At 39.8% G+C, this 133,292-nt stretch overlaps 4 protein-coding genes and 1 long non-coding RNA gene across 10 annotated transcripts; 2 read left to right on the forward strand and 3 right to left on the reverse strand.

The window, feature by feature from the left end:
- Window positions 1–949: 949 nt before the first annotated feature.
- MED13 (mediator complex subunit 13) lies at window positions 950–55,752 on the reverse strand. Its single transcript, XM_062617134.1, has 30 exons — window positions 53,626–55,752; window positions 51,450–51,684; window positions 41,600–41,768; window positions 28,410–28,555; window positions 27,468–27,665; window positions 26,420–26,614; window positions 25,423–25,585; window positions 25,005–25,115; window positions 22,339–23,022; window positions 18,735–18,951; window positions 17,707–17,791; window positions 17,286–17,407; window positions 16,018–16,108; window positions 15,613–15,827; window positions 14,969–15,165; window positions 12,833–13,749; window positions 11,265–11,432; window positions 9,963–10,186; window positions 9,204–9,393; window positions 8,216–8,681; window positions 7,402–7,621; window positions 6,582–6,773; window positions 6,210–6,433; window positions 5,594–5,736; window positions 5,212–5,370; window positions 4,931–5,116; window positions 4,588–4,736; window positions 4,168–4,341; window positions 2,918–3,018; window positions 950–2,241 (listed from the first exon to the last, which is right to left on the reverse strand). Exons 1-30 carry the CDS (start codon window positions 53,689–53,691, stop codon window positions 2,109–2,111), a joined length of 6,540 nt encoding a protein of 2,179 aa, XP_062473118.1. The 5' UTR covers window positions 53,692–55,752; the 3' UTR covers window positions 950–2,108.
- Window positions 55,753–56,647: 895 nt separating this feature from the next.
- LOC134162847 (uncharacterized) lies at window positions 56,648–84,177 on the reverse strand. 2 transcript variants are annotated; one of them, XR_009964464.1, is made up of 8 exons: window positions 83,516–84,177; window positions 82,781–82,856; window positions 79,403–79,476; window positions 69,649–73,433; window positions 66,251–66,352; window positions 64,509–64,698; window positions 62,560–63,072; window positions 56,648–57,553 (listed from the first exon to the last, which is right to left on the reverse strand). It is a non-coding gene; the product is annotated as an uncharacterized LOC134162847 (long non-coding RNA). The 2 variants fall into 2 exon arrangements; XR_009964463.1 differs by lacking the exon at window positions 62,560–63,072 and having other exon boundaries at window positions 64,509–66,352.
- A 105-nt stretch (window positions 84,178–84,282) lies between these two features.
- RNFT1 (ring finger protein, transmembrane 1) lies at window positions 84,283–93,739 on the forward strand. Of its 2 annotated transcripts, none has more exons than XM_062617135.1 (9): window positions 84,283–84,452; window positions 86,357–86,775; window positions 87,109–87,185; window positions 87,809–87,909; window positions 88,504–88,657; window positions 90,334–90,492; window positions 91,620–91,685; window positions 92,499–92,600; window positions 92,794–93,739. In XM_062617135.1, exons 1-9 carry the CDS (start codon window positions 84,298–84,300, stop codon window positions 92,926–92,928), a joined length of 1,368 nt encoding a protein of 455 aa, XP_062473119.1. In that variant the 5' UTR covers window positions 84,283–84,297; the 3' UTR covers window positions 92,929–93,739. The 2 variants fall into 2 exon arrangements, with proteins under 2 accessions (XP_062473119.1, XP_062473120.1); XM_062617136.1 differs by having other exon boundaries at window positions 84,351–84,452; window positions 86,331–86,775.
- Window positions 93,740–97,128: 3,389 nt separating this feature from the next.
- On the reverse strand, window positions 97,129–113,483 carry RPS6KB1 (ribosomal protein S6 kinase B1). 4 transcript variants are annotated; one of them, XM_062617137.1, is made up of 15 exons: window positions 113,253–113,470; window positions 110,000–110,049; window positions 108,870–108,990; window positions 108,535–108,603; window positions 108,046–108,193; window positions 107,304–107,361; window positions 106,135–106,235; window positions 105,405–105,495; window positions 105,112–105,202; window positions 104,701–104,808; window positions 104,355–104,417; window positions 103,487–103,564; window positions 101,674–101,781; window positions 100,972–101,084; window positions 97,129–100,425 (listed from the first exon to the last, which is right to left on the reverse strand). In XM_062617137.1, the coding sequence occupies exons 1-15, from the start codon at window positions 113,322–113,324 to the stop codon at window positions 100,188–100,190; spliced, it is 1,509 nt and encodes a 502-aa protein (XP_062473121.1). In that variant the 5' UTR covers window positions 113,325–113,470; the 3' UTR covers window positions 97,129–100,187. The 4 variants fall into 4 exon arrangements, 3 of the variants coding, with proteins under 3 accessions (XP_062473121.1, XP_062473122.1, XP_062473123.1); XM_062617138.1 differs by lacking the exons at window positions 97,129–100,425; window positions 100,972–101,084; window positions 101,674–101,781 and adding an exon at window positions 101,788–101,967 and having other exon boundaries at window positions 113,253–113,472; XR_009964465.1 differs by lacking the exons at window positions 97,129–100,425; window positions 100,972–101,084; window positions 101,674–101,781; window positions 103,487–103,564 and having other exon boundaries at window positions 105,108–105,202; window positions 113,253–113,473.
- A 1,447-nt stretch (window positions 113,484–114,930) lies between these two features.
- Window positions 114,931–121,125, forward strand: TUBD1 (tubulin delta 1). Its single transcript, XM_062617140.1, has 8 exons — window positions 114,931–115,154; window positions 115,735–115,882; window positions 116,321–116,537; window positions 116,938–117,169; window positions 118,137–118,301; window positions 118,965–119,105; window positions 119,629–119,812; window positions 120,805–121,125. The coding sequence occupies exons 1-8, from the start codon at window positions 114,983–114,985 to the stop codon at window positions 120,905–120,907; spliced, it is 1,362 nt and encodes a 453-aa protein (XP_062473124.1). The 5' UTR covers window positions 114,931–114,982; the 3' UTR covers window positions 120,908–121,125.
- Window positions 121,126–133,292: the final 12,167 nt, after the last annotated feature.

Here is a 133,292-nt window from a genome sequence, read left to right on the forward strand (position 1 = left end):
AAGGATACATGCTTTGAAAATTCCAGTTTTAGGAGCACTTTTCCACTTCAAAAATCTCAGCCAAATGCAAAAAAAAAACCCAGCTCCTTCTGAAGGACAATAGTGTGCTGCTTGCTCTGCGGTGTTACCATTACCAAGATAAAGTACGACAGCCCCAGTTCCTAACTATCAAAATATGTGAACTTCCGATTGCAGTCATGTTATTCTGAAGGAATGACTGAGAATTTTCATCACCAATTGTACCTCTGTATACAAAACCCAGAATAGTTGCTAATACTGTATATACACGATTCAGTGAGACGGTTTATATGACAAATGATCTCAGGCAGGTATTCTGCATTTACAAACATGATTTCCATTAAAACACTACGTTTTGTAAACACGATTCCTTCCTTGTAGAGGATTAACAGCAGGTGCACAAAGGGATCTTAAAACTTGCTCCTTTAACAGTTTAAACCAGTGAGACAGGCAGTATTAAGACCCAGGACGTGGGTTATCGCAGCAGGCCCACGTGAGCACTGCAGTCAGATGAGGAACCCAGAAAAAACAAATGTAGTTGCTCTTCAGCACCCGTAGGGGCTATTTTAGAGCAGCATCAGACAGAGGGTGTGTGCAAGGAGAAAGGAGGAAAACTGCTGAGGAAAAACGGTGACTGTTGAGGGAGACTTTTAGGAAAGCCTTGGGATCTGTCAGTCCTTTCCTTAGGGAGGGCGAAGCCTCCTTGGCACATGCCCCAGCCAGAGCCTGAAAAGGGGTTATGGGGAAGGCCATTCACTGATACTTGGGACCTTCACCACAGTGCCAAAAACACATGAAAAAAGGAAAATGTTCAGGGTTTCGTGCTGGTTTGTTGGGTTTTTTTTTTACTAGTGGAATAAAATCTGAATACCAGAATTTACTGAGAATCTATATACACCACATTTTAGTTAAACACACACCAATCTTAAAGTCAAGATTGACTGTTCTCACATTTGTGAAATGGCTAGAGCTGGGCTAAATTTCAGCCTTACAGGAGACTTTGGATAAGATCAGAGTTTTCCGTGTGTTTCACCTCAGATTCAGGTTTTACCACAAACGTGGAAGAAAACAACGCAGTCACCACAGTGCCAAGAGTATCAATAGATACGCTCAACAGATATTCTTGTGATATTCAAACTTGTATACTGGAAACGGATCTGAGAATCTAGCCACAGCCCTGAACCATAACACAAACTTCAATTGAAGAGTTTATTCATTTTATTCTCACTACAAGTTAAACCACCTACAATATCACTTATATATTGCCATTGTTACTCTGTAAAGGTGTGATATAAAATGCTGTAAGACCCGGTACCTTTTCAATTTATATAAACACAGTGAACTTCATTACTGTACATGTACTCTGCAACTACAGCTTAGCTGTAAATCCCCCACACACAATGGTATGGACATTAACCCCTCTATCCCCATTAAACTGTACATCAAGACAATACAAATTTACTGTCCCCACCCACCCCTTACAAAAAAATAATACTCTAAAAGCAACCTACTGCAACTTTTAATTAAGACGATTACATATATTTTAGACCAATTGCTTTAAAGCAAGAAGGCAGTATAAACCTTCTAGGAAAATTTTTATAAAAGAGGTTAAGAAATATAAGACAATTTATACATTTAAAAACTTACAATAAATAAGAGATGCAGGCATTTTTGAATACTAGGTACTATAATCCAATACAAGAACATCTTGATGTTCTGAAGCCATAGGTTGAAACTTAATTGTTCCTCATGTTTCTTCTCATTTCCATGCTTTTAATATTCATTAACCATGACTGGGTACTATGGCTCATTACTCTTCACAAATACTGTGGCTGGGGAAAAATGGTTAATTTTGCTACTAAAAATGTTATAATACACTTTCGGATCATCATTCTAAAGCGTCCCCCATAGTCAGTGACTCAAAGACAGCAGGGTGATAGCTGCCCCTCTCACAAGTCAAACCAATATTTGCTCCAAGTAACAAGATTCATACCCCATCACAAACAACTTCCACTGAGAAGATTTATAACTTAGTCCTGCAGTGAAATATCCCTTTTCCTCATTTTTGTCTTGCAAACGTCAGATGAAGATCACAGCATATTCATGATAAAGTTATACAACTGATTCAGCACCACAAAATGAATTGGGAGACATGACCGTCTGTCCTGGGTTGCAGGATCACAGGTTAGCCAGGAGAGTGCATTGTACTGTTCCAGAACAAACCTGAAAAGCAAACAAAGCTTCCATTAAGCCAACAGATTCTCTTACCAGTACTTTATAGTCCTAATATACTATAATCCAGTTTCTTTGGCATTAAAAACAAAACGGGTTTGCCAATGTTCGGAAATAACATGCCTTCAGAATGACTACAAGCAGCTCAAAGCTAAACTTTCTCAGTGGAAACTTTAATTCTGTGCTTAGTTAACATCAAGAGGTTCACATATTAAAGTAAAACCAAACTCACGAAGACAAAAAATGGCATTTTCTCAGCAAGTTGCCTGTGTATACACGAGTCTAGACTCTTATACTTGAGCATTTCAGTGTTTCCACAAGAGTGCCCTGCTTAACGATAACTGTCTTCCGCTAATTTACGCACTGTCTTGTGTGTTACACCTCAAACTCTCTTCTGGTTTGAGGAATTCATTGTCTTTCAAATATTTTCAGTTGTAATCAACACCTATTAGTTCAAGAAGGGCTTGGAGATGTTTGTGTTCAATTGCGCTGTTCTGTGATAAAGCCAGCTTTTAATCACTCCAAGCACAGCAATTTATGTTGTCTCTGTGATATGTTAAGGATATCAGCAGCACAAAGAAAAAAAGCTAACAGCAAGGAAAACAAACAGGCAGGTTCACTGCAGCAGCAATGCACAATGTTTTTACAAGTGATCAATCATAAATACCTGAGCACATCAGAAGTTTGATTAGAATCAAGTGGATGGGAGTGTTTACTGTGGAGTAGCTCGTCTGATTGCACTGAAGGCACGTGGAGGTGCAAAGAGGCCTGGGAAAGAAAGGAAGATGCCAGCAGTTACTGCCTTGTTCAGCTACAGCCTGTATTCTTCCCTCTGTGTTGTTGGCCCATCCCTTGCAGTCACCTTCTATTCTCTGACACACAAGCCAAAACAAACCCTATCCTTAGGCCATTAACAAGTTCAGGAATGACCAGATACAAAGGAAATGCATGCAGATCTCTTCTAAAAGCACAGTGCTAGTAGTATAATAAATTTTAGGAAAAAAAGATTTAATCCCTTTGTTACATTAAGTGATTCTTAAAAAAAAACAAATAGCTCAAGACATCCAGTAACATACAGACTTGGAAGTTCAGTTGCTTTCCATAAGACAGGTCTATTTATAATCCATATAAAGAGCTGCTTAGGGTAAATAATAAATCCTCTATGCAAAAATATGTCTTATAGCAAAGCCACAGCTGACCTTAGGCCAAGGCTAATCCAGACACAAATAAGGCTGCAGAAGATATATCTGTACCATCAGAAAATAAAGCATGGTATTAGAGATCCTAATTTAAGTCAAAAGCGAATAATGTTAATAATACAGACTTTATGTACTATTGTGTAGCCTTAAGTGTGCCAAGTATGTCTTGACTGTGCCATAAGAAGATAAGGGAATCAGACAATATCCAGACAGATGATACATTGGCTATCGCTTGGCAGCAGCCAACATGAAAACCTGGCTTCTGTGCTTTTTGCAACACATAAATAGAGTTGTTTCTTTTTTACCCAGTGTAATTGAGATATTACATGGCACTTGTGTACCTTACCGGTCCCGACAGGAGCAGGACATTAACCAGAGATTTGTCTAGAAGCTCAGCCTGGTCTTAAAAATACTGTAACACAAAGCCAGAGAAAGAAAGGAGCCCAGACTACTGTGAAGAAACCACTGGAAGAGCGCAGAACCCTCCAGAACATCTGCTACTTCCATTAATCCTTTCTCTTGCCTTAAAAACAAGGAAACATAAAAAGCCAAAGCTCAGAAATTGAACACCCAACCTCTCCTGAAGCTAAAGCAGACATATTCCAAGAGACAGGCTGCAACTTCATTTTGAACATAATAGCTTTTGTAATTCAGATCCCTGCACACTGCACAACTTTCTATGTCAGGCTGCCCAGGAAGATGGCTTAAATTACAGTACCTTAAGAAACAGGGGACACTGATTTTGTGCTTGAGGGCACGCTGACCAAAACCAGTCAGGCAACGGACCTGCTTTGGCAGTTGACACAAAATAGCCAAGGGCCAATGGCTGTTGCAGGATATTTGTTACTTCATCGTGAGATTCTGTTGAAAGCAATCGATCTGTACCTTGACCCTGTAAAACAACAGGCAATGGTTTAATATTAGGACAGCACAAACTTTATAGGAATTATCTGTAGCTTTCAAAACACAAAGCAGTCTGAAATACCCAAGCATTACATGAATCTTGCAAAGACAATCCAATATGAAATTGATTCAAAACATTTTGTACTAACCTTTCATGCCACAAAGGGAAATTAGCAGATGGAAAAAAAACAAACAAAACATCCCTCCCACCCCCTGGTTTTACTCTAATAGTTACCTTGCCCATATCACCTCCATGGGGGTAGTGGGACCCTGGAGAATGTACAGGGGATCCAGTAGGGGATGCAGGAAGAATATTTATAATATCAGGATCAAGATCATCTCCAGTGTCTAACAAGTCAAAGATTCCCATTCCGTCTGCTCCATCTTGAAAAAAGAACAAGACCAGTGGATTTCTATGTGCTGTGTACAGGAAATGACAATGCATTCTGAAACCAAGTGATTTTCCATATCAGTCTTGTGGGTTCATTACAATAAAAGTCTTATTATAGGGGCAGTGACAAGGGTTTTTTTTTCAGTTGGGTTTGGTTTTAAAGCAAGAATAAATCCAACCTACTAACCATTGTTTGTGTTAAAGGCCAGATCCAAGTTTTCAGTGGTGTAAGTTGACGATGCTACTTGCACAGATGCAGATGTGGGAAACACAAGTATATGAGTGCATGATGTGTCCTGTGGGGTGTTCAGCTGAGATGTCTGCATGTTTAAAGTGGTGCTACGTCCAAATACAGAGCCGGTCGATACAGAATCTTTGGAAGAGAAATCAAGTATTTCCTTAGTTTTGTTAAGCCCGAATTACTAGTTCTCTTGGCAAAAAAAGAGGAAGAGCGAGCTTATCAAATACCTGGCATAATAATGAAGGACCCCTGTGGTTCCATTGCCACCAAACAAGCACTGAGAATACTGGGGGAGTCCGCAGCAGAGATACCACACATTCTGCACATGTCTTTTAGTCTCTTGCTAAGGGACTGAAGGTTTCGGCGACTCAGCAAACAACTCCAGTCTGAGGGAATAAATGATACAGTTTGTCTAGGAGAACAATGCTTGCTGCAGAATACATATTTTGCATATAATAGGGCATGGTGTAAACGTCAAGTCTTAATACAGAATACACAAAGAAACTCAAATTATTTAGGTTTTCTTCCAGAAGTGGGGACAGACACTTTATATTATTGAAAATTTAAAGCTTCAGAACGATTTTAGGCTCTAAAAAATGCCAATGTTACCTTTTAATTCCCCATGCCCTATTCTTCCCAGGCGGCCTATTACAACTCTCCATGGCAAAGAGCTCATCTGCACAAGTCCCAAGCACCATTCCCAGAGTTTCTGAAGACCAAGTCTGCGGGCAGAACCCTTTTTCCTGCGAGCTCTAGAATTAAGAAAGGGGAGAAAACAAAGCTAGGACCCATCTGCAGTAAGTTTCTATTGCCACTTTTGGAACTTATTTGCATTAACCTGACCAATCCCAGAACCCAGCAATGTTTGTGTTGTAGTACATCGACTGCAACTTCTGCTTGTGGTTCTTTAATTAATCACATTCCAACACTGACATCAAAAGCCAGTAAGTGTATGGGGGTTACATGTGTGTGTGTGTGAATATGAACACCCATACAAAACCACTCAAGAATCACATGAAATCAGGTAACATTCTTCTAGAAATTTAAATTTAACTCAAACCAATATGCGTGTAATACAGAAATTACCCGTTTGCTTTAGCTAGTTTTGCAACACAGGGAGTCTGCAAAAGTCAGAGTTATTCTTACAGCGTCGTAAACAAACAGATTCTTCATGGGAATGAAAAGATACACATGCTAAGAATTTATGTAATAGTTTTGTTCTTACCTGTTTGGTACATCAATGTTAATTATGCAAGTTTCTAACTGTTCTCCATAGAGATCTGTACAAGATGCAAGAAGCCATCGTTGATCGTGAGACAAACAGTAGCCTACAAAAAGCACGTTATACTTCTGGCCAGCTTCTCCAAAAGTTTCTCCTAGCTCTGTTTGCTTGTCCTTTACTGGAGCCAGTATAAAAGGAGGGGTGTATAGTCGAATGCACTCAGGTCTCTATAAAAATGACAGAGCACACAATGAAGTTTCAAGAAGCAATTATTCCTAAGGACTCTAGTTAGTTAACATGAAAGACCTAGTGATTTAATAAACAGGGACATTTCTCTGATCTGCATATTTACACAATCATGTTAACAATACTCACATCAGGGCTCTTAAGAGCCGTTTCCATGGCTAAACCTGGGCCAAAGCCAGTTAACGTTTTCACATTGGTGGAAGTTGGAAGAGGTCTCCGACACTGAGTAAAAGCTGAAAATGCCAGAGATTTTAAATGCTGAGTGTAAATCTGCCGGTCCTCATGTTTCACAGGTTGGAGAAGGTACTGACACGGGACAATCTAGAACAGATTACAGAGGAGAAAAAAAAATAACTGCTGTTTCATCATTAGATTAAAATGGCTTTTGAGCTAGTATTTGGGGATGCAGCTTTCAGAATTTTACTTGGCGATGTGGATCTTGGCCATCTCCTGCCACTTCTTCCAAAGCTATGTGGGACTTCAAGGAATTATTCTCCTTGAAATGCTCTTCAGAGAAAAAAAATATTTGTTTAGAAGAGAATCTTAACGATTTCTCCAAAAAGATGCCCTCTGTTAACTTGCTCTGCAGCTGCTGACAACATCACAGTTGGATGTCTACCAGGAAGGAGCACTAACACCCAGCAGGGTCAGGCCAGCAGCGCAGATTCCAGTGATTCCAGCAGCTTTCCTACACGTCACTCATTATTGGAGTGAGCCACTACATTTCTTCTGAGATAAGACCGATGAGTTTGGAATCTACTACAGGATTTGGCTTTGGCTAATAACACTTAAACTGCTCTAAAAAACTGTAATCCTCATGATTTAACAGCAGTAAAATTGTAAGTAAGGTTTACAAAGCAAAATTTCACCCCAAGGGTGTTACCATCTCCAAAACATAACCAAAGCCAAAGATACCTTCTTCAGCATGTTTCTATAAACGTTAGCTCACCTGCACAGAAATTATATTCTTGATGTTAGGAGGAAGAACCTGAACCATCTCTAAGAAGCAGCGCAGAAGTCCAAGTGTCCACAAACTAGATGAGCTGCTGTTCTCATCCTTTTTTTCATACGTAAAAGGATCGATAATGTAAACTACAATTGCAGGGGGGTAGGTGATAGCATGCGAATCTCCATCTGTAGGGACTCCAACTTTATCACGCTCCATAGTGCTGGAAATGAAATTTTGAAACCAGTTAGAAAAAGCCAAGTTTTATACTGATTTACTTTAAAGCTAAGATCAAATTGTCAGATTTGGTCTGAAAGACCTTTAAGTCAACTGTGGTGTAAGAAACAGTCTTTTTATTTCATTCTTATATCCAAGCTTATCAGCAACTCAGAATTGCTTGTCTTTGCTTTAGCCTTCTTTATTACAGAAACACAACAGCACATAGCTCTATTGCTTTAACTGGGGAACAAAAGCATTTACAAGGTTGGTCTCTCAGTAAGAGCTGTCTACTACTATAACTTTGATAACAGAAAGTAGAACTTTAAGATGCTGACAGTGCATAGTTTGGTGAATTTTAAAGTTTATTTTTGTACCACAGCAGACACTGAGATACTATTAGAACTGTGGCTAAGACTAGAACCAAGAAGTTCAGCTCCACTACGAAGGAGCTCTCATCCTCTCTGAAGAGCAGCCTTGTGGCGAGAAAAGAAATACAGGATTTTTACTGAAGGGACAAGAGCAGCATTAACAGGTTCACATTAGTTGAGCTGAGGGGTTCTTTTTTAGCCAAAGAAGGTTTGACTCTGCAGTTCATTACCTTTCAGAAACTTCTGGATGGGGCTGTGCAGGCGCTGAAGCAGCATCTCCAGACATCCCAGCTGTTTGCAGTGTTGGCTGTTGCTGCTGTCCTCCTGTTTGCCCATTTTGGACTGTTGCAGCCTGAGTGGGCAGGGAGGCAGAAGTGGTATTGTTCATACTGCTAAAAGGTGGAAATGAAGAAGGCTTGCTTGTAGGGATCCCACTGCCTAGGCTGGCAGAAGAGGATGATGGGGCAGTGGTGGTCAACGTCGAATTAGCTGTAGTAGCTGCAGAAGACATGGCACTGTTTGATGTCACTGTAATAGTACTACTGGTGGGAGCTGCAGGAGCAGATGATGGAGTGTTAGGATTTCCAGTGTTAGCTGTCACTGGAGGCAGAGCGGAGGCCGGCTGGCTGGAGGGAGGGACCAGATTTATTTGGGAAAGTAAAGAATTGTCCAAAGGCTGAGAAGCGAGATAAGGACCTAAAACCAGAAAAGAGCATAAATTTTATATTGCAGCTGGTTTTAAGCATACATCATCTATAATTTCAACAAAACTGAGAGCAAACCTTCAGCGTATATTTTACCTCTCTAATTAAAATACCTGTATTAAATGTTCAAATTCCAGTATTCTTGTAAGACTCTTTCAGAAATATCCAGAAATACTTTCTTTTTCTTAAACATTTTCTTTTCCAGCCATGTTGAATTGCAAGAAAGCACTGCTTCACAATCTTAAGTCACCAGTGCAAAAAGACAATCCAGGTCCCTGCCAGGCAGCAAAGCTGCCATTCCCTAAAGATACTGATAGATGGTAAGAAGCCATTTTAGCATGTATTTAGTATGTCGGGGGGTTGAATGTGTTTTTTTTCCCCCTCAAGCTTAAAAGCAGAAAACCACAACAAACAATAAGACTCAATGAATGAAGGCAATGATTTCTTTCCTCTCTACTGGAATGGATTAAGTGGTAATCGTAGGAAATAAGAAACACTAAGAAAAATTTCATACCCAGCTCATATCTGCAAACTTGAGCATATAGTTTGAGTTTGGAAAACGCTTCGTTGTTGGCATTAGCTGTCTGTGAGAACCACTCTGTGAGCAGCTTCTCAGAAAGTTTCTTTGAAGCAGTAGGACCAACTCTCATGATCCCATCAGGCAATAACTTACAGATAGGTCTGTGCTGACCAAGCCTGCATGACTGAAAAGAAGGAAAAGGAAGAGGCAAGATGAGGAATTTGTAAGCCTTACAAACATTTAATATCACACAAAGAATCACGTATGTGTAAAGACAGAGAACTAATAGATCAATTATGATATTCCAAAGTAACGTTTTAATCCTAGACTACTATGCCACTCTGAAAGGCTATATAGTGATTTTATAACTTATTTTCAGGTTTTCCTAAATGCAAGAAAACCAGGTCCATACATCATCTACTCTAATTTTAATCACAATCTAAGTGATACATGTATTTAATTAATTAATTACAGCTAAAACAATTGAAGTGGTAATACAGAGTTTTACCACTGAGTGGCGTTTATCCGATAAAGACTCAAAACAGCTACTACCAAAAGGAACAGCGAGCAGCATGAGCAACCCTTTATCTTCCAAGTGCCCATTCCTAAAATCCTTTCTAGCAGCTTTCTGAGATAGCACTCCATGCAAGTGTTTATATCATCTGAGACAAGCCTGATGAGTAGTTATGAGTTTGTATTAGACACAGTCTTTCAAAAACTCCATCTCACTGCTAACTGCCATAAATAATGTACCTCATATATTGCAGTCAGATCCCTAAAGAAGCTTTTTGCTCCATTCAGCAGAGCTTCGTTCTCTGGGCACACCACAACATAAGCAACATCTCTTTGAGATCCATAAGGTTCCAACATCAGCCTCTCCCAATACGGCAATGCAAATGGAGACAGCACCAGAAAATCATAATCGTATCCCAACAAAAATGTTGGGATTGGCAGTGGTTCTGGGGACTCATCAGTTCCTGGAAAAGCAAGATACATTTTCCAATATATTAAGCAGAAAGCTTAAAATTAACACCCTGCTTCTAGGAAACACGAACAGAAAAAACACGAGCATTCCCAGCATCTAACAGGAAGTAGCACTGGTTATAAATGGAACAGTTCTCATTGTAACAGATACAAACTGAAAACCTGCATGTATGATCCAACCCTCTGCAAAAAAAGCATCAGCTAATTGTTTTCATTTGAAATCTCCTGGGACCTCAAGAAGAAGTTCCACAGTTGTTTACTATTTCTATCAGTACACACACGAGCAGGAACAGATCTTTCTGTCCAAGAGGAGAGCCTAAGTAATTGGTGATCAAAAAGCGAGAGGGAAGAAATGTAAATAGTCAAAGCAGATATGTAAAGGACCACAGAAGGAAGACAAACCAAAACTGAACGTGCATTTATAGTACATGTAAATGCATAATTGCCGTGTTCTAAATATAGCTACAAAAGATCTGCTGGTGAAAGGTCACTCTTCTACACAGTGGTAAATCAATCTCATATGCCAATGAAGTCAGTTTAAATCTCAAATGCACAAAATTTACCTTGTATCTGTAAACGTGCATAATGTGTTGGCCATTATCCACAACGGTGGATAACCTCAGATCTTCAACACAGTTCTGAAACTACTCAGCAATAAAGCACACTTTTTCAAGCATTTCAAAGCTAGTATTTTTAACTATGCTATTTTTGGAGTCTTTTGAGTAAAAAAACCAAAAACAACCAAACCAAAAACCAGAGCAATTACTCTGTTTTTAACATTAAATCCATCTTGGCAATTTCAGTCCCTCACTTGGAGAGGTATCAGGTGTACATAAACAGTGCTATTGAAGCTGTTCATTTTAAAACTCACATCTTTAATTCATCTACTGTTTTAAAGAATATTTTTCTAAAGAGAAGAATTCCCCCTTGTCTAATGGCTCTTGTTAGCGTAGAGAAAGGTCACAAATGCTATCTAGAATTCCAGCAGGCTGCACAGCACCCGGACCCTGAGGTTTGGTGGCCAGAACAAGCAGAGCTGAACAGACAGGGGTCTACTGGGCAGCACTTTACCGTAAGAGCCTCTGCCAGCCATCTTGTGGAACTGCTGCCACGTGAGGGGCCCCTGCACACCCCAGGACCGCACCGTCCGCTTTTTCTGTATTGCATCCTGAAGGACGGGCTGGAGCGAGAGGAGCATGCGGAGGATGTCCTGGGAACACTGCATGCTCACGTCCACAACTGCAAGGACAAGAAAGCTGTCAAGGCCTGCTGCAACAACAGGATGCAATAAACAACCCAGAATCCTCAATCACCTTGATTCTAAACTAAGTCACTCTCTTCCAAAACGTACACGCAGGCCGCCCAAAGGCCATGGTGTAAAAAGCTAAGCCCACAAACTCAGATTTCTTCTTCCCCTCTCAGCCACTTAGAAAACACACAGATTGGTTTTTAGCATTATTTGTTTCCATGTAGAGTTTTTCCCCTGAAAGCTTTACCAGGTTGATTTAAATTATGGGGAAAACCCCCTAAAAACAATAATAAAACCCCAAACATAAGACCAAGCTGTACAACCCTTAAACTGCAGGATTTCCCCTCCAAATGAAGGAGGGTTAGGCAGACTGCCACCCAGTGCTCACTTTACAGAAGTCGAGGGAAGCATCAAACAGTCACAGCCCATTTCATCAGCTTGCCACCATTATGACATTTAACATACACAGTGTTTAACAATAAAAAGCTGACACAAAATGTGGTATGGCTATAATTTCACAGCCTTCTGTTTAAAAGTATCTTTACATATTTTTATCCTAAATACCAAGGTCACAGTAACACTGAGTCTTCTGGGTGCCTGAGAACATCCATAGCCTGAGTTTTTTAAACTTAACCCCCACTGATACACAGAAACCAAGCTGTGTTTTACTGTTAGTCCTCCTCATCCTCGTTAACAACTGTGAATTGCAGCTAACTGCTACCAAAGTTTCATATTTCACTGTTGACCCTGCGGGAGTTGCTACTTGAAAAGACTATTATTGAGAGAAGTACACAAATACACACAGTAAAGAGTATTCCATGACACAGTGTCTCATTAGTTAGACCCTAGAAGGAAAAATCCAAGGATCTCTGGCAGACCAACATACAGTCAAGGCTACGAAAATGCTGTATTTGCCACACATGCCATTAAACTATTGTTCTACCCACCCTCAAGGAGGGGGAAGCCAGTTGTATCATAGATCTTGTTTAATTCTGCCACAGTAGCCTTGACAGTACAGTCACCATTTGAACGCCTACACTTCCTATGTACACTCATTCCACAGAGCCTCTGTGGATGCAATCACCAAAAGCTGCTTTAAAAGAATAAGCCCCATGAAGTGTTGTGGACAGTTACCGTGGTCTTACATTACACTTAGGAATTTAGAGCTGATGGCAGCCAAGGCCCACACTCTGCCTGGTGTAGTGTACAGCACAGAACGTAAAAGGAATGGTTATTCTCAACACCATTAAAAGACGTTTATGCAAGCACACAGGTGGAAAAAACAATCTTAAGCATCTAATATTCACAAAGGAAAAATACAAAAACCAAACCCTTAAAAAAACCCATTCACAGGTGGATAAGTAGAAAACAAGCTGGTTTCAATATTTACCGTTTCTTTTTGACCAGTGGTGCAAGCAAGTAGTTTTCACAAGTGCTTCATCAACTTTCCCTCCTGACATATTGTCCATGAACTGCCGTCCATGTTCCAAGGCTAAGTAGCAGTCATTGCAACAATCCCTTTCTTCTACACGTACCAGGTTGCTAACTGCACCAACTTTGGGAATGGAATCTTGATCTGCTGCTCCAAACGGTGAGAACAAGTTGGTGCACTGATCCTGCAGCAGCAGTATTAACTCATCAGGCAGCTTCTCAGGTTCTTTCAGCCCTCCACTGCCATGTTCAATAGAAGTAGCTCTGAGAGCTTCAAAGCGTTTTTCTGCTTCTTTGCCGCACTCTGTATTACGCCCTAGAATATCCAATTCATCTTCAAGAAACAGTCCAGAACTGTTGCCGAATTTTCTATTCATAACAGCACTGAAACCACAGGTACACCTGTACTGGGCCTCTTGTGTTGGATCAGGAATGTAAACTCCAACATCAGCACCTTTGATGTTCATATTGCAAACACATATGCAGCAGCTGTCAAAGTTACAGTCTTTGAAGAGATTCATTACAGACTCTGAGAGGATGAGATTCACATAAAGACTATGTGCCTCTGGAATGGAAGGCACAGTTGCAGGTTCAACAGAGTTAAGCGGTCTACACGTTGATGGCGTGGAAGCTGGTGAGTATAAATCAGAGTTCTCATATTTGACTGAACCCTGTGCACTTGCAGGTCCACCAGCCCCACGAGGGGTTCGAGGAGTCCTTGGTGTTCTAGGAGTTGGGAAACGAGGGGTAGAAGGAGAAGGGAGAATTCCAGCTCCACCGTTACTGGGAGGTGCACTACTTGGTGGCATCCCAAACGGAGTATGAGTTTGTGGTGTGTATGCAGGGCCATACTCTTGATCCATAGTGCTTCCATCACTAAGGGCAGCCAGAAGAAGAAGGAAATACTTTACGTATACAACATACTGGGTTTGAAGTGTAAGTCTCACATTTCAAAGGAAGGACCTTCCTCATTAATATTTGCTTTTTTAAACTAGCCTTTCATAATCCCCAGCAAGATTTTCACTCCCTAAGGAACTCCAAGAACATTTGTTCTAAATGACTTTGCAGGACTCCCACTGACAGCACTGTTTAAGAATCTTTCCCCACCTCCTTTCGTCTTTTCCTTTGCACAAAGCTTCCAGAGAACAAATGTGGTCAGAATAAATTATAAATTCTATGGTCGTACGGAGTCTAAAGGACACCTTTCTTGTTCATGTTTTATTTACACATCATGTTGACACACACTAAGAAAACATACTGGGTCTATCACAGCAGCAGATTCAGCTGGATTCATGAGGAAAGTATCACCTGGAAATGTTTAACATTTGCTCTCCTAAGCAGCTGAGTACCTCTGAAGACCTACAAGGCTAATGAGACCTGGAAACATTGCTTACAAATGACCCTAACCAAACGAATGTCAGTATCAACGCCAAGATTTAATATTCATATAATTTTATCAACACATGCATAGCCTCCTTGGTGCCTAATCCATTTATACCAGCTAGCAATGCAGAAGAGGAATAAATATATTCTTCATGAACTGCCAGCAAGACCATCACTACCAAATGCAGATTACAGAAATGCCTGCTGCAATACTACTGTTATCAGCCAATGTCACACTGGGCAGAGCTTCCAATCAAAGGAAATGTTTCCCAGTGCAGCCTACTACTGCTATTTAAGAAAACAATTTAAGAAACAGAAGCACCACCTACTAAGTCCTTAGAGTACCTACAACACCACCGCAAAAAAACAAAGTCCCAAGTTTACATTTATCTTGATTGTTACCATCTTCATTACTTATTAAAACTGGACTTGCACCATTAAGCTTCCCCAAGAAACCTTTAAATGAGACAACGAATAAAACGTATGCACAGTTAAGAAGCTATTTGAGAAGATGGTTTCCTACAGTAAGGTTTAACCATAAGAGTAACCATAAGGATTATTCTAAAGGCTCTTGTCAGTTGTAGAAACACAGCTTGTCTTTAGAAATATGCCTCATTACAGAGTTACCAAAGAAAAATAGTTTAGGGGCACTTCTATAGTGTGGATAACCGACCACTTCCCAAAGCTTAAACATCTGTGGCACAGGTCATACCCATCTTTGATGAATGGCATGGCAGGTCCTGGAGGAAGTAAATCCAACTTTCCCACAGCCCAACTCTGGCGATAAATGCATTCCTCTGGCAGTTTGATGGGAGGAAGACACTGGCTGGGAAGCGTCTTCAGTGGTGCAAACATGGAACATCCTACTAAAGCTTGACAATTCTCGGGTTTATAAACATACGAATAATCCTAAAAGTGAGACATGGTAAAACATCAGCATGGAAATCAGACCACTTTCACAATTAAAACACTTCTCAAAAAAATACGACTAAGTTCAAGCAGTGGTGCTTTAACAGTAAATCCTGATACAGCTGCAGAAGAGGAAGTTAGATGTATACACACATTATTCGCGCCCATGGCTCTCCGAAAAGCAATATGCTAACACAAACAAGGAACTGCAATCACTCTAATGCATTCCTTCAGCTTACTAATGACTAATTGTGTATTACTCTTTCTTGACATTTAAGTGGTAAAATACTATATACTACTTACTAGAATGTGCACCAGCTACCCCAGCATAATGCAGAACACAAGTTACAAATTGTACTTAATTTTCCACAGTTCCCATTCAGGATTAAGTAATAAACAGAACAATAATTATTAGAAACATTTATCAGGACTATCAGCACTGCCTACCTTTATTTCAGCAGGTTTGGGGCTGCAAAAACCCTCATCTACTTCAATTCTGAACTGAGCTCCCACACTGGAGCTATTCCCTTCAAGTACTGTTCCTCCAAGTGTAGTGTCCATACTGCCATATTCCTTATTATTCATGTTCATTGGAGAAAATCCCATAATATGTTGTTCCAGTGAAGGTGGAGTTGGATACATTTTATGGAGATCTGCAGTGCCTAGTTTCAGATTAGAAGGAGGCTTTAGAGCACAAAAAAACTCTGGAAGTGTTTCACATGTCTCAAAATTTCAGTAGGGCAAATGAAGCACATGTTCCCAAATTCCCACAACGTACTAGCAGTCAAATGTTTAGAGCTAGTACTCTGTTCAGGGTTGGGGGAAAACACCACCAAAACCAAATAAGCTTACTTATGCATGACAGTGGGTCTAGATTTCCTGCTTTTGCCTCTTTGCAGTTGGATTTGTCGTCAGTGCCATTCACTGTTCTTTTAGATCCAGGCTAAGAGAGAAAGGTAGTATTGTAATAAAATCACTTCAGACATGAACACATGCTTGTATTTCCTGCTAACAGGAAATTTCCTGTGTAGTAGACATACAAAGATGAGGCTTTGGATAATATTTAGAAAAATTAAAATAAATCAGAAGCCCAGTGCTAGGTTAGATTTGTCCTCCCTTAATACCTGTAACTCAGAGAATGCTCTCCCATCAAGTCACGATGCTATTAAAATGGAAGACTACTTAGAAAATAATGCTCAGCCTGTTAGCAGACAAATTAAAAAAAAGCTAAGTAGGGCTGCCCACAATCTATCAGGAAAAACATACATGCTCCCAAAGCCATGCTAACGTTCCTGGTGTTACCAATGAACAGGAATAGAAACACAAAAAACACAAATCCTGGAACAAGAAGTACAGGGAAGAAAAGCTGTTGAAATTAAAAGAACAAGAGATACATTTTACAATGTTTAGACACTACTAGCAGCTATAGAAAATAAAGAGTCTTCATGTTTTAAGAGAAAATCTGCTTGCTTTATATAATGATGACCTTTGATGGCTATTAAGATCCTTCAGCCCTTACTCAGCTACAGCTCCCATTAAAGTTGATGAGCATTTTGTCTGGGTAAGGGGATTTAGGATTAAGCATGGAGCAAAGTACAGTTCGGGAAAGACAACTGATTACAAACAGTATTGAAATAGAAACTAGAAAGATAATGGATTCAGAGCCATCAGAGACTGCAAGAGAAACTGTTCCAAGATAATAGCTGCTGCAATGAGGCAACTTACTTGGCAGAATGTCCACGTGTTTAAATGCCTCTTTCAGAAGTTTTTGTTTTATTTTGGTATTACCTTTATAGACTAGTGAAACAGAACCTAGACCATATTAGAAAAGCACTAGTACCACTGCTGAACCTGTAAAACTATACCTAGAGGTATATTCAAGAGGCATATGCTGTCTGGATAGTAAGGATATAAGATCAAAAGCTTGTTTGTATCAAAAAATATGATGTATAAGTCAACTAGAACAGTACACCTGCTAAAGAGGAGCTACAGCACTTGCTTATGCACATGTTTTGCAATCTCCTACAAATGCCAAAAAAAAAAACCAAGCCCCTAAGAGACATACTTGTTCCTCACAGCTTTTTGTCTAGCAGCTGCCCTTGCTTTTGCACATCACTTACTGTTAGTTCATCTTCATCAGAATTGAAGAGATTGTCAAGGTCAGTATAGGAGACCACCAAGTCTGTTTCATGGAACAGGCTAGTTGATGCAGTGCGAGCATGAGCAGCAATACGTTGGGCATCTATAAAGCAAAACAGACATTAGAAAAACATGGGCAATATATATTCATTTAAAAAAATAAAGACATCTTAAGAACTATTTCCACAGCGGGGGTGGAACATTTGGATTTTATAGACAACATTTATTTGCAAGGTGCAACCAAAAAAATGTGTTCCAGGCAGATTCATAATTCCAAAGGGACAAGGAAATGCAAACCATAAAGTAATATGTTAGTTACCTATTAAAATCTACTGAATATTCAAGAGATCATTAATATAGCATAATTAAAAGAGGGGGAAAAAAAGGATTAAGTTACTTTACCTTGCTTGACAGAAGGACTAAATAGAGACATAGCATCCTCTCCTTCATGGGATAGAACTGTAACACCAGATGTCCCATCCTCAGCCTATTACAAAGCAGGCAAACAAAAAAAAAGTCCAAAAGTTTACTTAAATGAATTGGAAAGATGGGAGGCATTTTATCTCCCTGCGGAATTCTTGTATATATCAACTGTATCAAGTTCTCATTAGCCTTCTAGCTCAGCAAGGGCCTGGGGGGTCTGGTTAGGCATTTGCTCAGAGAGGAGGAAACTCGGAATACAGACAATATGCCAGCCACACACAGGTGATGAGCATGGATAAGAACGTAAGTCATAGATTTTGTGTTGGGGATAAACTTAAAAAGTAAGCAGTGGCTTCTTGCTCATCACCTTGCTGAAAAACACTTGCTATCAGATGCTGCACATTAATTATACTGGTTACTAAATGAAACTCTCGATACCAGAAGTGCATGCACCCGCAACTACTCCTAATAAGTAAATTTAATATACAGGCTCCCAATGCAGATACATTTTCTCCTTTTTTGGAGGGGGTACTTTTGCTTTAAGTTGGTACCAGCTAAAGTGAAGCGGGTAGGGGGAAAAGGGAAGGAAAAGTAATTAAATAAAATCTAAATTCACCGTGCAGGCAACTCGCCACAGTTCAGCTCACCTACCCCAAACCTTTCCACACATGGACAAAGCACTTGCTTCATTCCTCCTCTCTTCCCCAAGCACCTGCCATCACCCATTTCTACAGAAAGGCTAGAGAGATAGATTGATTTTTGTTCTGTTCCAGCAGTGTTCTCCCAGCATAAGCCATAAACCCTAATGCAATAACACCATCAGTGTGCCAAAAACGTTTTAGGTGTAGCTAGAGGCATGCTGCATCATTTCATTGATCATTTCTGCTAGAATACAATTTTCTTTAATGTACTTCTAAATACACAGAGAAGGATTTAAATTATATTTGGTGACTAAAGCAATTTGTTTTAATCTCATCACCAATTTGTTTCCTCACTCCTTTACTCACCTTGTGTTTCTTCCCAGCTTCCCTCTCAATGTTCTGCCTATCTTTTTTACTGTCAGGGAATAAGAATTCCACATCACCATCAACAAAGGCATAAGGATCAATTTCAGGTTCCTGGTCAGCTTCCGTCGCTACTGCTGCTAGGTATTGGTTTTTACTCTGATACTTTTGCACCAGTTCATCTGAAACCTTTAGAGGTTTCCTACATTGCACCATTAATCTGCACAGAAAAAAAATAAAAATCACAGAATATTATTTGTCATTTATGATGTGGAAATACTTGAGCTAACATACAGCCTTTATAAGAACAACTTCATCTTCCCACTTTCTTCTATTCCACCCCAGTTTCAGAAAATTTGGGGAAAAAAAGATTAAATCATTAGTCATTTAATATAACCTCCTCACACACGTCAGATACAGCAGTGATTCATTCTGCCCATCTCTCCTCAAGCACTGTCAATTCAGATAAAGATTAGTAATTTAGCCCAGGTCATAGCTGTCATTTATCATAAAGTACAAATGTATTAAACTATCTATATCCACTAAAAGGAACTCACCAGGTTAAAAACATTACTCATTGTCATGCCCCATCCATGTCCAAACAAATGATCAGAAAGAAGTGATTAAACCTGAATTCTTCTTTTTTTAAGAGCTTGATTTTACATGTCCCAGTATACAAAAGGCACCATGTGAGAAAGATATTCCTCCAAACAAGACAAGTATTTCAGGACTATCAGACTAATACAGGGATTTCTTCTTGCTCCAAGACCCCCTTCCTCCCAAGCAGCAACAGAATGACCAGTGAGAAGCATTTACAGAAATCTCATGCATGAAATGAAAAAGGGGTGTTGCAAGAATACAGATGATAGAGGGATACCTCAAGTCCAAACAGAGGTTCTAACATGTCTATTCTTTCCCTTCTCGAGCCTCTGTCCAAAAGGAAACGGACATAAGAAACTATCACATCTAGCAGGCCCTGGTTCTGACAGCCTATATACAGATGCTAATCCGGAGTTTAGAATAAGATAGGCTTACATTTCTCCTCTGAGAGATCAGAAATAATGAAAAGCGTGATACAGAACAAGTCAAAGAGTTCAACCTTGAAATTCTGCACACATAAAGGCGCAGTGATCCCTCAGAGCCCTCCTCGCTGCCTTGTACATCCCTGTCAGCTACAGGTATGAGAAAGGACACAGAAACAGGTTTACTTTGTCAGGAGACTTCTTAGAAATAACCTCAGAGCTAACACTGCTGTCAAATCCACCCATGCTGCTCATCCACTCTCAATAAAATCTTGCTTTAGGCATGACCACCACAGCACGACTGCCCCAGACAACAGTGCAATATGGGTGGCTTTGTGTCAAACACCACTGGCACTTACATGTGGAGTAGCACTCAATGGAGTTGAGAAGAAAAAAAGATGGGAATGACTTTCTATGAACAAGGAATTAAACACCAGAAAAATATGTAACAAAAGTAAGTAGTGCTTTCCAGTATTTTTGACCACAGAGGGAGAGAAATTGTCAGATACTCAGGAGGGGAGGGAAGAGAGAAATACATTCAATAAGTTGTTAAATCAAACTAGAAGCCATACAAGGACAGACCGTGTCTTGGACAGAAAAAAGCAAGTTTTGAAGTAGAGCATATCTTTCTCTTTCTGGTTGGCTGAAATGAATTCAAGGCAAAAAAAGAACAGCACTAAAAATCCTATAAATGCACATCCTGAAAGAGTCAAGACGTGCACAGTGAACACAAAAGATATGGCTACAAAACTGTGTATGAGAACAGACCAACAGCTACAGCATATTTACTTCTTGTAGCTTTCCTACCTAGCAAAGTCAAGGTGACTGCCATGAGTGGCTTTCCACTGCCAGCAATGAAACAAAAATCAACATCAAATTTTAGTCTTGGGAGCAGCTACTTCAACTCTTGTACAAATTGAGTACACTGACTCTGAAAAAACAGCTTCAGTAATTTGATGCTGATCACATTAAGAGTCTCCTTCCACCTGAACAGGAAAAAGATAATTGGACCAAAGCAATCAACAGCAAGTGAGTTGAGAGAGGCAATTCTGGGGGCATTTGAGATGCATTTTTTAACCCTTGATCACATCCCCAAGCCCAAGTTTGTCACCTCTGGATTCAGGTCCCAGTCCCATTCAGTTTAGAATGCTATGGACAGCCCTGTCAGCACCTGGAGCTTCCCATTACCATCCCCTTCCTACAGCACATCCTCACAAGGAAGTGCCATAAAAGGTGGATGACAGGAAGAATTTCTTAGGCAGCGCAACAGCAAAGAAGTCACAGCCAAGTGGTTTTCTTTTAGGTGTGTTGTTCTTATGTTTGGGGGGGGGGTAATTTTGTGGGGGGTCTGGGGTATTTTTGGTAGTGGTGGTGGCCTTTTAAGGAGAGTTTGGTTTTGCTTTCACTGGTAGAAAAAAATCCATGTTGATTTATTCTGCAGGAGAACAGAGCTCAAACCTAAGTTTTAACACGAAACCACCAGTGTTGCTTTTTTTCCTCCATTGCCTCGAAGCTCCATAATTTATTAACACTTAGGCAGCATGAGAAAAGTGACTAATTCAGCAGAGTAGAACATTTCCAAACCTGGTGCTAAATAACACAAGCTTTCAAGCATAAATTGTACTTATTCAACAACCCTCTTTTTTTAAAACAGTTACAGACTGCACATACGTTACTTCAATACATATCAGCTTACGTTAAGATAATATTAAACAAGTAAATCAACATTCTCAGATACATTTCCTGTAGCTCAAAGGCTGAGGTTCTAACAAGGATCTAGTCTGAATGTCTCAATCTTCCTTCAAGTTAGATAAGCTTTGTTTAATGAATGAGGGTTTCTCATACAAGTCGAGGTCCACAAGCAGTAACAGGAGACACACTGGTCACTTGTTTTCTTTGAATGATAACATCAAATCTTTACGCTTTTTGAACACCATGGAGAGAATGCACCATGTGTGAGAACACCAGTTGACGTTACTGATTCCAAAGAGAAATTTCTCATATTAGAAAGTAGCCACAGCCTACATTAAAGTTAACACCTACCAGGAAACCAGGTTAGCTTCCTTATTCCTATCAGCTGTTTAAATACCAGCTCTTCTGAATAAAGAGCAGAACTGAGGTACAAGAAACTTCATTTTTAACAGAGTAAGTCTGCAGCTGAGACCATCCATGCTTTCTTCAAGTCATGAAGAAAGCAGATATTATAATGAGAAAATTACTGAGGGGGGAGTGGAAATGGACACTATAACTGTAAGTCCCAAATAGGCATAATTTGGCTACAGAATAATTTTACAGTAGAAAAATAAACTTCATTGCCATCTGCTAAATCAGAGTTCTAATGAGAAAAAGCTGCAAAGTCTTACTACACACTTGACTGTGCTTCGTGCTCACATTTCACAAGTATTATCTCCTTGCATGCAGACAGCACAGACAGTTACGCTCACACACTCGGTGCTACTGCTCGAGCTGACGAGAACAACGTTCTGTTTTAGTGACAAGCTTGCTTATACTGAGAAACTGCTGCCTTTGGCCACTCGGTTTCCTCACTTTCTCATGTTGTTACTATGATATTAAGCACTACTTACTCTGTAACTGATGTTAGGTTTTCCTGTCCAGCAGGTATTACTGGATCATCTCTCAACTTATCATTTGGAAGCTGAGGTGGTAAGAATTCCCCATCCTTTTTCTTTGGAACTTTATAATACTTCCAAGTAGTATCAGCTTCATCTTCCTCCAAATTCACTGCAGTACCAACATACATTGTAGGCTCTATAACTTCAGGAAATTGAGCTGGAAAAGGCTGAGACAAGCCATCGAGTCTGTCTTCCATTGTTTTTGTGGGAACCAAGGGGTCTGGTGTTGGCATCTGGTAGAAATGTTGACTCTGAGGAGTAGAAGGAGCTTTAGCTACCCCTTCATCAACTACGTCACACGGGTGAGGACTAAGTGGTGGTGGCTGAGGTGAATTTGCCATTTCAGCATTATGCATCTGAGGAGTCTTTGCTACATCATTAGTTCGGATATTTGAAAATCTCACTTGACTGTCTGGTGCAGTCATGACAAGCCTCTGACTTGCTGAATCTGCCTCCATGGCAACATCATCACTGATAGATACACGATGATGAAAAGGAGTCAAAGGGCGTTTCTGTGGCTTATCCCCTTTGTCTTGCTTCTCATTTGTCTTGTGCTTTGGAGCTGCTTGCTGTTGTTGGCCCACAGGTGGTGCCTGCCCCTGTTGACCTGAATTTCTTGGTTTGAGATTTTTGTGCCTGCAGAATTAATACAGGAAAAAATACTTCACATTAATCTTTCAAATATGCCTATCATGTTCCTTTTCACCAGATAAGAACCTGCTTCTAAGCCATTAAACAGCTGATTATAGAAGCCTGAAACTGATACCATTCTGAAGTGAAGCTGCTTCTTTCTGACCATAACTTAACTTGAATGACCCAAGTAGCACTGCAAGATTTTAGGACACCATTTAAAAAACTGGAAAAGCTGTCCTATGAGCAAAACACACACAATCCTCATAACTAAAGACAGTATTTTAACAGAAATAGTCAGTCACATGAACACGTTGTCACTTTTCTGCCAACACTGATGAATCAGTAGAACAACGTATGAATTGGTGAATGACTTCCTGAATTCAGGCATCAATACTAACCAATTGTGCTGTCCAAGTCTGTAAGTTAAAGAGTGGAGAATTAACATCAAGAATCCAGAAGAGAAGCTCAGTCCTACAAAAGCCATTTCAAAGCTTTTGCAGCTATTTATTGACAAATTTAGCAAGTGTGGAAAAAAGAAAAACTCAGTGTCTCAACTGATTAATGCAGGTGTTTTGCAGTATAAATGCACTTGAACATTTTGGCTGGAAGTTCAAGATGAAAACTTTCCAGATCATCTGACAGAATGAGAGACATGAAATACCAAAGTCTAGAATGAAATGTTTATGATTAAGCTACTGCACTTAATGAACTGCACGTGCATCCTTAATGCCTGGTATTCTTTGCCACTCTTCCATTAGCAAAGTTAAGAAACATGCAACTTTTCAACTAAAAAAAAACAACAGGATTAAGCAGGGGAAAAAAAAAAAAAGTAAGAGGTATCAAAATCTATTTTTACTTTTAATTCTCATACATGTACATGGTTTTCACTGCTTAGAATTCAATAAGGGGGTTTAACTCTTTGCAATTTCTCTTTAGGCAACTGCAGATTTCTAATACAAACCTCACACAGTTATTGATTGTTTTCTCTTAACAAGTGCTATCACATCTAAATTTTCCTTTAACGGAATATTTAATCCTCCTCCATCTCCCAGCTCGTCTGAGGACAAGTGTATTTCCAGTATTTCCATGGAATTTTAACCAACCATTTCAATAAAGGGGGAAAAAAATGTACTTCTTTCAAAATGTTACATCCTCCAGACATTAATTTTTAAGATGCCAATATTCATTGCAAAGTAATCAGTGTGACACTTAAATCAGAGAAAGTGTTTAAACCTTTGCAACACTTCAGTCACCTAAAGATTAGTATTCTGCCGTAAGTACAGTAATTGAGAGTTCACTGAAATTAATGTTTCCATTTATTTTAAACCCCTGCATTAACAGTCTGTGTCATTGCACAGTTTCAAAACAAAAGTCATAACAAAACCTGGAAGTTGAATTCAGACTTTCTCCCTGTGCTTTGACCCTTTCCCCCCACCTCCATCTAATACAAAAAACATACTGCCAACCACATCACAGAAAAGCAGTTTTATATACAAACATTCATGAAAATGTCACAAAAAAGTAAAGCAAGTTTGGGTTTCTTTCTCATATTCTTCTAGACACAATGCTACAGTCATCCTGCTCTTGATTAATGGCTTTCTCCCTTCAAGGCTGATGTCACAGCCCTGTAAAAAAGGTTCTTAATTCCTAAATAAATAGGCATTCCCTTTCCACTGCTGCCCAAGAAAGTTGCCCAGAGATAGTTTCTACAGGCCTAAGGAATTCCAGCCCAAGACTCAAGAAAAGTCACTGAACTGCCAGCAGGTCAACTCCAGTGATTCACTTGAATAAAACCTCTGCATAATCTTATTGGGCAGAGTTTCAAGACCTACAATGACATTTAGGAGATGAGATACAAATTTTGTTACTGCCTCCTTACAAGCAGATATTGCTTAATTACTCCTAAAGGACTCATCAGGAGCCCTCTCCTAAGCACTTCAATCTCAATGTACATTGCTGGACTGCAGGTTTGCCAAGTACTGTACCTTGAACAATTGCAATTTGTCCTCTGCGTGGCTTCAACAAAATCCCAGCATGCTATCTTTTCAGCTGTCTCTTCATCACACAAGCCATTTGAAGTAGCAGAATACTTCCTCCTACGATCCAATATGGGGAGAATTATTTGGGATCAACATATGTTCTTTCCTTATCTTCTGTCATACCTCAAGAGTGGTTTTGTGACACCAGATTCAGCAAAGAAATTCTGAAAATCCTTTTACTAACATATTAAAATGAGAACTAAACAAACTACTACTTAGGAACAAATTAACTTCTTCAAAATGTTTTAGTACTAAGAGTAAAGAATCTTCTACTAGCAGTCACCACGTCTTTAACAGAAGTACTTTCTGCAATGAATACACAAGATACCATGGGTATTTTTAGCTTCACAAAATGAGAACGTACTTGTTCTGTGCTCTGTTCATATTGCATTCTTGCCAAACTCTGTCCACCACTTGGTTGGCCAGCTTTCTAGGTATTTTGCCACCATGATGGCTGGTACTATCAGAGATGAATCCATCAGAAACTGAAGAGAACTTCACCCACTTCTGGGCAGATTGAGCATCAACTGAAAAGGAGCATGAGGGGAAACAGTTTTAGGCAATGTGGCAATATGCTCACAACCACTATTACTCCTATTCAATCACCACAGGAACACGTTAGGAAGAAAAGTATCTTCTTAACTCAAATTAGGAAATTATGAATAAATAAAAAAATGTAGGTGTAGGAGCAGATTATTATAATATGCTTCCCTCCCAATGAAAATTAAAAAAAAAAAACATCATACATGTTTAGAACTGGTCTTTATCTTCCAAGGAACTACAGACCTGAAGAAAATAACTTGAGCAAAGCTGCCTGTTAGCAAATTTAACAGCATTATTATTTAAAAACCCCAAACAAACAAAAAAAAAGAAAGGTCAAACTAAGGTAACAGGAGACTTTGGGGAAAAAAAAACCAAAACCTCTTCTGCACAAGAACTGTATGCAAAGCCACATGAAACTATCAGTGAGCCTTACCCACTTTGACTGACTTTGACTTAGAGTGGCTTACCATGACCACTACTCTCACACAGTTCAGAGGGCTCACAGCCTTACTGGAAACCTAACTACAAACAGTCTTCCTTGCACTGGGAATAAGACCGAAAACATCACTTTGCTCTCTAATGGCTGATGACAACATTCAGTACAAAAGCGGTCCTGATTTCAGCAACTTACAAAAATGTTTAAGTTAATTTTGCACAAAACTGAACAATAAAAATTGGTTTTACTACAACAGACTTATGACTAAAGAAATATGATGTCAGCTGCACAAGGAACATCTGAATCCTTTCCAACTATTGCTAGGTTTAAAGGAGAAGCCATCAAAATGAATCCCCACATGCTGAAGCTGATTTGACAATACCTGTTTGAACTTCCTCTGGAGATGTCGGTGGAGTGAGAGTTACTGAAGACATGGCAGGATCTCTTGTGGAAGCAGGCACTTGGTGGACACCCAAGCAAGCAGTTGAACAGTGCGATGCCCCTACGGTACTAGGGGCAGGGATGTCTGTCTGGGGAACTAGAACGAAGCATGCTGGGTATACCATTCGCACACCAGCTGCAATAAAGAGCAAGTCCATTTTACAGCTGTTTACCAAAACTTTATGTTCAAAAATCATCAACAACTGGATCAGTTTACCCATCACTCATAAGTTTACCTACCCTTTCTACCTACTAATTCATCATTCTTGGACAAAAACTATCTGTTGTCACCCTCATCATTACTTAATGGATTGTTTTATACAGAAGATTTGGGTGAATGAATGAAAATGGCTTTGTATTTACAGGCAAAGACAGCCCTGGTACCTAACATGCTACTGCTCACTTCTATCATTTTGTTTTATAAACAAGACTGAGAATATCCTTTTTAGTACCACGTAAAACTGACAAGATTCCCCTCCCCATCATCAGGGTCTCCAGCCATCATGGCAATACAAGCTTGTAACAGTCATTACAGAGAAATGATTACATTAGCTGACAAATCAAAGGTCAACAGCCCACAGGAGAGGAACAAACTACTGCATCCCAGGGGCTTAGAACAGCAGCAGATAAATGCTGTGCCCCAGTACATCAAGTTCTCCAGGACTGTGGGTTTGAAGACATCCCTGTTCCATTTGAATTTGCACAGAACCTGAAACAGGTGCTTGTGATGCACCTCTGATGTCAATGGAGATAGCCTAGGGGGTTTTGATTATACTTTATGTATTTATTTTAAAAGCTATCTTGTTTTAAAAGCTATCTTGTCCTCCTAACAGGTCTGCAAACCCCACTTTACATAGTCCTGAGCATTAAACAGAAAAGCCAGAAGACCAACAGCAGTTGGAAATAGTTACAAAAAGGAATACAATGCATTCGGAATTGCAGACCGAACCACCCAGAATACTTCAGTAGAAGGTAGTCAGAGTACTAACCAACAAGGACTTCAACAGCAGCTAAAGAATCATCCTCCCAATCCATGTCTTCTTGTTTTTCCTCAGATCCCTCCTTCAAGTTGGATGTGACAGGATAGAATTGTTTCCATTCACCAATAAGCTTTTTTGTCGATGAATCAGAAAGCTTGAATGACTGCCCTGTGAGCGTGCCATTTAATCCAAAGGGACTTAGAATAACTAAAAAGATAAATAAAAATACATTGGAGAGTATGTCCAAACAAAATGCACTCTTCCTCACTGAAACAGTGTTACTGTTATTTCAGCCACGCCAAATAACTTACCATTGTTAAGTCAAAACTGCACCCTACTCACGTTTTACTACACTGCAGAAGTTTTTGGTAATAGATACACATTGTTAAATGTATGTACCAGCATACAGGTGGGATAAAGAAATGCTATTGCAAATTCTGTCAGAGTTAAGCTGTTTCCTCATCCTTTCGTCCTGCTTGGTACAGTTACAACAACGTATACACAGGGAAGTAATCCATTTCATGTTTAGTCTTGTCCATATTAGGAAAGCACAGCTACTGGCAAATTGCATTCAAAAAGAACAAGTTTGGACACTGAGCATTAATAAACAAGGGCAGTGTGGTCATGCAGTAGGACTGACTTCAATGCAAGTGTGTCTAAGGGAATGATCAAACAGCCCACGTTAGACTCAGGCCCCATCACTCCTTTGTCTTTGAGAACATAGCCTGCATCTGCTGGTGGAACCAAAGGAATTTACAGGAAAGGAAGAGCCAAACAAGAACAGGTAGGGAGAATGAATAGGTTAAGAATATTGAGTCAAAAATAGATTTCTAAAAGAGGGGACATTTGGACACCTCTTCTCCCCCTTCCATTGTTTGCCAGAAGTCTTCATTCTATGCAATTGGAAGCATTGATTCATTTTAATACCTGCTACTGACTGGCAAAACCTACCTTGAAAAGGGCTGTTTGACTGCTGGGCGAGAGTGAGGTGTTCTTCACTGAGCAGGTACACAGGTTGATGCTGACTGATCTCCACACTGGTGCAAACATTGCTATCTCCATGTAAGAAGAAGGTGAATGAGCAGGACAAGTGCTCGCTGGGTAAAGAGAAATGGGGAGGGTGCAGAGGGTGGAAGGGAGGGAAAAAATTCCTAAGTATAGAACCTCAAAGAAGTTGATGGCTTTCTCAACTAGTCTGAAGGCATTTCCTCCCAAGATATTTATTAATGAAGTAACCAAAAATCCCTTCTATCTAAATAGCAAGAGGTGCCAAATACATGTGCTAATACATATTGGAGCATTTACAAAATATTCCAGCATTAGAGACAAAACCAAAGATCAATCAGTTTGAAAACAACAGACACCACGTTTCCAATCTCTTTAGACTCACACTTTATATTTTGAAGTCTGGATGAAATTTAAAATATAATATTTTGCAAGACAAAAAAATAAAAATTAACTCATTACTTTTATACCTATTTAAATTCTATGCAAATATTTCTGAGCATTATTAATTTTAGTGAGGTCATAGCTAGGTTTTCCTGCCACAAACCAACTAAGCAAAATTTATACTTTAAGATTTATAGTCAGTATTAGCCATATTTAAAAGCAAGAAGAATGGCAACAGCTTTGAGAAGTGCTGGTTTTGGTTTTAAAAACCGAATCTTATATCCATGCTCCTGAAGCCAATCAAGTCACTAAAAATTAAATCCAGTATCTACACGAAAGGGAAGATAAAAATCAATTTAAGAAAAGCCAAAATTCAAGTCATTGTTAAAGTCATTAAAGCAAGTATCGCTGTTTAATGTCTGATGCTTCACTGATGCTTCTCTCAGTCCAAAGTGCTTGAGAAAAAACAAAACCAAACCAGTCCTGTACAGCAAGACACCTCAACAATAAACACACCTCCTTCATAAGGGGCAGGAATACAGCCGGAAGGCAAACCAGCAGCTCCCTGCCAGGCCACCACAGCACTGGTACATCTTCATACTCAGCTCCATCTGAAAACACTTTTTTCCCCTTCTTTTTAAAGGGGTTGGACAGGCACAGCCATTTTCAGTTGCACTGGCTACAGGTTCTCTCAAGTGTCTGCCAGACTAATACAATCCCATAGGAAAAGAACCGATGTTTAAAAGCAAGAAGATGCTGTTCACACTGGATTTGAAATCAGGTCCACCATGTCAGTAATGGAAGAGGGAAAGTCAAGGAGAACTTTAAAAGTACTTCATAAACTACAGAAGAGAAAATAAATCCTTCTCTGTAAGAAGGGAAGCATCAGGCACTTGCTCAGTCTCACGGAAAGGAAAAACACCACAACAAACCAGTCAAAGGAAACAGACAAAATTCAGTTAGTCAAAATAGCAAAAAACAGTGCATTCTTTACAAGGCCAAATGGAAGAGACGCTCTGTGAATGACTGTAGCCTAGAAAGACTGTATGAATGCAACACGACTATTTCCCCCCAAAATAAAATTAGACCCCCACAACTAAGGCCCAGGACTGTGTGCATGCTGTCTGACCTCCAGAAATGCTTGCATTGCTTGGTCTACAGGAGAATGCAAAGTTTTGCATTCCTGAAAGAGACAAAGAGCTCCAGAGCACAAAGAACAGAAACTCCAGCACCTGAGCAGCCTTATTAAAGTGCAACCTCTGCACATGCAGTTACTAGAGACATCTTTAGTGGCATTTCCAAGATGCTTCTTTCCTCCACCTGGAGACAGATGGTAAAGGAAAAAAGGAAATTCCGGAATCGGCAAAGGCAGGTTTATATAAACCAATGTATAAATTGGTTCACTGAGTCTCACCCAAAGAGCAGCCACCAGGGCAGTCGCCACAATGAGAAGCAAGAAGGCGACAGCATCAGGCACACGGCTTTGCCTACCAGCAGGTTTAAAATTAGGGACCTGAAACATTTCAAGGATGAGAGAACCCACAAACCGTTCAAGGAGGCACAGGAAGTGCCGCACGTTTTTTATGACAGTAACAAAGCAGGCACGAGGATGAGGAACTGCTCTGAGCAGCTGGCCCTGACCGAAGCACAGCAGTTTTCAGGGTGCATCAAGCCGGTGGTGGTGGCTGCTCTGCTGCTCCATTTAATTGTGCTTTAGGAATATAAAAAAGGCAGGATCCAGATGAGCAAGTTATCACTCTCCATTAACAGCTACTTAGCACAACTGCTTTAGTTGGTCAGCTCCGGACAGGATACCTCCTTGCAGATGAAATAACACACTGCTTAGGAATCCCAGTAAAGTCAGTTTCCAAAATGGAGTGATGAAGGAGATAAGCACCTTGTTGATGCGTTCAAGTTCAAGTCAAGTCAGGTGGCTAGCAAACACCACTAAATTCCTCTATGGGAATGTGATCAAAATTCAATCCTTATGCAAGTAGTTTAATGCTTCTTTTCAAGCCAAATTTCTTTTTAAAATACCATATTGGATGGTTTAAGGTGAAAGAGTGGAAGGTGCTCTTGGTTCTGAGTGACACGTAACAATTTAGGAGTTAAGTACAAGTGAGGCAAAGTTTAAACAAAAAAAGCAGCACATATTTTTCAAGTACACTTTAAATGCAGGTAAGCTGTGTCTTTGGTAAATACTGCATTATTGCACAGATAAAGGGTAGACAATTGTAGCATTATCTGATGGAACCGAGATAAACCAAGACAAAAAGAAGCATCAGCATGATAACAGAAGTGTTTCAACCCATTCCTCTGCAAAACTAGTCCTAAGAAGGAGCAAGGAAAATTCAAGGTCACCATGCAAAAGCCAAATCAAAACCAGAAACAAAAACAACCCCCAAAACTAGAACTCCTTTCTTGCCCTACTCAGCAGGAGAGGTTTCCAACGAAGTAATAAAGTAAGAGAGTAACCGCTGTTGTCACTGACACCAGCCAGCCAGGCTTGGCATGCGAGCTGTGAGCATGCTACGGGCACGGCAGGGAGAGCAGATGCACCGTGGCACCATTCATTCTAGAAAATCCAAATGTTACACAATTTTCACTAATTCTGATTCTAAATTTAAGCGTTCAACAGCAAAATGATGCACACCACCTTAGGGTTTTGCCTTGGTACCTTCCGAGGTGCGGCAAAGTCATGTTACACACAATAGGATGATATTGTTTCATCGTAGAAATACGTAGTAAAAACCTTTGCTGTCCTTAAGCACAAGCTAGGGGAAACAGATTCCCACACAGTGTAAACAGTATCTCCTGAAAACAGGAGTCATCTTTAAACTAAAGGTTAACACGAAAGGCAAAACTAACACTTGACTCAAACATAGCATTCGATTTCTTCCTAGCTTGTCACGCTAGTCAGGTTTCTCCACATTTAACACCCTAATTTCTGCTAGGTTACAAAACTTCAGGAAATATCAGTGCAAGGGAAATAATCACAAGAAAAACAATGAAGAATCCTTATGGAAAATAGAAAATCAAACCCATATGAAGTTTCTTTGCAGGGAAGTGGAGAAAAGGAGGAAGGAAAACAAAGAACCAGAGCTGTAAGTCACTGGATGCGCCTACACACACCATTTTATGGACCTTGTAAGAAACTCTATTTTTTATTATTACTAATTTTGTACATTCTCAAATTCCTTACGTTTCTACAGACTGACTGCTAGTACACTGAGCCACCTCAACCTCAGCACAGGAGGGATCTTCTCAAACCTTATCATAACCTGTTAAAAACAATACACACACACATATATATACACACATATCTTTCTCCACTCTTTAAGTCTGTCTCTCCTATTCTCAATAACTCATCTCACAACCAAAAATCCTAATCAGGCAAAAAAAAATTACCTACTTATCCCTTTGGGGTAAACAGGCAAATTACCTTCACCATTCAGTCAAGGACACAACAGAGAGCAAGCTGGTGGTTTCCTGCTTGCTAATGCAGGGTTCACCCTATGCTTTTATTTGCAGACATTTTAAGTAGCTCAGAAGATCACCAGATAATTTGTGCAGAACGTGTCGGGACTGAAGTATTTAAAACCACCTCAATGCTCAGAACTTGCACCCTGCATGGAGAGAGAATCAGGGATATCCTCCCCAGCCTGTTTGTTTTGTGGTACTTTGACAGTTACGGTGAAGTATTGTTGCACGTGCACATGGGAGAGAGAAGGGCAGAGAAGGACAGAGTTGTAACAAAATTCTGAAAACAAAAGCCCCATTTTCCCCAAAATTTCATTTTCTCACCCGAATATGAAGTTACTCCATTAATATTTCTGATTGACTTCATCTCATTGAAGTTCTAATCACAGAACTTAAATATCAATAATCCAGTTACCAACTGATCTCTGAATATAAATGTTATGAAGTGTCATCAGAATGAGCGTTCTTTATGAATTTTGATCTGAACGCACCAGAACTCAGTCAGAATTAATTACAGTACTATAAGCAACTTTAAAACCAAAATTAAATAAACATTTCAAAAGGCTACACTATTTGGAAGTGATGCAATTTTAAGCAAAATAGTCCTCACCTGACCTCATTAAAATGCATCCGTGTAAATAACATTTATTTCCCCACATTCCCTCTTCACTCTAATCATACCAAAAAAGATGGTTTCGTTTCAGAGACAAAGAAATTGTGATTCTATGCAGGGGAAAACAAACAAACAAAGAAACAAAGAGAAACCAATCTGAACCATTTCAATACAATTTCTACTTCTACCTTTGTAAGAGAAACTTAAGGGTAGGAGGGGACAGCACACTAACATTCACATATACATGAGATTTGTACATTTCCATTAGCAACTCTGAAAATACCTTCTTGATAAAAAGATAATTAGGTCTGTTTTTTTTTCCTCCACATTAGTACTTATGTAGAGCTTTATATCCTCAAAGTGCTTCACAAACATGAGCTGCATTAGAACCTCACTAATCCACACTTCACTAGATTGCATACTTCAAATCAGCCCCACGCTACAGCTTAAAGGCAAGGAGATTGCAACACCAGAAGCAACAAAAGAGTCTCCAGTAACTAAAACACCTATAGCACATTTAATAGTAAATGCAAAAAAAAGCATCCAAATGTTTCAACTGAAAAAGAAAATGTTTTTTTTTTGTTTTGTTCTTTGTTTACAATTTTTATCTCATATTTTCCTAGATTGCCTTCCTAAATTACTTCTGGTTTGAACCAGGAATACCTAACCAAGTCAAGGCTCTGCTAACCCTGACCATATCCTTATAAGCCATAAACTTCCTACTGCCATTTCCTACATGAGGAAAACGGACATTGGAAAGTAGAATTACTGTCCCAGAAGTAATTGCCATTACAATCAGGATTCTATGACTTCACCTTCAGTGGGACAAAACACACCTTGTTTAGGACTTTTAAATTGCTAATTAATATGCATCATTATTTCAGACTGTTATAACATGTTTGCCAAAAATTGGTACCTTTTGGCCAGCACCCGGAACCCTTTGGGGCATTTTGACCACGAATCAGTATATCATGACTGGCTGACAATAGTTAGCAGCAGCAGCAATAGACCTGAGAGTTCCCAACCAATGCATCATAGCTGCCCAAATAGAAGCATCTCCAAATAGTTATTCCTCACTACAAACTATTTCTGTATGTCACTTAAATAAATTTCAAGTATCAAAGAAGCTGCTTTTTAAAAGGTGACAGTTGCCTTCTACAGTAAATGCTTGGGCTGGAGAACAGTCCTGCAATTAAATAGGTTCTTGTGGAAGTAAAAATTTTAATGGAAATAAAGTTTGAAGGGGACACACACACCCCATGAAGCCCTCAAACCGTTCCTATTCAGTTGTTAGTTGCTCCTTTTTCCTTTAACCAGGTTGAGACACAACACTATAGCAACCAGCGCAGGATAGAAAACAAAACACAGCTGCCAAGGAGTAAGTCTCGAGGAATTACATACCTGACCACATGCTCAACATGCACTACACTGTCCTCTGTTCTATGATACGTTATGCCACACGCTTTGTTCTTTGTCAGGCAGCCCTCTAGGGCTTTTCATCACCGAGAAGAAAGAGTGAAGCTGCCAAGCCACTTGAGGCTTTCCAAGCTAAGAGAAGAAAAGCGGAAGCAACTCCCTCAAGACAGCCCATCTACCACCTTTCCTTTGTAAGCGTGCGTTCAGAGTGGTGCTTTGTGACTTTATAAATCTTCCAGGTACAGCCATAACGCTGCAATGGGCTCATGACACTTATGACAAGAAGCTTTCTATACAGCCACCATCACACTTAGGCTGCTTCAACAGCCCATCTTATTTTAAACATGGCACTCTCAATTTCCACAGACCAGTCATAATCCTGAATTATGAAATTCCACATCTTAATTCAGACTAGAAAGGAGTAAGAAATTAAATATGAATTTGCTGTAATAAGCAAAATATGAAAGAAGTAAAATACTAAAATCAGATTTATATTAACACAGCACTAACAATCATTCCCAAGAAAAAAAAAAAAGGTTTTTTAAATTTCTTAAATCACAAAAAAAAAAAAACACAAAACAAAAAAAAAAAAAACAACAAACAAAACACACACACACAAAAAAAAAAAAACCCTCAAACACCAAAGGAGAAAACCCACAAGGCAAATATACAAGTTGTTTCAATTATTACACACTTCATGAGCTCTCTCAGGTTGTCTTTTAGCTACGTGGAGAGAGGTGTTTTGATTTTGAAGTGCTAGGGGCTGAGGCAAATGGAGGATAGGAGAAATTAGTTCCTAGTTCTCTAGGAAGAATGGGTTATCACACACTCTCATTACACTGCAGTACTACTTTTTATGATAAGAGCTTGAATCACCATTAATCAATTCACAAATGTGCCTTTCTTGCCCTTGGCTACAAATTCCCCTACAACATCAGAGTTTGTATCAGCCCCATCACGAGATCTGCACGTCAAGCAGACACAGTGGCACTAACATCCTTAATGTGAAAGCACAAAGAAATCTAAACAAATGCACATCTACATTTTCTAGCAAGTTACACATTCTGTATCTTAACATGAAGTAATAAGACCTCAAAACACAGATGCTTCTCTAACTACTGACAAAAAGATGGAACAGCAGACATTTTTCTAAGCATCCCTGAGTAACTCCCTGTGGACATGAAGGTAAATATAGCAGAAAGCTGATTTTGATGATAACACAAAGCAAAAAACATTGCTAATAGCAAAGGAGAAAAAACTTCCAGTTCAAAGCACATCATTAATGACTACTGTCAAAAGGCTCTCCAAAATATTCTTTACATAGCTGAAAATGTTTTTAGTTAGACCTGCAAGTTAAAAACACTTATTTATTCCATAACCAAGTTCAACACACTAAAACAAATACAAATGTAGCCAGTGACCTGTATTTCCTAACAGGTCATATTTACCTTAAAGACATCCACATTTGTAAATTAACCTCATTCTTAATGAGCTTCATCCCAACAGAAACAAGGTTGAAACTCCAGCACGGCATCTTACAAAGAAGCAAAACTGATTTTTTCAGAACGCAACTAGAAGTTTGTGTATACCCATAAAGTCTATTTCTCCAGATACAACAATTATAAGCAATACTACAAAAAGTTTGCTCATGCTCCTGTATTTCAGAATTTAAGTGAGACTAATAAACTAGCACCTTATACTTTAGCATCCTTTAATTACTGAGGATGCAAATCTCAATTATCTGAACTTGAGCTTTCGCAATGAAATATACATGTGCTATAAAGAGTGAGAATCCAAATCATATTTGGAAAACGGATAATAGCTAGACATTACTCTCAAGACAGTGTAACAGCTTTCAATGTACTGCTGTTTTCCATTCCGAGACATTTACAAACATCTTGTTAAGCCAGGGTTGTGGGTTTTTTTTCCCCTCAAAGTTCAAAATTGAAATGTGTTATGGGATTTTCATTTAACAAAGTCTGAAGTACCTCTATGGTTTTTCTGTTATCTTATTGTTCAGTGTACAAAAAGAGCACAGATTTATTGTTGAAACCTAAAAACCAAGGGCCGTATCATTTTTTCAGCTTTCCTAATGAATCAACTACCACTGTAACTTAAGCTAAATATGAGAAAACTGCTTTGTGATGTAAAGTGCTAAATTTGTCTGCTTGTAGTCTCTGTAGCAACCCAATATTCCAAAGAGACAATCATGTGATCAATGCTCTCAGCTCCTGCTGTTTATCCTGCACTGTCCTACTTACAGCAGCTCTCAATTCCAGCTGTCTACAGTAAAAGGAAAAACATCACCTGCTCTCCTGCCAGGACATGATGCCAGAACAGCCTCATTAGAGCTGTTGGAAAAAAATGTTGACATTGTTTGATTTAAAGATTAACATAGAGAGGAAATTTACACTGCAAAAAGAGTTGAACAGACTTAATAGAAAATATTCCAACAGTATCAAGGAAGAGCACTTATTTTCAGCGATTAAGACATTGAATTAAATACATGAACTAAATGTGAAACCTGTGGCTACACGTTGTTCTTGTGTGCTTAACTCCCTCAAGTATGAGGCCATTTTAGAGCTTTAATTCTAAAGCTCAATCTGTTCCCTAATAATAATTCACAGCATCATTCTAGAGGGATCAAGAAGCAAACTACTCTGTTCCTGTGAAAAGAAGACCCAAGGGAAATGGGAAAAACATAGCCAAACAGGGGGAAAAGTCAGAAAGGTGGGCTCAGGACTGGAAGGAGGGCATTCCTTTGTCTTGAGGGCAGTGAAGACCAAACAGACAATAGGTGATCTCATTCATGCTGCTACATTATCAAGACAAACATTTCTGCATGTTTTTGAATGGCCACAGCCATTCAAGACTGCAGATTTGCCAACACACTTGCACCAAACCCAGGGATCAGAGCCAGTTTGGCTAGTTTCACCTCAGAATGAGGGAGGCAGAATAAAAATACATATACTGAGACCTATGACAATCACACCTTTAGAACAAGATAACGACATTTACAAATGCTTATAACAATACCAAATCTATATCTATGAATTTTTTTCAGCAGTCATATTTACTGTTTACATCAGGTAGCTAAAATAGTATTTCCATGAAAATACTAAGACTACAGTGGCTTGGCATTATAAAATCCTGTACCCAGACTAACGTGAAAGAGCATTACCTGTGAAACCCGTGCAGCAAGTTTCATTTTGTAAGCTATGATAAGCTTATCACTTCTAATTTTCCACATGGGTTTTGGTATTTTTTTTTTGTTTTTTTATTATTTGTTTTGTGTGTGTGGCGCTTTATTTTCGGGGGGGGGAGGGGGGGGTGTTTTGTTTTTGTCAGACACAAGTTCTGGTTTGCCACCCACTGCAATTGGTTATATTCTTCCCTATTTACAATGAGAGGGGGGAAAAAAAAAGTCAACCATACCAGTAATACAGTGGCTTTTGGTGTTGTAGATTTTCAGTTGTCTATCAGATCCTCCCACAAACTCAGGATTACTCAATTATTTGCTTACTGGTATTTTGATTGTGTTAAAGTTTAACCAGTTGCACTTCTTACCAAAACTTCAGAGGAAATCCTCCACATAAGCAGTTCATACTTTTGTTTCATTAGGACTGTCAGATTAAATCTTCATCAAGGAGTTGTATCTCAAATAGTGTTTAATCTGACAAGTTTCCTAATCATATTTATTCCAAGCACAGTACTATTTTATTATCCAGTTGGCCAGAGGAAAAGTCACATCCAAAGGCTGTTACTTGAGCAGCCTAACAAGAAAACTAGACAGACAACTGGATGCAGCAGATCCCAATCTCTGTCTCATATATTTATAGGTGGATTTTGGAATAAAGCATACACCACCATATTTCTGAACACAGCAATAACACCACAATAGTTTGGAAAGGAGAAAGAAGAGGATGACATTCCTATTTGGAAAACTCTGTAATTTAATACACAGTCATTTAAACCACATCACTGAGCTTCTGTAATCTACCTTGCTCTAAGTGATTGAAAAGGGTTGTGACAAATATGGAGGCAATGATTTTTTCCTCCCCCCGTTTGGTTACAACTCGGACCATTAGCAAAACTTTCTCGTTTGTCTTTTATTCTGCTGTTGTTCTCCTCCTGACCCCCATCACCCATTCCTGAAAACTGAAAACTGCCTACTTATAAACGGGCAATGACAAAAGCCCACCACAACACACTTTAGGGAGTCAGAGACTCCATTCCTGCCCTATCTATAAACAGAAGTGGGACTGGCATACTTGAAAACCTCAGACAGTTTCCTCAGGCACAGTAATCGTGACTTGTTCTAACAGATCAAATTTCACCAAATACATGACTGTCTCACTTTTCTCAATGCTGGTTTTAGACTGGTGAGAAGCAGGGGGAGGGAGGGAAGAGCAGGTCATGGTTATTACCTTGCAGCCTTGTCAACATCCAGCATGTGACTGCAGAATGCAAACAGATGAGGTTTTTACTCTTTCCATGGCAAAATTGTTAAGATACATTAGAATAATACAGTACTAATAATATGAGGTTAGTTTAGTAAGTTTGGTTTAGGAGTCACATCATTAAACATAATTAAACAGCAGACATTTAAAATAATCTAATTCTTAGTTTCTTGGTCATCTATTCACGTCACAGTGGCAACAGTTTATGAAAATTGAGGACTGTGGTCCCTTTAAAATTAAAATGTATGCAATGCAATGATGAAATGGATTTTTTTGGATTTTGATTGGTTGGTTCGGGGTTTTATTTATTAATTTAATATAACCTTATGAAAGGAGGAAGAACAACACAGCAGCAGACAGGAAGCCACGGCTGCCTGAAGATCTTTCCTCATGGCCAAACACCTATTAGAAACCATAGCCTTACATCCACAGCCTGTTGCACTACTATGTGGAGACAAAAAATGCAACTCTACTAATTCCTATTGTTGCGGGAACAGATAACACAAAATCTCACATTCTGGAACCACATGCTTTCAAACAGAACTCGGAAAAATCCAGATGGGATCAGCTTCAAATGAAAGAAATAGCTCTGTTCACACATCCTTCAAAGAGAAGCACTGGGGAAAAGGAGGACTAAAGTCCTGCACATAGCTCAACCACAGCTCCAGAAAGCACCTACGGAGACGTTACCTCCACCACCAAGAGCACCAACTACTCAGTTACTAATCAAAGTCCTTGAAATTAAAGATTACCAGCAAGAACAACCAACCTTATAAAAACCTGTAGTTACAATACACAGAGAACCAGTCTATACAGCAGCTGGCCAAACCCCAGAGCATGTAGTAGTATAAACTATGCTCTGAAGCAGTCCGGTAACAGACTTTGTATCCCCAGAATACTAACTGCCTTTTAGTTATACAGGCACATGAATTCTATCTCAGGGTTTCCAAATGTTAATGCAAAGAACATTCCCAAAGAAAGCAAAGCATATGTAATACTATCGGATGGAAGCAGGCACTAAAGAGAACAGTAACAAGGCCTGAGATGAAGCAAAACACACTTTCTAGCCACAGAGGTGGTATCCCAAAACACCTATTTGAATCATTTGGGTTTCTCCCACAAGAAGTTGCTGGGAACAGCAGAGGCCTGAACCAATACCTCTGAAGAGTCCAACTTTACAGAGAGTGTAGATTATCCAAATTCTAGATATTCCTAGAAGGGATGAGCCAAATCTGCCACAAGTATGCACATCTGTCAGCCATTCCCTTCACTTTGTTTCATAAAAGCCAATACTCAAGAATATCATGTGGAACTGAGCTATCAAGATTTCTCTGCCATGAAATTGTCTTACACAGATCTGTCTCATCTTCCTATGTATTTTTCCAAGAGTTCTGGACTACTTATGATGAAGTTGTGGTGGAGGTAAAGCACACAATTTCTTCAGTTATTTTCATCAAGCATGCTGACCTTCTGAAAGAATCAAGAGGCTCCAGATTAAACAAACACTGCTATTTTATTTTAAAAGCTTTCATCAGCTTTGCCGGTTGCTGTAGAGCACTTTATAGAATTACTGTAAGAGATGCCATGACATAACTAATGCTAGTTTCAAAAGGCAATTTGGAAAACCAGTTCCTCAAATGAGGAAAACCCAGACTGTGCCAAGACAATATTGGCCTAAATAGTTAGAAGTAAACTCTTTACTATTGATTTACAGCAACAACACACAGAAGAAATGGATGGACAAGGACACCCCAGAGAGGAAACATTTGCCCTGATCAGTGGGGAGAAAGAGATGCCTAGAACTAAAGGACAAGTTTATACGTAAATTAAAAGCAGGAGTTCACAAGTACTAATAGAAACACACACAAACATGTGCTTCTGCTTCTTTTGCTCCAAAACCACTCTAATTTTCTTTCAAGTTTAAATTTATTGCAGAAGATACCAACAATGGCCAACTCCACACCCAGAAAGCAAAGCCACTGATCTCAAAATTTCCTGCATGCAAGATTTAACACATACATAGACACACACACAAAAAAATACATACACACAAAAACCCCCCATCATCTAAGCTTTAAATTACTTTGTATTTTAAAAGCTGATTTGGGAACAGCGATTAAACTTGTTCCAGCTAACCTAGTTTTTATTCATTTCATTATTTATTGCTAGGCAACATAGACCGTGTCAAACCACGTTAGAACCATGAGAAGAAGTCCTTCCAATTTAAATCAAAAATTCTCTTCTCATCCTCCTCCCCCTCAATGTGGAGGCCACATGTGTTCTTTTAACGCCAGCTTTTCCAGACACAACCTTCTTTCTGACCAGGAGCCGATATTTCAAACTCCTCTCAACATCTCCCATAAGATGCAACTTACCCAAGGCATCGTGTGGTGCCTGTAAATAGCTTTTTATACCCCACTTGCTCAAAGAGTGAGTCTTTCTTAGTATTTACAGTGAGAATTAGTCCCAGTCACTACAGTGGCAAGTCCAGAACGGGTATCCTTTTCTTCCTTTCTAGAAGACTCTAGGTTTTTTTCCAATATCCCTATTACCCATGGTCTGTATATGAGTACCACAAAAGACTGCCTGCTACCTTTAGTATTATTTCCTTCATTCATAAGGAAGTTTTGAAGACCTCCAGAAAGGCAGAAAACCAAGGAAAAGCAGAGATCCAGATCCCCAAATAAACTATAAACAGAGCACTCTTCATTAAATATTTCTTCTAGCGTGAAGCTTAAATAAACCCTACAACTTCTTTAGTACAGCAACATAAAACATCCTACCTTTTGTTTATAGGTTTTTCATCTTTCTCATAAGGCTTCACAAACCACTTCCCAATGCGTACGAAATTCCTGTTCATCAGACACCTCTCCAACAGGTTGTGAACGGCTTTGAAAAGCAGAGTGCGACATTCATAAGAAAGTCCATTCTCCCAAACACCATCTTCCTCTTCTACAAGGCAAAGGGGAAAAATAAGTTAGCGTTGAATTCCATCCTGTTATTTCATGCACACATCACAATATCCTTTTCTCTCCCACAAGGCTTTAAGACATTCACAGCATAACATGCAACCAAAAAAAGACTGTAACATTCAGATAATAACTACTCACTTCATAACAGTATAACTGCTAAAAGTAATAAGCTATAAAAATAACTCATCTCCTACAAGAAAAAAGATACAAACAGCAATTTGTCCAGAAAAGGAACAACCAGCAGCAGTACACTATATATTTCAGCCTGCAAGATCACTGTATACTGACCTGCCTGCACAGTGGCGCACATTTTGGGTAGTCTGAATTGCTTATCCTGAAGAGTTAGCTGACAATTATGCTTAAAAATTAACTGCCCAAACTTTTAATATATATTCACTGTCTTCAGCTACCACTGACTGAAGAAAGCTGGGCACAAATATTGATCAACTGACCTTCAATGTTCAACAATTTGCTAGAGGGGAAACAAAAAAAATACCCAGATTCAGAAAACTGGTAAGAACATCCTGAAGAGGACTCTCACAACTGCAATTCTTCTTTTGTATTCAAAATAAAAGAGATATTGAAGCAGGCTAGTCCTGCTTTCTGATCTATACATGGAGAAAAACAACAAGCAGAAAGACAAACCCCAGCTCATACTGACAGGATTCTGAAGTTGAACACAGAGATCTTATGTGGCCCACAAATCAGACCCAACTTACACAAGGCAACGTGATTTGCCAAATTGGAAAGCAAGATTCATTACAAGAAGCTGTAATCTCTTTAACCACTCTGGCTCATAATCAGTGTTTGAACACAGTTTATGGGCCCTAATAGTATACACAGTGGTCCAAAGAACTACAATGGCATCACAATTACATTACACAAGTAAAATGAGGGACATTTGGAAGTTCCTGTAGTATCTCTCAGTTTATATGTGACATCATTCATCATTCCCAGCAACACACTAATATGGAGGATAACATAGGCAAATTCAAGTTCTTATCCTTAGATTACTGGCAATCAGGTCTTAACTGTCTGCCTACAATTCTCTGTATATCATCTTTCACATAAATCCATAAGGATCTGCTATGGGTCTCCTTGGACTAACCTAGCATAGTTATTCTTATAATGCCACTTCTTTTATGCTCCAGGTAACAGCAGAGACTAGAAGACTGTCTGACATAGATAAGGAGACATATTTTTACTCCAGTCTCTGGACAGTCGTGGAATAATTTAGGTTGAAAGGGACCCGTGGAAGTCACCTGCTCCAGCCCCCACTCAGAGTTCAAAGTTGCTCCCATCCCACATTCACTGCCCCTCATGCCTTCTCCGTGCACCTTCAAGATTCAAGGCTTCGGTTCACGTTTAGTTCCATAAAACAGGTCTTACAATGGCGACCTGTCCATTTACCTCTCTCCTTCACTGAGGATTTTGGTTGAAGTAGCTTTCCACTGGCTTGCTCAATGACCAGAAAACCTCAGTAATACAGACAAGCCCTTGCATTTTAAATCCCCGTTTGAAATAAGCCCCTTCACCTTTATCTGGGAGCCACCTACAAGCTTAAAAGGTTGCAAGAGTATTAACTAAAGTCTCAATATCCTTAAATTAGAGAGCATGTAGAAAACCTAACAAACACCTAAGAGTTTTGTTTAGGAAAAAAACTTATGGATTATTACAATGAACAATATTAAGACAAAGATGACAGAGAAAGGTATTTCTAGATGCTACTGCAACAAGAACATGGTGGCCATATCCATGTACTGCTAGATTCCGCACAAATACATTTCCACTCAAGATCAGCACTGCGAGTTAAAGACACAATGAGAGTAAACAGACCTGCCACATAATTTACAAATGAGGTGTGCATCATTACAGATGAATCATTACATGAAATAATCTTCTGGTAAAGACAAGGAAAAGCAAGAAATAGCATTTCCTGAACAGCAGACTTCACCAGGAGTTTCCCACTCAACTACCCTATCGCAGTTTCGGAAGTTCAGCTGAAACCTGGGTTTAAAAGGCATGAAGCTACAAGATTAATACAGTAACTCACTAAAGAAACATCATACAAGAAGCTTGTAACAAAAAAGCAACAAAGGTCCAAAGTCAAAGGGTATAAAATGTTTGAGCCAAGAGGACACAGTTCTCCCCAGCTCAGGGATTCCTAGCAGTACACAGCTGAGCAGCCCTGTCCCAGCGCCACTTCTGTCGGCACACGCTGCTCAACTGGTGGCAAACAAGCAGCTCAACAGAGCAAACATTAACTACAAAGCTTAATGATATTGGACTTTAACTGCACAATAAACTCCACACCATCTCAAAGGTTAAATAGTTGGTTTCTATATGGCACTTGTCATTTAAAAAAAACCTCAGCCTGAGAACATCCCCAGCATCCATTACCCACTGTAATAAGAAACAGAGCTATTTCCAGCCTTTATGCCCAATTTTGTTTTGACATACTAGTGTATCAAATAGAAGAAAGATGCTGAAATAGCAAAGATACTAAAGCATGATTCAAACCTTCTATTTTGATGGTCATACTGTGGACACAAAGGTAAGGTTTCAATTTTCTGAAGACACCACAAAGTGCCAGGTATTTCATTTAGCATTTACAGCTGTGCTGACAACCAAATTATGAGCAAAAGTTTACATGCAAGAACTTGCCACAAGTTGGTAATTCTTAAGAGCTGTCCTAGCTTAGTTACTGATGAAACACATAGCTCTTAGATGAGCATATTATGTGGGGAAAACACGAGGCATTAGATGGAAATTACAATGAAACCCCTAGTATTTAAGAAGACAGCACGATGTAAGCCTGCCTAGTGATCAGGAAGAACGTCTGGTCCCCAAAATAAGACCACCTGTTCAAGCTGCAGTACATCTTGCTATAGAAAGGGAAGGTTAAATGAAATGACAGTTAAAGATATCCTCATTTCAAAACATTATTCAAATTCATGCAAAAAAAAATAGCAGTGAGAGTTCTGTGTCTTTTTGAAGTCTATTTAGTCATTCTCCCCTCCCCCTTTTTTTAGTGTGGTGGATGGAAAGAGAAATATGACATCTGCTCACATCTCCCAACTATTGTTTTCCACAATTCACACTGTTGTTTATCAACACAAGAAAAATCCTCCTACTTAATAGAATTGTACAAAGTAAACCATTTCTAAAGAAGAGGAAGATGCGCTTTTGCCTTCTAATCTTTCTTAAACACAGTAACTTGAAACATTCAATCTGGTAGTGATAACAAACCAAAATAAGCTGCCGACTCATTTTAAGAAGGTGTTAAGCCACAATTTCTCTTTACACCAGCGGTATCCACAAAAGTGCTTTGGCGACCTGAAGGTTACAAATACTGTATTTTCAATCATTTGCCTTAACTGTCCAAACCCCTCAGCTCCTCTGCAATATACTTTTATGACAACCATTTAAAAAGTTATTCACATGTCATCTCACACTAAGGAATTTAGTTCTCCCTCTCTTTACACCACTTATCAGGCACAGAGTTTTCCTTAAACAAAGCTTAAAAATTCTCAGGAAGTGAAGAATTAATGGAAACAATGGCCAGGAAAAAGCAATTTTCATACACAACAAACTTTCTCAGACAACACCTCCTTGATGTTACCACCATTCAGTTTTAATGACAGGGTTGTGGGAGGCTATTTGCTTTCAGTACTTTTATGTTCTACTTTACATTCTTCACACAGTTTACCTGAAACATTGAAGTTCGTTTTTACTGATTATGTCCTCCTGTCTGTCTGGTGCTCTTGGGCAAGTGTTTGGTGAGGCAGTTCAGAAGCATGCTCAGAGTACAAAAGCCTTGCAATTTTTAATGAAAAAACAGTATCTTTAAAACTTTTCCATTTAATTAAAGTCAGATGTTCTAAATCATATTTGTTGCCAGATATGGTAACAGATCCTTAGCCAAATGTATTAATCAAGGATTGCCAACAAACAAACAGACCTCTGCTGAATGCATGGGCTTTTTTTCAAGAAAGCCAATTTTAAATTTCTTAATCTATAATGCAACAGATAAATACAGCGTTATCAAAAATGCTATTTTCAAGAAGACTTTTAAAGAAGTGGATTTTCCCCCTTTCTCCTTTTAACATAGCTGGCCACATCAGCAAAACACCAGTAAGCATCAATTCTTGAAAAGGCTGAATATGTTTACCATACCATTAAAAGTATCTTCCTAATGCTCAATGAACCTCTAAAATAAACTATGCACAGGAACAGATCACAGTCAAACCTCCTATTTGGACGACAATTCCTCTCCTCCTCCCCCAGTTGCTTCCATTACACAGAGGAAAAATCCATTCCTTAGTATCATGACTGAGACGGGTCTTTTGTAAGTATTACTTACCATCATAGGTTTCCTTTCTGTCATCATTTGACACCATGCCAGTTATAGAAATAGACTGATGCAAAACTGATTTATACAATCAAACTTCCTATATAAGCTTCAGATTACAGGGGAAGTATAATGAACAAAGTAGCATGAAAGTGCTGCTGTATACAATATTGTAACAGCCTGACAGAAACACTCCAAGTAGTTACCTATTTTTAACAGATTTCAAAATTCAAATAATTAAGATTAAATAAAATTGCTCAATGCCGGAATTACCCAGTTAAGCTCCTGAAAAATAATTGAGGGCCTATATCCCTTATGAAATAAGTGAGAAGCATCAGATTTTGCAAGGAAAAAAAAAGAAGAAAAAAACGGGGGGACTGAATACAATTCAAAAATACCAAGTTAAGAACCCAAGTAAGACAAGTTCAGTTTGTTTCTAGTACAGCTGTAGCCGTTACCTACATTCATTGAAAAGAGCCTTGATCTAAGACTCCAGATATCCAAATTAGTTGGAAAATTTCATCAACTGAGAAGGAAGCCAAAAGAGGAGCTACTGTTCAAAACACCATACCCAAAATACTCAGCACTCAATACTATAAATTAGCTTTTGCAGTGCCAGCCCTTTACCAGCATCACATATATAGGTTTTCTCTACCCAGCAGAATATTTTTCTAAATATTGAAAATTTCAATGTGTAGGCTTTTTTGCAAGTGTGTGGCCAGGCCTGTTTACATGGGTAAGAGGGTAACAGCCTTCCTTCGCTATTTCTTGCATGTAAGTTTGGCTGGGCTGGGCTGCATAGCCACAAGAAAAGAAAAGCTGAAAAATTTTCTAGCTAGATGTGCATAGGAAATTACTCAAAAGACAGTGGGGAGGAGGATATTGGAACATGTATGTCACTTACATTGCCCTTTCACTTACGTTTCACATATATTTCACTTGCCCTTAGCATCAGCTGTCAAGTGACAACAGCCATTGCTCTTATTTATACAAATATATTATGCATGTGACATTGTAGATACAACCAACGTAATATGATGCAAAATCCTCATTTACTGTGACAAAGTATTGTGTATTATGACAAAGTAATGTGACAAACTGATACCTTACTCCACAGATACTTCACATACATGTTGGTTAGGAAAAAGGAAAGAAACCTCACCTTTGAGCTGGTACTCACACCAGGTGACACAAATTTTACAAACACTGCTTCAGTCATTTTTGCATAATGTTTATCAGCAGCTGCGCTTAAATAGCCACATCTCTAACATGGAAGACTAAAGAAATGCTAAAGAATCACTGCACCGTGAAGCAAGGAACATTCATAACCCTTCTTAGTACATATGCTGGAACATACGCACCCATGGCAAGACAGGTTGACATAAACACACCTCATGATATTAGGTGCAAAATTTTTAAGCAAGCATCCTGTGGTGATGGTGGGTTTTGGTGGTTTTGGTGGGTGTTTTGTTTGTTTGTTTTGGTAGGAGTTAAATGGTCTCACAAAGCCAATGTTATTTAAAAACAAAGGCAAGCAGCTGGCTGAACTATTTTCAAAGCTCCTTTTGCCAACTACTTGCAACTGGCAGGTTTTTTCTGCAGAACCCTGGGTATGATACTGGCTCATACTCTGGTTTCCATTATATTAAAAGTAATGAGACACTCAGTGCTGCCATCAGCACAAACCACCCAATTCACAGGTTTGCTTGGAGACGGGGGTTTGATCTATACTGCACACATACCAATAATTACCCAACAGAGAAGTCTCTGCTGGTTTTACCATACAGTACCCACAGACAAGCATCAGTATACAGATCTTTCTCCTTCTTTCAAGCTCTCCTACCTGCCCAGCAAAGACCTAAGGTTAGCCTTATTTTTATACATTTATTCCTGGTAGAAGCACGAGGAAGACTGGCAAACAAAAACTTCCTTGTATGACAGGTACAAGGAAAACTCTAACTTTTTAAAGTAAATTAACAAGATTTAATATGCACCAGAATGAAGAAGGCACATCTTGTAGCTCATCATTTAAAAGATGCAATTTGAAGGTCAAAAGCATACAGAAGCATTTCCCTATCCAAGCATTAATCAAATTGTAACCATTTCCTTGGGACTACGTCTTGTACATAATTCATCATGTTCTCAGGTCTGAAATCATCATCTGCCAATGTAAAAAACAAAATCCAAGTGTACAGGTAAGCACTTTCAAGCAAGAAGCTATCTAATAAAATAACTGCTGATCAGGACAGTGAGAGATCACTGCCTTCTGAAATCTGAAGAGATGTCCTACTTTAAGGTTTGAGTTGCAGGACTTACTATAATCAAGCCTCACTGTTACAATAAAAACATAATCTTTGAGGTTGTCAGGGGATAGAATAACATTTCACTAACTTCTGTCTGCCTCTAGCTATGTTGGGGTACAAATAGACTTATGTGGTTTTTGGTATTACACACAGCAAGGAGCTTCCCAGGGAAGGAAAAAAAAAAAATGATTGAGTGAAGTCAATATTACTGATCAATCAGCATCTCTGAACAAGTCTCCTTTTGACATGCCCCCAGGCAACAACAATCCCCGACCATCAACAAGACAGCTACCCAAGGCTTGATACAAGAACTCAGATATAGCCAGTAGCAGGCAAATAAACATATCTCCAGGGCAAAGAACTAACTTCTAGAATGTACAGGCTGAAGAGACAGACACATGATTTTTTTCTCTTTTAATCTGGTATGCAGAGATGTACACCCACAAAACTGTATGCTCCCTTCTGAAGTGATGTTGGGACAAAAAAATTCTTGAAGGCTGCCATACTTCAAATCCCAGAGGGCTGATAACCAAGATGTGTTCCAGACACTGAACGTCCATTGTTCACTGAAACTACGTATCACCAAAAGAGTCAAAAACTGTCAAAATACTGACCTCTCCTTAACAGGCACAGATTCATACCAAACAAAGCCAGAACCAAAAGTTATTAACATGGCTCTGGCATATTTCTAACTACAGCTTCACCTACCTAGTAGAAAAGTTCTAAATGAGGCAGCACCTTAACCTTCAGCAGCAAACAATGTCCAATCAATTCCGCAGGTAACAAGCTTCTCGTAAGAAGTGATTTATCTTTCCCATTTAAAACGTAACAGGCAATCATTGGGAGAACAGGGCAATGTGAATTAGGAGGAGAAATTGTCCACCAATGAAAAAAATCCATTAGGTCTGTGACAAAGGTCAGATAACATTGTTTGGGTTCAGCCATAATTCTTCCTTATATGAGGTTCACATTAAGATTTTGTGTAAAGGAAAAAAGCGCAGGAGCAGGCATTCTTCAGCCATCTCCTCCACAATCTAGCTGATTAATATCAACTTTATAATACAGCCAAGAAAACTAACACACTCAAAAAGATTATAATGTCTCCTTTTAATTAAAAGGAGACAAAAACATGCCTGCAAAAACCAAGATGTCAGATACACCGAACATAGACAATAGGTAACAGTCTCCTGAGTGATAAGCATTGACGTAGAAAAACATCTAACAGCAAGACATGTGGAACAGCTCTACTGAAGCGCACACGCTCACAGGTGACCTGAACAAAGAAAACACACAAAACAATTGCAAAGACACAGCTGGGAGACTCTAATCCTCCACTATCTCTCCCTTATACCCTAAGAGAGGTTAAGAGTTGATAAGTAGTTAGGATGATACGTGCTTAAAGTGTAATGCCATAAAAGCACAAACGTTCAGCTACTAAACACTACTGTTCTCAAAAGGTACCTCTATACTAAATCACTAGCAGATAGATTCAAGAGAGCATGCAAAGCTGGTCAAACAAATTATTTTGGTGGGCACGTAGTGCAGAAATGAACCCTCCAAATGGCTTAACTTTTATTTGATCTTCCAGTCAGAAAATAACGTAACATACTTGTCACAGTTCAATCCTACCATACAACAGCATACAAAATCTACAACAGATACTTGTGCGCAACTGTCGGTCTTTGCTCATGGCAGGCCCAGACCAAAACCAGCATTTAGCCTAAGTTACACCTCAGTCACAAAGAGGATGCTCCCTGCAGGTCAAGACTGAGCTTATCCATAAGGCAAAATGAGGAAGCCTTACATGCACCAAAATATCAAGTAACCTACAGTAGAAATGCCATTTAAGGCACAAAGTTGTAATGCCAGGACAGACAGGAATATAAGCAACATCCCAATCTTTGAAGTCAATTATCCAAAGAAATAAACATCATTTTAGTGAGTCAATTGTTTTTCATTATTTTTTACTGAAAATTCCAAACAACATAAAACTGCTTCAAGTCAACTTCCTTGGCGGCACTTCAAACTCATATTTGTTCTTTGGCTTATCCACAAACACAGACGGCATTAACAATTTCTGGTTACCAGGTCACCAAACCTTGGTCTCATTTTACACTTCAGTAATCTGAACACTGCACATTATTTGAAAGGAAAGTGGAGTGAAACAACTTTTTTCTTTTCCCCTAGAATTAGTACAGTCTCACCACTAGACTTACACAGTTTGAAAACCTAACTTCATCATCTTACTGATAAGCAACTGGGAAGCCACCTACTAACTGGAAAGCCGTCTACCTTGGCAACTGAGATTACCAAGTAAACATTTTCAATTTTGAAGTACAACGTTATTGAGAAATGTAAACATTGTCAGTCTTTCAAAAGCCTAAGTTTGAAAGCAGGTACAAGTTCAGAGCAGTGGGAAAGACGGGGAGAGAAATAAAAATACAAGGTGTAGAGAGATTCCTACACTTGGAAACAGCCAGTTAGTTCCAGATGCTGTCTTTTGAGGGCTTCTCACTGATGATTTGACTTCCAATTGAAACAACTCCATAGGTTCAAAAGTTGTACAGATCTCTACCATTCTTATTACATAATAAAATGGGGTTTCACTATTTGAATTTGAAAGTTCTAATTGCCCAACAAAAGGAATCTTATCAAAACATGTTTAAGACATCACTTGTGAATCACAGGCACGGCTTTCGGCACAGCTTTCTTGTGAAGAAGCTGCCAAAAATCATAGGCTTGTTTTCAGAGTGGAGAACAAAAACTTGTTTCTTTAAAATCTAGCAGTCCAAGATGACCTAAACACAGACAGGAGCTGTTGGACCACTGTGCTGCCATAATAAACTGGTGTTGATTGCAGCAATAAATTTATCTTAACTATAGACAACAGTCCAGTGAGTGCAGATTTTCTAAGGGCTAGCAACAGATTATCTAGGGGGTGTCAGAAGACAGCACTGAGTAAAAGCATCGTTTCACTGACCAAAAGAAGGTATTAATTTCCTCCTACCTGAGAGATCATGATGAATAAGGTCAGCAAAGTTGGGGTCATCACCCCACCAAAATATCCATAGCTCCCTGCGTCCCGGTCTCTGGTCTCGGCGCCAAACACTGAGTACATCCGCCTTCAGACAGCGGCTGAAGCTGCTCAAAATAGGGTCTTCTTCCGTGACCGGGAAGAGAATCGGGGCAGATGTTGGACCCTGCCATACATATCGCTTCCATTTAATCCCAGTTAGATCAGCCTAAGAGAAGGAAAAGAACAACTGGTCAGACAGTGGGGTAGGTACACCCCCAACAGAAACATCCTGCTATGACAAGATGATGATGATGGTGGTGGCACAGGAAGAGTCAGGTGGAAGGGAAAAGGAAGGATTAATACAGTAAAATTTTTAACAGAAACCATACTTGTTGTGTACCTTAGAAGATAAAACTCTAAATAATCAGGCTCCCTGTTTTAAAAGATCCTTCAATAACTGCAATAAAGCAAGAGCTGTTTAAAGCAAAGCAGCATTAAGATTATAGAGAGAAAAGTCTGACTTGATTTAAAATAAAAAAGTGAAAGATGAGTGAATAATGTATTTATTTGCAGACTGCAACTGTCCAATCTACTAAACACGTCTCTTAGCAAAGAGCGCCTTTCTTTTTGCTCACTTATGCATACACCAGCTTTTCAACCTAAGATTACTCTAGGGAAATAGATAATAAAGTAAATCTAACTCAAGCATACATTCTTCCAGTCATGTACTACTTTGGAAGATCGCACAAGTTTCTTCATTGTAAAAACTCGCTGTATCTCACACAGGTACACTTATTTTACCAAAAGCTATCACACTTTCATTCCTCACACCGCATTTTATGAATTTAAATCTTGGTTTTACCATTAAATTACATATCAGGCTTGTGTCCGCATTGATTATGATCCACTATATCCTCTTCTAGGCAAAAATTCTTTTGGCTTTATAAAGTAAGAGAGTTACTACTATATGTAACAGGAAATAGACAATTCCTGGTGTATCCACAATGCAATACCTCACGAAGTTTTACACTAAGCTTTTTCACATGAGGACAGTCACCTTGAGGCATGTAGGGGAGGGCACTGCCCCCCGGGCTCTTTATGTGAAGGGAGCAAATGCCAGCCTACCTTGTTCCAAGAAGTCACTATTTTTTTCTTCCCAATATGACAACACACAAAACCATTGCTGCAACATTTAAACCTAACATGGCAGCCTTCCTGTCTTCAGGAGAAGAAGCAATTTATACCAAAGGTAGTCTGTAACAGTTGATACTTTAAAAAGACTCCAAGACTTAAAAATGTACTAATATGGAGCCGCAGGCCTGGTGCAGGCTGCAGACATGTTCAGGCTGTCCAGGTTCCCCTCCACCCAAAAATATTAGTACCACAGCTTGGCTCAGGTTTTTACTTATAACAACCCCCAGAATAACAAATACCAGCCAGTCAGCTAAGATCAGCTAATTTGCATTAAAAAGCAGATGAAACAGCTCTGCACAGCCACCAGAAATTGCATCACAGCCCAGTTACATCAAATTTACTTTGGGGGCTACCAAAATCAACAATGTGAACGATTTCATACTTGGGTTAAAGAGAAAAAAAAGACTACAAAATGGTGCACAACAAAACATAAGACACCACTGCTTCACTGGGAGCATCACCAAAAGCAAAGCTCCAGAACAACAAGAAGCAGCAAAAGAGATCACTTTGAAAGCAAGGAAGAACGGAGGTTTCGGATCAATTTCTCCGGGATGTCACGAGTGGGGACATGAAAGAGAAAGTTCCCCGAGACGTGGGGCTGAAAGGAGAAGGCTCAGATCTCCTTACCTCCTGCGAGAAACAGCTGGTTCAGAAGCAGAGGTAGGAAGATGGGGAGAAAGGAGGAAAAGTTGCAGGCGAGGAAAGGGAAAAGGCGAGTTGCAGGGAGGATACTCTCCAGGAAGAAACCGGAGGGAGGGGCAAGGCGAGACAGACAGCGATGGAGGGGGAACCAGAGGGGCATGGGAGAGTTGGCTGGCTCCAGGCAGGGCCTACTCTGAGGACTCATCCAACAGAAGCTATGCTAAAAATGGCTGCTTTGCTTCCACTACCCCTTCTTCCCCTCCCCCAAACCTCCTCTCTCTCCCACCCCGTGTCTATCCGTACGTGTGTGTGTGCCGGTGGCCGCACTTACCAGGCAGAAGAGGTTGGAATGGCAATCCTCCAGGCTGGCCCCGTTCGGCACGAAGCAGGAACTCATCCTCACAGCCACAACCCACACGCCATTATCCCACAGCCTCCGACAAGAAAGAAAGAGACAGACAGAGAGAGGGAGACAGACACCGAGAGGGAAAGGGGGGAGGGGGGACTCTGCACACGCACAAATAATAATACAATTAAATAAGGGATTTACATAGGGACACACAGGCACGCGAAATAGTGGCAGGATAAATAACCCGGGAGGAGAGCGGTACCGGAGAGGGGGTAAAAAACAGATTTAAAAATAAGAATAATTAAAAAAAATTAGAGAGAAACTCGGAACGTTTTCTCTCCTTATGGATAGCAAACGCGGGGTGGGGGGTAAAACCACCGTGGAAGGGGAGAACAGAAAGAGGGAGGTGGTAAGTAATCCAACGACGGGAGATTAAGATCAAAATCCTCCCTGTTCCTCTTGTCTTCTCATTCGCATAAGGAGGAGAGGGAGAGGAGGTAAGGTGAAGGGGTAATTGATCCAACAGGAGAATAAAACCAGGGTAATTAATCCAGGGGGGCTAGGGGTAAAAATCAGTTGACATCCCTCCTTCCTCTCTTCTCAGATGCCAAGCAAGAGTAGCAGGGAACAAAATAAATAATCCAGTGGGGGTAATTAATCCAGAAACCTCCCTCCTCTTCCTCCTGTTTCTTTAGTCATCAGACGAGAAAAGGGGCAAATTGTGGAATGACTGGGAAGGATTGGCTGTGGGAGAGAGAGAAAAATCCAGGCTCGTCTCTTCGGAGTCCGAGGGCAACAGGGTGTGTGTGGGGGGGTCAGATTCTTCTCCCCTGCTCCAAAAATATTCCGAATAAATTAAAATTTAATCTCATAAACCCAAACTTCAGATGCCAGAGGGCGAGTCTGGAGAATTCATAAAAGCAGGACACGAAAAATGTCCTGGGGTATACCCCAAAAACACATCTGCGGGGGTAGGCGAAGGGGGGAAGGTGTTCCTTGAGAGAGAAAGGCCGCAAAAGTCTCCTTAGCAGCCCAGCGGGGGATTAAATTCCCCCGTGGAAACCCCCCCCTCCCCAAAACGAAATAGTCCTGGCAGAGAGGGCGAAACCAAAATATCCTCTGCTGGGTAAAAAAATCTTTCCGTGGGGAATGGAAGAAGGGGGAGAGGGGTGGAAGGAGGAAATTGCGGGTGACCCTCGAAGTCTCTTCGGGGAAGGATGGAGGAGTCTCCCGGAGGCCGATCCCCAGTCTCTTCGGAAGAGAAGGCAGGGGTAAAGCGCAGAGTGTCTTCAGGGAAGCTCGCCCCCCCCACCCCCCAGCTGTCCTTCGGGGCCGAGGGAGCCCCACGGAGTCCACCGGGCTGGGTGGGTCTCTTCAGGGGAGCCCGGACCCAGCCAAGTTCTCGCCGAGCGCCGGAGGAAGGGGGGTTCCGGGGCAGGGAGGGCCCCCTCCACCGCGCCTAAACCCCGCAAGACCCCTGCGAGCGGGTGGGGGGAGGCGAGGCGGGGAGGGACCGGCCTCGCAGCTGGGCTGGTCCCTTACAAAAAATGAATGTTTTCCCTTTAAAAAACAAAACCGGCAAAGAAAGGGGGGAGGGGGGGATAAAAATACAAAACGATAGTCTTCAAGCGGAGCGATGTCTTCCGCGGGGAGGGGGAGGAGAGGAGCGAGCCCCGAGACCCTCCCGTCGGGGCGGCGGCCCCGTCTCTCCTCAGGTGAGGGGGCTCCGGGAGCCCGTCGAGCCGGCGGCTGCTGCGGGAAGGCTCCGCGCCGCCCCGCTGCGGCGGCCCCGCGGGGGCAGTGGGCGGAGGGCCCCCTCCCCGAGGTCTTCTCGTGAGGGCGGGGAGGCGGCGGCGGCCGAGCCCGGGGCTCTCCTCAGCCGGAAGGGCCGCGGGGGAAGGGGTCAGAACGCCACAATTCCCGGCCCCGCCGTGTGCCGAGACACAGGGACGCGGCGGCCGTTGCTGCTGCTGCTGCTGCTGGCGGCGGAGTCGGTGCCCCGAAGCCCCCGCCGGCGGGTCTCCTCCTCCTCCTCCTCGCTTCCCCTCAGCGGTGCCTCTGTCGGCGGCTGCCCGGCCGCGGCATCCCGGCTCCCCCTCAGCGCGTCTCCCCCATGTCGCGTCGCGGGGAGGCGGGGGGGGGATTCTTCCGCCGTTTAATTCCGAGACCCTTTTTCTTTACGTTGCTCGTTGGGAGGCCGCCATCTAGCGGCCGTGTCGAGGTTTGTGCGCAGAGGCGCTGGGGACGCGGGTTCGAGTCCTGCCTCCCCGCCAGGCCCCGGGGCGGTGGGCCCTGTCGACCCCCGGATTGAGCATCGTCCCGGGGCATGTTTCCCATGCCTCCACGTCGGCCGGTCAGAATCGGGGCACAGCCTGCCCCATCTCCCCACCAGTAAAGCACTGACCCCGGCACCCCCAGTGCAAACTTCACCCTTTGGCAGAGTTTTCCCCAGATCCGTGGAGCAAAATTCCATCCTATAGCTCTCAGAGCCTTTTTAAATAAAAGATATACAAGCGTTTGGAAGGCTTGCACTAATATTTAATGTAAGCATTAATGCTTTCACTAGTCCCACTGACACTGTATGTGTTGGAGCAGAACTGTACGCCGAAATTCCATCTTTTTTTCATGCACAGATACATAGCGTACAGTTTATGAGGATGAAGTAGGTGGTTTCTCTGTTACTATGCAGAGATTTGCAGAAGGACTTTGAAATTATTCAGAATTAAGATGCTACAGTGACAGCGAAAGCTATTTTTAAGAGATATTTGGAAGTATTTGCATCTTGCTAATCTTCTCATTACATACTATTTTTCTATGTAGAATGTGAAATTTTAAGTTACTACATACAGAATTTTTTGACTGCAAAGTTAAAGTGAAAATACAAACCAGTGTAAAATGCCTAAAGTAAAGGTAGACATGAATGTCCCAGCTAACATGACATTCACATTAAAATATGATACATTCATGCAACAGCAGCACATTGCATCACAACTATGCAACATGATGATGTTTCAAAGGCCCTGCAACTTATTTCAGGACTCATGAACGAGACGAGTGGCAACCTTCTGCAGTAGAGTAGGAGGAAAGAAGGGCATTCTATAAATAAATTTATATGAGAAGTTAAAGAAAAAAAAGCAAGGCTAGATATTTTCACCAAGAGGAACTTTGAAGATTTACTCACACTAAGACTATTTTTGTGTGGCAGTGTAGGCAAGGAAGATTCTTCTTTTTATCCAAATAGAACCAGAGTATTTTTAACACAGGAGACTCATCCCCTCAGTGCTCATCGAAACACGGCAGCTGGGGCTGGAGCCGGGATGCGGGGGGGAGGGCGTGTGGAACCCAACCCCTTTCCAAGTGGAACAGATGGTTTTCTCTGTGGCGACTGCAGACGAGGACTGCGGTGCGAGGAGAATTCGCCCCATGCTGCCAGGGGTGTCGAGGGGCACACCAAGGCCCTCCCAAGTTTCAGCACACTGCTTTGGTCACTAGAGCGGTTACCTCGCTGCGCAGGGAGACGACATTAAGTCACACCACCTCCTGAAGGAGAAATCCAGTGCTTCAAAGGAAATAAAAGAAAGCAGCGCTTGGCATTAGTGCACAAGAGCTGGTATGGTTTTCCCTCTAGAGGAAAAATTATCCTTTGGTAAAACTGAGATTTGGGAGAGGGAGCAGAAATCCCATGCAACAAAACAGGGTGGGCTTGATGCACAGCAAATGTACCCTTGCATTTCCCCATTGATTTCAGGATGACACCAAATCTTCACTCACTGAGAATCCATTTCTTTGGCCTGAAACCGCACAGCTCGACTTCTGGAAGAAAGGATTAATCTAGTGTCTAACGCTGGGCTTGGCATCGATTCACTTCACAGCTTGGAGGAACCCGGCTTCTGTGTCTCAGTTTACTTATCTGTAAAATACAGTTTGAGATCCGCTTCATTAGTACTTACATATTAGTCATCATAAACACTTATATAGGATCCCAGCACAGACAAGTGCAGAACATGATTTTTCCTGTAAACATAAATAAGGGATAAAGAATAAAATATTGACAAAAGAGGAAAGAAAACCAACACATCAACTAGAGATTTTTAAGAGTCATTCCCTTTCATTTCATATACAATAGTATCTTGTATTGGACCCGATACATAACTTGTTGCCCTTTGCAAACTGTACATGCTACTTGGGAAATAAAGCCTCCTTAAAAAGTGGGGAGGAGGCAGATAAAAAAAGGTGGAAAAAAATGCTCTTGAAAATATGCTTTCTATTTTTTAGATAGGTTCTTATGTAGTTCTCATCTCTGCAAGTTCCAGAAGTGCATTAAGCTGCATAATTAGCATCTGTCACATGTAGCCTTTTCCTTCTCTCTTCCTTTCCCTAGAGGGAACCTCATGAAGAAATTTTAATATGAATTTCAGTATATACACTGCACAATGCATTCATATTAGGAAAGACACAGTCAGTGAGTTTGTGCTCAATCTCACGGTCATCCTTCTCTAATATAAACTTTACCAGTTTAAAAAAAGTGCTACTGATCCCATTTAAAAATTAACTGCTCTCTTGGAAGTACAGCAGTAGTGGGGGCAGGGGTGAGATGATCCCCGTTGCATCAAATTAAACAGACTCCTTAGGAACTGGGCCGTTAATGTTCTATCGTACTCTCTCCCATAGTTGCATTGAAACATCTAGCCAAAAGTAGTAAGGGATGTATGGATGATTTTCCCCTTTAGTCAAAAGTATTTATCTGGAAAGGAACAATTCTGTTTTGAAAAATATCAAAACAAGAGGTAGGACTTGATAACGCTTGTTCTTTCATGCTAAAAGATACTCCACTATTGCATCTCCCAGTAAACCTCTGTGGACAAACTTAAAAGAAGATGCTACCTTTTAGAAGTAAAGACTACAATGAAAGAAACGCAGCTGAAGAGCAATAGCAACATGAAAAACAGTGACATTATTTAGCCTTTGATTTCCATTCAGACTCTCCTCATTTTCCAAAGTCTTTATTTTCTACTTAATTAGTTCAAAGAAAATTGAGATTACAGGACTGAACATATTGCCAACAACCTGAGGTAGGAAGTGCGGACTGAATGCTTAAACTCCAGCTACAGAGGTGGTAATTATTGTAATTGGTCCATGTGAAGCAAATATATCAAGTAGTAGAGAGTTCAAACCTATGCCAGTCAGTCTCCAGTTGGCACCGACAGTTCTGTCAGGAGGATACAGAGGTCTCAGCAGGACTTACTATTGGCAACTGTTCAACAGTTCTCTTCTCCAAATGGTTTCAAGGGGATTTGGGTGGGAAGAAAGATAATTTTTAACAAATTACACTACCTAAAAATGGCTAGATGCCCAGAGCCACCTAGTCAGCATTGCTCACTGTTACCAGTTTCAAAAAGAAGATTTAGAATGTCATAGCTATAAAGAAATGTCTGACTTTAACAATACAATCAGATCACTGCAAAGTTAACCACACGTGTACTGTGCTCCATACTGCAAGTATGTATGGAAATATGTCCAGAATAGAAGGTACAGCAGTATATTTACGCAGTGTGTGTTTCTCAGAAAACAATGAGTTCAAGTCACTGGAATCCAAGCATTCCTATGAGGACATTCCATATAGTTTCAAGAAATTAGGAGACCACTTACTTTGTAATTAAAAATGACAACAGCAAAGCCCCCATGGGAGATGAGATTGGGGGACCACTTATTTCCCATTAGTATTTATCTTACAGCATTTGTAAGGTGTCTATAATTGCGGTGTAGTTTGGATTTGCACTGGGAGCTTCCGCAGGAGACTCTGCTCTGTGCCATACCGATCTTCAGCTGCTTTGTTTAGATTTTGCAAGAATGCTTTTTTCAGATGGTGAATATGTCATTTTTAGCAGAGGTCTCCAAGAGAAGATGTGAGTTTAATGCACGGCAATAAAAAGAGGAATATAAGAATTCTTGCTCTCTTTAGTGTCAGCTTTGATTAAGACGTATGAATGCACATGAATAGTCTTGTCAGAATCTTGGGGGCTACTGACATTCAAGATCTAACATATTAATACTTCTGACCAGAACATTAGCTGCTATGCAGTATGGAGAAGAGAGAGAGAAAAGATAGGACCACTCCCTGATCAGACAGAAATTGTTATGTATTTCCCTAGTTGGAAATCTCTGCACAGAACTTTGCTGCTGGGAAAACAGAATGCTTGTTTTCTCCAATCTGAGATTAATGACCATACATACTCTTTAAATCTGCAGCAGGAAAAAACAAAACAAATCATTGTTTAATACCTTTTACTCATGGACGGGATTCTCGTTAACCCATGTAAATAGAGACTGTAAAACCAAGTATTACATCCTCATAAAGGACGTATGCTTAGCATGACACAGGTTCTAGCATTTCTAGCTGCTGTCTCTATGTTTACCACTGAAAGTTTCTTTGAGTTACTAGTTTCAGATAAAAATAAGCTAGTTAAGGAATTCAGTTAAAATAAGGTAATTTAATTCAGATGTCAGTATCTATTAAATCTGGATACCCCTACAGTGGAAAGGTTCGTTCACCAAAAGCAAAAATCTTACAATGTGCTTCTGGCTGAGTTAAGAGAAAATATATTTCAGATTTTGTGTTGTTAACAATTTGTTGCCAAATAAATTGAAATTATTGAAAGGCATTGTAATTAGTTTAATCAGTATGTTTGTCTTCCAAAATCTGAGATTAATGCCTTTCTATTGTAGTGTAACAAAACAGAATATTCTGCACTTTGCAATTGAAACTACCTTTAGTCCACATTGAAGAGCTACAGCATGTCAGACAAAGAAACTGATTTGTTTGGTGCAAAAAATGATAGCAGACCTTTACATGTTTGAAGTGCAACAGATGGTCTTCCAAGGAGAGCATAATGACTGGCAGACAGTACGCTCCCTTAGAGTGGCTTGGAATGCCTTCAGCAATTACATAGAGAATGTTTGGGGGGGAAGCCCTGTCATGTCTCTGATTCTTCTCATGTAAATAGCTGTGGCTTCCTGTTTAGATGCTAAAAAATTGTATCTTTTAAAACCCAACAAGCTAGCAAGTGAACTGGAAAAGGAAGCACATTTAGCCCTCCCAAGACTATTCAAAATGAGGTTCCACACATTTTGTCGCCTCAGAAGAGAGATGTAAGTGGAAAAAAAACAAAACAAAACCAAAACCCAAACAAACAAATCCACAAAAAACCCACAAAAAACACAAAACCCCAAACAAACAAACAAAAGAAAAGCATGAAGAGGAAATTATCTTGGGCCTGTTGCCCAAGGAAGTTGTGAATGCTCCACCCCTGGCAGTGCTCATGGCCAGGGTGGACAGTGTTGGATGATGTGATTTGGTGTGATGTGTCCCTGCCCATGGCAGGCAGGGTTGGACTGGCTGATCTTAAGGTCTTTTCCAACCCTAACTATTCTATGATTCTATATAACTGTAAAACTATTAATCCACAGTCAAGTATTCCATGGAGATGTAATTTAGGAAAAAAAAAAGGAAGGTTTAAAACAAGGTTCTTCAAACTTCTAGAAGATGGGCGATCTGCAGCTACCACATGCAGAATATCTAGGAAAAAAACCCCAAAGACTAAATTACTAACAACCTCCTTTGGGAAACTGGTGACTCTGGAAGAGTCCTCTTCAACATGAAACACTGTGGCTACAGTTATTCAGGGAGGGGAAAAGTGAGCTTTTCTGAGGCTGTGACAGTCCTTCCATTTTCATTGCTAAGTTATTCCACAAGCCAGCAATTAACAGTTACAATAAACAGAAAGAGTAATAAAATGCTGATCTTTAATACTGTATATGTGGGCTAGAAAAATTAAACTTCTCTCTCTCCCTCCCTTCCCCCTAATCCTGGAATTAGTCTTTCCTGTTATAAAATCTTCCCCACCAAATTCACCCTGAGTAAAATTTTATGTGCAACATAAACACAAGTAAAACCATGTCCTTTAACACTGTAACTTAAATGTTGCTGGAATCATAACTGCATTACACCCTCTCCAATTAGCAGCAGCATTCTTTATGTTTGCTTATGAAGCGTAAACTGTTCGCTTGTCACTACAAAGACCTTCTGTAGAGGACTTAAAAAAACAGCCACAGCAATTAAAATGACAACAACAGAGGTGGATTGGTCACATTATGACAGAAAATATCCAGCTGTTTCTTTCCAGCAAAAGGATACACCAACTACACACAACAACCAAAAGGATATGAAATCCTATGACCAATTGTCAGTCTACCTAATGCTGGTGGATATTCTGGCAAAAGTATGGATTTCCAAGGCAGGAATAGACTAATACAGAACTAAATCTAACCTCACAGGCTGATTTTCTACACGCCCCCACCTCATCAGGATTATCACTCATCCTTTTTGCCCATACAAATTTCCCTTTTTGCTAGAACTATATATACTCTATTCTGTGAGAAATTCTCTAAAAATAAGACCAATCTGGGGCTTTGTCATCCAAAATAAGCAAGGCAAAAAGTAAACTGATAGGGTTAGTGCAAGTACATTAGATTTTAAACTTATTTACTACAGTTGTGTTAAAAACATTTGAAGAGTTAATTAAGACCATTAGCCTCATTACACCCAGGGTATTACTTATAAAATGCTAACCTCTGTTACAGTCACATCTGTCTCTGCTACTGGTTCCTGCCTGTTCTGCTTCACAACAGCAATAACATGGGGATTAAAAAAATATTTTAAACATACATTTAAATTATTAAAAAGGTCTAAAAGGGAAATGTGTCAGTGTTTCCTAGTTCAGATTATAGAGACTAAACATCTGAAGTGATAAGGTAGGTTTGATTTCTAATAGGGGAAGACAGACCACGAGAAAATAACTGACACATACAGAACAGCCATTCAGGGTTGGTAAAAAAACCAAACACTGGAGAACCCACCTACAGGTATGTCCTTGGAGAAAAAAACAATGAGAAAACTATCAGGAAGATTTTCATTGCTGTTTCTTTTCTGGAAGTTTTTGCCTCTCGTAACAGCGCAGACATGGCGAGGGATATGTATCAGAATTCATCCATGCATTGTATTTTGCACATCAAATTAAGTTGATTATCCATGACTTTTTAGGCAAACACAGGAATGCATAAAACATGTCAGCTGTTCTATATAGAATATATGAGCATTTCATTCCTTACTTCACGTTTAGAAAGAGCAGCAGACAACGAGCTCAACCGTTACATTGAGGATAAATTTCATGTGCAAGTTCAGAAGTATCCCTGGCTCCTTACCTGTTCTGTGGACCAGAACTTACAGGTAGCTCATAACATTTGTCTCCTGAGTTGCGTTTGTTTTCAGAGTAATCACCATAAGTGAGCAAAATCCTTAATGTTATCTTCTTTATAACTTCAGCCATAATGTTTCCCATAAAATGAGAACTTAGAGACTCAAAACAATTACTGCAAAATACAGGGGGTGGGGGGATGAGAAAAAGAAAAAGAAACCCAATACGTTTCACCTGATACAATTGCTTGACAACATATATCTCTGCAAGTACTCTGTATTGAACTTATTCACATCAGGAAAAAGAAACCCAACATTAGAATGGTGTCTCATTTTAAAATCTGCAAATTAAATACCAATGACAAACAATTTAGTGGGGCAGCATAGGGGGCCTTTCTGTTTGCAGAAGTCTTGTGGGACTCTGCAGTGAAATAGAAGAGTACAAACACAGAAGGCTTGAAAACCTTCACCAGAATGAATGCAAAACACAAGTAAAGCATTAAGTTGCACGTGCAGCGTAGGAGTGGAGTTCTAGCTGCAAGTTGAATCAAAACCCTTTGTATGAAGTGAATGATCCCTACTTAATATAAAATTACAAAATACCTACAGAATTCTATGATCTGACCAGTATAAAATGGTTCTATTTGTCCACATATCAAGAGTTTTAACACAGTCAAAAAAGGTCTTCTTTAAATAAAGAACTTTCTGGAAGGTTAATTGATTTTTGTTGAGTACTGGATATAGTCTGAGGATTAGCACATTTCACAAAGGTATAACTTTTCAATAAGGCTGCAGTGCTTGTAGAACTTGTAGATAGAAAACTAGGGACAAGGCAAAACACCTCTTGTGCCAGAAAGACCTAAAAGATTCAATGAAGAAACTGATGGAAAGTGCCCTTCCTCTAAATGCAAACACCTGCATAGCCACAGTAATTGCAGCAAAACAACCAAAAGGCCATACAAATGACAAGATGACATGGCAGACATATCATCTGCCATGCTGATATGGACAGTTTCCAGTATTGTTCAGTGCCATCCACAGTGATCTTGGCTTTCTGATCTAGCTCCCAAAAGAAGGAAAATATTAATTTTCAAATATATAAACAGCATGCATCTCAGTACAACCTGAGGTTGTCTCTTATCAACTATGTAATCTTCTATCTATATATATATAAAATCAACTATATAATATGTTCCACCAACACATGGATGCTGAAAACACAAGCCTCTGGATTACAGCATCTGGAAGTATAACAGAGAATGAAACTCCACTTCTGTCAGGTAGAGCAGGAGCCCATGGCAACAAGAATCACATGCTCAGATTATTGCTCAACACATGTACTTGAACTACAGAGATAAACTACTTAAAAATACATGGAAGTTATGTGCAAACCGTTTTGTCACTTGTGCCTCTTTCATTGTTGGGCAAGTGCATGCTAGCCAGGATTCTGAATACCTTGTTCTGTAAAGTCAGGAAAAAAAACGAGCCAAAGAAATCTTATCAATACACAATCACCCAGTGTATTAGGAGAAGATGGAAGACAACCTTGATAAAGCACAAGCACCCATAGGGCCAATACATATACAAATTAGAACATAGTAAGTACACTCACCACTGAAAAAATTGCAAGTAAATCTCTCTCCCGAGGAAGGCTTTAAGACTATTTTCCTTTTATTCAATTCTACGTCACCAGTGAAGGCCTATAAATGAATATTCTCTTGCAAATAAAGTGGTCATCTTCACTTTTGGCAACTACAGTAAGAACTGCCTTACAGAAAAGATCCTGCAAGTAGTTTTTATTCCTGTGAGTAAAGTCAAAGAGTGAGGAGAAAACATGATATAAAATTACTTGCACAATCATGCTTCATAACTGTTCCTAGCCTAGCAATATTGGTCCTTCCCCTTCCCAAGTGCAAAAACGCACAAACTTTTCTCTCTTTTTCTAAGAGGAAAAAAATAAGCCTGCTTATCCTTGGATAAGTATGGAGTTTGGAGGAGCTCAGAACAATGGAGTACTGTGTGCCCCACTCATCACATAGACACTGAAAAAAAAAGTATGGAAAAGAATGCACAAAGCATGTAATTACTGTTTCACAAGATAATTTCATTATTAATACATCCCCAAAGATAGCATGCACAGTGTTGCAATTTAATTAGATGATAACTGGAGGGGGTTTGAATTTATGAGGTAATAAATATATTTTGGACTAATAAACTCCAAGGCTGAAGTGTTTATTAATCTAGAATATAAAGATTATATAGTTGATAGGAGACAACCTCAGGTTGTGCTGAGATGCCTACTGTTCATATATTTGAAAATTAATATTTTCCTTCTTTTGGGAGCTAGATCAGAAAAGATCACTGTGGATGGCACTGAACAATACTAGAAACTGTCCAGCTATTATGTGTTCTCAAAGGCAAAGACTATTTAAGTCTCAGAAGATGTTGTGGTTTTGAACTTTCACCTCCTAAAGTATTAAGTACTGGAAGTATATCCTCTATACCATGCCTTCCGACAGCTGTCAGTGCCTTATTTCAGTGTAAGAAAGGAGATTCCTTTGAACAATAACCAGACCCTTTACAAGACTAACAGACTCCTCCCCTTCTCCTCCCAAATATTCAAATCTGTTTCTATTTTCCTGCTTTTGGACTCACCTGCAAGACTGCACCATGTAGTGAGCAAGCACATCAATTTTAGTGTCTCGATTTTCTTTTTTCCTTAACATTGTCCTATAAGCTTTTTGCCTAGCACAGCACATTAAATATTTGGAAACTAAATGTTCACTACTGTGAGGATTTATACCCCAAACAGCTGTGCCAAGAAGTCAGAGGAATCAAACAGCATAATCTATTAACTTGTCCTTGGGCAGTTACAAGAGCTTTATAAATTGCCATAGAGTTCAGTCCATTTAAACTACATACCCCTTCTATTTTGAAAGTGTCACAGGTGACAGAGAAAACCAAATTGAGTCCAGGATAAAGACTGCACAGCAGAAGTCAAAGACCAGGTTGTTTAAGCCAAAACTAAATTAAGGTTTGAGTGAACTACAGAGAAAGAAAAAGGAAGAAACACCAGGAGGAATAACATCTGACACCCTCTCCATGCAGATGAAACAAGACTAATAAATGCAAAGGCAACCCTACCCACACACAACTAAGTAACAGCTGCTGTGGCATCAATGGGCAAAATCAGAGAAATGCTGGATGTGCCAAAAGAACCATGGTACGTGGGGCAGAAGCACAGAGAGAAGGAAAGAGGCAAGACCAGCCAATCTATGTTGGGTGACAGCAGTAAGAAAGTTGTGTTACTGAGGGATGGAAAGATTTAAAGATATTTAAGAAAATGTTTATTACTTAACTTAGGTGATCCAAATATAAATGACCATGTGTTCAGACAGCTTCCAGTCCGGCTCCACAAGTTCAGAAAAAGCCTCAACACTAAGTCTTGAGAAGACTCTACAGATAATTAATGGAAAATGATGATGACAGCCATTTCCAAAGCTCCTGTTTTTTAATTCCCAGGCGTATATACTCTCTCCAAATGAAACAAGCAACAGAGCTAACTTTCCAATATTAAATCTCTAGGCAGTATATTATTCATACAGCTTATGTAGATGTCTTTACCCTCTGGAAAAACAAAGTTTAAGAAAAATGGTTCTATCTTTGGGGAACAGTTTAAGTCTCAGGATAACTACGTTAGGAAATTTAACTCTATTACTTTGTATCTTACATTTTATTACTAGATTGGTAATAGGAAATCACCAAATAAAATTGGTATTTTACTTGGTAATTTTTTTTCCGTGGGTCTCATCTAATATGAAAGATGGTGATCATCAAATTTATTCAAGTTTTCCTGTCAACAACATCATTAACCAAATCCCTCAATTTCAAAGTAAATAAAAGCATCTGGGCTTCTCGCACAGCAAGACTGACTTGCATATTTAAGCCTCATATATAGATGAATTTGCACTGGACCAAATTTGCATATTAATGAAGGACTAATTGCTCTTTGCAGTCAATTTTATGCAGATGAATTTACTCCTCTCAGTACAATTTTCATAATGTTCAGAAAGAACCAAAAAATGTAAAACTTTTTAGAAGTACACAAATGTTAGACAATCAAGGAAGAAATATCATAATGACATCAAACAGCTTTACATTAAATTGTATATAACTCATCTTTTATATTGTTGCTTTATTTTAACAGCCTCTCACAAAGAATGGAACAATTCATGGAATAACTTCAGCCTATTCCCCCTCCTTGGTCTCAAATTTTAACAGCTTGTAACAACCCATTATATTATCTTGTTCCCAGCTGGAAGGATGGAGCCTGAATTTTTAGGAGAAGTTAGATTTGCTAAACAGGACTTTATTTTCTCTGTCATCCTCACGCCACAGGTCAGTTAGGAAATACTCCAACCCCCACAATTTTAAGGTACTTTCTACACAGTTTTGCAGTATCAAGAAAAAGTTCAAGGCCCAAGTCCCTCTTTAGTCCTTCCTCCCGAGCTAAAGTACCAAATACCTAGAGAAAGACAGGAAAGTACATGGGAAAGAGAGACATCAACAAATGCTGAGGAAAAATGGGAACATTAGGGAGGAAAGGGGAAAATATAAATACTGGAGTAGAAGAGGAAAGGAAGTAGAAATGGAAGGAGAGCAAAATGATGATTCAATGTGTATATGCAGGTCTAGATAAAAAGAACAAAACTGAGGCATTTGGGAGAAAGTTCAAGGCAAAGGAAACAAATACAAGAGAAAAATGCAGCCAAAAATATACCCACAGAAAAAGAAAAATAAAGAGAATGGAAGCAAGAAATGAAATGAGAAGATAAAGAAACAGATAAAAAAGAAGATATTAAAAATACAGGTTTCCTTAATTCTGTTGGAGTGTAAGTGCAGAGTTAGTAGAAATGCATTAGGAATCCAAATTTGCATGTATAGCCTTCCCCTTGCCTACGAGAAAAGCCTTACTTCACCCATGAAGACTGCTAAACATAATATTTATATGTATCATAAAATCACTTACAGAAGATTATTTTAATCAGAAAATGAATAGCATAAAAGTTATAACTTTAAATGGCTTCAAGGCCTTTTGTAGAAGGAACACAGATATGGTTCACAATCACTACATCTGCTGTATCTTTGATTGCATTTGTTGCCCTTCTCTACAGCTTTTGTTGTTTTAACATATCCTTTTTAAGGCACACAGGACTCAAGATGCAGATATATGATGGTTTTATAGCAGTATCAGAAAGTTCCTCATGTTTTTTTCTCTATTTCTTTTCTAGTAATTCCTTGTATGCTACTTGCTCTCTGGACGATGGAACACTGAGCTCACAGATCACCCATAATCACACCATTTTGTTCCTGAGAAGCAGCAATTTATAACCATAATGACATTTCATGATCAAAATAAACCAGACTTCAGTATGAACACTTCTGAGTGAGCTATAGAGTCCTTCCCAAAGAAGGATCAGAAGAACTCCTAAGTCTCAAATGCAGGGTGGAGGGAAGACAGAAAAACTGCCAGAAGGTCACTCTGCAGTCTCTCCTTTTGGTCTTTCCAACCTTGATGACAGAAGCCACAACATACGGAGCATTTGAATAGATGCACTCCTCCAAGAGCAATAAAAGCAATGGTTGTACCAAGGCAAGATCAATGAGAAAATGAACATGAGCCAGTAGTGTGCACTTGCAGCCCAGAAAGCCAACCATATCCTGGGCTGCATCAAAAGGAGCGTGACCAGCAGGTCGAAGGAGGTGATCCTGCCCCTCTACTCTGCTTTTGTGAGACCTCACTTGGAGCATTGTGTGCAGTTCTGGTGTCCTTAACATAAAAAGGACATGGAACTGTTGGAACAAGTCCAGAGAAGGCCACGAGGATGATCAGGGACTGGAGCACCTCCCGTATGAAGACAGGCTGAGAAAGTTGGGGCTGTTCAGCCTGGAGAAAAGAAGGCTGCGTGGAAACCTCATAGCAGCCTTCCAGTATCTGAAGGGGGCCTATAGGGATGCTGGGGATGGGACTATTTCATTAGGGACTGTAGTGTCAGGACAAGGGGTAACGGGTTAAAACTTAAACAGGGGAAGTTTAGGTTGGATATAAGGAAGAAGTCCTTTACTGTAAGGGTGGTGAGGCACTGGAATAGATTGCCCAGGGAGGTTGTGAATGCTCCATCCCTGGTAGTGTTCAAGGCCAGGTTGGACGAAGCCTTGGGTGAGATGGTTTAGTGTGAGTGTGTCCCTGCCCATGGCAGAGGGGTTGGAACTAGATGATGTTAAGGTCTTTTCCAACCCTAACTATTCTACGATTCTATGATTCTAAGATCTAGCCATTGCAGGAAAGCAAACAAACAAACAAATAAAAGGCATTAGGGCAAGAAAAGCTGGCAGAAAATATCAGACTGAGGGAAGGACAGGGAAAATGACCAAGAAGCTTTCACTAGCATGCAAAAAAATGAACAGCCCACAGAAGAAAGACAAACAGTTATAAAATAATAACAATTGGAAAAGAATGAAAATTACCAGGAAAATACTGCAGTGCTACTGCTGAAGAATGCTCACAGAGGAACAAGACGGTTCAGCTGATGAGCCTGGAGGACTTGCTTTTAAAAGTTATTTGAAAACAAAATACAGTTCTTTGTGTACTTTGCAAATACAGCTTTTATTCTGCATTATGAATTCAAAATGTCTTCCTATTTTGCTCATAGAGAGGAATGAAGGGAAATGCATCCTCCTCTATAACTTACCTATACAGCATTTGAAAAACTGCTCTGGGCACACCCCCTTTTTTTCCAAAAGGTGCAAGTGATGAATGCTGTGTGAATGTAAACAGAGATCATGATTCAAACAAGAACAAGATGCTCCACCCAAAACAATTAGCTTTTCCAGTGGATGAGATGCCTATTCCTAATCATCAAGAAAGATTAAGCTGACCCCATTTAATTAGCTATTTAATACAATCCTAAAGATTGTACTGCATATATTATTGGTGAGGAAATGCCTACAGAAGCAACACTGCATCTGAACAAAATACCTCTATCAAGCACAAAGTCTGGGCTGTTATTACATGATTATACTGATATAAGTACTTTCCAAGTTTTTATATCCACTGTACATACTTTTGCAATTGTCTATGTGGAACTTCACCTGACTAACAATAATAAACATACATTAAACAATCAAAAAAGCAAAAATTCAAAGACAAAATAAACGCAATGATATTTCTGAACACTTCAGATCTGTAGACAAAGTCAGCTGGTTTGTACAGACTATTTGAGGATTACAGCCTTAAAGTGAAATAAGCTCCTGTTTCCTCACAATTAAAAGAACTAAACATTTTTTATCACTTTTTGGGAATCATGGCTGCTCACTTAACCCCTGCAAAGCAAAGTTCTGACTCTGAATTCAGAGAGAGCTCTTGCTGCTGGAGTGTATTTTAAAGAGCTACTTCTCTGCAGAACAGGTGTTTTCAAGTTTTGTGGCTACCATAAATATTAAGAATTGAGCAATACATTTTAGAAGGCAGTTTTCATTGACCTGCTAGCATTTGATTTATGATTGAGGACTGTGTCTTTTGAAAGAATTTATTATTTTCTTATATATGTATATATATGAGATATCAGACAGACATTTTCAGCACAGAGTTAATATTTTTCAGTGAAAAAAAAAAATACTAGTCTTACTCTGGAATATTTCCCTAATAATGAAATGAAAGCTTTCTATTGCAATAACAAAACAACTTGCAAGTATTTAAATACTAGATATTGGGAATAGTGCAAAATATATTACATTTCAAAGAATGTTAGGGAATTTTATTTGCCTTGTATCACTGGATGATATGTGTGGCACTTGCTGGTTGAGACAGGCTGTATCTCAAAGTGTTACCAAATAAAGAATTTTAAAGTGGAGGACTGGGCATCAGACCTATTTTCTTTCAGTAAAGTTTAAACATCCCTTAAAATAAACAGTTCAGTGCAAACCAACATATCTGATATTGATTTATTCTATTCATAAAAAGTAACAACATAATGGTAAATTTAATCTGTTCAATGAGAAGTTTATGAGCTTAAATATATCAAAAGGGCAATGAAAGCTAATATATAGTGCTTAAATAACAATCTGTGAGAAGACGACACACAGCCTTTACTTCCACTATACTGAAATCATATGCTGATGAAAAGCAGGCTTTTGAATTATTTTAAAGGAAGCTGCAGCCATTTGCTCTTTTTAACAGCTTGGAAGTTCACAAGGAAAGATTAATTTGCAATTTAACTGAAGTGTATCTCAAAGTTTTTGATTAAAGTCTGCATTTCTGAGCCTCCTGGCAGTGCCAATATCGCTGAAACAGGACATCAGCTGCAACGCCAGCAATTCTGGAATGCAATACCATAAACTGCAAATCGGTTTTGTCCTACTTTAATATCATTTTAACAACAAAAGAAGAACTTTGATGTTTAATATTTAAATAGTATAATTATTCCTTTAAAAACTAAGCCCAGGACCCTTCATGGGTACAGAGTGCAAAACAACAACAAAGAGAATGTGCTTTGGCTACACTAGGAGGCTTTAATTTGTAGGACCCAGTGAAAGGTACAGCACAATTTCTGTGTGCTGCAGGAGATTCCACAGAAACTCTTTAGAAAGGGAAATGCTCTCCCACAATGAAGATGATGCCAGTGGATTCATGCACAAAATTGAACAACAAAGCATAAAAACTGTCAAAGCAGAGAACTGTGAACAACATCCACTACAGCTGCTTAGAAATTACCACCAGCTGGCTGTCCTGGTGCCTTGGTTTGGAAACCCAGACACTAGGGTTATTTTCTTCATTGTTTTTGAAGTCAAGATTTGAGCAAGCAAAGCCTCCTTTTCCCTTCCCTCCTGCCTTTTGCCACTTCAGGATGGGTGAACACAATAAAAATAGATTTTGGGGAGGAATGTCTATAACTATGAGGTAAGTACTGTCACTGAATATTTAGTGAATTAATAATGTTCATATGCAATTTTTTTTCTGTTTTGGAAGAACATTAGAGAGAAGGTAAGTTCTGCACCTGTGCTACAATTATAACTGCAACTGTCAGTTTTTGCCAACCACACAGGACTCTAGAAATACAAAAACATTTCCAGTGCTTAAATACATACAAGGAACTACTGCAAATACAATAACAATTATCTGCTGTAACAGAGAAAACTATCGTACGTTCAAGGAAATGTGAGATAAAGATGTCATTCATTTTGACTTCAAATGCTGTTGGTCAGATCAAGCAATTACAGAATTACAGCCACTGAGGAAGGATGAGAGAGTGGCAGAGGAACATAGGCTGAACTACAACTTTGTGATGCAAGGAACATTCAAAGTAGCAAGAGCTTCTATGATGTAGAAGACAGGCATTATAACATGACTTCAAGTGGTAGGATCACAAAATCCACCTATGCCTAAAAATACTCTTAATCCAGTGTTGTACTGCATTATACAGTATTTGGCCACTATGTTTCATATACAACAAAATACAAGCTATGCACTGGAACTAAATCAGGGTTATTAATTAAGAAGTCATTTGTTTATAGCACTCTGCTTTAATTTGTTCCAGAAATTAAAAACAAAACAAAACCCAAACAACAACCAAAAAAAAAAAAAAAAAAAAACAAAACCACCAAACAACCAAAACTCTAATTAATAGAAAAGGAAAATGAAAGAAGAGACAGTTTCATGATTAAGGTGGATGGATGCTGTCTAGGGAACTGAATGCTACTGCTACATCTACCATGGAATTCCAGTGCAATGCAAGGAAGTTACAGAAAGTCATTCTCTCCAACATTCATTAAGAAATGCTCCTAAAAATGTAAAAAGTTATATATTGATAATTAGCATAGCAATTTTTCTTAAGATCAAAATTAATATTAACATCTGAGAACTGGAAGCCAGCACTCACCTTCAATAAAAATTACAACCCCAATTATTACACTGAGTTTATTTTGAGAATAAGGAATCTTTATATCCAAATGCAAATCAAGACATCTCTTTCAGCAGTGTAGTAAGAAACTAGTCCCTTAATGAAAACAAGATGGATTGTCTTTTATTTATCATTGCATTCTTACTCCACAGTTTTCAAGGGCCATGTAATAGCATTGTGAACTGAAACAAAAATTGAACTGCAAGTTTTATTTGCTCAACTATTATTTACTGTTTGTATTATTTCAAAAGAAAAATAACTAGATTTCTTTGTGTCTTGTATGCCTGTGTGAACACTTAGATACTTTATACATAATTAGTGTTCAGTGGCTTAAGTCCAGAAAGTGTATGCACACATGTCTAGACAGATAGGATCTACAGATTACTTGTATACAGAGAGGGAGTGCACATACAGAGGCATTTGCATGTAACAAAAGTAGAGTGCTATTTACTACCTAACACAGATGGACAAGTCCACTTTGGAGACCTCTGCAGACTTGTGAAATCAGGATGACGTGTTTGGAATTCTTCCTCTCCTCCACTGCTGAAGTAAATCAGGCAAATGCAAGTTGGCAGCTCCTTTAAAGATTCAAACAAACTCATTTTACATAATAACCTCCAGCTGCATTAAACACAAACACACAAAAAAACAAGCAGCACAAGTACCAAAGTCTAAATTTGTATCACTCACAAAATACAAAAATAATTTTGCAAATAAATCACAAGTAAACTAAAAGATTTTTTACACTAAGCTGGATTGTCCGTGAGACACATTAGTCTTTCAAGAGCGAAGTCTACACCCAGAGTGAAGTTCCAGCACCAAGGTGGTGTTCTTCCCAAGGCAAATGAGGAACGGCAAATAGTTCAAGACATCTATAACGTATTGGCTCCTATCAAAGTCAAGAAAAATACAGTCTCCTGAGGTGTTAGAACCTCTGCTCAGAAAAACTCTCTCTAATGCAAAATGCAACTCTCCTGCATTGAAAAAAACCTCTTCTTCCCTTGCTCCTAATGAACAGTTACCTCAACACTGAAGCACATGGCTTTTGCACTCCCTGTTTCTTAATTTATTTGTTGCTGGGCATAAGAACAGCTGAAATCATAACTCTGAAATACCAAATGAAACTAATCTATTTCCAATCTAAATTGTAATTAACTATTTTACTTTGGCATTGCATCTTAATCACTAGAGATTACTTGGAGGCATATGCAATAAAGGAGTTCTGCAGAACAACTGAATGCATGAGAATGAATATAAAAACTTTACCTTGAAACTTTCAGCTATTTTTCTCCAAACTGTTAAAAAAAAAATATGTATATGGTTGATCAAAATAACATTCAGACATAGGAACAGAAATATTAGGTGACAGAAGAGAACAGACCAGATCCCTATGAATCAACTCCATTTTACCAGGCCCATAAAATTAAACTAGCTTCAGCTTGATGCAACTGTTATACCTCCAAAATGAATGTTAGACATGAAATAGCAAAAAGGCTGGTGAGACAGATTTATCTTCTAGGGGTTTTTGTTATTATTCCCCTTCTACATTTACAAAATATCCCTTAATGTCTTTCCTTTCAGAAGGAAATCTAAGTCTCTCAAATAATATTTACAATCTCAGCTGCAATCTCCTCCATGGTGATTCACTCTGGGTGTTTGCTGCTTTTTGTGAGGAATAGTTCTGCTCGAGTTCTTCACTTAGAACAAAACAACTTTGTTTTCCTGATATATTTCATATTCAAATTATTCCAAAGTGTAGCACAGAGAAATGGATTAGATAATGGTATAGGCAAATGTGTAATTCATACATGGCTGCCATGATGAGCTCACCAGTAACTGATACAGCTTTGAACATTAAAATGACTTTAATGAGAGACAATACTGACCTAAATGTCACAGTCACTACCACTATTTCCTTTAAACAAAACAAAAATTGATTTAACTTCCACTTCAGCAGTCTCCACTGACAAATAGTTTAGTTTAATATCTACTTCCAATTTCCATTAAAATACCTTAGATTGATTTAGATATACGACAATTTCAAAAGCAATCTCCATCTTGGTTTCCTATAGCCCTATAATTTTTACACTCTCTTTGAATTAGATAGAAAGATAAGCTGGCATTCTTTTTAATTATAAGACAGATGCAATATACCATGGTTTTTCCTACTGCCTCTCTAATTAATAACACTGTTGCTGTGCAGCCTTTCATAAAGTTTCCAGATGAAAACAAATGTCTAGTTCAGTGGGTCTGCTGTTTCAGGTTATTGCTAACACAGAACCGGATATAACCCTTTTCTCTCTACACCAATGGCTCCATTGCAGTAAGAAGTGCAACCCAATGCACACAGGTGCTCAGGCTGCAGCAGCACAGCCTACAACCCCTGCCCTGTTCCCAAGACACTGCTGTCCACGCCAGGTGGATTAAAGCCAGGTCATCTTCCCTGAGCACATTGTAACCACGTCTGGCTGCTGCAGCAAACCTGCTTTTAGCTAACAAACTACAAGGTAACTTTCATGATTAAGATGAGCTATCAATAATCATCTGTTTTTAAGAACAGCATCCCATAAATCCTCCTAATTAGTAAACTAGGTGTCTTCTTTTTAGCAAACAATCCCCAGCCTACTTCCTTATTTATTTTCTTGAATTCAATTAGATTTGCCACCTGCCTGCCCAATCACCTAAATGACAGATTCTGGATGTAAGGTAGAAGCTGGGCCATAAACAGTAATTTCATTATAGTTCAATTTAAAATATTTGCCTGCACCTATTTTGTCTGCTTTATGAAGAATGTTTATGCTGTTTCCTCCTCCAGGGCTCTGCACCCTGTCAGGAGACGCAGCAGCAGCAAGAGTTTTGCACTGCTCCCTATCCTCCACTGCTGACTCTGTAAGAAACCAAAGCTGAGATTTTTCTGGAGGGGAGGGACCTCCAGAGACTGAATAAAGAGGGGACAAGTGATTTCCAAATCTGGACAGAAAAACTGATAAAGGTGCAATAAAATTAGTTGGTTGCTATAAATGACTCCTGGTAAAATAAAGGTTAGCAAGTATTTCTTTAGAAGATGAAAATAGAACTTCTTTTGACATGGAAAGAACTGGAGGAGGCTAAAGTCGTGGCACTGAAGCCATTCATTGCGTTTAGGGATTAAAAGACACACAGGCAGATTGCTATCAAACTGGAAGCACACAGTCCTATCATACAGATGCAAAGACCTAAACTGGAATCTGGCTTGGTCCACTTCGTTCTTGACTGGAAACTCAACATCATCCAAACTGTCAGGGCTCTACATTCAGGTCTTCAAAGAAACCACATTTCCTTCCATCTTTTGAAGCATAACTTACAAACCTACCTTCAATTATGCACCGATTCATTCTGAAACCCATGGAAAAGCTGCCCTTCTGAAACTGAATGAACAGATCTCAGTGTTGTGATGAGAGAGCAATGCCCTGGATTCCTGAGCATTTTCCCACTTTCCACTATTACAGGATACACAAGTCCATGCTGCTGCCTTTATAATTGTGGAAAAAAATACCATTGTATTTTCTTATAGCTAGTTAAGAATACATATAAGCACTAGTTATTTTTTAACAACTCATTTTGTTTCATGATTCTGCATCTTTCTCTCCAGATTTATTTTCTATTGAGTTTCACAGTTTGAAAATTAATGTTAAGGCAATATTGGGTAAAATTATTATTTTACGATGCTTCCTTTGCAATAACTAGTAATCCGGGTGAGTGTGTAAAACTTCATTACATATAAATGAAAACACTAACCAAATTGGAGGCACACAGTCAGTTAATGCCCTAATGGAGGAGCCTTGCAGAGAGAAACTGTACAGCATTTTTATGTAGCATGTGGGAAAACTGTGCAGCTTGGGAGTTTTGAACGTTAATACTGCAGCTGTACTAAATCTACTGTGTCAGACTCTGTCTGCAAGCAAACCAGATTTAAGGAAGTACAATTTTACTGCAGTGTTGGAGGGTGAAAAATGGTTAACTTGGTGAAGTTCAACAGAAGTAAGTTCAGCTTACTTAAAAAAAGAACAGACATAAATGATGTGCACCTGTTAAATAGTCACAGATGAATAGTTCTGTATCTAGATTATTACATGGCCTGTATAAAGGTTCAAATTATGGATTAAAAGAGTAATGCATTTTACAATTATATTTTAACACTGTGGCAGTTATGCACGCTAGAGCATAATTACTCTATCAGGATCTAAACAAATGTTAAACAATTCTGTTGACCATATTATCATTGCTTCATGTCTTCCGCTGAATGTACTACAAAACGTTAGCTGGATATCTGAGTGGGCAGACCCCGGGCAGGATTTGAAGATATTATTTTGTTGTAGTGTTTCATATTTTCTTGTATGTTAAAAGAAAACAATGTTCTGCTGCACACAGAAATCCAAATGTTGTTCAGTTGCCGTTATCACTGCGATTCATTTCAGAAATTTAAACAAACACACCAACCCCCTGCAACCCTTAAATTTGAACCGAACACAACATTGGCCCCACTGAAGATTGTGCAGAAGGCATTCTGCAGGCCCTTTCTGACAAGTGGCACAAAGAAATATCCTCTGATATTACAGAAGTTCTGTAAGGTAGGATGTACAACTTGGAAGTTTCGAAAAGTATGTATGCACACATCCACACACATGCAAAAGTTTTGGGCATCTATTACATTACAGATGGAATCCTATCAGTGCTATGACATATTGAATGTATAGGTTAATCTACCTATATCTCTCCTTATGCTGTTCTCCAGCTCTCTCCACTGTCACCGAGCTGAAAACAATCTTTTGTTGGTCTGTATATACTCAACCACATGTTCCTTCTTCACAGCCCCTGCTCATAGAGTTGACATCCCCATTTGGTTTTCTCTAAGAAGCTACTGTCAAATTATAAATGTAACGATTTCAAACAAAGAAACAAACACGTGCACCCCTGAGCAGTGCAGTATGATGAACTCAGTATCAAAAGCAGAAGTTACAGAGTGGTAGACCAAACTTTTCAAATTTGAATGCCTGAAGTCACACAGTCAGATCCTTATTTACACATAGAAGGAAGCCTGGTTTTCAGCAGGCATGTTCAGGCCTCCCAGTTATAAGGACTTTCTTCATCACTTGAAAAAGGCTTTTTATTTATGTATTTATCTATGTATTTCTTGCCTAATTTCAGACTATCAAGTTGTGTAATTTTCACTTAGAAATGTTGGCACTTCAGCTGCTACATCAATAAAAAGGACTTTGTAACTTGCTGGATCTTGAATGGCCCTCAGCAAACATTTTGATTGTATTTTTGATCTATGAGCAGTCAGAGGCCTGTCTGAAACTAGTGGACAAGACAGTCACCTTCTACTGAAAATAGGGAACACAATGCGAGACTTCAGCTCGTGCAGGCTCACATAATCATTATAATGTCTCTTGAAAGAAGCTACATATGAGTGCAAGATTAATTCCAATATTCCTTCACCAATGTTTTACTCTGTAAGTAGTTCTTAGTTAAGTAGTAAGTACTCTTCTAAGTAGTCTTCCATTAATTCTTTCTATTCATGAAGAAAACTACTAAGTGAGCTAGAAATCACCATTAAATTAAGATAATGATTATCATAAACAGATGTTTTATTTGACAGTTCAAGGGAAATGGGTGTGCTGTGATTTAGTTCAGAGACTTCAGTTCAACTGAAGACTCAGACTGTAAGAGTAAATGAATTAAACAGTCTCACCCTCACCCCCAATTGTATAAATCATAAAATTGCCCCTCTAAGGGTCAAGTATTGGAGATCTTTGTAAGAAGACACAAATTTTGTTCTGTGCCATAGCTGCAAACACATTGAATTTTCTCTACCTCCTCAGAACTGGTTTTAAGTATGCCACTGCAAGAAACGTGTGTATTACAGCAAGATAATAAATGTGTCTTGCTTAACAAACAACTGTGTTATCTCCTTTGACCAGACACCAAGTAGATGGCACTATCTCTTAACCATATGCTGCAGACAAAGCCTCTGGCAGGTTGCAAGTCAAACACCTCTTACTATCATCTATCAACTCATAACTAAACCCCTGAAAAGTAAGCATAGACACAAGTATGATATAAGTATGAAATGCATGGGGAAAAATTCTTCCACAGAAATGAAGTGTCAAATTTGGAAACATAGACTAGTCAGCTATAAGGATGTAAAGGTTCAGTTTCTGCCACTTCTGTAAGTTGGTGGACACAAAGATTTTATGGTGATCTCCTTGCAACAAACAGTAAGCTAGAAACTTGTACCAGTGATATAGAAAATATGACTAATTTCTTCAAAATACTGGAGAATATTTATGACAGGGAGCAAACAGTGTGTTCTTGCAACACCACCCAATGCTCACTTCTACTGCACCTCTAAACCGGTGAGTGGGGACTCCAGCTGACCATCTGAAGTCCAGGATTTCCAAAGCGAGGATCAGGCAGTGCTTACCCATTATCAGATGAGAATCTTTAAAAACACTTCTCAAGATAAAAATCTGAAGAGAATGGCATCATGCAAAAGCAAATTTACCACAAATTACATTTTTTCTTTTCCTCCCCCATTTCTTTTTCTTCTTTTAATGCATTTGACCATGAAGTACAAATCTGCAAATGTAAAGATTAAAAAAAAAAAACAAAACCCAAACAAAATAAAAAGACCACACACACCACAAAAAAAACAGAACCCACAGAAGGGTTCTGTGGTTCTTTCAGAGGAAGTTGGGATATGCAAGGAATTATGCACTAGATCTAGATGACAAGCATTTTCTTCAGATATATTGATTTATCCAGATCTAACCCCCATAGCATTTATATTTATATCACCCAAAAATTTACATGTTCGTTTCTGAGGTTCTCCTTCAGTCTAATTAATGTATCTTACGCAAGGAAAAGAAAAACAAAATACCAAATCATCGCTTAATGAAGTATGACACGTTTTCCTTTACCAGAGAACTTGACTGGCACAAAACAAGCACAAAAAGCCACTGATGTGGAATTCCTGGTTTACAGTTTTACACAATTATTTTTAAATTTGGTAATATATTTAGTAATTCTACCTTTTTTTCAGTATTTATTTATTATTATATATTATTATCCTTCCTGTACTTGTGAAATATTATAGGCATAATCTGGATAATCTTATTACATGATGCACGTGGTCTTACTTGTGGATAAGACTTGCTAATAAACTAACACACATCTGTTAATACAAAATTATTTTTGTTAGAAAAGCAGCAAAAAAGCCTTCCATAATGCTAGAAACAGAGAGTTTGATATATCTGCACCAAACTAAAACCAGAAGGTAAGCATTAACTTTATGAAGTGCAAACCAGGTCTTATTGACCAGTGAAGTAAACATTGACTGAAGTGAAGCAAATATTTACATGCTGACCTTAATGGGACAAATCCCATACAACACAACAAACAAGGTTTTGCTTGTTCTATTTCTGTGTTTGTATTTATTCTGAAGGTTCTGAAAGGAAATAACTGGAAATCTCTCTACAATGGTAATGCTTTTTAAATACAACTGGTTTTCCTTAGCACTTGAAATGGACATGCATTCAGAGGGCCAGAATATTTTGACCTTGTACAAGACAAAAGCTTAGCAAACTGTTTGCAGACAGAAAGTGTTAACTCGCTCACTAAATTCTGACCAGATAACAACATCCAAGACCTCTGTTTAACTGATCTCTAAGAAGGTAAACAGAAAGGCAGTCAACTTTCAGCCACTCAAACCAACATTTTTCTTATATAGTGGTAACTAATAAGATTCTTTCTCTCACCATTTATTCAGGTTATAGTCAGTCAAATAAAACATTTTATGGCAGACTGTCCTGGGTTCAGCAGTAGCAGTCATTTTTCTCCTTCTTGGTAACTGGTACAGTGCTGTGTTTTGACTTTTGGCCTGGGAACAGAGCTAATAACAATAATGTTTTGGTTTGGCCAAGGACTTTGTGAGCTTCATGGTCTGCCAGGGAGGAGGAGAAACCGGGAGGAAGCAGAGACAGGACACCTGACCCAAGCTAGCCAAAGAGGTATTCCATACCACAGCACGTCATGCCCAGGATGTAACTGGGAGTTAGCCGGAAGGGCTGGTAGACTGCGGGGACTTCTTACTAATTATGAAGACAGACTTTTTTCTTCTGTGAGTTGAACACTATTAAACACTAACCCAAATTAATAAATATAACTTTTAAACACTTCAATTTTATTAGTTATGGTAGAACATTACTTTGGTTTTTGAACTTAAAATATATTACTATGTACCACAGAAAATAAAGAATAATTAAGGATATAAACAAACAGGTACTACAGAGCAAGCATAAATTAACAAACTCATCCACCCCTTCCCAGTCAACCCACTTGGGCTAGGTTTTTATATACATGAGAAGTCATTATTCAATAGAAGGATTCACACAATTCACACATTGAGATTAACACATTAGATTGGAAAAAAACAATTTTGACAAACTTCAAAGATTCTATTAAAAACTCTGGCACCTTTAGGCACACCCATTAGAGAATACCAATGTCTTACACAGTGGATGATCATTAAAGTACATCTCTGACCTAAATACCCTTGTAATGGTCTTCCAACAGCAATTAACACACACCTAAAATTCTTTAACAGCTAAGTATTTTTTTGAGTAATTGCATTTAACAGAGCCTTCAATGTCACTACATGAATAGACCAGTTAAGAAAACAGCTTCTCCACTTCTTTCTAATGACCCTGGGAATTGCTCTTCCTTGCCCATAAAGACAGAGGCTGAGCACCCTCCTGTGAAGCAAGCAAAAATTACAACTGCCGTTTGTGGCTCTGGTATCTCATTTGCATTCAAGGCTCTATATATACACAAACCCCAAGACTCCAGGTTCTAATTCACCGGTTTTAAAACAATTATATGACCCCATTTCAGTGGACGGAACTACTCTCAGTTTAGAATGACTTAACAGAAATGAGCACACTGCTGTACACAGCAAGTAAGATTTCTGGAAACCTCAGGGAACAAGATGATGTCATTGCATTACAAAAATATCTGGTTCCAATTCTTTGCAAGTCTGCCCGACACAGCTTACATGTTCAGAGTTCAACAGCAGAATTCAGGGTCCTCTGCCATGGCTCCAGTGCTGAGTTTTCAAAACTGGTCTCTATTATTCAGTGCCTTAAGTATGGGAGGACAAGAGCTGTTTTCTTGTGCTCAGAAATCAAACTGAAGTAAAGGTGCAGTTGCAAATAATTGCAGGAGCTAGTTTTAAAAAGACTGAGCATCCTGACTGAGCTCAGGAAGCATTCCTATTTCAAAGGTCATTTGAGCCTCTTGGCAAGACTTTAAAATCCTCAGTTTAAACTAAACCCTCCTAATTTTGCAAAAGTCTTCCATACTCAAGTAACCTTTTCTGTGGAATGAAGACAACCATGAAAGCCTTTGAATATTCAGGACATTCTGCTATTTTACAGGCTCTGGAAACAAAACAATTTTTTATCATATCATTAGCTACAATTCCTTCCCATGTATCTGAGAGCAGTTCCTTTAAATTTCACCACAGATGTATACTGTGCATCTAATTTTAAAAGACTGGTTCCTTCCACACCTGATGAAAAATAATACAGTTTATTGGGAGGAACAAAAGATGAAGATTGTGCCTATCTATCTATCTATATATATAGGTACATATACACCTGAAAAGAGGGTTGGACATGAATTCAGCTCTGTATGAAATTTATGGGCATCCTTGGAGGAGACTACGAAATACAAAATAGTAAATTTATTACTAGGTATTACATGACCTAATGTGAGCAATACCCATGGGAAAAGATTTCCTATTCCATGTTAAGCATCTCTGAAATCTTTCTTGTGTCAGGAGCTGGTAAATCCAGAGGTCATTAATAACATAATGAAAACATACCTGTTAAATAACAACATCACTGAGGAGTTACATACCTTCTAATGAACTGTGAATTGGAGATAACTCAGCAAGTGACCTGCATGAGAAACATTATTGATTAATAAGTTGCCATGAATTAATTTCGTATTTCCAGTGCATGCAACAATGAGAAACAGCTTAAAAAAAACTTTGATTTAAAACTACATTTGTACTTTAATAAATTTTATAATTACAAAAGAGAAACAGCTGAACAAGGCTTTTATATTTATACACTTCCAAGTGATGCACAGAAGGCAAGCATAATTTCCAACTATAAACTTCTATTTAAAAATAAAAGATTTATCATTGCTTTTCCTGATTTGCAAATCAAATTAAGATTTTTCACATTGTCCAGTTTTGTGTTATCCTTGGAAGGATGAGGATAGAGCCATGTAATTCTTCAGAGTGCTTCCAGCCGAGCATCTGAAATCTGCATTGGTGCTGCTACTGAGTAGTATTGCAATAACTGAGCAGGAGTACTACACAAATTAGGACTTCTGAGTCCAGAGGGCCTACAGGAACAGGAGGCTTGTGGGTTTAACACTTAAGTGTATCTGCAGTGACTAGCCTAGGCTTCTTCCAGTACATCAACCACAGCCCAAGTGAAATGCAGAGGGTACAAGGCCTCAATTTCCAGTCAATAAGTTCTAGACACATATTCCCAAAACATCATAAAAGTAAAAAAAAAATTGTTGGGGACGCTTCCTTGAAACCTACCTCCAACAAACCCAGAGACGGGTCCAGTGTTTCCAGTTTCTCCCTCAAGTATAAAAGAGAAGGTTTAGTGTTAGCTGCTAGGTGTTACTAAACACCAGGCCATTTAGCTCTTCACCTCATGGGCTCTGGTGTCTGTGTGCCCATCCTTTCCCTCTCCCAGGGTTACTGACCCTGCAGAGTTCTGTGTTTAAAATTCTGAATTAACACAGTATTGCTGGTTTAACCTGAAACAACCCAGGACAGATCTTCAGAACTGCTCAGATATTAGGCACCAGTCTCTGCATGAGCCGCATACCTAAACACTTTTAGAACAATATCTGAGCCAAGGAAAGCAGATGCCCTTTCTGGATGCAAATTAATTTATTCAAGAGCATATTTTGAAAGAAAAAACTGTATCTATTTAATTGTAAGCTTCTCCTAAAAGCTACAGCATCATTAACTAGGGTAGCATTTTCCTCAGGTTTCCTTGCTGGCAAAGCCGATTTCCAGACAGCAGGACATCCCTGCAGTGAGCACTAATAGCCACCAAGAAGTAATAATAGTGCAGTACATACATATGTTTATATAACGCCTTAATTTCCTTCATTATTATTGCCTTCCCAGATTAATTTTAATTGAGGCTTCAAACCTCTGCCCCCTACTCGCCATTTGGCGGGCCCGGGCCGCTGCCTGTCCCCGCTCCTGAGGCGAGCTCCATCACAGCCTCCCGGTGCCCTGTCCCCTCATGAGGCGAAGGCCTCGAGAACCCGCGGTCGCCCGTTGCCAGAGCAACACCCAGCTCGATGCCTTCCTCCTCCTCCTCCCCGCGCGGCTCCTCCTCTTCCTCCCCCCTCCGCTCCCTGTCCCACCCACTCGGCCTCAGCAGCAGCGATGGAGGAGGCGGACGGCCGCGGCCTGGGCAGTGGCAGCGGGCGGAAGGCGCCGGCCGCCTGATGAGGTACCGCTGCCGGGCCCATGCAGGGGAGGGCGGGACAAGGGCTGCCGGCGGCCGCTCCCCCTCACAACCTGGGACGGGGCGAGGAAGCGGCGATGCCCCACCAGGGTCACCCCTTCCCTACGCCGGGGCTTCCGTGGAGGCCGGCGGGGACCCCCGGCGCTCCGTCGGCGGCGCGCGGCACCACAGGAGGGTGACGGCGGGATCCGGCCGCGGCGCGGCCCCGTGAGGGGAGCGGGCGAGGCCGCCGCGGCCCAGCGGGAACGAGTCCGTCCGGGTGCGATGGGAGACGGCGGCCCAGGGAGAAACGGGGAACGGTGGAGGGAAAGAGCCTTTTTATCAAGGACCTAATTTCCTCTAATTAGGGGAGGGGGAGGAACCCTGGGAGCTGGGTGCGGGTTTCTTTCGGTTTGAAATCCCGTTTATTAACTTAGTTACTTGAAAGTTTGTTAGGCAGGGTGCCAAGGGAAGCTGAGCCACTCGAACAATGGGATCGCTGCCTTAACAGCGACCTGTCAAGGTTTTGCAGAAGCAGACCCTAAAATGCTAACTGAAGGCTGCTAGTGAGGCATGTAATTCCCGTCCTTTTAAAGAGAGCGTTCGTGGTCTGGTCCTGCAGACACTCTTAGTGATGCTGCTCACGCAAGTCAGTACTGTCTCCAGCTTGTTGGCTTTATTCATGTGCATAAAATAACAGAACATGAGTTTTGGCTGGACTTAAGTGTGATGTAATCTTTGACCAACAGAAATAAAGTAGTAGCAGCTGCACTTCTCAGTGTTAGTAAAGTGTCCGTATTCATATATTATTTAAATTGATGCAATTTACTCTTCTAATAAAATCCCCCTTTAAAGGCTTAAGAATTCTGGGTTTAATATATTAACAACTTTTCACAGCACAAAGCCAATTTTGTTTTAACCTTTCTGTATCCCCAGTGGAACTAGCTGTGTATGTACACTGAGCTTTGGAAAAAAGTAATTTCAAAGAGGAATCCGAAAGAGTTTGAATCACAGAAAAAGGATTGTAAGAAAATTCCTAATGTTTCCTAATAATACTATTCTGTAGTTACAAGTATTGTGCTAAATCTCACTTCAGAGCATTCTGCAAAATCATTACTCTGATGTCAAACCAGTCCAGAGGTGTAGATCTAACACTATTTGACCAATGTTAAGACTGACACACAAGTGAAAAGCTGCCCAGGAGGACAACAGAAAGATGCCAAAGGAAAGATAAATAAGACCTCATCTGGGTGGTCTCGCTGTTAGCTTATGGCTTGTGGGCTGCAAGTCTTTTCACCTAGACCATATGGTCCAGGCTCTTTTAAATGCTTCTTACAAAATGGACTAACCTGGTTCTGCTCACTTACCCAGACAGGATAATCTCATTAATCTCATAATGGCCCTCAATTTTGAGCATGCACTGGCTTTTGACTAGGCTTGTCTGAACAAATGCTTACTATTTTATGGGCACATGTAAATGTACTCTTTGCTTCCTTCCCATCATTGTTTGCTGCTTCTTTGGCCTATTACTGTTACTATTTTTGTGAAATCATGCAGCACTTCTAAGATCTCTTTTGTACAAGCTAGTGCTGGTCTCCTGTTCAGCAGCTTTTGCTCTTCTGATTTGCATTGAAGCAACTTTAAATTCTACTAAGGCAGCCAGGCTAGAAAATCTGCACGTGAGAAAAAGGAAATAATTTTATATGGCACACAGAAAGTTGCCCCGTGCAGACAGGGTGCAAAGCCAGCACACCAGCTTTCAGGACAAAATGAATCTTTACTTCACTATTGTATTTGTGTTGGGGTTTCTGTTTTGTTGGGGTGTTTTTTGCTTTGTTTTGTTGTTTTTTTTTTTTCCCCTGAACTAATTCTCTCTTCCTTCAGCTGTGACTTTTAATATCCCACTTTAGGAGACAAAATAGCAGGAATCTGTACCAGAAAAAAAATCCCACCATGCAACCAAACTGCAGTCATCTCCACAACATCCAAGGGAGCGGCAATGACTCTTCATCTCCTCAGAGCACCCACGCAGTGAGGTTGTCGGGAGAGAGCTCGTGCCATCATAGTGGAGACATTCGCATACAGCTGAACTCTGCTGTGGGAGAAGCCAGAGAAAATGCGAATTCCCAGCATTCAAGGCCAGGTTCCCATAGTCGCTCCCATAGACATGGCCACGGCGAAGCAGGGGGACTCGATGATTCTGCTCCAGACACAGAGGAACACAGCAGCAGCTCCCTCTCGGAGCTCAGATACCTGCTCCAGTGGCTGCACAAAAGTCTGCCGTATATCTTGATTCTGTGTGTCAGATTGGTCATGCAGCATATAATTGGTAGAGTATAACAAAATAAGGTCTGAAGGAACAGACCCTCCTCCCCCCTCAAGAGATACACTAATAACCATGCCTAAAATATAATGCAATTTATTTTTAGCTTTATTTTTATTTGCTTTATCAGAAAGAGAGATTTACTAACTACATTTCAGTGGCTTCTGTTTCCTTTGCTGGCACATGTACAATGTGCATAATTATTCTGGCTTGACAGCCTGAGCTATTAATTGTAATTACAAAGATGTATTAGAAGTGGCTGGTTTTATAACCCAGTTCTGTATTTTTCTTCTTTCTTTTTTTTTTTTTTGTGTATAACTGACCCTTTTTTCCTAATAGGCATTTCTCTTGGAATTGGGCTTCTAACAACTTATGTGTATGCAAACAAAAGCATAGTAAATCAGGTTTTTCTAAGAGTAAGTATCACGCTATACAACAAAATTCTGTAACTTAACCAAGACCTTTATCCATCAATTTTTGAAAGAAATGTGAGTGGAGATACTGGTTAATTTACCGAAGACTATTAGGTGTCAGGGTTTCAAGATGGAAGTTAAGTTTCAATGCTTCTGTATAGGGTAGAACTGCTCAGATAAGTAAGGCTTGCAAAATTCAAAACAAGGGTTTTTTCTTTTCTCTGACTTTGAATATTGAAATCACTTCAACTGATAAAAGTTTTTTGGAATTCATGGAAGAACTTCTTAAATATATTTATGGAACTGAACAGCAGGTGGAAGTTAAAGCTTTCAGCTGTCTCTGTTCACTCCCAAAGAAAAATCTGCTGTTTCTTTAGAGTGGGGTGGGTTTTGGTCGTGTTTTTAGAAAAAAACTTGATACACATAGAAATCATTACATTGAAAACCGAAATAACTGTTTTACCTTTCCACTGAGTTCTGTTTTATTTGGCCTAAACCCAAAAAAAAAGAGAGAAAATCCTCTAGTAATAACTGTTCAGGTACAACAGACTTAGTGCTTTGGAGATACATTTAAGACACTGATACTGAGATAAGGACTGTAATACGTCTTTACAATTACCTTACAGGAACGGTGCTCCAAGTTGCAATGTGCTTGGTTACTAGTATACTTAACTGGATCATCCCTCCTCTTGTATTACACGTTTCATTCTCAGTCACTGTATTACAGGTAAGCAAATTAAATGTTAACTGGGAACATTTTATCTGGGATGCTGCTGTTTTTCTTTAAAATGAAGGAGAAACCAATGCCACAATTAATCTCCATTCCTCTTCTGCCCAGCTGAACACGTGCTGTCCTTAAAAGCAGTATGCTGGAATTTGCTAGACCCCATAAGCAATTTATGGCACAGGTGTACCATGAGGAATGTACCTGGGTTTATTCCCAGCTTTGACCCTGCGAGCTTGCCTTTGCAGTATTGAATATGGCATTCTAGGGATCTGTGGAGCTTATGCCTCCAATTTATTTTGTTCCCCTTACTATTCTGTGACTACAGTCTTGGCTGTAAATCAGCCAGAGGCTGTATTGCTACAGTGAGAAAGCAAGCCTGTCTCTAGAGGATGGGGGTAGTGAGGAAGGTTCAAAAATTGACAGCTTGTCAGATATCATGAATGGTAATTTACAATGAAGAGTTCATTTTGTTAGCAAGTGTTTTCCCTCTGTGTAAACCAGGTTTTCTTTTATAATTAAACCTGCTGGGATAATCTCTGGTTTTGCTTTCCTCTAAATAGGGTGTTCCAGTAACTTCTGATACTTCCCTTGTAGCTTAATCTTCTTAAACCCTACTGTGGATTTTATGAACTTCTGGGAGGTACTCTGGATTGTGGGAGTCACAGACTTCATTCTGAAATTCCTCTTCATGGGCTTGAAGTGCATTATTCTCTTGGTGCCTTCTTTCATGATGTCCTTTAAATCTAAGGTAAGGAAACAAGCTGTATTTTTGCTTCCTTATGAAGATTCTTTTAAGGTAAAATTAGCTAATTATTAAAAGCTACCTAGATAAAAGTCTTTTTAATTAAAGGTCTGTATATAATCCATCACCACACTGTGGGCAAGAAAACCCTGTGGATTTCAGGTTCTTCCCTGCTTGGTGCTAAGGAAGGTTTACAGTCTGATCTGAAACAACTGCTTGCATTATGTCATCGAATAAACGGGTTTATTTCTGTCTCTAAGTGGGGGGCAATGTGGAAACCTTTTATTTGCTGCAGTGTAAGAGTGCGTGGAGAGGCAGTTGCAGCTGAAGCACAGTAAATTTTTTATGTGCGTGACAGTAACTGACGTGGGAAGACGTTAAGATCTGTGCATGCAAACAGCTGGTTTTCTGTCTTCAAAAATAATGCTGTATTTTCTTCTGTTAATAAATGAAGCAATAGTTGTGTCAGATCAGTTAATTTGATTTGTAGCTTAATTCCTTGAACTAGTGAAGTTTAATCATTTTCACAGAAGCCTGCACTGGTTGGTGGGGTGTTTATTTTTATCTGCTTCCTGAAAGAGGCAAAAGCAATTAAAATTTATGTCAAAATATCAAATGCTAGTACTGCTTTAAAAAAAAAAATAAAATAGAGACTAAAAAGCACAGTTCATATGTGGCAGCATTTGAACAGATGCTTTGGTAGGTTTTTCTCTTGCAAAACGTACCAGAACAAGTTTTTCTCAGGTACAACTGCTTTCTCTAAATACTGACTTATAATCAACCTATCTAGGGGTTTTTCCTACAGCTACTGATGTAACATCTAAAAAGTAGTTATTGAAAATTCTGTTACACCAACTGTGACTTAAACTGCCATTGTCTAGATTAAAGAAGAAATCTGATCAATAGTGGCAAATTGTGGCATTATCCAGTGTACATTGTAGAAAGAGCACTTCTTGCCTGTTATAAATACAGTTTTAAAGACAAATATAAGGAAATAAGGTAAGAGCTAAGCTAAATACCTGTGATTATACATGCACACACGCAGAGCCCTGTGCAGGACACCTGTGCCTTGGAGTTGTTATTCAGTAATTTTTAGGCTGTCACTGAACACTCTTTACCTGTTCCATCCAGCTACCCTGTGCTTCGTTTCTGGCCCCCCAGTTTTCTTATCATCCCATCCTATATAGGAGTTAATTATCTCAAGATAAGGCTTCTTACAGAGGCATGAACTAACACTTACAGGAAAACAGTTTGTATTTGTTGATAAAAGAATGGGCCTTACTCACATGCTTTAATCCTGAGTGCAGGACATGACTGCTAATGAAAAGCTGATCTACGGGACTGGATTTGTCTTATTTTCCATTTTCATGTAACTTTTATTTATTTTTTTAATGCTTATGTAAGTAAGACTGATAGTATTGCAAAGCAGGAAGGCATCTGACAAGCCATCCTATTTTAGCCTATTAATTTGATTTTCTGCAGTACAACAGGCGTGTTATTGTGTTTGTACAACTGTGGTGAGACTTATCATCTGGTCATAATTCTTTTTCATGCTCCACATTTAGTTGTTTCAAGATAATACAACAGGAAGTTACTTCAAAGTATAACAATGTGTCACTTCTCTATTTTAAAAATCCTTTGTGTTCTAAATCTTAAGTGATTCTTTTGCATGTCTTGCTTAGGGCTACTGGTACATGCTGTTAGAAGAACTCTGCCAGTATTACCGTATGTTTGTCCCCATACCAGTTTGGTTCCGTTATCTTATTGGCTATGGGGAGCTAGACGGTGTACTAGGATGGACCCTTGAGATATTGCTGGGCCTTCTCTACCTCATCCTAAAAGTACGTAAGCTTTATATTCCTCTTAAAGTGTTTTGCAGTAATTATTACAGCGAGTTAGAGATGCATGAACTACCACATTTCTGAAAGTTCCCTTGTGTTTGAACTGATTTGCAAGTTAGAATCATAGAATCATAGAATGGTTAGGGCTGGAAAGGACCTTAAGATCATCCAGTTCCAACCCCCCTGCCATGGGCAGGGACACCTCACACTAAACCATGTCACCCAAGGCTTCATCCAACCTGGCCTTGAACACTGCCAGGGATGGAGCATTCACAACCTCCCTGGGCAACCCATTCCAGTGCCTCACCACCCTAACAGGAAAGAATTTCCTCCTTATATCCAAGCTAAACTTCCCCTGTTTAAGTTTTAACCCGTTACCCCTTGTCCTGTCACTACAGTGAAGTTCATGCTTTAGTTTAAGTGATACAGCTTTCCAAAACTGATAGGAAAACTGGCTCAAGAGACCAAATCATCTTTTTCCTGCACCTGTTCTGGGAATGGATGTGGGTTGCATAGCAAAGAACACTGTTACTATAGGTCCCCTCACATCAGATGCTGTTACCAGATATTGAGGAAAAGAGCCTGAAAAAATAAAGAGAAAATTCACGGCTAGAAGAATGAACATTTTCCAGGAAACTAGATTTTTCTCTCTGCTGGATAGACCTGTTGTGATGCTAAAGAAGTTAAACATAAATGTTCATACTGGCTGTCTACTTCACTAGAGAGTTGATCTGCCTCAAGTGTAACCAGACTTGGCACAAGTTTGGCTTTGAACATGAAAAATGATACTAAGGTATCTTAATTATTACAAGTCTGAAGACTATCGTGTATATAACCATAATGCTGATAGACTTGCACTTGCATGCTTCCTTTTAGAACATAAACACTACTTTTCTTTTGAAGAACAGACACCTACTGAGGAAAAAACCTGCGGGGTAAATTCTTAGTTTGGTTACATATTAAGCAATTAAATAAGGTCAGTCTGAACTATAGCTTTGCTTATGATCCTGCCAGCATCAAACTAGCAGCAAGACTTCTGATGTTAGAGTCTGCACAAAAGCTTCAAAGCTTTTTAGTTCACAGAGAAAAAATACTACATGTAACTCAAGTTTTCTTTCTCATTTCAGCTTTTGAGCTTTTTTGGACAATTGAGAAACTTCAGACAGGTCTTACGGATATTTTTCACACAACCAGTGAGTACTGAATTCTCTTATGACAAAGCAATAAACCCAATGAATAACCTCATTCCTGTATTACTTTCTGTTCTAGCAATAGACAACTGCATTTTAAAAGTAAAGCCACCCTGCATACTTATTCTCCCATTTTACAGTCTGAATTCCTTTACTGCGTGATTACATTGTCATTTGAACAACACCCCTTATCCCCCAGATCTATTCTGCATATGTCTTCAGATAAATGTATGTGTAATAACATACCCTTTTTGTCCCTCTTCCTGCTTTTTAACTGGAATAAACTTTGGTTGGATGCAGACAGCTTTATGCTGAAATGCAGTCATAATTGAAGCTTGCCAAAATAACTGACATGCAAGTAACTTGTTGGAATTCTAAGTTTCTAGATAATCTTTCTCTGTAGCAGACATACTGTTTAGAGCCTGCTGTTCATGTAAAATGCGTAGAAGGTTTTGGAGCACAGTTTCATTGAACTACAAGAACAATAAAACACTCCTCATTTTCTAACTGCTATCTTGATCAAATTGGAACTTACCACAGAATTTTGCTTAGAGGACACTGTCAAAATAAATCTGTGGTTTATCCAGTAACTGTGATCAGGGGAAGATACTAACTGGACAGCATGGTATGTAGGAGCAGATAAGCTTTAGGCCCCAAGGCAACTATTAAAAACCACAGCAACATCTCGCTGAGTAAGGACTGAATAGTTTTCCTGACACAGCAGCCCTTATTCCCAATACCTTTCTGTCCTGGTATTTCTCTGTTTTGTTTTGGCTTTTTTTCTCTCTCTATTAACTAAAATCCCTTGTTTTACAGCACTATGGGGTGACAGCTAGCAAGAGACAGTGCTCTGAATCGGATGACATTTGTTCAATCTGCCAAGCTGAATTTCAGAAGCCTATTCTGCTTATCTGCCAGGTAATACACACTATGAGAATTATTTGTTGCAAACTTAAAAATACTTTAACCAGCTGGTAAACCCACCAACATGAAGTTGGATTAGTGAGTGTGTGTCTTCTGATTATTTTTAGAAATTAGGCTATGCAAATTATATACCATCTTATAAATGGAAGAGCTTAGAAGCTCTAAGTTCTCATTCTTTTCATTACAGCACACATTTTGTGAAGAATGCATCTCTTTATGGTTTAATAGAGAAAAAACGTGTCCACTCTGCAGAACTGTTATTGCAGACCATGTTAACAAGTGGAAGGATGGAGCTACATCTATGCATCTACAGATTTTCTAAAGCATGTTGAAACAACTTGGTTTGCCATTTGTTTGTTCAAGCCAAGGTTTTTCAGTTTACTGCAGATAAATTGTAGGTGGCAGAAGGAACGAGTTCCCAAATTCTAGATAACATGCTTCTATGAAACGTTCTGGTACTTAAAACCGCACAGAAAATGTGAACTTGACCTTAAGCATAAGAAAAGTAAGTTTACAGACTGGATGCACAGAAGTCAGCATTGCTTCTCTTGTGATGCTTGTAGGAAACAAGTCCTTGAAAAAATGCTGCGTTATTTCTTGTAGCAGCTTCTTAATGCAACATTTTATCTTAAAAGTTTTCAGTAGAGTTCCACATTGTACTGAATTGTATTTACCTTTCTAACATGACTCAAATCAAAAGGTTGACCTACCAATTTTATTAAGCTAATGAGTAAATTTTGTACTCTGGACTACAGTGAGAATTAGAGCTACTTGTCACTTTTTGCATTAAAGATCCTTTAATGCTCGCCCAACTGATGAGAGAAATGAGCTTCTTATTCATGCACTTGTAACAGCAACTATTTCTCACTGTACCTGGAGATAAGCCATAAGACTTTTCCCCTTTAGGTTCTTGTAGGCTTCTAATGGATCTTTGGCTCAATAGAGAAACCAACCACTATTGGTAGTTTTTTACTTAACATTTTACAAAGTTGATATTTTTAAAACAAATCTTTAATACTATATTTTTGTCATAACAGGAACCAGATTTTCTTACAGGGGAGAATCTATTTTATACTATATTTGCAATTTGTAGTATGCATAAAAATCAGAGAGAATAAATGCATTTAAATCTATTCGTTTGCTGCATGTTGAATAAAGAAGTAAGATTCATTACTGTTTTAAGTATGACCCTACACCTAAGCACAGCTCACTGCTAGCTATACTTTTCCTGTTAAACTACTGTCTCTGAAAAACAAAAACCATCCAAGTGCTACAACTTATTCATGACTAGTCTTTATGCGAATTGTAGAGCTAAGTTAGATAAAATCTCCCTTTTTTTCCTACTTGTCTTTTTTCACCTTGCTATTAAGATAAAACTGAAAAAAACACTCAAATTATTGTTACATCAAAGTTAAACTGAGTTGCCATTTACTTGAGCATGTCTTAATAGCTTTATGGAACTTGTAAATTTTGGAAAAAAAAAAACCAACCCTACAATTAAAAAGTTAGAGACTGACTTGATGGATGATGTAGTAACTCAACTAGCCAGGCAGAGTATCTGAGTACTATGAAGTTGCAGCTGACACAGCCAGATTTATAGGGCATGATGGCACCCTTAAAGGTACAGGTAAACCAGTAGAATTTAGTATAAATTAGAATTTAGATGGAAGATTCAAGCTAAGAGGTATCATTTTATGTTCAACCTGGGTTTTGCTATAGTGTGCTGTGTATTTTTCTAATTGCATATTTGTTTGAAGTTTACTGCAGTTCAGTGTAATTATGCCCTATGATTGCTTCACCATGGTACTGGAGTGACTGGGCAAAAAGACTCCAGCTTAAAGAAAACAGGCAAAAGCTTCTAAATCTGTAACTGGAAACCTATGGGAGTAGAAGAGACTGGTTCTCATGGAAGCCGTTCCCAGCAGGTGAGGTACATAACTGGAGAATGTGCAGCTGAATGGCATCAGAGCAATCCTGAGGGTGGCAGGGAAGAATTAGAGCTTGGTCACCGCCACAGCTGTGCCTGTATCTTCAGTTCTGTCTGAACAAACTGCTCTTTGTTTCCCCAGAGAGGTCTAGCTATGCCTTAACTTGCATTTGAAGTTTGTACAAGATCAGAACTATTCATTTTTAAATTAAGACCTCGAAATTTTTAAATTTCATCAGTGCTTATACTCAGACTGATGCTGCTGCAGAGCTTCCCTTGAGAGATGGACAAGAACTGAACCAGTCAAAGAACAAAAACCAGTAGGGGGAACTTAAGGTTGGATTTGGAATCTCTGGTGGGCCCACAAAGACACTGGCAGCTGACTTGGTTACAAAACCATATTTAGGCTTTCCCAAACTTAATCATGAACATACGGTTGAGCTTCTTTAGCATTTGAAGGTTTTTCTCTTCATACAGGCATAGTGTGGGTACTGTGTAAACACAAGGAGTGCTCTACTTAATTTAGTCAACAAGTAACACCTTTAGAAAAAGCTTTGCTTGTGTGAGTAAAATGAGTGACTAAGCCCAATACACAGCTTAGAAGGGCAGATGTACTAACCAATCCTTCCTAAAATACTGGGCAAACAAAAAATTGTAACTTACTGTGGATTAGCTTCTCCTGAAACACCAATACCAACAGCTTAATCACTTTTTAATTAAAAAATCCTCTCAGAGAAAATACATTCTAAGTTCATCAGACTTACGATGTTAGAACAAGGAAATGCACTTCCTGATGCTAGGAAGTTTATTGATTATTGATTAGATTCTTGATTAAATTAACCACCTACCTGGAATGGGCAGCCATTCATCGGAATTGCAGTAGTCTGTGACAGCTTTTTAAACAGCTTTTTAGAACAACAGGTCTAAATCACCGTGTGCATTCCTGAAATCTTAACTGGGAAGGTGCAGATGCTTCATACAGGGAAATTTGACAGAAATTAACCTGAACTAAATTTTCTTTTCCTATAGAATGGAACTATGTATCAGCTACTTACCTCAATAGGTAGTTCAGTATCTAAACCAGATACTCTACGCTGAGGAATTAAGACCTCGAGTAAGACCAGCATTATTACTAAAAAATATGAAACTAATTTAGAAGTACTACACTTACAATTAAGGAAAAAAAACCCTTCAACCCAAGAACTTGTCAATGTCACCAAAGACTATTTAATGGAGAACAACAAAACATGGCATCAGTGCTTTAAGTCAGCCCTGGGTTGTTGCTGATCCTTTGGTCTTTGTCTATCAGAGAGTAGTAACAACACCTTACTAAGTCAGGGTGGATATTGGGCAGAGATAGGAGTACGGAACAATTTGTCTTTTATTCTCTCTTTTGATGAGTTTTTTTGTCCTTCAGGAGAGAGTGAAAATTATCCAAACCCAGTAATATTATCAAACACATTTTATTAAAAATCAAAGAACTAAAAAGAGATTTTGATCAACCAGTTAGGATTTACACTTCATAAACGAAACAAGTCATTCTCATTTTAGTTACAGAGAGGAAAAAAACCAACTTACACCCATGAATGACATCCTCTCTGATCCACTTGTCAGCATCATGCTATCAAGATTCAACTCTTCCTTATTAAGCCCGCTCAGGCCAGGGTAGCTGCCCTGCTTTCCACACACACAGACACCCAGCACACATCTGACTGCAGGAGACACAACAGGAAAGGGAATGACAAGTGGCAATCCACAGGCACTCTTTTAAGAGCCTAAGAACCTTGGTGAAGGTGCCAGCCCTTGGTACAACGGATCAGAACTAGCATCTGTCAGGTCCTTTAAGTTCTCAGTGGAATTCCTCTTTCCTCCCTTTCCCTTCAAAGCTGTCATGAAAGACAATGATTTAGATCCACAGTTAAGACCTATCTAATTCCTAAAAAAAAATAAAATAAAATAAAAAAGGTCACTTGGATTAGCATATGTTTAAATTTGCATTTAGTTGCTATTCACATCCACCTTACTCAGCAGTTGAGTATATTTAGTTCCCGTAAACTGTGAAAGATAAAAAACAGAGTAGGGATTACCTTTATTTCCACTAAGGCAGCTCAAGTGTGTTTCTTGAAGACAGCTACAAAGCCAAGTTAATCTAGAAGAAAACAATCTGTGGAAGTTCATATATTTCATATATAGGAACTGTGTACATTATATCATCAAGGATCTGCAGGAAGACTATATAAGTAATTTGCCTTTTTCTTAACCACTTCTCCTCCCTTACCTCTTAGGATAAAGGATTTCCCTTTAAACTGGGAAGCTGAAACAGTGACTGTCCTGCTATAGAGACAGGATTTTAAAGAGCCAACCAGGACCCCGAAACCCCAGTAGATATCCTTAAAAACAACAGCAGTCCGTCAGTGTTTGATGCACTTCCTGATTAACAGTAAGAGAATGGAAGTTTGTATTAAAAGGAGACTAGACCCAGGGTAAACATCGACCATGTAGGTAGAGTGGACTTAAAAATTAAATGCTCTCCAGCAGTTCAGCTTTTAGATAGCAAGACCCCCCCAAAAAGGGATATTCAAAAGAACAATTGACTCATTTATTTTCATCTTTTATTATGAGCTAATACCAGGATGACATTCAAATGTCAGATGGCACAATTAAGACAGTCTTGGTAGGAATTATTCCAGCATTCCCAAAATTACAATTTAGTACACGAATGGCATCAAATTGTATGCATCACTCCCACAGCGAATTATGAAATTCTGAGTATCTTATACCAGAATAGGTTCTGCATCAAATGGGAAATAAAAACTGCTGGTAACACAGCTGACCTATGAACCTTTTGTGATAATGACCTGCAGAACAGAACAGTCCCCTACTTAACATCTAGTAAAAAAAAATATGACTTTTGTTCAAGTTTAATACTTTTATATGGTTAGCCACAACAGGTATTAACCTCAGTTTTACTATATTTTTGTAATGCTACAAAAATCCTATAAAATCAAATTATAGTGAATTTTTCAGTGATTATAATTAAAAAAGCGCAGCTTGTACAAAATAAAAAAAATAAGATTCTATACTCTAATGAAAAATTTAAGACATTTTTAAATGAACAAAAGAAAGCACTTGTTAAGCTCTCCAATATTCAATGCATTCTGCACTTATCTGAAATAGCCAGACGGGAGCTAGAACTCCACTCCCCTTAGTTCACGACTAGTAATTTTGACACTATTATATATATATAGAGGATCTATGTCTGATATTTTTACAAATAAATACAGGATAAACCATATTGCATAGTGTGTGCTTGCTGTCTGAGTCACACTCCAAAAGTTTCACAGTTATGGTAGGGAATTAAACTTACCATCTATGGGATGAAACCTTGTCAATACATGAAATTTACTTGTAAAACTGATGAACTGTAGTTGTAATTAATCAGTGAACTCAGACAAACAACTCTTGCCATTCTTGCCAGCCATATTAAACCAATTCTACTGGACAATTAACATCCAGCCAACCAAAAAGCAACTGTTAGCTGTAGCTAGGACCAAGAGAGATCTGCATCAAAAAACATATTGTTTCTAAAGTTCCTTTATCCTCAGTAAACATGTTGGGAAGCTGATGTCAGTAACTGGCACAGAGAGGCACAGCTTCAAGTGTTGCATATTTGCAGATATGCATTATACAAACACGTATCAGCACTTTGATTTCAGTTTCACAACATGTCACCAGTGGCCCTATTACCAGATGAAAAGTGGTAACTTGCCAGGACAGTTTATGTCACTATAAGGTAACTTGATTTTCCTTGTAAAACTCAAAAAATAAATTCTCCAACAAAAGCCTTGTCGTGAAGAAGAAAAAAAAAAAGTACTTCTTTTTGCTCACTCATAACCATCTTTTGTTGGTTCTTTGTTGGTATCGACAAAATATCGATCAATCCCTCTGACTTGCACATTTGAGAAAACAGCACTCTGATTGGATTCAACATGGTAGAGAGTTTTATGGCTTGGATCCTATGGCTCAAAAAGATTCAGTATACACAGAGTAAGCAGAATCTATTAAAAAATCCCTACTGTTGTGAAACACTAGAATTTGCACAGTTTGACTAAAGATAATGCAACGTGTGGCAGGCAAAAAGTGACAGGACTTGTATGCAGTTGCATGATCATATACACACACACGCACACACCATACACACGCTAACTAGTGTAAAGCTCTGCAGATATTAACCCTTTCACCAGCTATGTTCATGGAAATGCTTTCTTTAAGGCAGGAAGTATTTAAGTAAGATAAAGTTACCTTTATTTTATTCTTTGTACCTGTAAGTCATTTGTACAGATTGTGACAATTTCGAAAACATAAATAGTGTCCTTAGAACATGTTTCCTAAATTAAGTTGCTAAAGTTCTGACCCACTGTGGAAGACATTCACTGAAAGGCCATTTAACACTTTTCTCATACAATCAGCAAATTTATTGCCCCAGCATAGAAAAAAAACTGTTGATAAATTTAGAAATGTATCATGGCAGGGAACTCCCATCAGCAAAATCTGATTAAAAAGAAAAAAAAAAGAAATCCTCAAATTCTTACCCATTGGTTAGAAAAAGGTTTATTTTCTTACAGCGTGTAGAATCTGTCTTTCCTGTGGTGCTTCCTGTGCATTTCTACTGACCTTGTATTCCAATGCACTTTTTCCTGATCTTTTATATGGGTAAGAATCTGAACATACTCAGCTGTCTCCATCTAAGGATTAGCGTATACAAAAGTGATGTTTCCCAGTGAAATGTCTGCTGAGGACAAGGATGAAATAAGCAGGACACGTGTGTGAGCCCATGGCTTCCAGTTAAGCCTAGAACATAGCAGCACTGCCGTTTGATTAGATCCGTTTCTTTTTGCAGGAACAGGTATTTCAGCTGGGTAAGCAAGTGAAACAGTTCTCTCCCACCCCACATTGCAAAGTTGGTCATCTAGTGATCCGCTTACTGATTTGCTGTTTCATAAGGAGAAGAATCAGAACTAGAGCTTTTTTCACAGCAACCAATTATTTTGTATTTTAATTTTGGGATACTTTCCATAATGAGCTGATTCAAAAAATCTATTTGAAAAATATATATATTTTTATATATAAAAAACCCTCATTATGTTTTGACTGTGAACTACCAATTAGTTTCATCTTTCATCTTTGATTCCACCCCATTGCAGGAAACAGCTTAACCAAGCTTGCATGCTAATTACTCCTCAGATGCAAGCATGTAGGCATTTCGTATTTTGCCTAGTGAAAGGGCTAACCCTCCTTGACACACTCATGACTAGACCAGTGATTCTGAAGCAACATCCTGACCCTTCATACTGTCAGTTTCAAGCTATCAAGCTGAAAAATCCTTGATAAGGTGAGAAGATGTCACTGCGAATCAGTTAGATGATGTGCCTAGAGTTCTGCAATACCATTTTCTAGAGTTTTTTTATGCACCATTGATTGACAGAAAAAAAAATCCGTTTTGCTTTGCTTTCCAAGTCGCTCTGTGCAATGACTGACTCTTTGATACTGTCACTTTTTAAAAGTAAACCATACCAGCCCTCGTCTTTCAACATCAAGGGGGCTTATGTCCGTTCCTTGGTTTCCACCTTCAAAGGCTTAAAAAAATGGTGTTGTCATAGATTCATGCGCAAGTGCTCTGGTCGTTTGGAAATCATGGGAAAAGCTTGTTTTTTGTATGGCCCAGAGTTTGGTTGCCGGATTGGAAGCGGTGCCGAGGCCTCTCCACAGACTGTCACATCCATTTGTTCTATTCCGCTTGTCTCCATTGGATATTCCACAGGTGTCTGAGTATTTGATGCGCCGGCAGAAGCACCTCTTCCCCAGAATTCCCCAGGGGAAAACTTTACAGGGCTTTAAAACAGGAAATATAAAAATCAGAGATGAAGACAGGCACAGCACCAAGGTACGTCCTTTACACTGCAGGAAGCTGAACTCAAATGCCTATTGAGAAGCATTTCTAATTCTTCCTTCCAGTCCCAAAAGTTTAAGAAAGTTTCCATGTCTCATTTCTACCACAATCTCTGGGGTGAAGTAAAACTCTCTCACTGGAGTAGTGAGGATATATTTCTAGATGACTGCAGAAGGGATTTTTTTGTACTAAAGTGATTCTTTAGTGACATCTTTAAGATGCTGTGAAACAATTCTAGAAGGCGGTGTACCAAAGTCACCAGACTGTGAGGTTCCCTCAGTGCTGAACAGCAAGCACATTAGTATCTGTGTGCCAAACACCATGGATTTGCCTCTAATAATGTTGTTTGTAGAATAGCATCAATACTGCACTTCTGATGGAAGTGATGTGCTTACTGAGAACTAAAATCTAGTGCAGATCTATTTCAGGTACTTGCTGAAAAGCATATTACAAAAAAGAGAGGGTAAAAAGACAAAGCACAGAGATACCTGACTGGTGTCCTGGGGCTACCTATGAATCTGCGAGGTGATCGGATTTTTGGTTCAAAGGAAAATTTCTCTTTCACGCTTTCAAGTACAGATGGAGCCACGTATGTAAAACCCTGCAAAACAGGAACGAAGGCACTGTCACTTCCAGGCAAGGTTCAACTTCTGCAGTTTTGACTGGCCTGAAATAGTGAATGAAAATTATAAAAGCAAGAGTAAATGGAGACATAAGAATTTCTACTCACTTCCTGAAGCAAACAACAGGACTTTAGGAAGTTCCTCATCTGGGTGCCTGCACACCCCAGCTATTTCTACTCAGATCACAGATTCCCAGAGGCATACTCAATTCAATTAATTTTGCTCTACAGAACGGACACTGTTCTTGCTGCGAGACTATGAAAGCAATGACGTGTCCTGGGTTCATAACACAACTATGAATTAGAATGCTGACGTTTCAGAACGTAAGCAACATCTGTTGGCTGTTTTATCTGTATAAAGAAAGTGTCAGCAATAACCGAAGTATCTTCAAAGTCCTTAGAATATTTCAAACCTGTTGCAGAATGGGTGTTTAAAATTATGACAGTTTGCTTCAAGTATCAGGTGTTAAGATTCACTAGAACTAGTTTAGCTGATATGCCCTACTGTTCCCAAATAACACTACATACCTCTCCACAGTCCTTACGCACTTGGCCTTGGCTCACTTACCAGAAAGACCTGGTTGGCACTTTCACTGAGAGTAGAGTCATCTGGGCTATCAACTGGTGTCTGTCGTGTAAACTTTGAATCAAACTGGCTCACATCCTCTTCAGATTGCTTTGCAAAAACAAAATGATTAAGGGTTTATATTACAGATATCAACCAAATGGCTTAGCGGTGATCAGTGTAGCCTCTGGATGGAGTTCATTCCATAGGTTTTTGGCAGAGCTCTGCTGTAGTAAAACCCTGGAGAGGTGTCGGAATCCTGTCGCTGCCATTGGGAGGTCACTATGGGCACTGACACTGAGAAATAAAGGCAAGGGGGAGGGGCAAAAAATTATGGATCAAAAAGGAACACAAATTAAAAAGATGCCTTTTTTTAAAAAAAATCTCAAATTACAGACAAAAACTTTTAGAAATGTAATGTCAGTTTCTTGCAAGTTCAGCCCTTGTCACAACTCTAGTATAGAACAGTTGCAACTAGTAGTTTTTGGATGCCTCTCCAGATAATTTCATCCCACTTTTGCAGATACAGAGGTGTTTATACCGTGAGGGACAGATGAGAACTCTGGAATAAGTGACTATGAAGAATATGGTTTAATTTAAAGAATAACAAGATGTAATTCCATGATCCTTCCTAAGTGTAACTGGAAAGGCAACATGTATTCATTTATGCAGGCCTCCACCCTACCATGAAATCGCATTTTCAAAAATCATCTGGTTTGTGCAAGTAATTTTCATAAAATTTGCTAATAACAGGTAAACCCCAAACTATGTTCAGATAATACACTTGGAAATACCAGTCTTGGGTCATTCTGAATTTCATTCAAGATGGCAGGTATAAAAGGTCTGGAGTCCCCATGCTGCAGTATGCTCAACATCAGTGATGCCTATATCAGTTTAAGGTGAGATCTTTTGAGCAGTCTGGAACTATCACGGTAGCAATACCCATTGCTGCTCTAGCTAACTGTACCCAGAGGGGAAAAAAAAGACACCTCACACTATGAAAATACTAGATAAGATAATAGAGGCTTATTCATCACATCACTGGTTTGAGTGAAACTTTAATTACTGCCTATAACACACAAAAGATGCATTGTAAACATTAATAAGCAAACACACAATATGCTTCATTAGGGGATTTCATTTAGTTTTGCTTAGCAACCATTTATCATCTTAGTTTCAACTAAGTGCTGACTTAGTTTAATGTTTAGAATTTATAACATTTATAATGTTTACTGACTTCCTGTATAATGTTTAGAAGCAGAAATTCAGAGGTAACTGCACTCACAAGTCTGTTTACCCTATAGTTTAGAAGCAGGAGGAATTAAAACTGAAGCAGAACCTTCTTCCTCCAGGAGACTCAGAAGAATAAATTAGCCCTTAGCTGATTTTTTTCCTCCTTCTCACATAAAAGAAACAAGATCCTATTCCAGTGACCAGTGACTCACTACTCCAGTGAGTACTGTGACCACAGAGTAGTAAGACAGAACAGCGTGCTCATGACAGCCAGTATTTCATCCTCTTTGGAGACTTAAAAAGTTTTTTAATGCTGATACAGCATCAGTTCTCAGGAGAAAAAAAAAACCATGAGGTAGTATAGATCAGGTGGTAGATCTGCTATCTTTATTTGACAAGAGTGAATCTGAGAACCAGTACCTGAAGGTGATGCATTTAACTATTTAAAGTACCAGAAACCAGTAGCACTTCAGTTTGCAAGAATTAACGTTTGTAAGTTTTAGATTCCACATTATTTAAGACCTTCACTAAAAGCCTTTTCTTAAAGATACATGGAATATCTCGCAGTGTTCTGAGTACATACCAATAAGGGTTTAAAAGGAGGTTCCACCTTTCGTGCCAATAGCTCATCCCAGTTAATGTGTCGGAAGAATGGGTGAGCCTATAAGGGTGAGGAATAGCACAGTCATAACCCGCCTTCTGGGTATAAATCAAGAATCAAGCAGCATGTTTTTTCAGACCTTCTCTGTGGTGTCTTTCTTTCCAAAATCACATACGGGTCTACTGTAATATATTCTACATCAGAATAGCTGGAAGAGCTGAAAATTCATAGCATGCCTCCAGGTCGAACAGCATATGTCCCTTTCATGTTTTCCTTTAAAGTATTAGAAAAAGCCAATTTACATGCAAAATATTTTTTAAATTTAAAAGTTAGATATCTAAAAATGATGATACTGCATTAATGACGAATTATCAAAACTGAAATAAGGAGGACTCTAATACATTGTTAATCACACCACAAAAAAAGGTCAAGCTGGAAGCAACAAGAATCAGGCCTCTGCCTTAACTTCCAACCATGCAACGCTGAATGCAAACTAATGCCACTTTTCCCTTGGAAAAGCTACACTAGATGCAAGGGCTGGCAGGTTTTTTGTCAGACTGCCAGAGTATCGTTGCTCTTATATTGTTGACTATACAATTAGCATTGTGCAACTAACAGAAAAGATTTACTGGAAGAGAGAGATCTAAAGGATAAAAGTTACTTTCCAAATCTTGTAATTATCAAATAGGTAGACAGCTGCTTCTGTTAAGCTTTAAAGCATCCATATTTTGATCAGCTGTGACATGGGGTTGCCTCTTTGCTCGTTACACTCTCTGTCCCCAGTGTACCCTCAAAGTTGTTTTATTTTCAATAAGGTAATTTAAGAATTCTCAAGTTAAGCCAAAGTTACCTGAACTTCTCCAGCATCTCCAGGACCAGCTCCTAGACGTGAAGCAGCATTTCTTTTTAGCAGCTTCATGAGAAATGTCCAAAAAAGCAAAATTAGTTATACCGTTATGACGAGACTAGTTTTGACATGAATCATCATCTGAATGAATACCGTGCAGAATGAATGCAAAACGATCTGCATGCATTAGAAACCAGTTGTATTTTCAAGGAAAATCACTTTTTGTACCATGCAAAACAAAACTGACTTACTTGGAATAAAATAAGCTTGGACTGAATAGCCATAGTGGTACCATTACATTTCTATTTTCTACATATACATGTAGTACTGACATTCACTAAAATCCTACCTTTTTAAGCAGATCTCTGGCTTCTTGTGTGAGGTAGGGAGGCAAGTTGAGTTTACACTTGAGGATCTTGTCAATTGTCTTCTTTCTATTCTCCCCAGTGAAAGGAGGCTGGAAAGCACCATTGATATGGGAGGAAAAATACAACTTGTTCAGATCTCTTATTTGTGTATACAGAACTCACTTCAGTAATTTAGAAAGCAGATAAAACTACTGCAAATGGGACTTCCTAATAACGGGATGAGAGCAGCTAATGACAGTAGTCAGCATCAGTGTAGCTGTGTTTTAGTTACTTCTTACTTGCAGTCTGTATATATACAAATGTATATGTATTTACACATGCATCAGAATTAGAATACAGGTAACTACAAAAGCTACAAAGAGAAATACATGCAATTATAACTGTGCACCTACTGCTCCAGTCAGCATGTCATACATTAGTGCCCCCAAACTCCACCAGTCCACAGCACGATTATGCCCACTCCTCATCAAGATTTCAGGGGCCCTATAATCAGAAAAAATGAAAATATGGAAGTATTTTAACAAGCTTAATTCTAATTTTGACTACAAGTTTTCAAACAAAACCACACTTATCAAGTAAAATTTCCCTTAGTGACTGAGCATAGGAACCATCAGTTAAAAAAGGCAGAATTTAGTCTTTACCCCCCAACCAGAGTAATACTTTTCTATTTCATCATGCAGCTCACATGTATTCAATTGTTCCACAGAACGTGTGTGTGACTGTTCCATCATGAATGGATTCTTTACATAATCCGAAGTCAGTCAATTTTACATGACCTGAAATTAAATATATAAAATTTAAGACTTGCCAGAATTCTGAGATTTGTGTAACATTAAAAAACAGGAATTTTTAACATGGATACGTAGTAACTGTGAACTACTTCCAGATATCTTCAATAGTCTGACAAAGTGATACAGCTGTAAAACAGAATGAGGCAATCACACTTGCAGATAAAACCTCTGCATTACACCTGCATAAGAAGCCATTGCCACTTGAAGAGAAACAAGACAAACTACCAAACGTTATTCACGTATAATGTATTTAAAGATTGTATAGCATCATTCAGGTAACAAAATAGGATATCAAGTGTTACTGCTTTCTTCAAGGTTCAGAGAACCTTCAACAAATTGTAAAGTGTCCTCAGTAATTCAGAATAAAGTTGTCTTTGTAGCAAGTCAGCCGTTAAAAAAAATGCCTGTGTCTCTACACATACAACTTGCAGCTAGCTGCGACCTGTTAAAGCCAAAGAAGCTGTGTTTTAAACAAGCAATTAGCTTTGGCAATTCTTCAGTTATACTGAGAAGAATAAGGAACATGCCCATGTTCTAAAGGAAAATCACGTAACAGTGACAAGTTTTGACCTTTGAAGAACTGTTTCCTAATGACTGGTAACGTAACTGTTGCTGTATTTCTACCTTGGTGATTAAGCATGATATTTTCTGGCTTCAGATCACGGTAGATGATTCCTTTTTGATGCAAGTGCCCCAGTGCCATTGAGATTTCTGCCAAGTAAAAGCTGTAAGGAAACATACACCACAAAATCAGACGTATTCAATCATGCAAAGCATCTTAAGCAGCAAGGCTATTACGTACATAGCAACAGTCCCTTGAAAGCATCTTTAGAAGTGTCTGACAGAATAAATGAGAGAAACAATGATGCCTTTGAGGCTGTTTTGCTAAAAGGCATACACACTCCAAGATAAACTACAAAATGACACCATTAGCATTAGACTTACCTGTTCAGTAGCTATCTTATCATGCATATATTTGGAGGAATCTGAATTTACTAGTGTTTGAAATGCTTCAATCTGTATTGCCACATCTAGATGGCTAAGTGGAAGAAAAAGTAAATGAGGCTAGGAATGTAATGGGCAGCAGGCAGAGTACATCAAGGCTTTTCTAAGGCATTACTGCCCTGCACAGACATAACTAGTCAGTTCTGTGAAGCCTAATCAATAAGGGACAATTTCAACTTGTTTATATGTAAAATACCACTACTCAAAAGGCTTTTTCTCCTTCATTACCATAATTACCTTTATCACTTCACACACAAATACAGCCATTGCAGTGAATGGGCTGCCCAAGGAAGTTGGGAATGCTCCATCCCTGGTGTTCAAAGCCAGGGTGGACAGAGCCTTGGGTGACACCGTTTAGTGTGAGGTGTCCCCTGCCCATAGCAGGAGGGTTGGAACTAGATGATCTTAAGGTCCTTTCCAACTCTAGCTATTCTGATTCTATGACTTGGAAATTCTGTAACTGGCTGGTAGAATGGTGTGTGAATAGAGAAGGAAAAGAAATTTATAGCAAGTCTTTCACAATCTTTTCTTCATCACCCAAACCACTTCCTTTACCACAACCATACGGAATACAGCCAGCAACCAGCAATGGACCCTCTTCTGTAGGAAGACTGGAGTTACACCAGCACAAACTGGTAAGTACAGAACACACGTATATTCCCAAACCCAGTTAACTGCTCTTTTCACTAGACTATTAAATGAATAAGTAGTTTTTCAAGTTAGAACATACAGTTTAAACACTTGAAAAATACCCAAAACTATTAATTTACCAGAATTGTTTCACTTACCAGGCTGTGTCTTCCATAAATATCCCTTCTCTCTCTAACTGCATAAATAGTTCTCCTCCTGTCATGAGTAAAATCATGAGATTATACTCTAGTTAAGGTATTCTTTTTTAGTCAGTCAAGTCTTACTTTCTAGAAGAACTATAATCAACAGGTATTCTGTCCTGCTCTACAAAAAGCTGTTCCACAAAAACAACTGAGAACTTGCTATCCTGTTAATTCTCAGAATTCCAGCAAACTAAAGAAATTCCAAAAGAAATTCCAGAAGAAATCAGAGCATGTTGAAAAAGCCAACAGCATTTCTGTCCCTCCTTATTCTGCTGTTACAGCTTAGGCAAATTTCTTCTAATCTGCGTCCTGTTTTCCTACCCATGAAATAAAGATAAAACTTTCTTGTTTCGCAAAGAATCCGCAAGGACTAAAATCTCAGGTACTCTGTATGACTGTACAGAATCTAAGTGTGACATAGAGGAATTACAAGCCTGATGGAAGAAAAGGTACAGAAAACCCTCCTCTCATGTAGTGTTATGAGAAATAACTATTTACATTTCATTCATTTTTAACACACTGAATTAGAAGGTTTATTAATGTGATTCTGTGTATTTCACTACTAACCAATTAACCAATTTTACATCGTAAGACACCGTGCCAATAGTTAGCTGGCCTTCTACAGGTAGACTAAGAAATCCATATTCTTGATTACGTAAGACACCTATAAGCAGGTAACAGAATTTTGTATACTGACCACTGAGATACTCAAGGATGAGGTAGAGTTTTCCACCAGTCTGAAAGGCATAAATTAAGTCTACAATGAAGGGATGTTTTACTTCCTCCAGTATATTCCGCTCTGCTTTTGTATGAGCTGTATCTTTTGCGTTCCTTACAATCATTGCCTACAAAAAGCAGAGATATGTCAGCACAAGAACATGCTAAACAAGGCCACCACAATATATACATAACGTGAAAGGTTCCGTGTGGAAGTTGAAGTTATTTATTTCATAGAATTATAAGATAATGTAGGTTGGAAGGGACCTCCTGGCCTATTTAAACTAGCTGCTAACAACTACACGGTCAGAACAATTTCAAGTTTAATTCTAATTCCAACTGCACCCCTGAATAGAGGATAAAGTTTATTTTTGGTAAATGAAATAATTAGATAATTGTAAAAGCTTAATGGAGGGGCACATTATTTTTTTTTACATTTAAGCTGTAGTGAACTGTGAACATTCGTTACCTTTTTAAGAACTTTCATGGCAAATATTTTCCCAGTGTTTGCTCCAGTTACTTTTCGTACTTGAAATACCTACACAACACAATACAAATGCAAACACGTTATGACCACATTTGCCATCAGAAGTTAAAAATCCAAGCTCTGCAAAAGAGAGACGAGATGACCCACAAACTGCACCACTACCTGAAGAGTTAGTGGTCTGAACCAGGACCAGGCTGGGACATTCTCTACTGCCACCAGCTGGCGAGGTTCTGCCAAAGGACTTCAGTCCCACAGCACCAACCCTTTAACCGCCTTCAGTGTAATAGGGTTTACTTCTGGAGAAAAGAGTTCCTTACCTTTCCATAGCCACCTTTGCCAAGTACGCGCAGTAACTCAAAGCACTCTGGGCGGATCTTTTCTGGACCTCTGTTTACACTAGTCTCTGAAATCTCAAATTTTTCACAATGTTCCATGCCACTGGATAAAACCGAAACAACAATATAAGACTACCTAATACTCAAAAAATCAATCAACTGATACTAAGCAAGCAAATTACTTTCTGAAAAGCATACAGTGTATCTGATATCGCTATCAGATGTTTTATTTTGGGGCGTGCAAAGCAGTAAGTTGCAACTTGCACAGGAAAGACTACCTGCAAATTTGGGGGATTTACAGTATCAAGATTTCCTTCAAATCCCTTCGTTTTCATGCATAATCTCTGCATTACACCAGAATTCAGTTTAAAAGCCCAAAGCCTCAAACTGACTTGGATATTTGTGTAAGACCTCAAGTAAAGACAAGGCAAGTTGTGTTTAAGTTTCAGATCATATTCAGCAACCCCAAAAGTCATGGTAACACTCCTATAACACAAATATTTTGCAGAAAAAGCTGCAATACAAAAAAAAGTCTCACAACTCTGAATATGCCAAAAAGACTGATCCATAATTTAATGATGCTTCTAGATTATGCTACAGTTCTGCAAAAGACGTTAACAGATTGAGCCTGCTAAAGTAAATATCACTGCTTTCTTCTCACAACATAGTAAACTGAAACTATCTGGAAATCTATAAATCAAGTAATGCTAAAGGTAGCTCTCTCCTGAACTTCAAATCAGAGCTTCTGAAGTCTCATTTGCTTCAGACTGCTACACACATCTGCCACTGGAGCCTTTAGAGCATGAACAGAACATACATGTTCTGCAGACAGTACATTATCTTCAGATTACAAATATCGTCCAAGCACAAGAGATACATTGGGAGAAACAAGGATTAAAAGACAAACAGCAAGTTTGGACAGAATTTGTTTTTATTATTATTTCAAGATACAGTTCACAAATTTTTATCTGAAGAAATACTGGAAGGACTAGAAACAACTCAAAATTGAACAAGGGTAACAATTTTTTTCTATTTAACTTAACAATGTAACAAAATTAGAAGTTATATATAGTTGGCATAAATGGTACGAACATTTTCTAGCAACAACTTACAGGTCATATTGGCCAACTCCTCCATGGTCCATGCTCTCACTTAATTGACCCTGGGGATGGGAGGGGTAGAAGGAAGATTAATTATAACAGAAGAAAAAAAAGCAGAGTTAAAAATGTGTTTTACGACTTCTTAAATTATAACATAGGTCAATCTATAATTATGATTTATATGATATAATCAAACAAGCCAAAAGGCCAGGAATAAGAACTTAGCAGCAGAAGATAAGAGATCTACAAAGGTCTGTGCCAGATTTGCAATACTTCCACAGTGACACAGGAAACCACTGTTTTACCTGACCGCATTGAGACTCAACCGCTGAAATACTAGAGGTAAGAACTTTGCACCCCCGGGGTGAATTTGAAAAACACTGATGCACTGCATTTGTTTTAACAGTTGTTCTTATAGACAGATTTTAAAAACCTATTACAGTAAAGGTGGTGTGAATAAAGTAACCAGGGTTCCTACACACTAGAACAAATAATGTAGTGAGAACGTTTTCTCCTGTATTTTATCCTGTATTGGCAAATCCCAATACTAATGAAAGACTAAGCTTTACTCTAATGTTAAATACCCTTTCTGACCAATAATCATCCAGATAGATTAATGTATGCAAATGTTACTAACGAAGGTTCAAGCACTTCAAAATCAGAACTAGTCAGTTCAAAAGAATTTACTTCGATTCTGAAGAAAGATTTTCTTCAAAGAATTTTAAACATGATCCCTTATGCAAGATAATGCTTCCCTGTAACTGTGGCTCTAAGAAGTGCAAACCAAGCAGACAGCTGGAATGAACACAAATAGAACTTAATGGACAAGCTGCTAATAAGCTTTAGACTATACATTAACGTTTTTATTTTTAAAAATAGGTGCAAAAAAATAACAACTGCAAGTGAGCGAGGAACAGCCTGAAATCTACAGGCTGGATACCCGTATATTGAGTGAGGTGGGAAATTTAGAGAACCAGAAGGGGAAAAAAAGCAAACATGGAGATCTGCTTTTTGCATTTTCAACTGCTACGGAGGTGAAAACACTGACCCAAGAAAATCAGAAACTTTCAACAGCTTCCAAACTATTTGAACATTAAAGTCTACACAGGCTGGTTTACTTTGGTGGGCAATCTAGAGGGAGATTTTAACTCCTGGTTTCACCTATTAGCACCACAAGCAATTATGGCATCCAAAAGGTCAAGTCTGCTTCCAGGCCAGAGAGTTGCTGGCTTGTATAGTCTGGATAATATTTACTAGGGAAATCCAGATTATTGACATCTGTTTAGATGCCAAGAAACCAATTACAAATCAACAGAGAATAAACACCCATTCCATCCCTACAACAGCTTCTCAAGTAACCCAAAGGTTCTGGGACAGTTTACACATGATTTCTCGCTCCTGTGAACTATGATTTTCATTCTCAGTATTACTTTGAACAAAATTCACTTTAGACACCATTCCACTACTTTCAGGATTTCTTCTTGTTTCTCAAGCCCAAGAAATACAGTGGTGGTCTGGCTGGGAGAGTAGCAGATCTTTAGTCTGTGGCTACACATGGCTCCATTTCTTACAAACACAAAAATTAACGCTGCTTTTTTTTCCACCACAATAATTAGCACAACCAACCATGCACCTTAGGAATAAAGTGCCCATTTAAACGATTCTGCATTTTTGCTACAAAGCCCATGCCTACTCAAAACTACATCTGACCTCTTCTTGCTACTCCTAGGCTCAGAGCTTTCAAGAGGTACCAGGGACCAGCACCACAGAGATCTGACAAGCTAGTCGAGACTTTACACCTTGCTCACTTCCAGTTTCATCTCAACTACTCTGCCTTCAATGTCTGACACACACCTACAGAGATAACCTCCAGTTTCCTCCTTATATGTTCCTGACACTTCCCCTTCTTTGCTGCTCTTATATTCCTCTGCTTTTCAGTTCTAATTTCAAGACCACTCTTACTCTCCTTTCTGTGTTTGCCAAAAGGCACCTCAAAACCACATCAGGTTGCCAATGCACATTCATGTCCACATGCCATAAAAAATTCAGTCACAGCAATAGTTTTAAATTAAATAACAAATTAATTTTTTACTTGGTCCCCAAGATGTATTTGGGAACATGAGATAGAACAAATTCAACTTTCTTGCCACCCCCCTCAGAACCTGTTCTTGGCAGCATTAATGGCGTGATGCAAGAGACATTGTTTTAAGCCAAGGACTTTATTGATCACTGAGGTGACAGACAGTGCTTTTCCCTGTAGGCTGAGAAGCTTTTGAGCTGCCGGCTGTCAAACAATGTCCCTACAGTTCATATGCAGTGTGGGTATTCCAACTGTGATAAGAGTATCCGGTTATCTCAAAGACACCAGGGATGTCATTAGGATTTAAATAGCAAAAAATAATTGCAGTAGCAGTTTAAGCAACAGCAAATGTTTAATATACACAACAATATAAAAAAGCAACAGCAACCCTAGAAAAATATATACAGAGACCCTGTAATAAAATTTCCCCAAAGCCTCAGCAGGATCTGTAGGAACATTTCCGTTCTATGGTTACAAAACGACAAACTGCAGATTACAAGGTGAACCGTTCAGGGAAGCGTGGGATGGAGATGCACGTTGATCCACAGAGACATCTAACAGCGCTTTAAAGCTCTGCGTTTAATTTTGGCGCTAGAGCAACCGCTTTGCACAGTTCCAGAAAGGTTTGCGTTTCTGCACTGGCGTTAGGACATGCGGCAATAAAAAAATAAATAAAGCAAACCACCAAAAACCCCAACCAAACAGAAAAAAAAAACAACAAACGCAGCGCGCTCTTGCGAGGAAACGCAACGCAAAACTTCTAAGGGAAAAGCTGCTGCAAGCCCGCGGCAGCCGCCACCGGCGCGACACCAGCGCCCGGTGCAGGGCACGACGCCGCTCCCCTAGAGCAACCGTCAGGCTCCGGCCGCTGCCGGCCGTGGGGCCGCCGCAGCTGTGCTGTGCTGTGCTGTGCTGTGCTGCAGCGCGGGCGCCTCTCGCCAGGCCGGGCGCGGTCGCCGCCTCACCTGTTCGGGCCAGGGCGGCGGTCGCCGCCTCGCGCCGCCTCACCCGGCTCCCGCCCCGCCGCGAGGCCCCCGCCCGCCTCCGCGGGGTCCCCGCCAGGCCGCATCGCAGGACGTCCCCCGGCCCGGGCCCGAGGGCTGCCGCCCGCTCCTTGCCCCTCAAGCCTGACCCGCAGCGCCGCTCCCTCCCCGCGCCGCGCCGGCTCGGGCTGCCCCTTCTCACCCCCTCCTCCAGCTCCTCGTCCGAACCCGCGTCCTCAGGCTGGTCCAGGTCGATGTCGAACACGCCCGCCATGGCGCGGGTGGGAGCCGCGGCACCGCCGCCCCTTCCTGGCTGCGCTGGGTGCACGGGGCCTGGACCGCCTCATGGGCCCGCACCCCCCAACGCCACCGCGGACGCCATCATCGGCTGCCCGCACTCAGCGCGCCTGCGCCCCCGCCCCGATTCCGGGCTCCACGCATGCGCACAACTCCTTCCGGCAGCGGCTGGGGCCGCACTGAGCGTGCGTGAAGGGAACGCGGCGAGGTGGACGCGAACGGGGCCGACGCTGAGCATGCGCGGTGCGCGCCCGCCCGCCCTGCTCCTGGCATAGAGCATGCGCAGAGGGAACAGCGAAGTCCCTGGCGAGGAGCATGCGCACAGCCCTTCGTGAAGCCAGGAGGACCGACCCTCGCACCCGGCCTGCCCGCCACCTGTTCTGAGCATGCGCGAAGCGGGCTCTTCGAAGGCGCGTCTCGGTGCGCACCGGTGGGGAAGGGGTTCGCGGGCTGCGCATGCGCGGTTCCTGAGCGCCTCAGCGCGGGCACTCTGAGGGGCCGGGGGCCAGGGCGGCTGCGGGCGCTGGAGCCCCGGGAAGGGGAAGGGGCCGGGGCCGGGGCCGAGGGGCCGAGGGGCCGAGGGACGGGAGGCAGGCGCCGGGAACATGGCGGCCCCGGAGGGCAGGCGGCCTGCGGTGGGTCCTCCCCACGCAGATGGGTGGCTGCAGCTCCTGAGGGGAGGGCGCCTTTTCCGAGCGGAGTGCAGCGATAACGGGCACGGGAGGGTCGGTACGCGCCGGGGTTGGACATGAACCTTTTCCGAAGATCATGTACATATCTGCTTATTGGTTTGCTTTCTTGGTGCGGTGTAACGCGGTTTACAGTAACCCACAGGCTGGCTTGAGGCTGGGAGGTGCAGACTGGCAGCAGTGCTGAAATCAAGCACGTTATTCAAGAAATAACACGTAAAATGCCTCCAGAATGCAGCAGGATGGAACTGCAGGCACTGGCAGTTACCCAAAGTTACAGATGTGTATGGCACATCTGATAAGGAAAGTAGCAGCCCCAGGATAATGAAGTGATTAAAAAAAATGGCCTTGTCTCTGTGAAAGGAGAGCCAAAAAGCGAGAAAACGGCTACTGCAAGATGCTGAGTGGGGGGAAAATGTCAAAACATCCCAAAATTGCATCCAAAACTTTGCTGTCCTTGGTGGAAGCAAAAGGAATACTTTTGTCACCTCAGCAGGCTTTGCCATCAGGCCCATAGCAGGACAGCAGTGGAAGTCGGCTAGGCTTTTGAACAGGCTTCACGTTGCCAAAAGCATGGGGTGCTTCCTTATGATGCTACAACCTAATCCTATAATTTTGCTTGAGCTACAGCTATTTGTTTCTGTCCTGCCTTACAACGCGAAAGAAAGGAAATACAGATTTTACTGGCTCCCTCCAGGTGTAGAGCAACAGTAAACCCATGGATTTCCTCTCGATTGCCATCCAGTTCTGACATCCAGGATAAAGTGCTCACAGGCTGCTTTTCCCCACACAGGGTGGCTGTAGCGTAGCCTTCTTCTCGCTGGAGGGTCTCATGAAATGGCAGAACTGATCAGAAATCTTGTCAGAACCTTTTTCCTTCCTGTGTTCTCCACTGTTACTGAAGTCATACTTCTCGTTTTTAGGCCTAAATGCAAAGTGAACAAGAATGTCAATAGTCACAGTTCAGCTTGGTCAATGTGGGAATCAGATTGGTCATGAGGTGTTTAACACTATCTGTAGTGACGTCCGCGACACACATGGGTTGTGTTCCAAGAAGGAGAACGAATCCTACTGTGATGCTTGCAAAGAACGTTTTTTCTGCGAGGAGCAATCTGAAGGTACAGCATTTAAGTGCTTGTTTCCCACACAGGGTCTGTTTTCCAGCCTAATAGCCTAAAGAATACAGAAATAATAGAAGTCTTTAACCTTCAGCTGAAGAATGAGTTTTATCCGTCTTCAGTCTCGAAGAATTGTCACAACCCTCTGCCTTCAAAACATTGGTAACAACCATGGAAGCACAATTTGTGCAGTAAATGCCCGAGACCACAGAGCAACTGTGGCAGTAATGCAGCATAAATGCATACATAATCTTTCCTTCCAAATCTGCACTTTCACTGTAGATGGATTGCACCACAGAGTAGGACCCAGGATATCTAAATTTGGTGTTACCAAACACATTAAGTGGATTCTTTTCTTAAAGATATATGGTCTCTAGAGCTCAGATTTGTCTATGGAATAATAGATGGTTAACCAGACTTTGCCAGGTCCTTCTTTCTGTACTTGCCTCTACTGTCCCATTAATAGTTTGTCTTATGTGGAAAGAATACAATCTGGGCTGTGGTTCAAGTTCATCCATCTTACGGAAACATGTTCCAATATTGGCACATTATTCTTAGTTCTGTTTTTCTTCCTGTCCAGTACCTGTTGCCCGGGCTGTGCTTATTGATATGGAACCTAAAGTAATCAGCCAAACTGTATCAATGGCTGCCAGGTCTGGCTGCTGGAAATATGATGATGGATCACACTTCTGTCAGAAGCAAGGATCTGGGAACAACTGGGCAAATGGGTATGAACAATGGTTTCTAGCTTCACTGGGGACTGTAGAGGCTATTGAGGGGTCTAGACCCTCTGGGAGTGGTAGTATTACAGCTGTGTGAGGTACAGAGTGTGTAACATTAACTTGATTTATTTTTAAGTTAAAGCAGCAATATATAGAACAGTGAAATTTCTAAACTGTCTTTTGCAAGATGAAACTGGTGTAACATTTTAGAATCGATTTAGATTAAATCAAATTAGATTTAAGAATAGGAAACAATCAGGACAGTTTATAAACTGCTGTTTGCAAAAATATCACTTGAGGACTGTTTACTGCAGATAGAATGGATGACAATGTGAGGTCATATAAATAATAATAAGAAAAGTATGCTTTATGAATAGCTTCACCTTTCTGTTTTTATTTTGATATAAACTGCCACGTCTTGCTGTCTTGTCTGTTATTCAACAGTTATTCTGTTCACGGGCCTAGACACAAAGAAGTGATAATGGATCTGGTGCAAAAAGAAGCAGAGAAATGTGATCGACTCGGTGGATTTTTCACAGTCATGAGCATGGCTGGTGGTACAGGGTCTGGCTTGGGAGCATTTGTGACCCAGTGTTTAAGAGATGCTTTTCCAAGCTCATTTCTACTAAACCATGTTATCTGGCCCTACAGCACTGGTGAGGTGAATGTCGTATTTCCCAGAGACACTCTACAAGTTGATAGTCACTGTTTACTTCTAAACATACAATTTCTGTAACTGAAACTAGAAAAGAGGTACATTTTACTTTTAAAAAATGCAACATAACAGAAAGCAACACAGCTAATGTATTGTTTGCTAATATTTGGTACATGTTGTTTCACACCCCCAAAAAAGAAAATTCTCAAGAAGTGCTCAAGTATGATGCAGTTTCATGAGAAGCTCTATGAGAGAAGTAGAAATCTGCTGTTATGGTAGTATCTCAGCATTATAATCAGTTCCCAGAAAGATTTTATTGGCATGTTTGTGTGAAGTGAGGTTGATAACATGATTTTTACAGGTCTTGCTCTCCTTCCGTGAAAAAACTCTGTTTGTTTGTTTCCAGGTTATTGTTCAAAACTACAACTCTGTTTTGACTCTGTCACATCTGTACAAGTCAGCAGATGCTCTTCTTGTTCATGAGAATGATGTTGTCCACAAGATCTGTGCTCAGCTGATGAACATTAAACAGATCTCCTTCAGGGATATAAATCAAGTCATTGCACATCAACTGGGGAGTGTTTTCCAGCCCACTTACACAGCAGAAGGTGGCTTGCACTACAGCAGAAACCCATTAGGTATCTAAATACAATATAGCTGCCTAGTGCAAACTCACACACCTTTCTGTAATCATTTCATATTGTAAATTTAAGTTCTTCAGGCTCCTTACTCAAGTATTCAGATACATCCCAAGTTTTAAGATAGGAAAAGTGTAGCAAAAGACTGAATCAGAACTTCAGTCCCAGTTTTGTAGCAGAGTCAAAAATAGATCCCTCAGCTTCTGGTTTCATTCTTTACAAAAAGAACCCTGGTTTCTCCTTTTTCAAGACACTCTTGTACCTATTTTACATTTCAGAGGCAATTTGCACAGGACAGTAATTTTGGACTGAGTTTTAAGTTTCACATTAGGTTAGAAGTTTGTATAAACTGAAACCGAATGAAAGGTTTGTGTTTGGCTCAAGCAGAAGACAGGCTAGCATACAACTTTGTAGCAACAAGCTGACATTTGTATCTTTAAGGGATTAGAACAAGTGAGCCATATTGCCAAGAGTTTCGCTTGTAAAATCATAGAATCATAGAACAGTTAGGGTTGGAAAGGACCTTAAGATCATCCAGTTCCAACCCCCTGCCGTGGGCAGGGACAGCTCCCACTAAACCATGCCACCCAAGGCTCTGTCCAACCTGGCCTTGAACACTGCCAGGGATGGAGCATTCAGAGCTTCCCTGGGCATTAAATTAAAAATTAAACTGTCAGATCTGTCTTTCTGTAGCAGTGCATTGTGGCAAGACTGAGCCCGACTACAAAGTGAGACAAGTCTAAATTGCAAAATAAGAGCAACTAACCTTTATAGAACTCAGTAGTACGTAGCAAGTTTGCATTACTTTGTCCAATATCTGTCCATATATTTGTCAAATTAAAATGTTATATATCCCACTTTGTTTCTTACCTTAACTTGCTAGATCTTTGTAAGATTCCCCACTCTCCTATTTTAGCCTATGCAATATTTTTGTCAAACATGAGCAGCTGTTAATTTCTTCCTTCAGGAGACTTAATGGAGACGTTAGTTCCACATCCTGAATTCAAGATGTTGGGTCTTCGTAACATACCTCAGATGCCTGAAAACTCCCTCGCTTATAGCACATTCAGTTGGCCTGGACTCATCAAACATTTAAGGCAGATGCTCATTGCTAATGCTAAAATGGAGGAAGGTAAAAGACATTCACTCATCTTCAGTATCCATCACTCTTTAAGCATTTGTTTTTACAGAGCTTATTGTTTTGTGGAACTTGTGATTAACTTTAGTCATTTCAAAAATGAGTTGCTGCCCTCAGACACCAGGAATTTGCCTCTACATAGCCAGCTGCTCCATTAACTATTCAGGCAGCTGCCACAGCATCTCCTGGCTTGCTCCTGGTTTTGCTCCCAGACATCTCAGTTAATTATAAGTATTGAAAGTACGCAAAACAAACCAACAGTTTTTGGCTGGGCACTTAATTTCCATGATTCGTTTGGAACATTCCCTGGATAGTTATTTCTGCTGTGCTTTTTCTTTGTACACCTACTAATAAAAATAACGCTAAGCTCTCCTATATCATTTACATGGGGAATTCAGGATAGCTTCCAGTTATGCAAAGAATGGGCTGGCAGATTGCTAATTATAGAAACAAGTATGCATTTTCTCTGGTAAGACTAGTGACTACCAGGCAGATACTGCTGGATTAACACTGGTTTTCTCTGAGAATTGTGTAATTGCTGCTTAACTGACAAACTAATATGATTTCAGCTTGGGCACAGTGTAAGTTACCATCTGACTCTTCAGCTAGTCTGAATCCACATTTCATGAACCATTACCTTTCTTTTATATCTCATAGGTATTGATTGGCAAGTACAACCTCCACGTCTGGGCTCCTCCGTCCCCTCAAGCCATTCCACAAAAAAGCCTCTGCATTTCAATACTTCCATTGCCAACCTGGTTATCCTGAGAGGAAAAGAGATGCACAGTGTAGACTTAGGTAAGAAGGAAAAACACAGCACCATCGTGATTCTTGTTTCATATCTCACTGTTTTCTTTGCAACCATATCTGTTGAAAGTGAAAAAATCAAAACCCAAGGCCACATATTTGACTCCTAAGGTCAATATTCCTTCTAGAAACATTTTAATGTCCAAGGCCACGTTGTATAATTGCTAAGGGCTGTTGTATTTACAACTCACTTGGATGTTTCCTGAAGCACTTTGGGGAAGCAAGAAGAGGCTGAAGTCCATATTATATGATAGTATTTTTGGCTGTATTGTCTGGAAATATTTAGCAGCTTTTGGAATTATGAGCATAACTTGCAGATGAAGTTCCAATACAAGACTATGCTTCTGGACATACGATAGTTACATTCTCTACAGGCTGACCACTCTGCAGATTTTTTTTCAAGGCCTGAACTGATCTTGCAAGCAACAGTTAGGTCACACAGGACTGCAGAGATCAAGATGTAAGAGCTTGTAGCTTTACATTTATCAAAAGGTCTGTCTTATTTCTGGTACAGGAAGTTTCCGAGATCCCTCATTATATACATCATGGCTAAAACCCGAGGATGCTTTTCATTCATGGAAAACACTAAGAGCATTTAACAAGTATGAAAAGTCGGCTTCTTTGGTCAGCAATAGCCAGTTCCTGCTGAAACCTCTTGACAACATTGTAGGAAAAGCTTGGAATATGTTTGCTTCCAAGTAAGTGAAAATAATTATGCTGATAACTCACTAACAACTGCCAATATCTTCAGTGATAGCAAAATCATTGTTATGTACAGCTCCCTCAGTGGAGTAAAGTAGTGGTGAAGAAGCATGAAGATTGTTCCCAAACTTCAGTAGAAATGTCTTTATGCTTGAAACATGGTAGGGCGAGGAACACAGAACAGCGCTTATGTTCTGTGGCTAAGTAAGACCACATATTCCAGTGCCGTCAGTTTGACTATTTATTTCCTCAGTACCACAACTTCCCAGATTTAGTGCATTCCAATGTGACCATTCTAAATATAACGCACAGAAGTTCTTTTACTGATCATATAGTTTCTAAATTGCATACAGACATGCTGCACAGTCCAGGGGAAAAAGTTCTTGGCTCAATTCAGAAGCACTTATGGGATTTGTGTTTATTAAGGCTCCCACACTATTAGGTTGATTTTACGTTAGAACCAAGAAATCTGGCAAAGAATTGCCTCTTTACTTTGATCATCATGCAGCCAAATTACTGCGTAACAGGAGATACCTGCTAAATGTGAGTTTATAGCACAGAAATTCTGCAATTAAAAACCACTAGCTGTGCTCTCAATTCCACCCTGTTACAAAACCACCAGTGATAAGAAGCAAGCTGTCCTGCGCACACAAGTTTAAGCTTTGCATCTCAAATCTGTGTGTTACTTTTCTCCCTTAATAATCGTTTCTCCTTCCATTTCCCAGTTAGCCCAATTTTGTTAGCTGTCATTTTGTTTCCTTAAGCAATATATAAAGTTATAAAACCTATGAGAAACAAGTCATAACTTACTGGTAAGTTTGAATTACAAAATGAGTTCAAGAGCGCACAGCAGAAACCAACCAGTTATTGTGTGGAAGCCAGTCTTCGTTTTAAGTTTTTACAATAACTGTACAATGATCTCATGTGTCAGATTCTTCACTGATTTCTAACATCTTACCTGTTTTCCTACTGTGACTTCAACACCCAGAGCCTATATTCACCAGTACACTAAATTCGGAATTGAAGAGGAAGATTTCCTGGACAGCTTCACAGCTCTGGAACAAGTTATCTCCAGTTACAGCAGCCTTTGATTATATTTTTTAATAGCCTGAGCTAGAGCTTTCCTGAAAGAACCCAGTGCTGGAAAGCCTTCCATCAGCTTCCTGAAGTATATGAATTACTGGACTGTAACTATTTTTCAGTCTTGTAAGAAGTGTGTGCATGCTACAAAAGTAAGAACTGAATATATTAATATGGGAAGGTATTATTCATATTTGATATATTTAATAAATAGCTATTTTTCAAGACATTTGCTGTGTACTGTGGCTGAGTCTTTGAACATCATTTGTGGCACTTGTGTGTTTTTCATAAAGAATGTTTATACAGAAGGCTTTTTCTCCAGGCTAAACTCTCAGCATGTAAACTATCATGAACTAATATGCCATAAAAATTAAATGTGGGATTGACTGCAGGAGTGAGATGTTCCTGATCCTCCAATTTCAATTTTTCATGATTACACTTTGCCCTAAGAACGCTTCAATATTGATAAAAATGCACACTATCAGGATTATTAATCCAAACTCCGTATCATTCAAGATAGATACAACAGTGTCTCACCAGTTCCTATAAAGCAAAGCAGGACTTAAATTCTACTTTAAGGACCTTGACTTTGACAAAATAGTGGAAGTTTGGAACCATCTTTAAAAATAAGGTATGAAAGGTTCTTCATTTTCCTGTCATCCTCAGCTTATATTAGAGATTATTATAGACATTAATGAATTATATGCTTTTCTGGCCATTTTACTGTGCCATATTTTCTTTTCCCTATAGTATATCAGAGGTTTTGGCTACTTGTTACAGGCAAACCACAGGTTTAAGCAGAACTACAATTCCTGTAAACAATTCTTCCTGTAAAGTTAGAAGCAGGAAGGTTTTTAATTCTTTATTTATTTGAACATATCTGGCAGGAGAACTCCGGTAGATTTAAGAGGCTCTAATAGTATACAATAGATTATATCATTTCATAAGTTAAGAATGGGCTTTTTTGCACAGATTTTACCACGACCACAAGGTGGAGCCCCAGTGAAGCTGCTGCCTGCAAACACTGCGCTGCACCAGCCTGACGGGAGGAACAGACAGCAATAGCTTGTGGGGTCATAGACTGGGTGCCTATAAACTAAAAGAGTGCAGTGGAATTGAGGATTGTGTTGTAACACTGAGCTTTTTTCTGCCTCTGTTAGTTCTCAGTTAATGGTAGGGAGAACTTTTGGAATTCTTGCCATTCCTCCTCCCATGTCACACTGTTCTCCCTGTTAATAGAAATAATCTTACTCGCTATTAAATACGTAAAAAATGAAAGTGAAAAAATCAGTCTCAAGGGCTTTTCCTTTGACAAGTGGACAAATCTCATAGTTTCCCTTGGCGTTTCAGTGTGGTTTCATGCCAGAGCTCTCAGCTTTTAAAAAGAGGAGCACACGCATTGTATGATGCTAAATACACTGGACATTTGCAACATGGCAAACAATGCCCATGTAGAAATCTTGCCCTGTTAGAGATCCTGATTTAGTTTTTAAATCTGCAAATAATTAACAGTGGTAGATGCAGAAGTGACCTTGTAATTCTGCTAGGCTGCAGTTGGAGCACAGCAGACACTCTCTATTACTTTTGCCTGTATTTTATTTCCTTTCCTGGTTTCATTTACCTCTTCACTTTGTTCAGGCCAGGTACAGCAGCACTAAAATACCCCCTGGAACACCTGTTCTCAAAGCAGTTCTGACACGACACCTGGAACAGCAAACAGCCTTCTTGACAAGATTCAAGTACAACTGAAACTGAACAAAATAAGTAAGTGCTGAGGCTAAGTCCTCAATTGTGCAAATACACCCACAGTAACAGCCCATCACTGGCATGGTTGTGTCAACGTGAGCCTCAGTGGATTCTGACAGATTTCACAGTACCTTATAGACAAGCTAATACAGGGAAATTAGAATAATCTGTGGGATGGTTGGGAAGAAAACAAAAGGAAAAGCAAAGAGGAAAAAGCAAAGAGGGTAAATGTATCTAATAAATATAAAGCCACTTGACGTTTATGGCAAAACATTTTGACTATTCTTCATGCAGACCACAGTACATAATCCAACAACTTGACCTGTTTTGCCTTCTGTTTTCAGTCAGCTCTGCTGGTTTCGGAGCTCCCTCACAAAAGGGGAAGACATAATAATCATAGTTCATATCCTGCCATACTTCAAGCCCTATGCTGCAATGCAAAATTAGAGTTGTTTGGAAGTTCAAAACTATGTATAACTTTAGTTATATTATTTATGATGTTTTGGGTTTGTTCTTTTTCCACTACATCACTGTCCAGCAGCGCAGAGCTCGGGGACTGTGCTGATCCAAAGGCCTTTTCTAGTGTAGTGTTTCTGTCAGTTTTAACCATTGTCTCTAAGCTGGATATTTTCACAGAAGAAATGGGAGAAAAGATTGTACAAGAAGTTAAGATAAACAGCACAGGCGATTCAAGTCTGCAGGGCACAAAGGATCAGGAAAGGAGACAGTATGGTGAGGTTCTCCCTCCTCCCTCCTTTAAAAGGCACAGGATGTTTAGCAACATAGAAATACTTTTCCCTAGTGTTTTTAACAGATACCAGACTGAAAACTTCTTCTGGTATCAGAGATGAGAGTAGGCAACTCCATGTCTGAAAAAACAACTAAGGCCCAGGAATGCACACTCTTCCTCATTGTTCCACAGGACAGGCAAAAGAGAGATTTAAAAAGCAAAGGACAGACAAGTCATCTCAGAAACAAGGAAGACAGTAATGGGTTATCTTACTGCTATATCAATAAGTAACTTTATTGCAGAAATAACCTCAAGTTACCTCTATGTACTAATTCTGAGCATGAAGCAGATACAGCAGGTGCCCACTGCACCTATGAATGACATCCTCATTTATCCATTCTTTATAAGTACATTTATTATTTATGACTTATGGCACTTTCAGTTAATGGAGCTGAATATTTGGGATCTTTTGCTTGTTGAAGTTTGATGGCAGAATTTGGACCACATCAGGAAACACGGCACACAGATGAGATGTATAACCCCAGAGCAAAAATTACCATTTCCTTACTTAACCTATAGTTCTAACATATGAAAGCACAGAGGAGGACTCTGCAGCTCAAGGACAGAGCTAGGCCAACAGGTTCATTCCTGCTGAACAAGGATATTTCTGTAAGAACTTGTCCACAGTTAGGATTCAGTACTCCTACTTCCATGGGAAAACAAAGTTTTTCAGAGCAGCACTAGGGGATCACAACCAACAGCCAAATTTTGACAACATAGATTCCTCAAAACTACAAAACCAAAAAAACCCAAGGAATTGAAAACAGAAGTGTAGCTGTTGTATGAACTGTTCAATCCTTCCCATTGCTCTGGAGAAGAGATTGGCAGGAATTATTTCTGGCATCTCTAGGCTTCTTCCTGTTAGTGTTTTTCACTACTGGCCTCAGTTCTGAAATTCTCACACCCTTTCCCAAACTAAGCCTTCATTTTTTGATCTATGGCTGGATTCCTCTGTTTTTTTCCCCAGGATGTGGAGAAGGTCACAGTGACAGGAAGTGAATAGCTGTTCTCAAATACTCATTATCTACAATTATATTAGAAAGTGGAGGAGTAATTTTCAATTCTATTGGTAAAAATTACTCCTGTAAAGAGTGAGAGCCTCGAAAAGGGCCTTCATCACATTAGAAATTAAAATTAATGAGGCAGATCAAAGGTCAGCACAAGCCAGTGGCTCACCAGGGCAGGAACAACAGAATCAGTGGCCTTGACCTAGCTAGTTTTGGGCAAACTACCCACAGGATGTCCATAAACCAAGGAACAATGCATCAAATCTCACTATTGTTTTTTGTAATGGACAGGTGCAGCTCACTTGGAAGTTGATTCAAGGACTCTAACTATAGCAGACATCTTTAATGAATAGGATAACTTTTATTTGGCCGCAAAAAAAAAACTAAAAGCAAACCCAAAAATTAATCTATTACAAATACTTTAAACATAACTGTTAGGCAAGTGACAGGGCACTAAGGTAGTGATAGATACAACTGATTTGGACTTAAGCATATATTGCTGCTTATAAGGTTAGACTGACTACCAGTACAGAAAGGGTAGAGTCTTAATGTAAATATGTAAGGGGTTTTCAAGAGGATTACCTGCAGAGATTTACCAAACTGAAACAGCTCAGGATTGAGGGGAAAAAAAAATAATCTGTGTTTTCCACAACCACCAGCATTTTATCAAGAAACAGGTAAGTTAAATTACCAGCTGATATACTACTGGGAAGCATCAAGGTGCAAAAGGATATGGAATAATTAATTCCTTCTACATTTGTTAATGAATTTCATATAGATAAATATGCAATCTGGGCCAAACATACAAAGGAAATACTCCCAGAAATCAAAGCATACTTTAGAGGAGCTTGCATTTTGCTGGACACCACTTTAAAAACTGCACACGAGTCACCAGGAATGTGATTCATGGATCTGAAATGGTACAAAAAAACTTTCAGAAGGAATTGAGCTGCTGCCTTTCCTCTGCTGCTTTCAAGGGCAGCCCAACCACAGCTTTACCAAGGCAGCAAATTCCAGCATCGCTTCCTCCTCAAGCCTCCTGCCTCTAGCTTCCTACCGCACCTCTGCCCATGCTCCAGAAGCACAGCCTGGACACTCAAGACAGCTTTTAGCTCCCCTGGATGCAGAGCTGATAATCCTGAATTTTAACTACAGAGCCTTTCCGGTCCTTTCAGTCAAACCCGAAGTTCACAATGGTCCCTTCTGATTTCACATTGTATGAATCCTCTCCCTCTAGACAGCCACTTCCCCTCTACCCGGGTGGGGTAATGAGTCACCTACCTCTGTGAATCAGCAGGACCTGCTTAACCCTTTTCCAGAAGCACAAACAGCTGCAAATAGGCTGGTGGTTCAAACAAATGTTACTGCCAGCCATAGGGAACACACTGGGAAAGGTGAAGATAGCCTGAAGTAAGAGATCAGAGAAGCTGCTTCTGCTCATTACGAAATTTAAAGGCAGTTTTTAGAGGTACAAATGTGTTACAAGATCATGGAAGAAGTCTAAACCTTACCCTATGGTTCATACAAACCAGACAGATTCTAAACAGTGACTCCTAAGAGAGTCTGGTGGTATAAGACAAAGGTATAGGCTTCTGTGCTTACCTGTTTGTTGCAGAAACCTTCTTGTCTGTTACTCAAAAAAAGCAAAATCTTTAAAATGTGCAGTGTTATACCATAAAATAGAGAAATAAGTAAAATCTTTGGGCCAAGACTGCTGTTTTTAAAAAGCAGTAAGTAGAGAAACTAAAGTAAGCCACTGGTTAATACAAAACACAGACTAAACACTGCTTGAGCTTCAGTGAGCTAGTTTCACCAGTTTCATGACAAAGAAAACACCCTCTGATATGGTATATTTGCATTTAAATCGGTGTGTTCTGCAAAAGTGATTATTGTACATACTTGGTTACATGCACAATGTAATGTTTATTCAAAGGCTCACAAAAACACACTTCAGTTGCCTGAGAATGGTGTAATTGTGGTCAGATGGCATGATTTAACTTGAAATTTTGCCCAGCAGTCTCCAGTATGTAAGAGATGATTTACAGGAGCATGTAAGCAGAACACCACTGAAGGAGCCAAATGGAAAGCAGCCTTATCCCACACACTGAAGGTGTAATAAAAAACTGACACTGTGCTCGGCTGGCAAGGGTGGCTGTAGCTGTGCATTGTAATATCCTCACAAAGTATGGTGAGAGCTGGGCAGTAGTTCAGAGCTACTGCTCTCCAGATGGCCCAGAACAATACTGAGTTCAAGAACACATTTTTCCATGTCCGAATGCTCGCTGCTGTCAGGCATTTCTGCCACTTGCAAAGAAAACACTGGGAAATTTCCTCCCCACCCCACTTTGGGCAACTTCAGCCTCTGTTACTACCTGATTCCAAGTCATGTGGTCAGTAAGTGTATTTAATATGTAGTTCTTTGACAGCATAAGCTAGCAATTTCTCCTCCCTACGGCAAATTTTGGTGAAGAAACCTAATGCAAAAAAAAAAACCCCAAACAGTTAAAACCATAAATTGGGCAACGGATGAACAAAAATCCAGTTAGATACTTTTCTCCCAAAAAACTCCTGTTCCCTCCCTCCCAGATTTTTACATTATTGTCCTCCATATTTAGCCAAGCTTTGCCACAAAACTAGTATTTCCACAGTGAAGTAAGGTCTTTTCCAACCCTAACTCTTCTGTGATTCTGTATAAAAAAATAGATACAACCTAATGCGTGCTGTGAAAGGGGAGCTTATTCTTCAACGACATGACAAAGGAAACCTGAACTTGCTTTAGTACACAGGGTCCTGTTCAAACTGAACAAAACTCCAGTCAACAGGCCTGAACTTGTCCAAAAATCACTGCTCCAAGGTCAGACAGGGCTACAGGAGGACTGAGAGGAAAAATATGAGAGCCAGCTAGGGCTCTCAGGATCAGCTCTGCCAAACACTTACACACTTTCTTATTCACTTAGTAAGAATGATCCTCTCTCAGCCACAGCTGAAATCTATTGCCAAAGGATAGCACAGGAGATTTCCACACTTCCCTTAACACCAGGCTCCTCCCTGGCAGCCCTAACAGCTCCAGTTCATGCACAAATGCTGTGCCGTGATTTGCCAGTGGTGGTTGTGCACATGCAGAAGTGTTTAAGCAGGTTTATACAGAAGTTAAGGGAAGCAACAGAATTAAAATCACCAATTGCATTAGCACAGATGTAGTGAAAATACTGCTTTGAATTTTTTCTTTTGGCATCTGTTAACTTTGAACATCACTAAACCCTGCCCTCGGGCATCTTAAAAGTGTCTCTCTTCATTGCAGCTCCCCACCTATTATCTTATGCAACACACATGACTGCATGTGACTGTACGTCACAACAGGTCAGCTGCACTGAGACGAGACATAAAAGTCAAGGAATCAGAGAAATTAAATTGGCTATGAAAATATAAAAGCTATCCTAGCTCTTAAAAAACAGCTGCAACAAACAAGGCACTGAGAGAAGCATTGTTTCTGAACAGGAGATTTTGTGAACATGGTTATGTTTGTACAATGTTGTAAATGTGCATTTTCTCTTTATGCATGTCCCATTTCTTTCAGGGAATGAAAAGAAATCTGAGCACATAAACCAGCTGTTTTCAGCCTTTTCAACAAATGGAAAGAGCCTCAAGAAAGACAGAGTCCCTTAACACTCGTGCATGTAAGTGTAAGCCTCACACAAAGTATGTCTGTGTTTGCATTTCAGTTAGTATTTACATGGTTTAGTTAGCAGCAGGTCCCATGAGAGAATTGCCACTTCCTTTCTTGACAACATGGAAGGAAAGCAGAGGTGCCATGAGGCCACTGCATGCAGACAGAACAAGCTTTGGGAAACACATCTCACGTCTTAAAAACTGTTGTATACTTTGTGAAATGGTTTGAGGCAGAGTTCAACCTCCCCGGGACACGGGGCAGGGGTGGTGCCTGTGCTAGAGCAGGTCAGAGCTCTGGCTGATGCCTTCATCCAGATCGATGCCACCTTCCAGTGAAAAGGCTTTGGGCCTTAGAAACGTCCTGCAGACCAGCTGGTACCCAAGAAAGGTAACAGGTGAGTACCTGAGATTGATGTCGTCAATCGTAACCGGTCACAACCTTGTGTAAAAGCAGGCTAATGAACAAACACTTCAGTGTGGTGCATAGAATTTGCCCAGCTCCGAGTTATCTTTGAGGTACAGTATTTCATATAGGGAAAAGCAGCAAAATGACACATTAGTGAGGCCACAAGGAAACAGAGTTCCAACCACCTCACCAAGAGACAGAGTCAGACCCGTGTGGCCTGCTCTGTCACATTAGCATTAAAAAAACCCATCCAAACAACAAACCCAAACCCCAAATTGGTGAGCTCTGCACTGAATCACCGGTACTGACCACACAGCCCTTCCCTTGCAGGACACCCCAGCCCCTCTGCGAGCCCACCAGAGAAAACCCAACTTGTTACAAGGATGGCAAAGCTATTTCAGAAGCCATCAGCAAAGGGTGTGGCTTGCAGGGCAGTTATGGGAGCAGGGAACAACCCAGGGACCCCTATCTCTTGCCCTTCATCAGGAAATAGCAGCTAGTTTCCTTATTACCAGCTAGCTGCCTGGGCAGCTCATTTAAGCTTCTTGGGAAACCAGAACAGTTAAACTGGGAGTGACTCCCTGGAAACCCGGCAGATGCAGCACACTTGCTTACCCATATATGAACAGCTCCTCAAATGAGGTTTAAAGAAGGATGATTTAATGACTTAACCTTTGATTTAATGCCAATGTAGTCAATGCTCTTTGAATCATTCCACGAGCGAATAGTAACAACACCCCCTTGAGCACAGTAAAGAGCAGTGTTAAAGGCAAACTAAACCAAAGCTTGCCCCCCTATGCAGGTTCACCTTTGTTTATCCACCAGCAGTGAGGTGGTTGTATGACTTCCCCGCTCAGCAGCCTCCTCACCTTAACTTCAGCACACAGCAGTCAGCTCTTTTGGAATCAAAATACCATTTTGCATAATTCCTGACACATGCCAAGAACCCAATTGTTCTTTGGGCTCTTCCTGTTTGCTTGTACCTGGGAGGCGATGCAGCCAGAGGGCTTTTGGGCATTGGATGAGAGCTGCTACATCTGACCTCCCTTCCTAACAGACCCAGGTTGTTCTGGCCTCTCCCATTCTGAAACACTGTTTTGCTGCTTGTTAATGAAAGCTGAGCAGTTCATCAGTAAAGCCAGTGAAATGGATAAGAAATAAACACTACCATTTCATGCCCTCGATTAGACATGTGAATTAGGGGAGTCACAGCAAGCTCAAAGACTTTTTCAGTATAATTCTTTCAGAAATGAGTTTGCAAAAGCATACACAAGTATTTACCCTCATTACACGTTAGCAGGGTGTTCACAGGGGAGGCGATCGCTTCACTCCGTGTTCTGAAGGTTACAGCAAATCCTCCCTCCACTAAACCCTCACCTGGACCCCCCTGCAAGGGGACAGCCCAGCAGGAAGCCCTCCTGCTTCCCCCCTCCACGCTGCAATCTGCAGAAGGCTGAGCCAGGTACTTGCTGGTTTTATTTCTTCCTTTCCAAAAAATAAAAATGACAGAAAAAAAACCTAGAATTTAAACCCTAGAATTTAAATCTAAGAAGAGCAATTTCAATTCTCTTCCATGTAATTGCATTGCACCTTGAAACTGCTGATTATGAAGTATTTATGGGTTGCCCAGGGAGGTTGTGAATGCTCCATCCCTGGTGGTGTTCAAGGCCAGGTTGGACGAAGCCTTGGGTGAGATGGTTTAGTGTGAGGTGTCCCCGCCCATAGCAGGGGGGTTGGAACTGGATGATCTTAAGGTCCTTTCCAACTCTGACTATTCTATGATTCTATGATTCTATTTTTTAACCATGTGCTTCAAAGAAAATAGAATTCCTGTCACCTCCAAGGAGCACACCCAATCACCACTTATTTTTACACCTGCAATCAAGCAATTTTGTTCACTATATTTGTGCTTGATTATCAGGGAAACATGCACAGTATTTGTGCTTGCAGTTAGCACTGCCTGCAGCGAGAGGGAGGCTGATCCTGACAAATAACGAAGCCCAAAAGCACAGGAGGGAAGGACTTCTGGAACAACATTAAGCCATCATCAAGTATTAATGACAAGTATCTTTTAGCACGAACAGGCAGCTGGGTGAGTTCAGAGGGAGCTGCTTTAAGAAGAAACACGGGATGACACTGCAGCAGAGGTAGGACTACAAGCAGTGACAGGGAGCAGGAGGTTTTGATCGAGCCGAGGGAAGCCTGTAACTGGATGATGTGCCCTGACGTGGCCTGTGGCAGTGCCATAGCTCAGCCTGGCCCAGAGCAGTGTGACCTTTCTAACTAGGCTTACAGCAGCACCGTTCATGCCCGACGGTGCAGAGGGACGCAGCCGCATGCTTACGTCTCACGCAGCCTTCAGAGCGCACTGTTGGTGAGGCACAATTCACAGGTCAGAGAATTAGGGCAAGCTGCTGCCCCCCTGCCCTCAGCCTAGGGATGCTTCTCTGAATTAGGCTGGCAGCACAGCCAGCTTTCTGCTTTGCTCCCTATTTACAGGGTACCTGTGAAGGCGGAGGTTTAGCCACGTGCCACAGAAGAACAGTCTAAAATAAATCTCTGTCACCTCAAAGTCATCTTTGAGGTTTAACCAAACATTAGTTGTTACCAGGACTGTTACTTCTGTGTGATTTTTAGTCATTCCAAGGGAAAAAAAAGCACAATAATCAGTGTCTAAACATAATCAGCTAAAACCAGTGATGATCAGTACTGAGATTATTCCCATGCAGCACAGCTCACTTTGGGTTTTAATCTAACACACTTTAAACTAGATGATTGACTTTGTCCTACGTGTAACTGAAAATACGTACAACAAAAGCAAACTTTGGATTGAGGGAGCAAAACACATGCTTGCAAATGAAAACTTAAAGGCTCTGGGACTTTCTCTAAAGCTACAAAATGCAGCTGCAAATGTAGATTCACACTCACTGTCGAATGCTCGGGACAACAAATTTCCCAGCGTAACTGCCGAGCTCAAGCTACAGGAATCAAAACAATCCAACTGAAATAAACACCAGGAAAGAGTTAATTGTTTATTTAAGCAAACATGAAACTGTCCATTTGCAAATCTCATTGGGTTTGCATAACTTTCATTTCTATTGGCTTTTTTACCTTTTATCAAATCGTCTTATCTCCCAGCATCCGAACAGGTAGAAGTGAGTAGAATGACCAGCCCCTTCTTTGAATAGTGTTAGAAAGCTTCAAAATAATAGCATGGCTTACTGGGATGGACACATACAAGAGGAGTTGCAGAACAATATATATATATTTTGCACTGTATGTATGTAAACATATGTTGAAATAAAAGTGGGAGAAAGCTTTCAATTTGTCAGGTGATTTTTCAGTAGGCAAGGAAGCAGAGTTATAAGGAGATATTATAAGACAGTTTATTGACTCGAGCTCTAGGAAGAGTTTGTTTTAACTGTTGTTACAGTCTCCTCATTTCAATCTGACAGCACACAGGGACCTCAGCACGGCAAAAATAACATTCACTGTCATGAAAGGCTTTAAGACTCTACCGGGACTGCGTGAAGTAAATACCAGTGTCCCTAAGGTGAACGGCAGATTGGAGGGTAAAAAGCACCAGAACTGGAGGAAGGAGCAAACACACAGCTTTCACTGCACCAAGTATCCTGATGAAAAATGAAACAAGCAGCTGTGAACTGCTGAATGAGCCCCGAAAGTGCAAAACTGGAGCTCCAGTACATGGGAAAAAGTGAAGTATTGAATGAAGCTGCGAGTTTTTGGGATGTGCCTTGTGCTAGAACCAGCTCTGTGCGGTGCTCTTGTCAAAGACTGCAGTTAGGGCAAAAAATGACAACGCTGCTAGGGCCATGATTTAAGAAATTCTGTTCATCTTTCAAAAAACAACAGGAACAAACGAGCAACCGTTGTGCTTTTAACTGCTGTGTGCGGCCTCGCAGCACTTGCTCTGAGCTTCGGATACTTAGATTTCCTCTAAGTTTCCCCAGCAGCTCTGTTGCAAGGTGTCCATGTTAAAGCCTCCCCATTAATTCAGTCACGTTGTTTGGAGTTAAATATGAAGCATACAGGAAAAACTTTACAAACCTCACATGCAACTGAGATGGAAACTGTAAGAGATGTGTCTTAGGCAGACGGCTGCGCTGCGTGACTGCTGAACTCCTTCCCACCTCAACTGAAACACATTTAGATGCTGTTGATGTTCAATGAAAACAGCTGGAGATGGATGAGCAAACGGTCAGATGAAAGATACCAAAATGTCAGACAGCCTACCGACTGTTGTTGCCATGAGATCCAACAGTCAACATCAGTCTGATAAGCTATCCGACAGGATGGTACGGCCATGGAGATGTCACGATGGTTGGCAACACAAGAGGACATTCAGGTGGGATTGAACAAAATACGTATTTCTCACCCCTTGCTCAAGACCTGCCCTAACGTGCTGTGGGGCTAAACCCAACCTGAGCAGGAGCAAGCTCTAACCTACTCTATGCTCATCTGCCACCTTTTGATAACATTAATTGAAAGTAAAATTAATTCTTGTTACTTACCCCTAGGATAAAAATAAAAAACAACAGTTCAAAAAGTATTAAAGTAATGAGATGAGTACAGCGGCACTGGGATGGATGTCTACTTACTAAGGAGGGAAAGATCCATTTTAATATGAGTTATGTCCATGTACGTTAGAACTGGAACACACACTGATTCCGAACAATGATTTCGGGATATCTGACTCCAGAAGCCTCAGGTTAAGGCTCTCTGCACCATTGCCGGGTTTGACATCTGTTTCCAGTTGG

This window comes from Pezoporus occidentalis, unplaced genomic scaffold (genome assembly GCF_034315485.1).
Source record: "Pezoporus occidentalis ecotype Australia unplaced genomic scaffold, CSIRO_AGI_Poc_V1 ctg192, whole genome shotgun sequence".
NCBI classification, from domain to species: Eukaryota; Metazoa; Chordata; class Aves; order Psittaciformes; family Psittacidae; genus Pezoporus; species Pezoporus occidentalis.

Coding starts and splice junctions, on each gene's coding strand:
- RPS6KB1 (XM_062617137.1), bottom strand. CDS start 113,324: ATGGCGGGCGTGTTCGACATCGACCTGGACCAGCCTGAGGACGCGGGT. Junction 108,991..109,999: donor GGAGTTGGCCAATATGACCT/GTAAGTTGTTGC, acceptor GGTTTTATCCAG/TGGCATGGAACATTGTGAAA. Junction 104,809..105,111: donor ATGACATGCTGACTGGAGCA/GTAGGTGCACAG, acceptor GGTGCTTTCCAG/CCTCCTTTCACTGGGGAGAA.
- MED13 (XM_062617134.1), bottom strand. CDS start 53,691: ATGAGTTCCTGCTTCGTGCCGAACGGGGCCAGCCTGGAGGATTGCCAT. Junction 41,769..51,449: donor TATTCATCATGATCTCTCAG/GTAGGAGGAAAT, acceptor TTTGCCTTGTAG/AAGAGGAAGATGGTGTTTGG. Junction 5,737..6,209: donor AACATTGATGTACCAAACAG/GTAAGAACAAAA, acceptor TCTTAATTCTAG/AGCTCGCAGGAAAAAGGGTT.
- RNFT1 (XM_062617135.1), top strand. CDS start 84,298: ATGCCTTCCTCCTCCTCCTCCCCGCGCGGCTCCTCCTCTTCCTCCCCC. Junction 84,453..86,356: donor GGCGCCGGCCGCCTGATGAG/GTACCGCTGCCG, acceptor ATCCCACTTTAG/GAGACAAAATAGCAGGAATC. Junction 92,601..92,793: donor CTATTCTGCTTATCTGCCAG/GTAATACACACT, acceptor TTTTCATTACAG/CACACATTTTGTGAAGAATG.
- TUBD1 (XM_062617140.1), top strand. CDS start 114,983: ATGTCAATAGTCACAGTTCAGCTTGGTCAATGTGGGAATCAGATTGGT. Junction 115,155..115,734: donor CTGCGAGGAGCAATCTGAAG/GTACAGCATTTA, acceptor CTTCCTGTCCAG/TACCTGTTGCCCGGGCTGTG. Junction 119,813..120,804: donor TGGAATATGTTTGCTTCCAA/GTAAGTGAAAAT, acceptor TTCAACACCCAG/AGCCTATATTCACCAGTACA.